General features: G+C 39.9%; 3 protein-coding genes across 7 annotated transcripts; all 3 read left to right on the top strand.

Moving 5' to 3' along the window:
- Positions 1–91: 91 nt before the first annotated feature.
- Positions 92–11,461, top strand: LOC135363371 (rho GTPase-activating protein 20-like). The gene is made up of 6 exons (XM_064583923.1): positions 92–582; positions 1,967–2,128; positions 3,634–3,743; positions 4,275–4,464; positions 6,113–6,224; positions 7,158–11,461. The coding sequence occupies exons 1-6, from the start codon at positions 541–543 to the stop codon at positions 7,289–7,291; spliced, it is 750 nt and encodes a 249-aa protein (XP_064439993.1). The 5' UTR covers positions 92–540; the 3' UTR covers positions 7,292–11,461.
- Positions 11,462–40,444: 28,983 nt separating this feature from the next.
- LOC135363372 (mitotic spindle assembly checkpoint protein MAD2A-like) lies at positions 40,445–71,197 on the top strand. 5 transcript variants are annotated; one of them, XR_010409008.1, is made up of 7 exons: positions 41,235–42,347; positions 45,848–46,220; positions 50,254–50,374; positions 51,603–51,706; positions 52,022–52,111; positions 54,974–55,127; positions 59,068–67,664. XR_010409008.1 is itself a non-coding variant. In XM_064583925.1 (6 exons), the coding sequence occupies exons 2-6, from the start codon at positions 46,148–46,150 to the stop codon at positions 52,553–52,555; spliced, it is 525 nt and encodes a 174-aa protein (XP_064439995.1). In that variant the 5' UTR covers positions 40,445–40,884; positions 45,848–46,147; the 3' UTR covers positions 52,556–54,314. The 5 variants fall into 5 exon arrangements, 3 of the variants coding, with proteins under 3 accessions (XP_064439995.1, XP_064439994.1, XP_064439996.1); XR_010409007.1 differs by lacking the exon at positions 59,068–67,664 and adding an exon at positions 71,026–71,197 and having other exon boundaries at positions 41,237–42,347; XM_064583925.1 differs by lacking the exons at positions 41,235–42,347; positions 54,974–55,127; positions 59,068–67,664 and adding exons at positions 40,445–40,884; positions 52,419–54,314.
- Positions 69,962–123,921, top strand: LOC135363373 (uncharacterized). Its single transcript, XM_064583927.1, has 30 exons — positions 69,962–70,005; positions 71,026–71,193; positions 77,651–77,800; positions 80,270–80,311; positions 80,949–81,033; positions 85,150–85,227; positions 87,453–87,519; positions 90,040–90,228; positions 93,508–93,683; positions 95,069–95,230; positions 96,741–96,850; positions 97,381–97,570; positions 99,207–99,318; positions 100,557–100,732; positions 102,119–102,280; positions 103,794–103,903; positions 104,435–104,624; positions 106,239–106,350; positions 107,715–107,890; positions 109,274–109,435; positions 110,969–111,078; positions 111,604–111,793; positions 113,431–113,521; positions 114,795–114,970; positions 116,356–116,517; positions 118,028–118,137; positions 118,668–118,857; positions 120,515–120,626; positions 121,867–122,042; positions 123,432–123,921. Exons 1-30 carry the CDS (start codon positions 69,962–69,964, stop codon positions 123,627–123,629), a joined length of 4,176 nt encoding a protein of 1,391 aa, XP_064439997.1. The 3' UTR covers positions 123,630–123,921.
- The last annotated feature ends 896 nt before the right edge of the window (positions 123,922–124,817 follow it).

Here is a 124,817-nt window from a genome sequence, read left to right as displayed (position 1 = left end):
TCGATTCAGAACCTGGAGACACGTATCATCAATCCCTCCATATTTCTGACATTTCTTGGTTTTATGATGCTTACCACATTGCTTTGAGGAAATCTATAGGAAAATACAAGTCATTAGGAATTAAGATGAGCCTGGAGCACATGGGTGGCTCAGTTGTTAAGCGTCTGCCTTCAGCTCAGGTCATGATCCGGGGGTCCTGGAATCGACCCCCGCGTTGGGCTCCCTGCTCTGAGGGAAGCCTGCTTCTCCCTCTCCCCCTCCCCCTGCTTGTGTTCCCTCTCTCGTTGTCTCTCTCCCTCTGTCAAAATATGAATAAAATCTATAAAAAAAAAAAAAAAAAAAGGAAAAAGAAGGTTCAGCGTATTACACAACAACTACTACTACTAGTACTCTCTCTTCTTCTTAGACTCCGGCCGGAAGACTGTGAAAAGCCATTTTTTCAGAGACAGGGCCTTTTGGTGGGGCTCCCGCACTTGCCAGCTCACCCAGTGCACAGCCCCACCTTCCGCAAAGCCAGGACAGCTCTTTGGAGTTTCCCTCATGGATATCTGTGATAAAGACAACCTGCCCTTTCCAATTCTGGTAGGTCATCTCCTTTTGGTCTTCTATAGCCCTCCTGAGGAGCGGAAACTGAAAGGCCAAGCGTCCTCATCCAAATCTATCCCCAAATGGAGACGTCATTACATAGTCCCTGGCTTTGGAAGAGGAGCTCTGTTACTGTTATTTCAAAGAACAGAATCTGATTTAGGTCCAGCAGACTCATGAGGCAAATACAAAAGGAAAAGACATTCTTGTCCATTCCACTTCTGTCTTGTTTCCACAAAGACCCATGGAGGCCTGTTCAGATGAGTCAAAATGGACTCTGTGTATGTGAATCTCTGAGAGTCCACCTCATCTTCACACTCTCCCTTCATTGCCTTCCTCCTCACATGAGTCTCAAGTCTCCTTCAGCAGAGTCTACTCAGTCTAACAACTGCAAACATCTGACACGAGCATAGACTCATCCTCTGGCAAATAGGAATCTGTTAATCCTAACAGAGTATGTCAAATGAAAGCCACAGAGTTTGGCCGGTGTTATCTCAAACTGCTGTAGTGAATTGTCAGTGTGTACATTCACTGAGTATTCGGTATCTCTGCAAGTACTGTACAGGATGTAGGGAACGTTCCGCTAGCTATGAAGAAATATATCACCTTAGCTAGCATGTTACCTGCTAGCTACTACCCCAGGTCCATGCATCACAGCAAATTTAGGGGCTAGCTAGGATTATCATCCTCCGCACTGCCTAAACGAATCAGAAAAGCCTCAGTACAGGATGCGTGTGCCCCAGCTCACACAATAGATAAGTAGCATAATAGACTTCAGATCCGTTGGATTCCCTGAGTCCAGCCCTTATTAAGATTCTACACAGCAGGGAGAGGACATGAAGATACAGCAAAAGACAATGAAAGACTCATGAGAAGGGAGGGTAATCAGAGAAGGAGAAGAGAGTTCCTGAGCCTGACTTTAAAAGAGGGAAGGAAATAGAACAAGTAGGAAAGGAGTATACAGTCACTTAAAGAGAAATAAACAAATGGGAAATGAGTATTTCCTAAATAGACTTCCATACTTGGGGAAGAGCATCTATGTAGGGAATAATGAGAAAGAAATGCTAAAGTAGGAAACAGATGGTGATTCCCCAAAGGCTTTGAAGCAGAGAAGTTTGATTTAAAAGTGGAAACTCAGTGGAAAGGAAAATCTGATTAAAAGAAGTGTTTAAAATGTTTCAGTGTATGACTGTAAAATAGATATTTCGGTAGAAAGTATATAGAGAGACACTGAAAAAAAAAAACAATCTAAATTGACTTTAGTCCTTCCAGCTCAAAAACAGTGTACCATTACATTCCCCTCCTCTTTCAAAACGGAGGCAAGCTTGTGCTCTGCGTTTGTGGATATGAGATGCCATATACTTTTCTTTTCTTCCTACAGGATATGCTTTCCTTTATTAATCAAAAAGGGCCACTCACAGAAGGCGTCTTCCGCAAATCAGCCAATATAAAATCCTGCAGAGTCCTAAAGAAAAAACTAAATTCTGGGGTCAAAGTGAACCCGTACAGCGAATCTGTTCATGTGGTCGCATCCGTCTTCAAGGTAGGGAAGGTTCTAGCATTATCCACACGTGAGTAACTGAAGCTATGATTGGTGTCCTTCATCATGACTGCTCAAGAACTGTAATGGACATAACAGATTAAGAACCTGACAAGCTGAAAATGCTTGACAAAATCAAAATTTAAGGAAGCTACTTTAGGAGTTAAAAGCCCCATGTGTTAGAAATACTTTCTGTTTTCACTACACACCGCCCTCCCCACCTCCACTCCTGAAGACTCCATGCAAAATACTAATACTGAAATGACTACTAGTCATGATAATAAATTTCAAAATACGCACTGACACAAACACACTGTTTACCGAAACAGACATCCTCACCACCCTGCTAATGATGGCAAAGTTTCCAAAAGAAATGGAGCAGGGAAAAAATTTAATCCATCCACCTTGGCACTAATTAACAGCTCTGAACAACCCTATGTTAATGTAGTAATGAGTACAGTCTTTGAATCTCAGTCACATTTGGTCTTCCCTTGTCCCCCGTTAATGTTCGAAGATGTGATAAATAGCAAATGACTTAGGTAACCACTCCTACTCTGGGGCCATAGTGATATCCAGTAGTAATATACATGTAGGCATTGGGAGACAGGAGAAGAATGATGATACACTAGGTAGCAAGATGAGCGTTGCCCTCTGTAAGGTGCACACATGGAATCGATTTTTTAGCAAGAGTTAGGAGGTTCCTTCCTGATTCTGTGTTATCAGCACCAACTAGGAAGAGGGTGTGCACTTGTGGGTATGGTGCTTAGACATTTCTAAAGTTTTCTCTTCCTGAAGTTGACGGATCTTGGTGGAGAATCAGACTCTGCAACCTTGGCCTTGATAATATCATGGCAAACTAACTGGACAATTGTCCTAAACTAGAAATGAATCTATCCTCAGGACCACAGTGAGTCTGCCATTAGACTCTCGACTTTTAGACAGTTAAGAAAAGGAAGAATGAAGCAATTGTGAGAGTAGCTTTCTTCCAGGGAGCACACCTACCCCGAGTGAGAAGACCTAGTTCTTTCCTAATATGTGTGCAAGAGCCCACCTGTTTGTGTTTTGATTGTTTCAGGACTTTTCTTGCTAGAATTAAGAGCTAGCACCTTGTCTAAAACAAGCAACATGGGTATGTGTATTTCTGTCCAGGAAGCTAATAGGATTTAGGATGGTCTATAGCCAGACCCTGTCAGTTTGTGGTACTTTGCAAAAAAAAAAGCACTCACACAAAATAAGTTCCAGATGATAGAAGGGAGCTTTATCTTCATTTCCACCACAGGCTAAGCTCTGCTTTTATGCCTCTAAGTTTTAGCGGGAGAAAATCCAAGCACCTGCTCCTGCGTGAGCAAGTCAATGGAAAGTCGAAGCCGAGCTCCGTGTGGGTCCCAGTTTGGGTATCTGTGAAGGAAGTGGGGGCTGAACTGAATTTTTTAACTACATATTTTCTCTGGAATATTTCCAATAAATATTTTCTATAATATATATACATATTTTTTTATCTCCATAAGGACTTTCTTAGAAATATCCAAGGAAGTATATTTTTATCCGATCTCTATGACAAATGGCTCAGTGTTATTGATCAAGGCAACAAAGAGGAGAAGATAACTGCAGCCCAGAGGTAATGATGCCATAATTACTCTACTCTGGTCACATCTCCAAAATACACCCAACATACTATCAGGAAAACATTGGCTTACGTTTTGCAGCTTTGCCTACTAAAATCATGACCAACGCCAAAGAGTTTCAATTCTTCACACCCATGGGGTCCAGCTTCAGAATAGAGGCATGCTTTAGGGCTATTATTGTTCTTCTCCTGATCTTATTAATGTGGACTCCTTGGCCATTTTACCCCTTCTGGATCCATGAAACTGGTAGACGAAATTCCCTGGTCCAAGACAGATGCTAGAGCATTGACTTCCAGGGCTATGACCTTAAAAGTCTGTGAAACATTTAACTAAGCAGAGAAGTTGTTATCTGGCTCAGGAACTGAATTCAGTGCAACAATTTTGTATACCTTCATGCCTGGAACTCTGCTAGAGCGGGTTGTGTGCTAGATATACAAGGATGTATCCTGTTCCCTGTCTCTGTTTTTCCAACCTCTTAAGTGGAATTACTTGCCTAATTTAAAAGTGTGTTTTTCTGACCTTAGGCTTTTAGGCCAGCTGCCAAGAGCAAATGTTGTTCTCTTGCGATACCTTTTTGGAGTGCTATACAACATTGAGCTACATTCCTCATCCAATCAGATGACAGCTTATAATTTATCCGTTTGTATAGCCCCAAGTGTTCTTTACCCACCTGATTCCGGCAGCTTGGAATTGGAAGACAACTTGATAAGAAAGGTAATGAGAGCTCTCATTTTTGTCCCCCAGGGGGTAGAATCCCTACTTTGAACCAGACAAGTGCAGTAGTAACTCTGACGGATGGAACTTTGTGAAGTGCACATTTTCATTAGGCCCCTGTGGAGTGGCAGAGTTCTTTATCCTACTCTGGCGGGGTCTGGGAAGGGGTGTCGTTAAACGGGAAACTCGGAGCAGTCGAGTCACTTCTTCCCCCTCCAGGAGACTAAACACTAGACTGACTAAACGAGAGAGAGAAGAGTCGTGTGATACGATAGGAAAGAACCTGGGCTTTGGAACTTCACCAGTCAAGGTTCAACTCTCAGCCTAATCCCTGAGGGACTCGTAACCTTGGGCAAAGCCATGGTTTCCTCACTACACAATGGCGACAACAGCCAGCTCCTCCGGTCATCACTGGCACATCCTGGGTGGCTTGGGCAATATGAGCCCCCATGCCTCCAAACACATTGGCCTTCCTCTGCCAATTGTGGCTCATCTAGAAAAGTACTCGGCTACTATTTCACCTCTGCTACGTCATATGGAAACTAGCAAGAGATTCCAGAATATCCTAATAAGATGACAGGTCTTCCCCAAGCTCACCCAGAGAGAGCCAGCATGAGGCAAAGCAATGCGTGAGAAGGGACTGAAGTTAGACAGACAGATACGTTTTCTCTCCAGCTGTGTGGGTTTTCCCTCACAACACCACCAAAATCCCTGCTTCCCAACTTTATGATACTTCTTCATTTAAGAAATGGTTTTCTTAAGTTGTCGTTCATACTTTATAAAGTTTCATAAGATGGTATACATCAGTTACAGCTCAGTAAAACTGGAAACAAAATTTAAAAGCAAAAAATAAATAAACTTTAATAAGGTAGGCTACTTTGAAAATTATCCTAGTTTTATTTATTTTTTTGATATGTATTTATTTGAGAGAGGGAAAGAGAGAGTGTGAGAGGGGCAGGGGCAGAAGAAGAGGGAGAGGGAGAGGGAGAAGCCCAAGCCGATTCCCTGCTGAGCACGGAGCCCAAAGTTGGCTCCATGTGGAGCTGGATCTCACCACCATGAGATTGTGATCTGAGCCGAAATCAAGAGTCAGACGCTCAACTGATGGGCCCCCAAATTTATCCTAGGCTTAAAGATGTAACCACTGATCCCAAAATGTTAGCTCTTAACCTAGGCCACGCATTATAACTTTAGCCCACGGATGAGCAGTATTTTAAAATGTATACCCAAAGTACACGGGAAAGTATCACTCTTTCTAAGTTATTTCTGAGAGAACTCTGGTTTCTATGTGTTTTTGTTTTTTTGGTTTTTTCTTAAGCTTTTATTTATTTACTTGACTGAGAGAGACACAGCGAGAGAGGGAACACAAGCAGGGGGAGTGGGAGAGGGAGAAGCAGGGTTCCCGCTGAGCAGGGAGCGTGATGTAGGGCTGATCCCAGCACCCTGCTTTCATGACCTGAGCCGAAGGCAGACGCTTTACCGACTGAGCCACCCAGGTGCCCCTGGTTTCTACGTATTTTTATCAAGTCTGAATTTTACTGGGAAGTCCTTCCCATTTTTTCTTAGATCCAAGGTCTGTATAGAAAATGTGATTTATAACTATGCCCTATGGAAAAGAGCACCCCATTCTTGTCTTTTTGTGTTACAGATTTCTCTTGTACAATTTCTCATTGAAAATTGCCTCAGGATATTTGGAGAAGACATCACTTCCCTCTTTGGCGAGAACTCAATGAGTCGTGGTAACAGCGAGAAGGCTGCAGGTACCGGGAGTAATTTAATTGGCTTTAGTGAGAAGCAGACAGCAAGGTTGCCAGGGGTCATGGGAGATGCTTAGACAGAGCTGTTCTGGAGCCCAGAGCATCGCCAGGGCAAGGATTTCCATGGGCTCCTTCTTCCGAAGGCTGGCTCACAGGTCAAGGGAGGTTCCACACTGTTGTGAGACCAAAGAAAGGATAAGATGAGGTCTCTAACTTCAAGAAGTTTCTAGTGTAGATCATAAGGGCATTAGGACTCATCATGGTATGCTACAGTGTTTGGGAATTTCTCTAACCAAATTTGAATGGGTGCCATATATATATGTCATATCATACATATATGTTTAGTTATATATATAATATATAATTAGAAATTTAGAATATCTAATTTTTAAACACAATGTGTATAGTTATGTATATTAGATGTGCTCTGGTTGAAGCCAGAGCAAGTGGCCTTTCTTCCCCTCCCTCCTCTTTTGGCTCAGGGGCTCTTGAGGCACCACAGGATTCCAGTGTCCTTTGAACTGGGTTGAAAAGAACTGGCATCAGTTCTTTCTCTCTAAAATTGTGGATAAAAATATTGTCTAAATCTTAGAATTGTTGTAAAGATTAAATAAGGTGATGGATGTAAAATAAATTTCAAAAAAAAGCCATTAATAGGACTAGGAGAAGTGCCCCTGAGACTAGAGCTAGTATATTTGAGCCTAGCTAATCACAGCTAACTCGTAGCAGTCCACCTTATAATAGACTTTCGATTCAGAACTTGGAGACACATCTCATCAATCCCTCTATATTTTTGACATTTCTTGGTTTTATGACGGTTTTGTCATTGCTTTGAGGAAATCTTTAGGAAAATACATGTCATCAGGAATTAAGATAAATCTAGTGTAATGTCTGAGAATATGCTTATATAAGACAACTGTTTATTTTTCATTTCAGTAGTGTCAGGAAATCCACCTCTTGAATCCAAGCCAGTGAGAGTGAGAGTGATTTACAAAAAGGCACAACGGCAGAATGATACGAAGACCCCATCTGGCATGGTTCCACCCAGCTACTTGTCTACAGTTTTCTAAGTCACTGAAGAGTACCATCTACATAATGACACTTGACTCTTCCGTTTTCTTTAGTTCCTATAAAATAGAAAATAAAATGAACTGTTTTTCCAATGAATGAAAAATGAGCCCCTTCCAAGGAACTTGCTCATCCCATTAGAATTTTTCTTTTGCCTCATCTCATATTATCCATATTGAGGAAATCTTCCCACAAAGTATCTCCTCTGTCTTCAATACCTACCATCTCATATTATGTACTTTGTTGCATTGTAGTGTATTGCATATTTTTATACTGATGCAATAAAAGTAATTCCATCACTCAGTGGGTTAGACAACCATTTTACTTGTTTATGATTCATATCAACACTTCAGTGGAGGCTCATCTGAGCAGTTCTGGTCTCAGCTGAGGTCACTTGAGCACCTGCAGTCAGCTGGCAGCTCATCTGGAGCTAACCTAGGAGTCTGTTTATTGGTGTTGGCTCTCAGCTGGTCCCCATGTCTTCAACGAGCTAGCCTGTCCTGCATATGGTGGAGGAAGAGTTGCCAGAAGCAAGAAAGGCTTTTCAAGAGTTAATGTGGGAGAGGACTGTGCAAAGCACCATGCCAAAGACAGTGATTTACAAGACAAGGAGGCATTCATTATTTATTAAGACCACACATGATAATCAAAGCTCAAGGCAGCACCACTACTACACACATCCTTTTATTCATCGGCTTTTAATCCTCAGTGGATTATAATCAGCATTTCCTAAAAGGCATTCAAAGTGTGGTAGGAAGTATCTTTGAAATAGTAACTGATTTTTTACCTCAGGTATTCTTTGCCTCTATCCTTGTCCCGGTCTTAAGCTGTCTTACGGACAACTAAATCACTTCCTCAGGGAATAGAAGCTATAGGAGAATATGAGGAAAAGGGAGCCCTTTGTTGCTTATGAGTTTTAAAAATTTAGCTTTCTAGGAAACAAAACTTACTCATGGCATAGAGTAGAAGATTTAGGTGGAAATCTCATGGGAAAAGCCCAAAATCATTAGGTACATGGGACATCTGCCCCTTTTCCTGGATAGAAGCCAAAAGAAAGCAGGAAGGCCTCACAGAATAGCTAATTGACTTGTCTAAGAAAGACGGGGCCCCTGTGGGTCCACATAGAGTTTCTTATACCTCAGCATGGAACAGATCAGTAAGAAAAGTATTCCCATCAATTCCAGAATAGTATGGAAGAACTACAGAGAGCCACCAGGTTTGAAAGACATGTCTCAACAACAGTAGTACTGACCAATTCCCCAGGACCAGAGAACAGTGAGGACATCTCAGCAGATGCTAGTATACATCAATGACCCAAAGCAGCAGATAAGTGCCACCTCGCCATTTCATAGCCTTCTAACTCCCTGGCACTAGAAGACTCCAGAACATAGACACACTCCTGGGGGAAATTAAGAGATCCTGAATTTCTACCAATCTGGGAACAGAGAATCAAACTAGACACCAAGCGAGCTATTTAAAAACACAGAATTGGACATTTATTACATATGTCAATGTATACATTGAGGTTGGTATCAATATATATAGAATATATGATCCAAGCACAGTTTTCCTAGAAAGGGTTCCCTGGTCAAATAGGTTAGGGAAATTCTGTATTTTCCTTTTGAAGTCAAATGCTCCAGTTTTTTCCACACTTATTTGACATTGCTTGGCCCTTTTGGAGTAACCCCATTAATTAATGATCCTGGGAACATACATTAATAAACATCGCTCTGAATTTATTTCTTCTTAACTCACAGATTTTACCATTTCACTCACCTGCTAAGAAGCCATCAATAGATCTTTGAATTTTTTTTTTTTTCAGAAAAAAATGTCCTTTTTTAGATCCTCCACAATGCAACCTGCTCTAGTAATCAATTTTGTCTTCACTCTTTCCCATTGTAGATCCTTTGCTTTAGCTAGGTCAGAAACGTTACTGGCCCCTGAATAAGTCACACTCACTTTTCTAACTATAATCCTCACCTCTCCTTGGTCTCTACGTTTCCACCCACTAACTAGGTAGCCATCTGGGTTCTCCACTCCCAGAATTTCACAAAGCCTTCCTGATCTCAAATTAATTGTTCTTTACATGAGCGCTTGCCCCTACTAGACATTGGCTCGTATGCTGCTTTGCACCGTCGGGAATTATGCCAGTGTGTTCATACATTATTCAGCAAATCCAAATTCCTGTGGTAAACAACTGTATCTTGTGTTAGTTTTATATTACTTTTAATGCCTGGCTAAATTTCTACTCAAAAAAATATGAATGAATATGTTCAATTTTCGAAGGGTGTAGAGATTTTATACACATTGGTAGCAACTGCAAGTTTTAAAACTGAAGAGGTAGAATACAGCACATATGGAATTTCAATGGGTGGCAATAAGACATCATCAGTTTGACCAATTTTTTTAGATATGACTTCACAGCCTTATTCACAAGTTCTGGGATATATTATTTTTATTCATTATGTAAAAAATCTGATATCGGTGTGATGCATTTGGGAATAATTGCATTTTTGTATTAAATTTCTTCTAAATATCAACAATCCAGAATAAAAGGGGCAAAAAAACATGGCTGGGCAATGCATCTGTGAGTTTTTAAGCCAAGGAAGATATTAAAAAAAAAAAAAATTGAAAAGAAGAGGAGCTAGAAATACCAGAAGGTAAAGAAAAGCTGAAATTGAACTTATTTGTCAATGGCAACTCAAGAGATTCCTGACCTAGGAAAATGGTTAATAAATGTTAGTATTTCCTTCAGGAGACTCAAGCATAATGTCTCCTTGAGAATAACAATTTATTTCTTAAATTTGAGGAAAAGATCCTAGGAACTCTGATAAACTGTAAAAGAACTTAATTGCCTAATCTAGAATGAATAAAAGGCAATTAGACATTCTGATATTGGCCTTTACCGTACCTGGGAGTAAGATGTGTGTAGTCATCAGTCAATCTGCACTTAGTGATGTAGTTAAGGTTAAACATCTCCAGAAGTAAAATAAAGGTACTTAGAATGACTCTCCTATTTTATTCCAGAAAGAAAGCGACTCACAGGCTACCAATATCAGCAAATTAATATCATGGATGGTTGGGATTAATTACCATGATAAATTAAGTGGGATATATATATAATCACTCAATGTTTATTCCACAAAAGCAACATGTAAGAATTTGGTGAATGGAATATATATTAGTACAAGAAGCCACTTCTTTTCAGAGAGCACTGAACGATGCCTTTTATATTTTTCTGTAATTCTTTCTATGCTTAAGCCGAATGGGCCAGTAATACTCTGAAGATTTATAGTGGATGGTGACTCTATTTTCCAGTTTTGTTTTGTTTTACTTACCCACAACATAATTGGTGCTAAGAAAAAATTGGCTTCCTTATGGTCCTTGGCCTAAATGTCAGTATTAATTTAGTTGGCTTAATCTTTAAAAAATGGTATCATTCCTTTGTCAAATAAAAGAAACAACTAGAAAACCAAACTGTCAAAGGAAAGTTGTAATTTCCTAAAATGGAAAAAGCGAAACTGCTTTGTAAGAATGGGAGTTTTTCCAAAATGTAAAAATATAAAACTAGTTGGGAAAGAAAAAACAAAACAACACCGTCTTCAGGATAGTGATTACCTCTGTGGAAGGAAAGAATGGGATTGAGTAAAGGGGGTAAAAAGAAACTCCAAGCACACATATATTAATTTAATTTCTTGAAAGATTTAAAAATGCTAACATTTCACCACGTGCTTTACACTTCTTAAGAAAATGTTAGAGGTGACTTTATTACATAAATATCCACAACATACCCATGCATACACACACACACACACAATTTGTATATATAAACATACAAAACATTGTTAAATGAATAAGTAAACTACAGAAATTCTTATCATTCAGCAATTTTATCTTTTTACCATAGGTTTTGTGATTCCTCTGTATGGATGACCTGGTTCACTCCGTCTAGTATTCCATTATATGATAATGCATTTATGTGTGTACACATCTACCTTGATCAAACTTTCTAGAGGCTTGCCTAGTTTATTAGCTTTCAAAGAAATAGATTTTAAAAATCATCTCCATTAATGTTTTTTCCTAGGTTATTAATTTGTGTTTTGCTTTTACCATTCTATTGCTTCAACTTTCTTACTGTTTTCACTTCTTCATCTAGCTTCTTGGATTAAATGCTAGCTCATTTAAATTTAGTAAATATATTTAATAAGACTATTCATAACTTCTAAGTACTGCTTTATCTATATCTCACAAATTTTTCATATTTTAGTTTGTTGATAAAACCATTACAGTTTATGATTCTCTTTGTGAAGTATTTTTTCACTTACTCATTGTTTAAGCTTTTGTTTTTTTCAGATTTTCTAACCTATAGGATTTTAATTACTAGTGGTAGTAGTTAATTTCTAAATAAATTACATAGTAATTAGATAATATGGTTTGAATAACTATGACTTTTTGTGACTGAGAGTATACAGTTAATTTTATACATATCTAATGTGTTGCATGCATGCTTTAGGAGAATGTGTATCCTCTGTTGTGTTGTCTTTTGGGTGCAGGCATATGTAAATTCACAATTATGTCCTATGCGTTCCTCAGATTCTCTGTATATTCTCCAAATATGTGGTTTCTGAAAGAGGTGTTAAATTTTGCCATTATGCTTACATGAGCTTTTCAATTTTATTTTGTAATTCTGAATTTTTGTAGTTGTTGGCTTTTGGTGTTTTAGAGTTTAACTCTATATTGTTAGGCAAATACAAATTTATCACTTCTATAGCCTTTTCATGAAGTATAGCTTATTTGCTTTATTCACATTAATGTGTTGACTTCATATTCTATTTTGACAGATATTGTTGCACCAGCTCTTTTTTGGTTCATATATGCTTAGTATATTTCTTTTTTTTCCTTTTTATATTTTCTGTTTCAGAGTGTGTTTGTGTGCATGTGTGTATAGCAGTGTGCCTTATAAGCAGCATATAACTGATTTTTTTATATCCATGCTGATAATTTCTGATTTTTAATAGAGTGATTTAATCTATTTACATTTATTGTCGTTACAATGTACTTTGAGTTACACTGACCACCTTATTTTGTATTTTTCTTTCATCAGAGATTTCTCCTGGTTTCTTTTTTCTTCCTTTCCTAATTTTTATGTGTGTACACATCTACCTTGATCAAACTTTCTAGAGGCTTGCCTAGTTTATTCATGCAGGCTAATTTTTGTTGGATTGATAATTAAAGTTTAGTATTTTCTCTATCAATTTTTATTTATATATATTAAAATTTCTCAGCTATTATATCTTTGACTAATTTGCTGCACTATCCCTCTATTATCTTTTACTAGAATCCACTAAAATTTTATGAAACGGTGATTCTCAAAGGACACTCCATATAAACAACTCTTTCAATTTTTCTCTTTATACTGCATCCTGAGTAAAATTCTCAGTTCTTTCTTCCAGTTTATTAATTCTTTAACTTTGGACATTCTAGAGTTAATTCTTTTAGTTTCATGTCTTTTTTTCACGCCTATATGTTTTCTGGGATTACTAATCAGATCTTTTTCCTATTCATGTAATTTTATATTTTTTCAATAAAGATCATTTCAGGGGCGCCTGGGTGGCTCACCGGGCTGAGGATACGATTCTTGATTTTGGCTCAGGTCATGATCTCAGGATCCTGAGATGTATCCCCGACTGAGGCTCCCCGCTCAGCAGGTAGTCTGCTTGAGATTCTCTCTCTCTCCCTCTGCTCCTCCCTGCTCTCTCTCACTCGTGGGCTCTCTCTCTCAAATAAATAAATAAATAATCTTTAAAAAAAAAATAAACATCATTTCATTCATTTTCCTCTCTGATTTTGGTACCAAGAAGGAGGATGCTGCTGTGACAAATACCTAAAAATGTCAAAGCAGCTTTAGAATTGGGGAAGGGGTAGAGGTTGGAGGAGTTTTGAGGGGCATGCTGGGAAAAGTCCACATTGCTGTGAAGGGACTGTTGGTAGAAATAATAGATGTTGAAGGTGATTCTGGTAAGTGTTCAGAAATAAAAGCGAGAGCTTCAGGGATAGACTCTATCTTCTTAGAGAGTATGTAACTAATCAGAAACAGAATGTTAGAAATATGGATGTTGAACATCTTTCTGGTGAGATCTCAGATGGAAATGAAGAACATGCTGTTGGAAACTGTAAGAAAGGAGATCCTTGTTATGAAATAGCAAAGAACTTGGCTTAACTAGTGTTCTAGTGTTTTCTGGAAGGTCGAACTTGCAAGCTATAAGATTGGGTATTTACCTGAGGAGATTTCTCAGGGAAGTTTTAAAGGAGTTTGTTTCTTCCTGATTGCTCATAGTAAAATGCAAGAAGAGAGAAATGAGTTGAGGCAGGTATTAAGCAAAAGGAAATCAGGACTTGAAGATGTGGAAAATTCTCAAGTTTTCCAAAATCAGTTTGTCATTTCTACTCTAACACATGTGCTCATGCTGTTGCTGCCCCTAGATGGTTCCTCCTGTTCTCTTCCTGTCCAAATGCAACCTATAGAGTGTCAGCTTCCCAACAAAGTCTGTCTTGATTTGTTCAGTCATGTTGGCATTTTCTCTTGTGAATTTCTATAGCCTTGTAATCATTTTCGTGTAATGTTTGTGACAGGTAGTCTTTAAGGCACATCTTTTTTTTTTTTTTTAATTTTACATTTTCTGAAACTGAAGTACCCCCCTGTCTGTGTATATATGTTTTTTTTTTTTTTTTAGCAATTCTCTGTCCGCCCTCAAATGCTTTTAAATGGATAACACATGCATAATCCATGGATTCTAGAAAATGAGGAAGTAGGAAACTTGACTTCGCAATTGTTCTCAGGTGGTCCTCCATGGCACCTTCCAGAGCCACCAAGAGCAGGGCTAACGCAGTGGGAAAGTTAAGTAAACCAGTGGAGCCCTGCTCTGGTCACTCTTACAACCTTGAACAAGCAGCTCACCTCTTACTTTCTTTCTTTCTTTCTTTCTTTTTTGTACTTTTTGACTTTATTATTTTATTTATGGGTCTGAGGCAAAAGGTTTTGTGAACCTGAAAATATTGGTATAAATATGTAGTATGTTTTAGATTTGTCTCTCTCATTAGAACACAGGCTTCTGCACCCAAAGGGACTAGCGCAGTTATAGCTAGATAATTGGGTCAGCTTGTTCTTGATTGGTTTGTGTGCAAACATCAGACTACATCCACAGTGAGCATTCCTCTTAATCTTTTCAAACAACTGTGTGCCAATCTCCTAAATGTTAGTTTCTTTCTGTGTCTTAATTTTCTTAAAAAAGTGGTGTCTTAGGCCTCCCTGAATGAACATGAATTATTGCTCTAGTATTTATACACAGCAAGTTTTAGATTTCTTTCCAAAACACATGCATGGGTTTTAAGGAAATCTGTAAATGGCTATAATTTAAGATCAGAAAGTATTACCCTTAAGATAATATTAGAATTTGGAAGGAAAAAAACACAACTTTTATTTAGGAACTTGTTATCTCGAACATAGAATTCTGTTCCTGCAGAATTTCAAGTTATATACTTAGTTTGGATGCAAGAAGCAAATGTTGGAAAACTAGAAGTAGGTGAAGTTTGAAAAGACTACACAGGGAATGAATTACATTATCTACTTTCCCCCTTTTATTTGGGGGGGGTGAGAGAGAAAACAAGCATACACTTTATTGTAAGAAACTGGCTCACTTGGGGTGCCTGGATGGCTCAGTCAGTTTAGCATCCAACTCTTGATTTCGGTGCAGGTCATGAGATTGAGCCCCACATCAGGCTCCATGCTCAGTGTTGAGTCTGCTTGAGATTCTCTCCCTTCCCCCTGCTTGCATGTTCTATTAATTAATTAATTAATTAATTAATTAATTAATTAATTAAAATCTTAAAAAAGTAATGGGCTCACACAATTGTGGAGGCTGGCAAGTCTGAAATCTGTAGGGCACGCTGGCAGGCTTGAAATTCAGGTAAGAGTTGATGTTACAATCTTGAGCCCAAATTCCAGGCTGGTCAGATAAATGAGAAATTTAGGCAAGGTTTCTATTTTGCAGTCTTGAGGCTGTATTTCTTCTCCTATGGAAAACTGGTCTTTGCTCTTAAAGCCTTCAACTGATTAGATGGGGCCCCCACACACTAAGGAATGTAATCTGCTTTACTCAAAGCCTACTAATTTAAATGTTAATCACACCTAAAAAATACATTCACAGCAACATCTAGACTAGTGTTTGGCCAAACTATTGGGCACCATAGCATAGCCAAGTTAACATAAAAAATTAACCATCACAGTGTCTCATTACCTATTAGGCTCTGTTTTCTGACATCTTTTCTTCACTCAGCTCTACTTAGTTTCACCTTAATCCACCAAATAAAATGCAACATGATTTCAGCCTTGTAAGGGTCTCCAATTTGCTAAAGACCTGAAATCCCCGAACTAATCAAGATTTCAGAGAGCTGTCTAGATGACACAGCCACAAAGACCAAATCTCCAGGAGCTTTGTGTGTCAGAGGTTTTCCTGCATGGTAGGTTTGGTGGAAGAGACAATGAGTGAAAGAAGTGGATTATGTGAGGCAGGTTGAGCTCAAAATGTTAACACAGATTTGTCCCTGAATTGACCTTATGGATGGTGTATCACTTGTGTCATTATTTCTAGAAGTAAATTTTCATGAAGTCTTTAAAGGAGTACCTTGATACATATGTCAAGACTGATGAAGTGTGGGTAAGTAAAGGTGGATCTGAACTGCTCTTTCCTGCTGCATTTGGAATCTCAGTGGTCATCTCCTGGATTTGTTTAGAGCAGAACTGATACAGCACATTTCGAGCTCTCAAAATGACATTTGAATGCATTCAAATGAATGCAAGTAGCTGTATAAAGTAAGCACTAAAAAATGAGATTAACCACTGCTAGGCTTCATGAGCCCTAGCATGTTTTTCTTCTAGCACCGTGGTAATAATAAAACTTACTTGTAGAGGTCTTGGCAGTTTAAAAGCAGCACATTTGTATTTCCACATTTGACTCTCCCTCCAAATAGCATGATGGTGGGAGGGGGGAACGCCTGGATGGCTCAGTCGTTAAGCATCTGCCTTCGGCTCAGGTCATAATCTCGGGGTCCTGGGATCGAGTCCTGCATTGGGCTCCCTGCTCGGCGGGGAGCCTGCTTCTCCCTCTCCCTCTGCTGCTCCCCCTGCTTGTGCTCTCTCTCTCTCTCTCTCTGTGTCAAATAAATAAATAAAATCTTAAAAAAAAAAACAAATAGAATGATGGATAAAATATTGTTCTACAGATATGGAATTTGGGATTCAGAATTCCGATTTCACTTGCTGAAGGACAAATAGTAAATACTGGGGTCAGAAGTAGATAGACCACAGCTTTTTCCACTACATCATCTACTCTGTTAAACATTCTTAATTGCTGTTCTGGGAGATAAAAGTCATTATGTTTCTAAAGGAGATTATGAACAGCACTGAACGACTTGTTTTAGTGGTAGGGGTTCTTACACAGGAAAATAAAAAGCAACTACTTGTGGCATTACTGTGAAAGCCCCTTACTATGAATTATCAGAGAAAAAAGTTAAGTTTACATGAATTTCATTGATTTAAAATGTAACATGAAAATGCTGGAAGAAAAAAGAAATGGTGTTTTTCAGTTATGATAATAAAGGAAGTAATTTTCTTTTGTGACTGGTAATTGCATTGGAAAACATTAAAAAAAAATACGTGCCACTCAAATTTAAGTAGATCTTTGAAGAAGTGGAGGAAGGAGGAGATTCATTCTGAGGATCAGCTTGATCTTTGCTTCTTTCACAGAGATCAAAAGATTTATTGTTACTTGAGAAGGAAAAGCAGAATTCAGTTAGGACTGAAATGAAGGACGCTAGGAGCAGAGTAGCTGCATTCTGTACTTCCTAATTGGGTATCCTGTCTCCAACTAGATACTCTTAACTGATTCTTCAAATTCTTAATTTCAGTAATTAAGTCATGTAGACATCGGAAGGATGTTAACAGAGTCCAGTAAGAGCAACAGGATTCAAAGTCATTGCAAATGACTAGAGGAGCAAAGAGATGAAGGAATTGGAAAAGAGGAAAACTTTTTTCCTGGCCCTCCAAAGTCAATCTGCAATGCCTCAAATGAGTTCATTTATCATTCACAAGCTAGATAATAGGTCTCAGAAATCTCAGAACGGATTCTCTCCATATAAATCCATCCTTTGTTTTAGGTTCAAAACCTAATTATTCCCATTCTGTCATCATCAGCTCGCGGACTTCCGAGCCCTGCCCAAATCAGAATTTGCTGGCTGAAAGTATATTTAGGGGCCTGAACTTTGTGGCAGAATGTTCTTAACTTCCCTAAAATCAAACTCATCACACACAATTCATTAAGTTCTGAAGTTGTGTTTTTTTTTTTTTTTAATGTTTTATTTATTCATGAGAGTCAGAGAGAGAGAGAGGCAGAGGCAGAGGGAGAAGCAGGCTCCCCGCCTAGCAGGGAGCCCGATGCGGGACCCGATCCCAGGACCCGATCCCAGGACCCCGGGATCACGACCTGAGCCGAAGGCAGACACCCAACCATCTGAGCCACCCAGGCGCCCCTGAAGTTGTGTTTTTTTTAAAAGCACAACCATGACAAAAGTAAGTGATAAAGCCCCAACTGCATTTCATTTCCATGACAATGAAATGTCATGGAACAATGAAATGTTCTCTGTTTCTAAGAGAGGATCATACGTTCTATAGCACATAATTTAAGAAGGCAAGTTTTAGAGCAGTACAGACATTCAAAATTTGGGCCATGTATTTAATTATGTTTTAAACTGCAATTGTTATTCATTCTCCGTCTTTTGCCCTTTGCTTATCTCAGTGGACAAGCATATTCTCAATAGCCTTCCTCTTTTTCCACATATATGGAATTCCAACCATATAGAGTTGAGAATTAGGAAGGAAATTAGTATTCCCTAAACACCAGTCACTGTCCTTCATAGTGCTTCATTTTATTTACTTCAGAGCTTTCCTCAATATTGCCTCGAATGACCTTGCTCTTTTGTTCAGTTGTTCATGGTTAATTTGTCCCTCACCAGAATGTAAGTTCCATGAAAGCAGAGTCCTTCTCTGTCATGTGCTCTTCTAGATCCTGAGCCCCCAGAGGTGTGCTTGGCACACAGTAGGTATTTATGCTTTGGTTTGTGTTTGTTTTTGTTTTTGTTTAGAGAGAGAAAGCACATGTGCGTGGGGGGAAGGGGCAGAGAGAGGGAGAGAGAAAATCTTAAGTAGGCTCCACGTTCAGCATGGAGCCCGACACAGGGCTTGATCTCATGACCCTGAGATCATGACCTGAGCCAAAATCAAGAGTTGGACGCTTAACTGATTGAGCCACCCAGGCACCCTAAGGTATTAATGTTTTTTAATAAACTCCAGGCACAGGATTAGACACATTGTGAACATTACCTCATATAATTCTCAAAGTGATCTTGAATATCAATGTATTATCCCTTTTTCACACGGAGGAATCAAGCTTAAGGGAATTAACTAACTTGTCAAAAATCAAACAATTAGGAATTTAGGTCTGATGGTGTGTTCTGTTTGGGGTCCATGTTATAAGGAATGTTCCCAAAGTGGTCCATGGCTGTAAGTGAGAGGATTATGGATAGTAAACAAAGTGGCATTAAGTAATGACAGCATTAGACCATAAGAAAAGTATTCCCTCTAAAACTTCTTTGTAATTAATTTTATTACATCAAGGATAAAGTCTCCGATTGGTGCCAGTGCCATTAATCTGGTGCTCAGATTAATGCTTCCCCAGTAATTGCTACTCTCTCCCTCTCTCTCTCCTTATTTCACTTAAGGGCGGCAGGTAAGTCTATAAAGCCAGAGTTTGTTGGCAGTGTATAAATTTTCTACAATTTAAAGCAAGTGGTTCTGGTTTCCCATTTGCAATAGTTACATAGTTCCTTCAGAAATGAAATTTTAGATAAAAGTCCTGAATTTAGGGGCGCCTGGGTGGCTCAGTCGTTAAGCGTCCGCCTTCGGCTCTGGTCATGATCCCAGGGTCCCGGGATCGAGCCCTGCATCGGGCTCCCTGCTCCTCCCTCTCCCGCTCCCCCTGCTTGTGTTCCCTCTCTCGCTGTGTCTCTCTGTGTCAAATAAATAAATAAAATATTAACAAAATAAAGTCCTGAATTTACTTAAGGAAAATATTAATGGTACAGGGGATCTATTTGGCAAAAATTGTGGAGGTGGCACAGTGTCTGGTTTAGGAAACCCTGCTCTAAAGCAAATTTACAAGGCCCTGAAATAGAAACAAGCAACAGAAGGCATTGCTATGATCGGGAAACTCAGACACATAAAATAAGTATCTCCAAAATTCTTTAGAAGTGGTGTGCTTGAGGAACAAAAAACGAACTCGACATAACTGGGGAAAATACCACTGAGATACAAATTCTGGATGTACAGTGAAGTTATAGTTCCTGACTAATGGTGCCAAAAATACAGTGGGGGACATATATAAGTAACCAGAATACAAGTAGGGAAATAAAAAATGCCCAAAAGAAGAAAAAAATACACGTGGATGTGAGAAATCACAGCTCTACGGTGTTAGTTACCTTTAATTACCTTCTGTTATCATTAAGTTTGTTAATTATAATTAATAATTATTTACAGTAATGCCATATTTGTTTAAAGTCATAATACATAAATTCTATAAATATTATAAATTAACTTACTTAATTTCAATTAATAATTTTGTCATGCATGCTCAGAATAATGAGTATCCTTGCTAAGCCTATCATATAAAAGGAGAAATAAGAACAAATAGCTTTAATCTCATTGTAGATGGCACACAAATGCAGAATATTCCCACTTGCAAAAGGGCTGGGCACTCTTTCTTATAACTAACTGCAAGAAAAGCCTCGATGGCTTTGGCAAACAGGACCTGCTAAACTGCCAACCATTTAGAAGAAATCGGAATTCATAACCCCGGTAAAGCTGCCACGTCTTTAACATGGCACCAAATCAGGGCTCCACCAAGGTATGGTGCTGCCCGAGAAACTGTCATCACTTAGTACACTTCTGCGTAAACCTCTCCCGATGAAGGGACTGGATTTGCTCTTCTAGTCTTTATGCTGACATCTGTTTGTAGGGAGTATCGGAGTCCATTCAAATGGTCCCAAAGCTGGGGCTTTCTGTGAGCCACCTGTCCGTGGCTTGCTCCTTGTTCTGCCATCAGCTTCCAAGGTAGAAGCTATAAGCTAATACAGGACATCTGCCACTCTCTAGCTCCGGAGAGGCTATCTGGTGACAGGGCGGGCAGGGACCCGACAGCACAGACTCCACGTTCAAATTCTGATTCTCCCGCTTATTTGAGCGAGTTGCTTAATTTCTCGAGGCCTCAATGTCTTCAACTGCAAATTGAGTGAACGGATCTTATTAGGAGATTTTGAAAATTAAGTGAAATAAAGCAGGAGGTTATTCGGTGAGGCCGGGCACATGATAAGTGAAACGTCAGTTATCATTAGCTACTATTAGCCTGTGTTAGAAGTACAGTGTTCTCTCCTCTGGGCATTCCAGAGCCCTTGGGAAACACGAGCCTTTTCATCGGACGCTCTTGTGTCGGTACTTAGGGTAGCGCTTCAGGCCCGCTTCCCCCATGCAACTTTTGGCTGTTTCCTCAGCCCCTCCGAGTTCTCCCCCCCGCTCTCTCTCTCCCTCTCTCTCTCTCCCTGTACCTCCCCGGCCAGAAGAGCGACTCTGGAGGCCCTACCTCCCTCAGTGACTCAAATCCCTCTCCTTCTGCTACACCACCAAAGAGAAAGCCTGCATTAAAATTCAAACAGGGACTTTGGTTTCTCCAGAGAGGTGACTTTCACCATAACCTCCGCAGAATCTAGTCTGGAACATTCTTCTCATTTGCCACTCGCTTTAGTTGGCTAAGAGTTCACATCGAATACAGTGCTTGTGCTAATCTTTTTATAGCCACTGGACGGCAGCTCCCTGGAAACTTCTACCTTTTGCTTCTGACAAACAGTATGTCAGACATTTGCCCAAACAAAACACAAAGAAAGTGCCTGAACTCCGCCTGTGCTATCTTTGCATGCCTTTCACTTTATAGCCAAGTGCTACGATAAAGACGTTGTGTACATTTAGTGAGATAGAGTGTGTAAGACCCTTAGACTCCTTCGCCTGTGTCTAGAACAAAATGTTTACTTCTTCAGAATATCTATCTGGAGGAAGAATCATTCCCGAATGGTCTATTTCCAGGAGTGTTTGCCGAGTGGGCAGTGGGCCCCCGCTGCTGGGTTCTCAAGCCCTGCCAGGCTGGCTTAGCCGTTTGGCTTTCTGAGAGCCAACTGGAACGAAGACACCACAGAACTCTTACTCAGTCCTTGCTTTTACTCATCCTGAGGCTTGATTGTTCACATCTCCTCGGATTCTCAACGTACCGGAGTACCCTTATTATAAATTACCTCTTTGGGCTTAGGCGAGCACAAGTGGATATCTGCCATGTATAATAAGAATTCAAATTTAAAACTGAAATTTAAAAAAAATTTAAGGACATTCAGTTTCTCAGCAATCTATTGGGCTTTTATACATCTTAGTACATTTTTCTTTCACTGTAAAAGCTCATCGACTTGTTTCAACAGCCAACAGGTAGGGTTAACTGCCTCTAAAAATATCAGGAAAGAAAAACACTCTCATTCAGTGAATTTCTCAAAGTAATGAGGAATATAAAACACACACGTACATAGCATTTCAGATTTCATTTTACCCTCGCCAAAATTATCTTCTTGTTAAAATGACCTAAATCTTTTGAATTAAAACAAGAGGAGTTTCTTATGATACTCAATATTCAATATTCTTGTGATATTAGTAATATGTGCCAACTCTAGAATTTTAAGTAGTGATATGATATACTTTTGCAAATGCGTATCATTTATTGTAGCAACAGATTTTAAGCAATTTGCGGGACTGGGAAGTCACAGTAGCTGCTTTACTTCTTTTTGTAACGTATATGTTAGGAAATTTAGTCCCACCATCCTTCCTCAGGCTCTTCTTTGACTATTTACACATACCCTTCCAACATACTACGCACTTTCTTGTCTCTGCATCTCCCCCTTAACTAAGTTTGCAAGGAAAACTTCTAATCATCCTGCAGGGCGTGATTTAAACATCACCGTCGGGGCAAGTATTCTCTGCACTTTCTGTCTATAGCTCTCTGAGCAGAAGCAATTTTTTACTTCCCATTTATTTTTCGTCATATCACTTTGTAAAAACATCTAGCATTTTTATATCTGCTCTATTAGTAATTTCAGGCCTGTCACCCCAAGTTATCTGTAAATCCCTTTATGGCAAAAACTAGGTCACGTTCATAATCGTGTCTTTCTAGCACATTAGACAATTTCTCATTGATGACTGACATTTAGTACATGTTTGTTGTTGTCAACAAGGAATTTCAGTTCAGAAAAATGTGAGGAAAGTTTCAGGTGGTCCTGGAGTGATGGTTTTGAGAATTACTAAAATGTTATTAAATATAGTACTAGGGCCTTTTCTGGTTTAGACCTATTTTTTCGATTTATGATTTTATTAAAGCTTGCCAAAAGTTTTTCAAAGTAGTTTTATCAATTTCTATTCCAAGCAACAGTGTGTGAGAGTTCCAGTTGTTCCCTACCTTACCAACGCTTAGCATTTTCATATTATATTTATATACTTATATACATACACACCTATTACTCGATTTGGTTTGACATCTTATTCAGCACTTTTGTTTCTAATGTTTATAAGTGAAGTTGGACTATATTAACTAAACTTTTCCTAATTTAATCATTTCCTTCATTCCACTTTGGGTACATGCTTCCTTTTTTCTAGTTTCTTAGAGTGAAAACTTAGGTTCACACAGATTCAATAGTCTTTCTGGATTTGTATATGTATGTGTGTATACACATATGCATGTATGTATACATATATTTATATATTAGATATCATTAGATATATATCTTAATATATTAATGGTATTTATAGTATATAATATCAATCTTATGTCTTACATATTCTTATTAATATCTACTTTTTTACTGTATTAATTAATATGTAATATAATTAGTATATTAATATTAGCTATAGTAATATCAGGAAAATATATCTTAAGGTAGAATTATTTTCTGAAGAAGTTTAAGTTCTAATGATAAATATTTAATATATGCAATATATAATACATATAATATATAATCTAATATATAATAAGATATATATTAATGACATAAGTTTATCATATATCTTCATTTATACATAATTAATATGCATATATTAAATATAGATTACATATTTTATATTTGTATTTGTATGTATATTGTATATTTATATTGCATTTTAAATGTATATTATATATTTTATATATATTACATATAATATATAAATTATACATTAGACTATATAAGTAAATAATATATAAGAAGTTTAAGATCTAATGATATATATCTAATATATACATAAATATATATTAGATTTATATATGTGAAAGATATATTCAATTATATATTAGACTATAATTTCATACTTATATGTAACTTAATATATAATGTACACATATATTGTGTGATTGATATATATTATATGTCTTTACATTATATATTATATAATTTATACCTTTCGTGCAATCTGCCAAGATAGGTGGGATTCTTTCTCACCAGACTAGCTTTCTGTGCTTATGCTACTGTGCTTTCTCCCAATTACTTAAAACAAATAAAACCCAGAAGTTCCTTACTTCTGAGACAGCTAGGATTGCTTACAGTTACCCTAATTTCTGCTTATGTTCATTTATAAATATTGTGCTGTCATTTCAATTACCAAGAAACCAAGCTACAACCATTCATTGTTCTCAGGTACTTATGCATCCATGTTAGAAATCAAGTGACCAACCTCCTCTGCTAATGCTTTTGACTCTTCTCAAAGCCAGCCACAGAATTCAGGAAAATCAAAGGTAAATGAATAAGCAAATTCAAGATGCCTTTTTAAACTATTTTGTTTTCTTTTTTTCTTACCCTACAAAGGAAACACTACTAGAAATAAACTTTATTTAATATTCCATCTTTCACAATTAGCTCAATAGTATCATAAAAGCTACAAGGGAAGAACTGTGAAATCAGACAAGTTTCACCCTCATTGGTTGTTACATTCTGGTAAAAGTGTTATTAATTTAATGTATGTCAGAGATTATATACTTTATAGAAAAGCACTCATATATCATACATAATATGTTACTATCCTAAAGGGAAACTGATGTAATCCTTATGTAACATTTGCATATTCTACCCAAAAAGAGGATTTTACTTTCCTCCATTCTGATGTTGTTGGTTACTGATATAATCAACCACAGTCATTCATCCTTATCCTCCACAGGTAAAAATTTCCTTTCCTGCTTGCCCCAAAGCTCTGACATTAGGCAGAGAGGCCAAACACTGTCTTCTATAAGGAAGGACAGTTTCAGAGCCTCGTGAAAAGGATTGTACCAGGCACTCTAATGACGCTTCAAGGAATGGACTCAAAATACAGCACAGAAGCAGCAGTTTGAAAGACACCTGGAAGGAGACTGATTTCCTGATCTTGCAACTTGTGCTGGGGGTATAGGGATCTTTAGGAGATTTCTCCAAGAACAAAAGAGCTGGTGGGTGCAATTTCCCTCCCCCGCCCCCCGCCCCCCAGTCTAAATATCTAGACAACTGCAGGATCCAGCATGAATACTCTTCACTTAGCTTGCTAACACCGTATGCCTCACCCCTGCATTCTCCTGCGGACCTGCCCACTTCAACACACCCTCAGCCAGAGTCCATCCAAAGCCGCATCACAAGCCTGGCAGTGTGCAAGCAGCCCTAACAGGGGCCAGCACCACTCCACAGTGACTCCTGCCCTGGGGGGAGGGCAAGAAAACCACATACACCAGTTTGTCTGCAGCCCCAGCAGTGGGCTGGGGGCAGACATATGGTCTGACTGCAGGCCCCACCCCCCAACAAAAGCTCCTCGGGGGACAACACAGGGAAAGTACCCTACAGTTCAGTGAGACTGAAGCTCTGGCAAACTGCTGATCTGAGTAAACTCAAGCCCAGGAGGGCCTCAGACTGGCCTATTAACAGCACAGAGACCAAACCCTGCCCACAACAGACAAAGAGAGCCATTGCAGATGACTGGACTGAAGACAAACACAGGTCAGCCACAACAGTAAGGCACATACAACACACATAGGAGACGCCTCTGAAGCATCAGGTTCTGGGCAACAGGGGACATTGCACTGCAGGGCACAACAGGAACTCTTCTTCAAAAGGCCACTACCTTCAAGAGCAGGATATGTAGCTGACTTTCCTAACTCAAAGAAACAGAGAATTAGACAAAATAAAGAGATAGAGGAGTATGTCCCAAATAAAAGAACAGCACAAAATCACAGCAAGAGAGCTAAATGAAATGGAGGTAAGTAAAATGCCTGATAGAGAATTTAAAGTAATAGTCATAGAGATACTCACTAAATTTGAGAAAAGAGTGGAGAACCTCAATGAGACTCTCAACAAAGAGATAGAGAACATAAAAAAGAACCAATCAGAGATGAAAAACTCAATAACTGAAATTAAAAAGACACTGGATGGAAAAGAGGCAGCACGCTGGAGGAAGCAGAAGAATGGGTCAGTGACCTGGAGGGGAGAGTAACAGAAAGCAATCAAGCTGAACAAAGAGGGAGAAAGAATAATAACAAAAAATGAAACTAGACTTAGGGAACTCAACACCACCATCAAGCATAATAACATTGCATAATAAGGATCCCAGAAGAAAGAGAAGAGGGGGCAGAAAATGTAGTTAAAGATATAATAGCTGAAAACTTCCCAAATCTGGGGAAGGAAACCGAGATCCAGATTTAAGAGGAACAGAGGGCCCCCAACAAAACCAACCCAAGGAGGTCCACACCAAGACACACAGCAATTTAAATGGCACAAAGTAGTGGGAAAGAGAATTTTTGAAGCAGCAAGAGGAAAGAAACTAGTTGCGTACGAGGGAAACCCCATAAGGCTATCAGGTGATTTTCAGCAAAAACTTTGCAGGCCGGAAGGGAGTGACATGATATATTCAAAGTGCTGAAAGAAAAAAACCTGCAACTAAATACTCTATTCAGCAAGGCTCTCGTTCAGAATAAATGGAGAGATAAATAGTTTCCCAGACAAAAAAAGTTAAAGAAATTCAGCACAGCCAAACCAGCCTTACAAGGAATGTTAAAGGAGATTCTTTGAGTGAAAAGAAAAGACCATAAGCAGGAATAAGAAGCACAAAAGCAGTAAAATCAAGTATATCTACAAAAACTAGTCAAAGGAGTCACAAAACAAAAAGATGTAAAGTATGTCACCATACACCTAAAATGTGGGGAGAGAGGAGTAAAAATTTAGTGCTTTTAGAATGAGTTCAAACTTAAGGGGAACCATCAACTTAATAAAGACTGCAATATGTGTATAGATGTTACATGTAAACCTAATGGTAACCACAAATCAAAATCTGGTAATATATATGCAAAAAATAAAGAGAAAGAAATCCAAGTAATCCACTAAAGAAATCCTCAAACTGTGAGAGAAGAGGGGTATGTTCCCTCTAGACCTACTTTGTTGAGGGTTTTTTATCATGAACGGATGTTGTACTCTGTCACACACTTTGTCTGCATCAGTTGAAATTATTGCATGGGTTTTATCCTTCCTTTGTGGTTGTGATGTATGATGTTGATTGATTTGTGAATACTAAACCACCCTTGCATCCCAGGAATAAATCCTATTTGATCGTGGTGAATGGTTTTCTTAATGTATTGTTAGATTCTGTTTGCTAATATTTTGTTGAGGATCTTTGCATCTATGTTCATCAGAGATACTGGCTTGTAGCTCTCTTTGTATTTTTGGTAGTGTCTTTATCTGGTTTTGGTATCAGGGTAATACTGGCTTCATCGAGTGAATTTGGAAGCTTTTCTTCCTCTATTTTCTGGAACAGTTTGAGAAGCATAGGTATTAACTCTTTAAATGTTTGGTAGGATTTGCCTGTGAAGCCATCTGGCCCTGAACGTTTGTTTGTTGGGAGTTTTTTTGGTTACTGATTCAATTTCATTGCTGGTAATCAGTCTATTCAAATTTTCCATTTCTTCCTGATTCAGTTTGGGAGACTATATGTTTCTAGAAATTTATCCATTTCTTCTAGGTTGTCTAATATATTGGTATGTCATTTCTCATAATATTCTTATAATCCTTTGCATTTCTGTGGTGTTGGTTGTTATTTCTCCACTTTCATTCTGATCTTGTTTATTTGAGTCCTCTCTCTCTTTTGATGAATTTGGTTAAAAGTTTATCGACAAAATTGATAACTTTGTTGGTCTTTAAAAAAAAAACAAAAACAGCTTCTGGGTTCATTAAGAAAGACTTTTTGAGGTGGCAACCTTTGAATACAGACTTAAAGAATGAGAGATGACAATCTATGTGAAGACCTGGGCCAAGTATATTCCAAGCAGAAGGAATAGCAAATCTGAATCTCTGAAGCAGCAACAAGTTAAGGGAAGAGCAAGAAATCTGGTATGGCTGAAGCAGAGTAACAAAAAAGGAGGAAGTAGCAGGTAAGTTCATTAAGGAGGTAAGGACAAGATCATATAGGGCCTTGTTTACCATGGTAAGAAATTAGAATACAATTCCAACCAAGGTTTAAGCAGAGTAGTAACATGAGGCAATATAATTTTTAATAAGATCACCCTGGTTGATATGTGGAGGACAGACTGCAGAAAAACCAAGAGTAGAAACAGGGAGATAAGTTAGGTAGTCCAGATGAAAAACGATTATGCACTGAGCCAGAGTGGCAGCTGAATAGACGGTGAGAAATAATTATATTCAAAATATACTTTGAATATAGAGTTAGAATGGTCCCTCTAAGAGCCCAATCCTAATGAAGAAGAAGCTCAAACTCAGAGAATTGAGTTCTCTCCTGCTGGCTCACAGGACAACCTTAAGTTTTCATGATAGGTTAAGGACCTTGCCATAGCTTAATGGGAGCTGAATTTCTAAAATATCTGGGCTGGCCATAGTGTGTCCTCAAAGCTGGGACAAGAGTTCCCATAGCTGCATATTTGACTGAGTGACTGACAATACTGTTCTCTGTGAGTGCCAAAATAAGCAGTTCTTTTTCCTCTCATTTGCCCATGAGGATCCATTATTAATACTTCATCTTTTTCATATACCTTGTTAATTGGTGGAGTAAATGATTTTGTAAAAAAATAATTTTCCTTTTCTTGGTAATGGAAAAGTCTTCATGTTATCCAAGCATAATAACCATCATTTATTAAGTGTTTATATAAGTCAGACTACACCAAATTTCTTACATATTTTATCTCATTTATTCATCTCAATATGCCTATGAAGTAGGTATTGTTATGACCCTATTTTTTTTTGCACATGAGGTAACTGAAGCCCAGAAAATATAACTGACCTGCCCAGAACCACATGGCCCATAAGAGTAAGAGCCAATGTTCAGACCCAGAACTTTTCCCAAAGTCGTTACTCTTAACCTGTATCATATGCATACACAAAAATAGGCTGTGGATAGCAAGAGGAAACCGATATAAATATTGTGAGACGGAAGAATATTCTAGCTTTCCCTTCTCATTCACATGTTCATCCAAGTCCGTTATACTTAAACAAAAAATTCCCCATTTCAGATCTTTGGGGGTCTTCTAGGGATTCTTTTACCTACCAGGAAAATTTTCCTACAATGGTGGAGATTTTTTTTAATAAAAAGGAAGAGAACAAAAGTTAGAAGTTAAAAATGGAAATGATAGAGAATAGTTTCCCCTCTACGTCTAGGTAAATTCATTTCACTTAACAGCTCTCTTCAATCTTGGTGAAGATAGAGACCCTGAGCGAGTAAAACCAGTATTCTTCCCAACACCTGCTCTCACACAACGAGGACTAAGGATAATCAGGGAAGAAGAACCTACTCAATCTGCATCACATGCTTCACTAGACTGGCATTGTTCCAGACGAATAAATTACTTGACTACAGAAGGAGCAGTTATATTGGAATTTCAACTAAACAACTACAATAAGAGCAAAAAATAACAATATTAACAACTATGGATTTGTGCACTTATTAATTGTTCAGAAATGTGAGATCCACAACTCTGATGTGTCTGTTGTCCAATGCTTGGTCTGTGGTATACAACAAAAACTTTTCCCTGAAAATTCGTGTGAAATTTACATCCAGTGAGATTCACAGAACCCAATTTTTTATTGTCCATTTTGTCCGGGACTCACTGCCTTATTAAAATCACCCTCTGTCAGCTATTTTTTTCTAATGTGTATTGGTTTCTTATTTAGTCAAACTTACACATTTTATTTCCACTGAATATGGAATTCTAATTCCTTATTATTTAACCTTAACTCAAATCTTACCCTTTTTTTGATAAATTAGGACACACTGGTCTTATAAAATATTATTTGTAATTATCTGCTAGTACATTCCTCTCTCTTCTTTCATTTGACAAGTGAGACATACAATAACTCAATCTTTATGTAAAGATATTTGATGAAATAATATAGATTTTACAGAATACTGTGTATGTTATTTCTATTGAATAATTCATTTTAGTGTTTCCATCCATCAAAATATAGCATTCATATAGAGTTTCTCGAATAAATTTTTTGCCCCTTATGAACAGACATATATAAATGAAGTAACTGCCTTATAACATGAACTTGAGTTGACTTATTTATTTGTATGTGGGGGTTTATACACTGATTTGTCTCCAAAGATCAGTTGAATTAATTTTTAAAAATGGAAAACATAAAAATTTTACTGTGAAGACTACAGGGAAGGTTTTAATTAAGGAGAAGGCTGACAGATTTTCCTGGTGATGACAACACAGACCTTGTTAAGTTTCTTTGTGAGGACAATGAGAGAAAAGATAGGAAGGGTGCTTTTATAAAGTTATTGTTATTATTACTCAAGTCAATGAGCTGTTAAGTACAAGCTTAATTATGACCTCTGTTCGTCATCTTGATACTTAATAATGCACCAGATGTGCTTTTCCTGCTTTGTCAATTGCCTGATCTATCAGTTGACTGAGTATTCCCTGCCAAATGTGTAACTATCTTCCATCTCCAGAGGAGATAGATGGTTTATCCACATCTAGCCTCCAGGCAAGTGCCAACTCATTTTCTTCTCAAAAGATCTTGCTCCCTGGGACCTCAGGTTCCATCAGAAATTAAGCTGGACATTTGTTGCTTACTCACCACATCTTAGGTCAGAAGAAACATAGGAAACAGTATCTCAACTTGATAAGTGATTGAGCTATGTCAGATGGCAAAATAACTTTAAGTTAAACAGTTATTTTTGACATGGAGTCTTTCCAGAAGATTCACTAGCTCCAGAAGTTAATGAAATGAGTGTCCTACACAGATACAGCAAAGGAGCACTACTAATTCAAGTGCTGCTCTGCAGCTAACAATTCCGTGGAAGTCTTTCATTTATTTCTCAGAAAAGTTGAGCTCAAATTGAATAAAGAATTGTATTTTTTAAAAGATAGAGAATGAAAGATTATAAAAAGGAGTATTTGAGATTCTTATCAATGGAAAGATATAAATTATCATTTTTTTCATTCTAAACTATCCTTTTACTAATGCAGAACATAATTCTCCAATTTTCAAAGAGTAAAAACTGATATTAAATTCCAAATTTACTTACCAATTGAATTACCCTTCAGCTATTTCAGGTGCTCACTATTTTTTATTTTTGGTCTTCATAGGAAAATTTAGATCATAGTTTAGGTCAAACAACAGCCTTACAATTTTTTGTTTTGTTTTGCTTTGGTTAGGTAAAGTATTCTTTACTCAAAACTCAAGAGTTAGTCGTCAGTATTGTACTGACAAATACAGCCTAGGTAACATACACAATTATTTTTGCCTTTCAGAGTAAAAGACCTTTGTTCTTTAGCAGATACACACACATACACACACACACACACCTACAACTTGAAAACTGAGCTTCCGTTAGGCCCTTTCGCCATCTGTCTGTAGAAGAAATCAGTCATTTGATAGGCTTTGTCATATAGACTGACCATCTGCAATCCTGGTAACAGTATTTAAGCTATGAGATCCCAGTAGGAAATCTGTTTAAATGTGCTTTCTCAGGTCATCCAATGCTTCATGTTTTCAACTATTTTAAAAGTAAATAAAAGGGAAACCTTGGTTATATTGGGAGAAGTTTCCTTTTCAAGCAGAATGATCTAAGTAAACACTTCTGAAGATGATATCTGGATGCATACAATTTGACATTGTGCATTTCTGCAAAACTATGAGATTAGTTGAAGGTATCAATTAATAAATAGGGATTATGAAAAGTCATTTTAACAAATATAGAAGATTTTGATATATTCACAGAAATAATATAATTTTGGATATAATATTAGATAATTTTAGTTCTTTAAAATTAACATAAATTAACATAGTTACTTTCAGGAAATTTAATCCCAGAGCTGAAATAAGGCTGTCTATGCCAGACTATCAAATATATAGCTAGCACAAGCCGAATGTACTAGAGAACAAAATTAGAAGATGACTTCACGAAGAGTTCCATGGCAAAAGTCATTTCTACAAATTATAGAAAGAACTATTAGTTTCCTCTCATAAATATACAGTAAGAATATTTAGTTTAAGTTGTGAAAGGCTATCCACTCATGAAGGCTATTCATTAGATACTTAATTAAATATAAGGCATATTTTACAAAGGTACATTTTATGTGTAGCATATAATTCAATATTATCAAAATGCCTTAGTGTCCCTCAATCTTATAAAACTTAATATTCAAGAATGGGTCTGATTTCACTGTTTGTTCTTCATAAAACCAGGAAAGAGATAGTTGCAAATAATCCAAATTGTTCCTTCTATTATTAGGCATTACAGAGTCACTGAAGCATCTGTGGCCCCAACAGTCCTGCTTTCTAACTATAGACAGTCACCATGGGCTAGTGGGTACCTATATCCTCTAGATAACATAGAATGGAGCAGAGAATAAACACCTGTTCTTCAGGATCAGCACTCACTACCAGCCCTGGAGTCCTTCCTAGCAATTCCCCTATCCCTTCTACTCTACAGCTGGCCTTTTTTACTCATCCCTAACCTCAGCCAAGTTCCCTGAAGGTTATTCTTTGTCTCCTTAGATCTTTTACATACAGGTCTCTCCTCTCAGCCAGACTTCCTATTGAACTCTCTTGGCCATCTTGCCCAAATGCCACTTAACAGCTCAGGATGATCATCTGTGTCTTGTCTCTCCTTCTAGATTTAAAGTTCCTTGAGGGTATATACCATATTTTATGCCTCACTGTGATCTCATGTAAACCTACAAAGTACACTCAGTAAGTTTACATTAAGTTGATCCTAGGGCCATACAATTTCAACATAAAATTCATTGGACTGGATCAGAAAGAGTCAGACTTTAATTTACATGTTTTATTGGAGTTGGCTGCCTGAAGAGCTGTGTGGATAAAGACTGAGCAGTGGTTATCTGCTGTTTCTGTAGGACATGAGGAAGATGACACCCATGCAAATAGTTGTGATCTTAGCATGAATTCGAGGCAAAGAGTTGCAGCTTCTCATCTAAATGTTTTCGAAAGATTCTGTAGAAGTGGTCTTGCGTGAACTTTTATAGGATAATATGTACTCTTGGTCACGCTCTGCTTCTGTATTGGTCAAATGAATATTTATTTATTTCCTTTAGACCAATGGGACCAGTCTCTGGCCAGGAACCTGGGAAATGGGCTAGGTAGAGCCCAAAATGAATGCTGGCTTTTGGAGTGTAGGCTTTTAGGATTGCATAATACTATCCTTTATAATTACTGCACTCCTAATCTGTAATGATAGGCCATGTAAAAGGATATTCAGCGTCCACAAAAGACTGACTCTTCATAGTTCCTGGCTTAGTAGTAACAACCACAATGAGAATTTCTTGATTCAGAAAAGCAGAATAAAATTCTCTAAATTTCAAAGAGTAAAAATTATTATTAAATTCCATATTTTCTTACCAAGTGAATCACCCTTCAGCTACTTCAGGTGCTCACCATTGTTTTATTGATTCCTTGCTTCAAGTTTCGTTTTATCATATTTAATAGCAATTATTGACATTTTTTATGACTTCTCATAAAACTGGAGGCCAAAGCAAGTGGACTCACTTGCAAAAATTCTGAAAGTAAGATTAGTACTTCCATCTTCCAGAACTTCCTAATCCTACATACACTAAAGGAACCTGAGTGTCACTAAATGTGTGCCTTGGGTTCTCATCTCTCCATCTCACATCCTCCAGCTGCACCAACAGTTAAAGCCAATCTTGATAAAAGTTCTTTATTAGTGTGTTCTCATCAAAAAACACCATACTCTACACTAAAAAGCTAAGGAGTCAGCCAAGTTACCATTTGCCTTTCATCACTGTCTTAAATCTTGGAAGTTTAGATTTCAGAAGACCAAACAGTAGTCCATTTAGAATTATAAAGCATTATGAAACCAACAAGGTGCTTTAATTTCACTCAATTTACATTTAGGACCTCTCAGCTGCTATTTCTCAAGAGTTGCTGAGAAACAGTTTTTACTAAATCTACAGAGCATTTTAAAAAGGGTGTAATTTTCCTCCTACAACATGGAATGTAGAGAAGCTAGCTAATCAAAAGCAGGCTCTTTACTAATGTAACAGTGATACAAACAATATTAAATATTAAAAGTTTTATTCTTGGAGAAATATTTATGAGTTATGGGAAGAACTAACACATAAAAAGTATAAAAAGTAACCACAGAAACTTAAAATATTAACAGCACATACAAACAAATGGGTTAGCCTGTACTGTGAAATGGTAAATGGACTGAACAAAATATTATGTTCCATTTTCTCTTATCTACACTCATCAGAGTTAATATTGTGCAAAATGCTGGGCTATGCTATCTGTTCCCATTTGTAAAGAAGACTTCTGCACACTTTTCAATGCTCTCTTTTTCTTTTTGATAGGCAGAAAGTTTCATATATACAATTTGCGTATTTTTCTGTCAACGGTTTCTGCAGGTCAGTGTAAAAATAGAATGATTTGATCTTTTTAAAAGTGTGCTGCTTTTTGAAAGAACTTTTAAAGAAAATTTTTAGAACTGGGTGTTATACACAACTAATGAATCATTGAACATGACATCAAAAACTAATGATGTATTATATGTTGGCTAATTGAATTTAAATAAAGAAAAAAATTTTTTTATTTCATTTGTTTTTGAGGGAGCAGGCACAAGAAGTTTAGAAAGATTAGGCATACTTTATTCAATGTATTGAAATGATTTTATTTCTCTTCTGGTACACTGAGGTATGAGCCATTTAAACACTCAAATGGGGTGATCCTGTGGATGGTACAATGACAAATACCTTTTTAAAGAAACATCTCATTAGTACTTAGCTGGGAGGGCAGAGTACCAAACTGAAGGCAGAACCTAAATCCCTTTTTCAGCATATGCATTAAGAAGTAATTGTACATCTAAAACCTTTAGAGTCTTTTCAGTTTCGTTGCCCTGTCATTATAAATATGCACTGTATGGTTTCTCTTCTTTAAGAGCTTAAATATAAGGCAGGCATATACATTTCTGTCAGCACCATCCCAGTCACATCATCTCTCTCCCACATATAAATACTTACATAAGGTTAATTTATACCTGCATTTAAGAATGTTTGTATTTTGTATCCATATGATTTTAATTTTGTAGAATATTAGGTTACTTTACATTCTCTATATCATAAATCCATCTGTATCGCATCCCTCTGTCAGGAAGGCGTGTCTAGTATCTGTCCAAAATCCCTCCTGTTTTCGTGGACGTCTATTTCCTCTGTGTGTGACCTTCGCTGATACAAAAAACAGCTGTTCACCATTTTCTATGTAATGTCTTTTTACATGGATCAGACTTTGTATGTCAAACTGAATTCCGGGGTGCCACAAGAGACTTGGGTAGAAAACCCTACGTTTGATTTGGGAAAGAAAATTCTCTGTACTGATGGGAATAATTGCACCATTATACAGCTTTATTATTCATAAGCTGGCTTAGTCTTTGAAATGGAAAATTATGATCTAATTTAAATTCACACATTTAAGATATTAAGCTGATCCCTGCTGTGCAACAGCTTGAAGCGTGTATTCCAACACCGTCCTCAGAAAACTATTTCACGTGAGCCCAGGGCTGCTAAGAGTAAAAGGTGATTTTATTAAGTGTGATAAGACTTCCAAAGACCATGAAAAGAAATAACCCTTCCTCAAAGATCAATTGCTAACATATTTACATACAATACACAAAAGTACTGCCAAAGTAATTTAAGAAAACTTTTTTTTTTTCAAATTGCCCCCACAAATATCTACTGGACACATGCTACATCGCACTCACTATGCTTTATGACAGTGTTATTCTAGAAGGATTCCTGAGGTGGCCTCCACGGATCCTTCTCCTGGTGTTCACACCCTGTTGTGATTCCCCTCCCCTTGTGTGAAGGCAGAAGCTTGACTTGTTCCCCACAAACAGAATATGGCAAAGGTGATGGGATGTATGTAATTATGTGTATGTGATTGCATGGTTATGTACATAAGATTATAGTCCCGTCTCGCTGGGGTCTCTCTCCCTTGCTAGCTCCAAGGAAGCAGGCAGTCATGGTGGGATAATGAAGGCAAGGAAATGAAGGCGGCTTCTTGAGGCAAAGGGGGGCTCCCAGCCAACAGCCTGTTGGGGTCCCAGCCAGAACTCAGCAAGAAAAAGAATCCCTCGGTTCTACAACCACAAAGAATTGGATTCTGCCAACAGCCTGAGTGCACTTGGAAGCAGATCCTTCTCCCACTGACCCTCAGATGAGGCAGCTCTGGCTTCCCGCCCGGTTGCCTTGTGAGACCTCCCCTGAGCAGAAGACACTGTTTAGCGGAGCCTAGACCCCTTATTCACAAAAACTGGGAGATGACAAATGTGTGTTGCTTCAAGCCACTAACATTGTGGTAATATTGTTACAAAGTAGTAAATAACTAGGTCCTCAGTCTTTCTTTGTCTTTCTTGACCTTGAAGTCTTGGAAGCATACAGGCCAGTTATTTTGTACAAAGTGCCTCAAACTGCGTGTGTTTGTTTGGAAATCCCTCAATCCGATCCTCAGGATTAGATTTAGGTTCAGGAATAACATAGAAGTGATGTTGTGTCCTTCTCAGAATATCCTATTTAGAGGTTTATATGCTTGGTTTGTCCCAATATAAGTGATATTAAATTGATCACTTGGTTAGAAAGGTATCCATAAGTTCTCTCCATTGTAAAGATACTATTTCCCCATGATGACTAATAAAAAACTTATGAGGAGATACTCCATTCATCATCAAACTCTCACTGATTAGTTTTAGTAACCATTAATGATTCTCTTACTACATAATTCCTTTTGTATTCATTAGTTAGCATTCTACTGTAAGGAACATTCTCTTCTTTCCTATTTACTTACTTATCTAGTGATTGACTTATAGCAGAGTGAAATTACAGTTTCTTATTTTAGTCAGCTGTTAAAATTTGTTACTATTACTGTATCCCAATTTTGATATTTAAATTGCCCTAGATTTGTCCATTGGAAGCTCCCTGCAGATATATCCTCTGTCCTTCTGATATATTGCCATCTTTTCAAGCCTTTCTAATTTTCTAGCAAAACAAGATTTTCCAGGCTTATCTAATACTTTCTGTGTCCTAGACCTGGAATTTTTTCTCCACAGACTTCTGATTCCTTTTAAAGTGAAGAATGGTTTTTAGACACCAAAATCTGGGTACTAACTGTACTCATTGCTACTGGAATGTCATAGCTTCTAGTACTTCTCAGTGACAGAGCTGAAGTAGATACAGAGATATATCCAACAAAATATGTGTAAGACAAATATACTAAAAACTACATTACTGGGAGACATTTTAAAAGACTAGAATAAATGGATAAATCCACTATGTTCATGGATTATAAGACTCATTATTATTAAGTTGTCAATTATGAAAATGTCTTAGCATCTTACAAGGCTGCAAGTCTATATATTGGCTGGGATTGTGGTCACATCTGGGGCTCGAATGGGGAAATATCGACTTCTGCACTCACACAGGTTGTTAGCAGAATTTAGTTCCTTGTATTTGTAAGACTGAGGGATCCATTCTCTTGCTGACAGGAACTCCTTGTAGGCTGTCAGCTGGAAGGTACCCACAGCTCTTAGAAACTGCCTGCATTTCTTCATCATGTGGGATTTCTCCCCGTGATACAACTCACACCCACACACAACCCCACATGTTTAATTTTTAACCTCCAATTCCATTTCAACACCACAATGTACCTTCTAGTCTTCCCCCTTCAATAGTGAGGAAACTGGATCATAAGTGCAAATATATTATAAGTGCAAATATATTAATTTTCTCAAGCCTGGAATACACTGGAAGGTTGCAAAGGGGACAGAATATACTGTATGGGATTTGAATGAAAAAAAAGCAGGTCAGTCACTGATATGAGGAATTCTTAATCGCAGGACACAAAGTGAGGGTTGCTGGAGTGGGGGGTGGGGTGGGAGGGATGGGGTGACTGGGTAATAGACACTGGGGAGGGTATGTGATCTGGTAAGCGCTGTGAATTGTGCAAGACTGTTGAATCTCAGATCTGTACCTCTGAAACAAATAATGCAATATATGTTAAGGAAAAAAAAAAAAAAGGAAGAAGAAGAAGGTAGCAGGAGGGGAAGAATGAAGGGGGGGAAATCGGAGGGGTAGACGAACCACGAGAGACGATGGACTCTGAAAAACAAACTGAGGGTTCTAGAGGGGAGAGGGGTGGGAGGATGGGTTAGCCTGGTGATGGGTATTGAGGAGGGCACATTCTGCATGGAGCACTGGGTGTTATGCACAAACGATGAATCATGGAACACTACATCTAAAACTAATGATGTAATGTATGGGGATTAACATAAGAATAAAAAAATTAAAAAAAAAAAAGCAGGTCAGGAAAGATTTCATGACTCCTGTAATTCACATTCCTTTTTTTGAGAATTTGATCATCATTGATTTATTTTTTTCTAGTTGTATGATCAAAACCTCAAGAGTAGAGGTAGGTAGAAGTCAAATCATGCAGAACTTTGTAAGCCACATTAGAGAGTTTGGGTTTTATTCTACTACGACGGGAATTGGAGGCCTTTCTGTTAGGCCTCCATTGTGCATTTGTTTGTTGTAAATAGCATGAACAGCATTTTTAAAGTTATTTCCTGATAATGTTTATTATTTACTCAATCTTCAACTCATTCTAAAACAAGATTGGAGATGCTTAGGGCAATCCATACCAGTAAGTTAAAACATTAAAAAATCTATCAGATAGGGATAAAAAATAAAATGGAGCTGGGAAACAAGAGGTCAGGGTGAGGTCACCTTTAAGAACTTTAAAGTTACAGAGATTTGTTACAAATTTTATCTGAGATCTCTGGAGACTAGAACAGTTTGAAATAACTCATCCCCCAAACCACTGTGATATGCTCACTTCAAGTAACCAGCCTTCACAAGAACCCCCAATCTGCCATGTATACCACACAGAATTCAGACTCGCCAATGGCAGAATCCACGGATTGTTTTTCTTGCAGTAACTTTTCAGAAAACTCTCTGGTTTCTGATAATTTAACCCTTTCAGGTTAAGAGAAAAATGGACAGTTAGATAGTGCTTGTTTATTTAATCAAGGCAGCCAGCTGAAGCAAACAATTCAAGCCAAAAATTCACTTCATTTTTTGTAGGAAAGTATAGTTTTAAATTATAACTGACCCTCTGTTAGGAGAAAGGCATGGATTTCCACAGGGAAAAACTGAGCACTGAGGACAAAGTCTCGAGTTCACGAGCACTGTAATCACACATCAGGATCACAGAACTCGCATTTTAAAATCCGATATAATTTATTGCACATTATTTCACATTCTACTGCTTTGCTTACTTTTTGTTGGTTTGTGGTTACTTGCATACATCAGTAAAGTTTCAGAAAAACTATAATTGTAGAAGGACAATTATTTAATGCAGGAAGGATAAACCATTGCATTGGCGGATTGGAAGACATTTTTTAAAGTTCTTATATTATCAATTTAATTATGCATTTCTATGTAGTAATACTCATTCTATGAGTAATGTCTAACATTCTTGCCAAGAATAGTTTGAAAGGACTTTGTTAAAAGTATGTCAGCTAAATCACTATGGGTATATCACTGCTAATGGTGTCGTTCACACGTTGTGAAACATACAACTCCATATTTCATTCTGCCCCCAAATTAGGTCATTGCAAAATACCGTTATTAAAACTGCAAATTGCGGGACAAGGAGATGGAGATGAGAACAAAGCAAAAGGAAGACACCAATTCCTTTTTGGAAAGCATGATTGGGATAGGACAAAATAGAGTAGGAAAGCTGAGCCCTTTGAAACGGATACTTTTTTGTGGGGTGTGTGTTAATTCCATTTAAATATAAATGACTAATAAAACTTGGGCTAACCAGTCTGCTCTGTACTATCCCCGGGTAGCGTCTATGCTCTCTAACCTAATTGTACAGAGGTTCCCTTGTCTTCTGACTTCATACACAAACCATGATGATTACTTCAGTTTTACCTTTTCCTTTTCCCAGAAAATCTTGTTGCAGTCATAAAAAGGGAATGTTTGATGCAAAGACGCCTACTTTATAATTATTTGTGGTTATTAACAACATAGTAATTACGGAAATGCCTTTGTTGGAAGTTACCCACCAGGAGCCGCAAATCCGTGGCACACCCCCCCGGGCTGCCTGGGCTCGGAGGAAGGTCGATCCCTGCACCTTCCAGACCCAAGCCCTGGGGAGGAAAGCGAGGCCGGGCGGTCACTGTTCACTCAGACCTGAGAAAAGTCGCCAGGGTAGCCGCACCTCTTACTTTTGGTGGAAGGTTCCCCTAACTCCAGCTTTCAGGACTTGGGATGGGCGCACACATCGCGACTCTCCCTTTCGTACTGTGGGGCACTCTGCGAACACACCCCCAGTCACCTCTGCGCGCTCCCCCGGAACCCGCTCAGCCCACAGCGCACCCCAGCGGCCGAGCGGCCTCCTTCCAGCGGCGGCCACTTAGCGGCCGGAGAGCTCGCCAGTTGCCTCCGCCGCCGCCTTGGAATCTGGGGACCCGACAGACGGCGAGACCCAGCCTCCGCCCGACCCCGGCGAGGCCGCGCGGCTGCTGCGCCTGCCCCACCCGCCGCACCTGGGAGCGGTGATCACCAGGAGAGGTGGGGCGTGGCGAGCGGCTGGCCGGGCGCCGGAGCAGCTTCGCCAAAAGCCAGCCGGACCGGCGCAAGGCGGAGGGGGAGGGTCTCGGGGCAGAGGCCGGCTCCTCCGAGGGAGAGACCCCAGCTGGGGTGGAAAACGGCACAAACCAGCTGCACAGACGCTGGGCGCGGATCATGGAGCGGGCCAGCCCCGGCTCCGGGGAGTCGAAGCTGCAGCGGGACCAGGATTCCGTGGAAGCGTGGCTGGATGATCACTGGGACTTTACCTGCTCTTACTTTGTTAGGAAAGCCACCAGGTAAGAAGAGGACCCCTGGAAGACCCACCCGGGGCGCTGAGAGTGACCTGGGGGCTCATCTCTCTCCCTTACTGAATTTTCCTCTTCCTTTACCATTAAACGACCTCGGTTCCCAGGCCCTTTGCTTTTGAAGTAGGTCTTTGGTCCTGTTAGGGTGTAGACACCTCGACTTTATGGCTAGTACAGTCGAAAAGCCCAAGCGTGGGATTCGATCCAACTTGCTCAAAAAGTTCAATGCAAAAATGTACATGCGGACCCCCCCCCCCCCAACACACACACACGGCCGGTGAGAGCAAGATTATTCCCTGAGAGCAAGATTATTTACATACATCCGCGCTCACGGGCCTTCCCCCAGCCCTTCTTTAGCCTCCTAGTCCCCCTAAATCTCCTCAGCGAAACCAAAACAGTTTTGAGCCCCTTCCCTGCGGCTCCGGAAGCACCATTTCCAACTCGGTCCCAGCAGCTCCGCTCCTCCCCCGTCCCCCCTCGCCCTGGCCCTTGGCGGGCGGGGAAGTCGGGGTAGGGGCGAGACCACGAGGAGCCCAAAGGCAGCAACATGCCGGAGTCTTCCCAGAGTAAGCGCTGTCGCCTTTTGCCCCTTTCCAGTCCCTTGCTTGGCCCGGCGCTTCCTTTCACTCTCTCTTGCTCCCAAGGCGGCGCCGCTGAAAGGGCTCCGCAGAGGGGTTCGCGGCGCGCACACAAAGGGCGCTGGGGAGGCGCGGCGGGAGCCGACAGCGGGGCGCTGACGGGTCCCGCGCAGCCCCAGCCGACCCCAGAGGCCAGCTCTTCCCGGTCGAGAGCCAAGCGCCGGGCGGCCGCTGCCGAGGGCGGGGAGGAGGGTGCCTGTCCTTTGGGAGGTGGCTGCCCGGGGGGCAGTTGGGGCGCGCGTGGGAAAGGCTCCCGTAGAGTTGGGGAGGAATTGAGGTTGAAGCCGAGGAAGGAGGGGCCGGAGCAGAGAGTGGAGGCGGGCGGATGCCCTGAAGCCTGAGGAGTTGGTGAGAAGCCGCTGCGCGGGCAAAGGCTTCTACACGCGGACTCCGACTGACTCCAGGACGCGCCTCTTTGGAGAAGAGTCCCGGACCCGCCGCCGCCGCCGCCGCCGCCTCCAGGCAGCGGCCGTCGGGCAGCCGGCGCTGGCTGCCTTGGCCGCCAGGAAAGCGCACTCAGGGCGGTGATGGTGGAGCGGCCGGCCGAGGCTCGGCGCTGGGCTCCCCCCCGCCGGCGTTCGGCCTCCGCTCTGCCGGGCGCTCCCCGCCAGGGGGCGGCGCAGCGCGGAGCGAGCGGGCTGCGGCGGGCGGCGGCCCGGTGGCGGGGTCGGTAAGGGAGCAGGCTTGGAGTCACCGCCTCCCCTGGGCACGTCGTCGCCCCCCGGCGCCTCCCGGAGTCCAGAGTCTGCGGAGGCCGCGTGGTCTGCACTTCGACCTTCCTATGTTTGCTGTGTTGCCCTTTGGAGACAAAACAAGGTAGTCCCTTCAGCATCCCCCCACTTGCCACTTTACCTTGGGGGCGCGGGGCTGGGTGCTGGCTGGGGGCGCCCAGCGGGGGCGGGGGGGCAGAGGGATGCTTCATTGAAAATGGACTGTCTGATATTTTTGTCTTCCTTTATTCTCTTACGGTGTATTCCTTTGGGATTTTAGAAGGGGCTCTTTTTAAGGCAGTTTCTCCTAAACGAGTTTGTGTCGATTTCATCCCTTTCGGGGGTCTTGGACAGAGGCGATAGCTTAGGGCAAATCTTATCTCTTCCGTTTAATTACTCCGCCCTCCTTTTAAAGTCCTCTTTCCCCGCTTTGGCTGTCTTCCTTCAAAATCTGAATCTGGAGCAACCAGAGGATAAACCCTGAAAAGAAAAGTGGTTTCTTTTCAAAGGACAGTTTCCTGCGAGTTCGGGGTGAGGCACGAAGGCCATCTAGATCTGGAATTATTGATTGTTGTGGGCCCCCAGTTTTCAAAGGTCACCTGCTACTCCGAGGCCATCTGTCCCTAGTTTCCTTTCACCCTTGCACACTTCCACTTTTCTGCCCCCATTGAATGGGGAGCGGGCAGGAGAGCTGGGCTGATTTTTTTCAGTGTGTCAGGCTGTTCTTTGGAGATGTTCTGTAGGCAGATTATTAGTAGTTGAAAGAAAAAAGTGATTTGTCTTACAAATCAACATCAGTGTCCTCTTCTTTTTTTCCTTCTCTCCCTTTAAAGACAGAAACTTAGGATAGTTTGGTGATCTTTTTAAGTAGTCATACATAAGAACACTTCACTCAGAGCCTGCCAAATCTTTGAAAGTAACATTTTATTGGAAGTTAAATGGAAGGGGTTACATTTAATTTTCTTTTCACATTACTTTTTCTCCCAAGTAGCACAGGATTACAGTCCTCATTTCTCAAAGTTACACTTTTCTGTGTAAAATTTAGATCATCTGAAACTCTATATAAAGACTTTTTTAGTTACGGTTTTTATATTATAGTTGATGTTGACAATAGGCTGACCACTTTCTATGACATGTATGTGTATATATATTCTTATATATTTCTAAGAGTTTATGTTGAGTAAAACTTGGAAAACGAAAGTGTAAACTATTTAAGAGTAGTACAGGCCCTCATTAAGTATAAAGTGCTGAAAGTTGTCAGTTTAAAGAATATGATCTAAGAGCTTGTGTGTAGTCAGAGGTTCCTGTTTGGGCTTATATTTGGTGGCATTAACTAGAGATTTAAGATTGAGAGATTAGACAGTAGTTGATTATAAAAATTCCAAACTTCTAAACCCAGTGTGATTCATATGGTTGTGGTAAAAACTTATTGCAGACATTTTAACTTTATAGCTAGGATTTTTTTTTTTTTCTTTTAACTAGAAGCTGTTACTCTGCTTTTATCCTGTTTGTTACACTCTGTAAGTGTAAAATGAGTACTGTGTGTGATTCAGGACCCCATGAGACAGTTCTGTAGAAACATTTAACATGTTTTTAAATTTAAAATAAATTTGGATTCACTTAGATTGGCCATCTGTGCCGGTAAACAGGCATGTTGATGGAACTACTTCCATGCATGACATTCATGCATGCTTTTTTATCCTATTCCCAAACTGAATGATCTGTACTCAGTAGTAGTCACTGAACAGAATGAAGGTTTCTGGCATCCCTAAATTCTCATTTAAATACCCGTGAATTTTGGTTGACCTTGAAAGCAGTTCGGCTGCTATATTACATTGTTTCCTATAACTATCTTCAAATACAGAGCTAAGCACCTAGTTCAAAGCTACAAGCTTGGAGCATAGATGCTTTTTAGTAATCACAGCCTGTTTATGTGAATTTGAGTGTCAGTTGAACAATTCAGAACATAATCTATTGGCATAAAAATTAACTGGAGACTAGTAAACTACAACATATGGAAACTCCCACCCTCACCATTCTAGACAACTTTGCAGTTCTACCCGCCTGAGATACTACTGTGTTAATTAAGGGCTCTAATCTTCATGCATTTGCAAATGAAGGCTTCCGGGTGCTAATGCCACTTTAACAGCTGTTGTTATTCTTGACAGCATATTAAAATAATGTTACCTTTCATTAGTTACTAATCATTTCTGCCATTGTGGGTTATGTTTTAGATCATTTAGTATTGTAGGGGTAACGTGATTGACTTCTTATTGCTTTGTTTTGTACTAGGCAAAAGCTTGAGAATATTTGACATATAATGGAAATAGGAGTTACTAATGAGGACCAGTTTTTATGACCGCTTGGCTCAAAGTCCAGAAACCGAAGTTTTACACTTCCATGTAACTTTCTATGAGAGACTTTTTACTTGACACTGCAAAACTGTGCTGAATTAGTTGACATTCTGGGTCCTGTGTTTGAGACTTTTTTCTTTTCTCTTTTCTTTCTTTCATATTTTTTTCTTATCTCTAAAAGCTGTAACATTTTTATTGGCAAGATATTTGTATTAAAATCAGATGATGGATATAAAATAAATATTGCCATCCACTTTTTAAAAACACTGTTTCTGTAATTACATAGGAATATCGTTTTCAGTTTTCAAACAAATGATTTGTTAAGCATATTTTATTAAGCTGTCAGTAGTGTTGAAGATAATAAAACCCTGTGGTTATTGACTCAGTGTGACTTTAATATTATTTATAATATTTTTTATGATGGTAATTCTGATGCAGTAATGACCTTTTCTTTTTGTATTGTTTATAAACAGGGTTCATATGGTCAGCTTTAAGCTGCTTTTTTAGTGCCCTGAAAGTACTCATGTGTATCAGATTCTTTCCTCCTAAAAGAAGCTGTAGGAGCCCTTATAATGATGTTTCTCATTGCCCTTCTATCGCTAGTGTTCTCAGGGTTTCAAATTCAGATCCGTTTTAGAGTCTGCAATGCAAGGTCATGATTCCTAACAATGTGGTAGAATTAATGCAGTGGCAATTATTCATAGTTGCATATCTCAAAATAAATCTATTTGCTTAGCTAACAAAAACTTAAGTAGGCATATAGTACAATTCAGTAGCTTTTTTTCAGATCTGTGAAAATGGCTGATATTTTCATAAGATCATGTTTTCAACACCTCAAGGTGTACAATTTTTAGCATTTTGAATATGGTGTGCAACAAAATTTTCTTTTAAAGTAATTCCACGTAAATATTTAAGTATTTAAAATATCTGAAACTGACCCTCCCCCCTCTCATGTGCTCTCTCTCATTCTCTCTCTCTCAAATAAATAAATTCTTTTTTTTTTTTTAAGGTTTTTATCCATTTATTTGACAGAGAGAGACAATGAGAGAGGAAACACAAGCAGGGGGAGTGGGACAGGGAGAAGCAGGCCCCCCGCGGAGCAGGGAGCCCGATGCGGGGCTCGATCCCAAGACCCTGGGACCACGACCTGAGCTGAAGGCAGACGCCCAACGACTGAGCCACCCAGGCGCCCCAATAAATAAAATCTTTAAAAAAAAAACCCAAACCAGGTTTTGGCGTCTTCTTCCCTCAGGCCGGTCTAGTAGACCACAACTACACACGCCCAGCCGGGACCCTGCGGAGCTTGACCACCCAGAACTGGGCGACCACGCCTACCCCCTGCGCCTGCGGACAGGCCAGCTCCGAAAAGCGCCCAGAGGACCTGCAGGCCCCGCCCCACGGGGCGGGGCCTAGAGGCTCATCGCGCCTGCGCCGAGGCCCGAGGGCGTGCTGCGCCGTTACTTTTGAAACGAGTGGCGGGGAACTGCTGTGGGCGTCTCCGCCGTCGCTCTCTGCCGGGGGGAAGCGCACTCCTTCGTCTGTAGGACTGGCCATGGCGCTGCAGCTCTCCCGGGAGCAAGGCATCACCCTGCGCGGGAGCGCCGAAACCGTGGCCGAGTTCTTCTGTAAGTCCTCCTCGCGCAGGCCGGAGGGCGGGGTGAACTGAGGCCAGGCCGCCCGGTAGGCCCGTGGCTCAGCCACGGAGGCGGGGGAAGCGGTAGGGGGCGGAGGGGAGGCCGCGAGGCCGCGAGGCCGAGAATTAAGCTCTCTCTGCCCCAGCCTCCTGCCCGGCGGGAGAATCTAGGAAGAAGCGGATGCAGACGCCGCCTCCGGGCTCCTTGCTAATGGTGGAGCTTGAGGCCTAGGTGCTGCTGAGGCCTGCGGCGCGATGTAGCCCCTCCACCTGCAGCGTTGCTTTCAACTACAGAGCCAGGCCCTTTCCGCCCGCCCCCAGCCTCCGCGACTTAAGAGGGCGTAGGGCCGGGGTGGGGGCCACGTATATTTTTAACAACCCCTCGGCCCCTCTTTGATTCTGGTATTGGCGGTGATGGACTAGATTTAGGAAACGCCATTCCGGACCAGGACAGTTGTGCCTTCTGATAGAATCTGGCAGGACTTGTGAGGAGAAAAGGAGGAAAAAGAGGGAAAGGTTTGCTGAGAGCATTGCAGAGAACAGTTAATCAGTTGCTAACTGAGATGCAAAAGCCTATTTTGACACCCTCTAACCACATAATCTGAATTGGGACTTGGATTACAGTGAGTTGTAGTACTACTTTGACAGTAGATTAATGCCGTTTGGCGCTTTTCTCTTTTTTTGCCACAGAAATGCAGGTATCGTGTTCTCTCTTAATTAGAAGCAAGGTTTTAAGAATGTTTAATGCCACTTTTTACCTACTCTGCTTTCAGCAAAACACCCACAAACACGTTAAGGCATTTATGGTTTTATACCATTAATGAAACGTAGCCACATCTAAATATGTTTTATTTTCCAGAGTTACAAAGTGATAATGACTTTTCTTTAACATTCCTTTTGTTTCCGGCATTTGGCATCAACAGCATTTTATATCAGCGTGGCATATATCCATCTGAAACCTTTACTAGAGTGCAGAAATATGGACTCACCTTGCTTGTAACAACGGATCCTGAGCTCATAAAATACCTAAATAATGTGGTGGAACCGCCGAAAGGTATTTAATTGTTGCAAACCATTTTGAGTTTTGCAGGCCTTGTAGAAACCCATATTTTCTGGCATCTTGGTGGTCATTTTTCAGCTCTGTACAAAAAGGTATAAAACACTACAGCCTCAAATATAGTGATTCTTAATTGGAAGGAAGCAAATAATATATAAATTGAAAGAAAGTCCACCCTTCCCATACTGCAGTTTGAGTGGGTTGAATATCTTGATATTAGGAATCTGATATGGCTTCACAAAACTGTCTCCATCAACTTCCTTAGAAATGATTTTTGCAGTTCATGTAGCCAGATGGAACAAGTTGGAATTTTCTGTCCTTATGATGGTGTTCACTATCGGAGAAAAATCCACTGTATATTTTTAACATATATTTTCTGTAACTGCCTAGAGTTTAAAGCCATCATTACTTAAAGGAAAATAAAATTGGATCCAACCTGGAAACTAAACTTAAAGAAAAGAACTGCTAAGTAATAGAGCACCCAGTAGAGTTTTATTTTTTATATATTTCCATTTGTCTTTTTTAAAATCCTGCCTTTAATCAGTAAGCCTTTTCTATCTGAACACTCACTGTTTTTCTTTAGCTCAAGAAATTACTGTATTGAATCAATACTTGTTCTCCATCTATTCCTTTTTCCCCTCATATTTTTCTCTACTTAGGATTCTCACTTCTAATTTTTCTGTTGTAGGATGTTTCTCCGTAGCTCCCCATTTGATCTTCCAAAACTAGTTCCAAAAAACACTAGTCATCTTTTTTTCTTAATTCATGAGTCATATATATTTCTTTGTATCAAGTAGCTTTATTTTTAAAATTAGATTAATTGGGTTTTTTTTTGGATTATCTTCAGGGCTAAAAAGTAAGATTATTAGTAAGCAACTAATAATCTATATCATCTTAATTTGATGGAGAAGCAAGCCCCACCTAAGCTACTGGTTTTTGGGTTGTCTCCTTTAAGACTACACTGAGGATATTTCTTCACCTCGGATGTAGCAGACCTTCCTCTTTAATTTCTCCCTTTTATTTTAGTTAAAATGGAGGAATTGCTCTTCTTAGAGGCAAATTGTTCAATCTGAATCCCCATTCTTCTAGCCTTAAGGATTTTATCCTAGTTCTTCTCTGGTATTTTTGATTTCTTTGTTTTGATCTCTCTTCAGTTTTAAAAGAAAAAAATTTCCACCCACGCCAAATCCTTAAGTTACTACCCAATTTCTTCCTTTTCAGAGCTAAATTGAGAAAAAGTTGATATATGTCAAGAAAAAGTTGATACATACGACAGCCCGTGTCTAGCAAGTGGCTATTTTTGTACTGCCTGCAAACTAAGAATGTTTTCAGATTTTTTTTTTTTTTTTAAGATTTTATTTATTTGAGAGAGAGAATGAGATAGAGCATGAGGGGGGGAGGGTCAGAGGGAGAAGCAGACTCCCTGCTGAGCAGGGAGCCCGATGCGGGACTCGATCCCGGGACTCCAGGATCATGACCTGAGCCGAAGGCAGTCGCTTAACCAACTGAGCCACCCAGGCGCCCTGTTTTCAGATTTTTAAAGGGCTGTTTTTTAAAGACTATGCAACAGAGACCTAGGTGGCCCACAAACCCTAAATATTACAAAATTGTTTTGTCTCTTAAAAAAAGAAAAAAAACCACTACAGATTCCTGAGTATACTATCCCAATTTCCAAGATTAATTCAGGGCTTGTCCTGAGGCCCTCTTCTCACTATAATCTCTCTCTAGGATGATGTCTGACATGTACATAGCTTCACTAACAACCTTGGTGTAGTTGACTCACAAATGTACATCCAACCCAATTCTCCTAATTGTGCTCATATATTTCGTGGCTCCGTTGATATCTTCATCTGGCTATCCCAGTGATACCTGAAAACTAAACTTAAGGCGCTCCTGGCTGGCTCAGTCAATGGAGCATGCAACTCTTGATCTCGAGATATTAAGTTCCAGCCTCATGTTGGGTGTGGAGATTACTTAAAAATAAAATCTTAAAACTTAAGCATCATCTCCCATTTGCATTCTTTTTCTCAGTGAATGGATCAGCCATCCAACTAGCGATATAAACTAGGAAGTTGGGAGCTATCTCAGTCTTTCTTCTTGCTTACTCATAAGTAGTCAATAAATCCTAACAGTTTTAACCATGAAGTCTCTTGAATCTATCTGCTGATCCATCTCTACCAGCTTATCCTTCTCTAAGCCTTCATTACCTCTTGCTTGAATTGCTAATTAATTGGTGTCTCTAGATCCCCTCTTTACCTCTACTCTGCTTTCCACATCACAGCCAGAAGGATAGTTCTGAAATACAAATTTAATTACATCACACCATACTTCAAATACAGTAATGACTTCCCTGGTTCTTGAAGTGTAACTTCTTTAATTTGGCCCATATGGCCTTGCATGGTCTGACCCCTGTGTATCGTACACAAACTGACCTTGTTCATTCTCCCCTTTCTTTACTGCAGTTGTATTACCCTTCTTTCAATCCTCTGGTCAGATGCTCTTCCCTTTTCAATATTTAAGACCTGTACCCTTTTCTGTATCATTTTGCATATTTAATGATAATTTATTTGTAGAACTGAAGTCAAGTGAGAACTCCCTGAGTGAGTCCAATTTTCCTCTCTTATGCTCTCATTGCGTCACATACTGCACCTTCATAGCGTTTACCACAATTAGAATCTTATATTTATCGGTGCAGTGATTAGATTAATGGCCATCTCCTGCATCTTACTTGGATTAGGGTGTACTTCCTGTTTTCTACTCTGTCTTCAGCACTCAGTACTATATCTGGTACAAATACTGAGAATTTGAAAACAGGAGCTAGGTTATTGTGGGGCAGGTTTTCTGTACAGGTTGGCAGAGTTCCAAAATACTAGCGGTAGGAATTTGCTGAGGATAGAAAGTGAGACCTGGGAAGAGAGTTGTTTTGTAATGCAGTGAAACAAAAAAGATTCCTCGTTATGTATTGCAGATTGGTTATACAAGTGTTCAGTTCAGAAACTGGTGGTTGTCATCTCAAATATTGAAAGTGGTGAGGTCCTTGAAAGGTGGCAATTTGATATTGAGTGTGACAAGACTGCCAAAGATGACAGGTAAGTATGAAGTAAATTGCTTCCATTTTTACAGATCTTTTTCCAAAACTGTTTTCTTCTACTAGATGAGTTCTACTTATATTGAACTAGTTTCATATAAAGTAGTTTGTTTCTAAGTATGTTAGATGTGATCTTTAATCTCCTGTGGAGAAGGATTGGGCTCACAAATTGTGCTCACGAAAGAATTTTGCCTATCACGGACTTTTAACATCATTGCGCTTAGGCTAAATCCATAAATTTCAAACTTTAGTGTTTATGATGCTATATGTAAAGCTACCATGGTGTCCGTCCTAGGTGGGCCATTTCATGAATTGTAGAAAGGTACTTTTAACCATGAAGTATTATCCTAGACTTTCTCCCAGCTTACTGTGCAGCTCTACTGTATTTCATTTAATGCTACAAACTTCTTAGACACTCCCCCTTTTTTTTTTTTTTTTTAGGATTTTATTTATTTATTTAATAGAGCATGCGAGAGAGGGAACATAAACGGGGAGTGGGAGAGGGAGAAGCAGGCTTCCCGCCAAGCAGGGAGCCCGATGTGGGGCTCAATCCCAGGACCCGGGAATCATGATCTGAGCCAAAGGCAGTCGCTTAACTACCTGAGCCACCCAGGCGCCCCTCCTTAGACACTTATTAAACTGAAGTTTTTAGATTATCTGGATGGGAGATGCCCATCATTATATGCTAATTTCTAGCATCGTCCTAGGCATGCTTACCTGTAAACTCTGAACTCTCTCTCATAATGAAATGATGGAGTTTGCTCCTGAAGCCTTTGGTCTGTTTTAGAAAATGTTTAATTATTAACGCCATACACGATTAACATCTTATTTGAGGCAATAGGAAATTAGACATTTAGGCATTACTAAAAATGCCAAAATGATTATACCGATTCAATATTTTAGATACTCCTTGTTATCTTTATTTTAAGACATGCTGAAGCTTTCCTGACTTGAAGTACTTGGCAGGTTTTCTAGTCATCTGTTATTTAATGACCTGATACTAAGAACAACCCTAAAAAATGATTGGAAGGATAAATGAAATAATAGAGATACATATTGGGCCTACTAAGTTTCTTAAGGACATATATTTATTTTCATTTAAAAAAAAAAAACTCCTTTTGAATGCATTACTTATTTGATTTTGGAAGCATTTAATCAGATAAATAATCTTACCTGTGTTTCAAATAACTTGTTAAAACTTAAAATGAATTAATTGGTTTCTTTGATAGTGCACCCAGAGAAAAGTCTCAGAAAGCTATCCAAGATGAAATCCGTTCAGTGATCAGACAGATCACAGCTACGGTGACATTTCTGCCACTATTGGAAGTTTCTTGTAAGTATTATACAACTTCACACTGGCTTAAATTTGTTGTGGAAAAGACTAAGCTACTACTTTAAGAATTAACGCGCTCATTAAGTTTTTTCTTAATTATAAATGTCATGTTATATGAATGAGAAAAGTGTGATAAAGCTAAAGTAATGCTATTTGCATTTAATTTACAAGTGCTGAAAAGGAAAGCAATGAAAGTATTCTACAGTACTCACTCTTGAATATTTTGATGTAATTTCTTTCATTATTTTTATTTTCTACACATTTCTATGTATATAATTAAGATTTATAGCTATAATTGTGTCTTTGTTTTCTTAGTTACTCCTTCATTCATCAGATATATCCTAAATACCTACTACATGCCAGATGCTGTTCTGGGCACTGGGATACAGCTGTCACAGAACCAAGGTATTATCTTTTCTATGGCTTAGATTCATGCTGTCTCATGATTAATTTTATACTTTCTGCAAATATTTTTAGTGGTTTTCTCTTTAAAAAAAAAAAAACTTGAGTTTTTCATAAAGTAAAAGGAGTACAGTGTTTTCTGTACTAAAATTTCCATTGAGGAAAAGCAATTAGTTAATATAATTGATTAGAGATCAAGGTAAACTAGCTTTTCTGACACTATAGATGGTTCAAATGTGAAAGACACAGGAAGGGTGGTTGTACTTTAGAAAAAAATAATTGTACTTTAATGATCTTATCGCCAATTTAGGTTCATTTGATCTACTGATACATACAGACAAAGATTTGGTTGTACCTGAAAAATGGGAAGAGTCGGGACCACAGTTTATTACCAATTCTGAGGAAGTCCGTCCCTTCGTTTATTTACTACTACAATCCACAAAGTAAATAGCATGGTGGCCTACAAAATTCCTGTCAATGACTGAGGATAAGATAAGGACAGTGATGTACTTATAACTCTCAGATGTGGTTTTCCTGAAACCAAGTCAACTATAGTTGATACATTTTGTTTCACTGGTTAATTTTTAGATGGGGAAAACTTAACATTATACTTGTATTGAACTGTGCATAATTGTTCCATTTTTTGGTACCTGTATGACTTTATACAGGGTTGGTATAAATTATTGCACATTGTTCAGAAGGGAACTAGCAGATTACATCAGCATTGTTAATGTCAATTCCTTTAAAGGTGGTAACTGTAGATGGAAAGCTTTTGCCATAAAGCTAAATGCCTTCTTAAACCTTTTGGTCAAGTACCTTGATTCGGAATATAGGTAGGCAGATATTTAAATATAAAATACAGCAAAAGAAGTCCGAATATTCAGAGTCTTTGTTTAGATCCTGAAATTATCTAATGATAATCTGTAAGTAATGAAATACTGCTCCTGTTAGGTCCTTTTGCCATTTATTTTATTTGTATATTTTCCGTATTAAAAGCATTTCCAATTATTTGATTTTAATTTATATAACTTGAACTTACAAAGCTATGTATATTGCCACTGTTTAAATTCCTGTGATACAGAACACTTAAAATTTTTTTTTTATGTTTTATAAAATCAAGCTTTAAATGATGTAATAAAGTTAAGTATGTATATTTTAATTTGTCTTAACATATTTTTATATTGGTGTGGTATTAACACAGTTAAATAGTAGGATGGATTCAGTATAGCAAATAATATCTTGTACCTACCAGGGCCTAAGAATACAAACTTGAGTCAGTCTGGAGGTGCTTTCAATTTAATGGACAAGCTTTGATTATACCCCTTTAATCTTATAACTGTGGACTTAAAATAAGCATCATTCTTTGTATAAAATAATACATGTCATTTGTTAGCGTATGTTGGGCTGTAGAACTTTTCTATACTCCTAGCCTTATTGCTAGCCTAGTCTTCCTTATTTTGCCAAGGTCAGTTGAAGGCAGACTTCTAAAAAGTCTCTTCTAATCTCTGTTCTAAATCTTATCTCATTTTGTAATAATTAAGTGCTTAGTATCAGGCACTGTTCTAAGCTCTTTATATGTATTAACTCGTTAATCTTCACTATAAAGTAAAAACACATAGCCTGTATCCATTCCTTCAAAAATTACAAAGTGAACACCTGTTAACGTGCCAAGTATTGGGATGACTGAAACAGGGTCCTGGCCTTTCTGAAGTTTGAGATATGAAGGAGAGGAAAGTACATGGCAAGCTTCCAAGAAGTAACTACACAGATTTATCACATATGTATTTGTCTTTGTTATTTCACCTGAATGATCTGTTTGATCCTGTTGCCTGCTTGTTAAGAATAAAGGGCAATTCTCTCACTACAAGACAAGTGTAGGTCCCCGTATTTGATGATGGGTGTAGTGAATGCTGTTGCAAAAGCCCATTCCCTTGAGAGTTGAAGCTATCTAATTTTAGAGGTCCACCCACAACTCTTGCCTGAATAAGAAAAGTAGTTATGCAGAAATGGAAATGATTTTGAATTAGGTATGGTCAAGCGTCTGGTTTTCCAACATGAGATATAGTACAAAGTGGTCACTAGTAAGATTAAAACATTTGCATTCTTGGCTGTACATAACCTTCATAACATGACACATTAGGTTGAGAAAGAAAGCAGAAATGGAAGTTCAGTAGAAATATGGAGAGAGTTGAAAATTCTGGAACTACTTTTGGGACAAAAGTTTGAAATTCTTTTCAGAAAGCAGTAACTGCTTTAGGAAACACAATGCCTCTGCTAAATGGCCGGAAATAATGTGGTTCTTCCCCCACAAAAGCTCACTGGTAGCAACTTTCTTAATATATCATTGATAATACTTAAATTTCTGTCATTTGTGTTTTTATTTACCAAATTAAATGACCCTAATATTATCACTTTTAATTTGTGATTTCTAACATTGCTAATTTCCCCCCCTTATAGATTATGTATCATTTAAGAAATACAAATACAAAGCTATGAGCTTTGTTGGTAAAGCTCAATTGGAAAAGCTTTGGCCTATGGCTCCAGCTAAACTTGTCCTGCCTTCTTTCCTCTACCTTGAAGCTCACCTTAGGAGGGAGATATTTAAACCAACAGGTTCAAGAATTGGGAATGACTGATGAGTACTGGGTGTTACATGTAGGTGATGAATCACTAAATTCTCCTGAAACTAATATTACAGTATATGTTAATTAAGTAGAATTTAAATAAAGATTTGCTAGGAAAAAAAAAAAACAAAACGTGCGTGACTTCCATACCATGTGAAACAGAGAAGCCAAGATTCCAAGAGAGTCTGATAGGCCTCTGATAGGCCTGGCCTGGACTCTGACTCGGTTTTGCTTACCATAGGTACAGGAATGAAAACAACATGTTCCGATTGGGCCTGTCGAGGTCTGAAACAGAGCCCCAGATGGGACTGAACCACACCCGGTCTTCAGGACTCTTCTCCCAGTGTCATCAATTGGACAGGGAAGTCAAGCCTGGATGGGAATTTTACACAGAGGTATAACGATCTCATGTTTTAGTTGGCTTTCGCTTCATAGCAAACAACCATAGAATAACCGTAAGCATTTTTTTTTTTCCTGTAAGTCTGTGGATTATCTGGGGTGCTTGTTTTATTCTCATGCAAATCTGCAGGTCACATGTTTCATTCTACCATTGAAGGGGCAATAGCTAGCCAGGACTTTTAAAGCTTAGTTTCCAAACTTTGACACTGACATTTTTGCCCACATTCCACTGATTTTGGCCAAGTCTTGTGGCTGAGCCAAACTTCAGTGGGGCAGGGAAGTATACTCCTCCCATGGAGTTGGGGAAAGGGGTATGTGAAAATGTGATGAAAGTGATAATATTATTATTAGACAGGAAAGATCAGAATAGCTATAATGCCGCATTGTAACTCATTTTCCACCAGATGTCACTAATGCTGCAATATTCAAATTAAGGTGAACTTTTGACTTTAAAGGCTGTAATATTCAGCTTTTCTTATTGGAAATTAACAGTGGGATTTCTGGCTACAAAAATATAGACATCCAAGGAAGGAAATACAGCATCTGTAATTGGCTAAGCACTTCACATGAATTATTTAATTTAATTCTCATGCTTTAGTGCACAAGTAGAATTGCGGAATCAGCGGGCGTGCAAACTGCACTACATTTTTTAGAGTTTAGATGGTCTCTTCTGTCCATGACCAAGGAAGCTCATCTGGCTCCTCAGCAAGCACATCAAAAGGAGTGTTTCTTCACCCGTTTCCTAATGGCTCTTACCTTTGACATCCTCTTAGCAATTGAGTGTCCAGAGCAAACTGGTTTTCATTTACTCCGCTTTACAAAACTCTACGTCTCTTTGGGTGCATTTGTATTTACACTTTCCTCAGATGACTTCCTGTAACTTATCCATATTGTGCAAAGAATAAATCAAGTGTGCCTTTGTGAGCAATTGTGAAACACTTTACCCACTAGTCAAAAGAATTGTTCGTTAAGTAACCTCAGTTACTCTTTAGGGAATTAATTTTTGGCTAAAGTTGTAAATAATAATTTCTTATTCTTGTTTTAATTAAATATGTGAAATTAGATTTTAAGTTATTTTGTTCAGTGTAACCGTGATAAAAATTTGTGTTGGAATAACTATGGAATAGAAATGCTGCTAAATTCCAAATTTTATGAGCTACATTTTCTAAGAACAGATCTTTAAAGATCTTTCCATTCTTCACGAACATGGCTTTGAAAGCCAGCAGTATTAACTGATGCTTATTAAAAAAAATCTAGTTGGGAAAGCTACTTAATCTTCATTAGAGTTGACAATGCTGTTCCAATCTGGCAAAAACACTGTAGCCTTAGCAACAAAACTATTAGAAAAGGCCTAGAGAGAAAAATGTCAAGAGTTGACCCTCTGATTACACAAGTCAGTTTATGTTACCGTTTCACCTATTTTTGTGCTCTTACCATTTGATCTATTTTTATACTAGAGAAACATCATTTCATTTATTTGTATAAAGTCCATTGTCATCTGCGTTTATCTGCACCATTTTGCTATGCAAGCTTGTTTGCACAAAGGTACACATCCTATCAAAATCTTTATTGTTTTGGCATTTTATCTGTGCTGAAAAAGGCCTCTGAATATAAGCACGACCGCTCAGGCTCCACTTCCATGCAAGGGAAAGATGCCAAACCTCTTTAAAAACTATCTAGATAGGGACATGCCCAGTGGATACCTAGACATGGATGTGAATTTCTTTCTGAATGGCAGTCTCGCTGACTCACACGCATTTCCTTTAATCCTCACAACAACCCTAGGAAGGTTATTGTTGCCATTTTACACACGTAAAACCTGAGATTCAGGGAGCCTAGGTAATTTGCCCAACTTCAAACATCCAGAATCTGTCCCCAGGCCCGACCCCAAGGCCAATATTCTTTCTAGTATATCTCCTTGCTTCTCAGAGACTAGGGAACAAAGGAGGGTGCCCCTGCTCCAGTGTGCACAGACTCAGCCAAAAAGACTAGACTGCTACATGACTCTAACCCCAAGTTGGGGAAGGAGAACTCAACAGTATTTTGAGTATCAAGTTTCATTAATTTTTTAAAAAACACTTTTTCATAACAAGCGATCATTAAATGTTTATATACACACAGTATTTTGCTGTACCATAGCTGCATGCATCTTCTTCCATCAACATTTTCTTCTCTCATTCTTTCACTTGTTTTTGTAACTACATGCTGTGTTGGAATTTGAACGAGTGAGAAATAGAGGAGACAGAAGGCGATTGAGATGTATGTTATCATCCAAATCATGGGGTTCCCTAGCAAAGCTGGGTAGAGTGAGGCTTAGATCTCAAGCAGAAACAGGGTTTGCTACTACACCTCCAGAAATGAGCCGGGAATGGCCAGGCAACTGCAGGCATCCTCGCGCAAGCCCACTCCAACATGGGAGCAAGAAGCCCTGCGTCCTGAACGCCAAGGGCACAATAAGAAAGCACTTGACTCGAACTCCTATAAGTCTTAGAAAGGTCTTTTCTCTGTTGCTTGGAATGGTGTGAGAGAGACAGTGGAGAGAGGGGCCCCAGATCTCTGCCCAACAGCACCTTCTGTCATCAGGATTGGAATGGAGACCTGGAGAGTGGAGTAGCATGCATCCCTCTCGTTGAATATTTGCCAGCTTTTTAAGCTTTTTAGTGTATTACACTGTGCGTTCCACGGGCGTCCTGTGAGTTGCTTTAGGTAGCATGCTCACGGGCATTTTTTTTTTAATTTTAGTAACTATGTATTTTAATCTGTATTCAGAAAAACGTATAACATGTTCTAACACATTACCATGAGCGAAGATTCTAAAGTCCACTCTGAATGTTTAAAGAAAAACATATCAGTATTTTGTATGGATGATGCAAATGTAGACAAGGTAAGAAGGCCGCGCACACACGATGGGAGGCTGAGAACCAATGTCGTAGCCCTTTGTGCTCCAGCCTCCGAAGGGAGCCAGGGCAGCAGTCCCCTTAGCGGAGCCGCGCCTGCTCCCGCTACTGCTGCGCTCACACACGCCTGAACTCGCCTCCTCCCCACAGAGTCCTTCTGGAACTGCTGAAGGGCATCTTGCTTTCTGCCCACAAAAGACTCCGGCCCCATGAGTCCGGTAGAACGCCATGCAGCACGCTAAGCTGAAAGTTAACTCTCCGGTCCATTTCGTATCACTAATTAGGTCCAGTCATGTTGTCCAAAGTGGCTCACCAGACTTTGATGAAATGAACACAGAGACTGTATCCACACGAAAATGTCCCAAATTTGAACAATAGGACACTCTTTGTTTATGACTCCACTTCCCCCCAAACTAAATCCCCTCACAAAAGCCCATAGAAATTAAAGTCCAAGTGCCTTCATTCTCAATCGTATACAGTTGGCTCAGTGTCAGCCAGAGGCTTTTACGCAGAGCCTGGGTTCCGGTAGCTGTAGCGGTGTCCTGGGATTTCACAGGAATGGGCGTAGCTTCTTCAGCCTCTTCAAAGTTGGTTCGAACCTCGAATTAGTTCTAGTCTCCAAGGGGTCAGCAGTCACAAAAGAGACTGCATCTCCCCTATAGAAGTTGTCACAAACAAAACTGTGGTCCCCCAATTAAGTGAATAGGTAATGGCGTGGCAGGTAACTTAGTGCTCCCTCTATTGGAGACAGCGAGGACCTGGGAACTGTTGGGTTTCAGTCCCAGGGCAAGCCAGCCAGAGGCACCCGCCTTGAGTCCACAGCCTGTGAGTCCGTATTCACTGAGCACACAGCGCCCAGCAACCGTTGTGCTTCCACATGTTTAATATGTGTGTGTATTTCTTTGTGTTTGTTGTTGTTACTGTTTTGTTTTGGTGACTCGTGTGTAGTCATCTCCCATATATATTGCCTACTTTCAGGGAGGGACCTTTTCTTTTTTTTTTTTCTTTCTATTAACATATAACGTATTATTTGTTTCAGGGGTACAGGTCTGTGATTCATCAGTCTTCCACAATTCACAGCGCTCACCATAGCACATACCCGCCCCAATGTCTATCACCCAGCCACGTCATCCCTCCCACCCGCCACCACTCCAGCAACCCTCAGTTTATTTCCTGAGATTGAGAGTCTCTTATGGTTTGTCTCCCTCTGGTTTCATCTTGTTTCATTTTTCTCTCCCTTCCCCTATGATCCTCTGCCTTGTTTCTCAAATTTAGAGAGTGACCCTGAGACATTATTGCCTTCTTCGAAAATTTAGATATTCTGGTTTCATTTCCTTGTGTCTCGTGTCCCATGCTTTTGGCACTTTGGTGCAAGATTGTGGTCTAGAGAAAACGTCTACTCCCAAACTCCTCCGAATGTGTTCTCTCCAGAACAGTGGAGTGAAACACATTCTCCTCTGTCAGTGCATGAGGAATGGGGTAATGAACGTCACCCTGCTCCCTTAGCACTATGTTTAACTTACTGATATGCCACGTCTTATTTGTTCTGATAGTAGTAATTGTCATCACTCTTCCATAGACTTTTCATTCCTACCTAGGCAAGCTGAGTTGGACCTGGCTAGGAAGTAGTTGACCAGAACCAAGATTCTAAGGAAATAAAATACCACGGTCGCAGTAAGAGCCAATGAGTCAGGATTACTCTTTGTCAAGAACGAACAGAAGGATACCAAAGTTTAGCAAGACTTTAAGAAGATTCTAGATATCACAGATGAAAGTAGTCAAAAGTTAGTATTCCAAAGAGTGGCGCCATTTGAAAAGACAGAACACAAGCACAAACAAATAAAAAAGATTCCAAGACACTTAAATTAAGGGCAGAAACTTTTCTTTTCTCTCTTACTCCTTCCTGTCTCAGTAGGATCTGACCACTGGTGTAAGGAAAGAGACTGCAGCTGGGAAGGAAATGATGCCAAGAGCTGCAGCTGCAAAGAGTCAGGGTTTTTTTTTTTTAACTTTTATAGTGTAAAATTAATACATACACACATTTTAAAAAACAAGCAGTACAGAGTGGTACCAAATGAAAAGGAAATTCCCTGCCTGAACCTGTTCCCCAACTCCTCATTTCCAGCTCCCTATTTTTAAATATTTTCTGTTCTACTGGTGGTTATCACAATACCTCTGAAACCTATTTAATACTTTCATTTCTTGTTTTATGAACTTGAAATAGCATCTATTGAAAGATGAGAAACTTATTTCTTTTATCCATCTGCTTCTACATTTTCCAGTTACATTGTTTTGATTTTTCTGGTTATTACCATTTTAAAGAGTATGCTTACGTCTGTATTTTGTTACATCAATTTTAGACAGTGTATCTTGATTTTTTGCTATATAAATAAATAGGTGAAAAAGATCTGTGACATTATCTCTTCCACGTCTCTGCTGCCTTAATATTCAGACTTCCATTTTTTTTATATTATCAATGTTAGTATTAGTCAGATTCTTTTACAGTTGTTGTCTTCCAAGTTTTGTTTATACGTTGATTCTACAAATTAAAATAGCATTTCCATTATTCCAATGATTAAATTACTCCTTACCGAAGGACCAAATAGCTCTACTTACTGAGAAAGAAAGGGTAATCTTATGTCATTAAAACTGAAAGATGAATGTTCCAAGTGTCAAAGTCAAGTGGGATTCCTGAAACTCAATCTTCAAGACTTTCTAGTACATTTAATTTGGTCGATGATATCTTTAATTTCCAAAAAATCTTTTTCTTTGTTCTTATTTTATAGCCACCCATTCTTTGGCTTCTTGACTCTGAAGATGTTAGTTGGTTTTGTTTTCTTAATCAGTTTTTTTTTTTTTTCCTGTTCTCTTACTTGTTTTCTTTAGGATTCGACTGTTACAATATCTGTTCCACTTGGACCTTCTCATTTTTGTTTTTCACTTACTCTAAATTTTCTGGGGTTTTTTCCCCCATATATGTGAGTGATGAAAAAGGTTGACCAGTATTGATAGCGTGATTTGCCACTGCGGTATTAGACCTCTTTCATGAATGAAAAGATGGATGGCAGGTTCTGTGTACATATAAGCTAGTAGTACTGTTTTAGGGTACATTTAGATATTTTGTTCACCATGTATTTTTTGAAAATTGACTTTTTAAAATACTACATTGAAATTAAAATATCGTATCTTATTTACTTAGTTTTTTGGTGCACCTCAAATTTTGTGTGCCTGGTTTCACTCACTGTAGTATCTATTTGGGCCAAGGGCCTGAAAGGTTAAATGTAATTTCCAGGTATGGTCAGTAGAGGGCAGCAAAGGGTAGTGGAGTGAGCACTCGCAGCCAAGGCCTGGGCATCCCTTTTTTCCCTCTATAGAGATAAAAATCCATCAGTGGTAGTAGAAAGTCCAGAGTGCCAGAATCAGGAGAGAAATTACTCATAGGGATACTGATCCAGAATGGGGATCAGCTGAGGAGGCACAATTCACAGCCTGGTATCTATCTTAGCGATGTGAACCACTAGACATCAGGAGGGGAATCATTCGACTTTCCCAGTCCTGACTCCTCCTACTCCCTGCCTGTCTAAAACCTCAGATCTGGCTCCGTAAAATAACAGGAGTCTCCTGTCCATCTTGGGAGCTGATGCAAACTTCCTGACTGAGAGTTAGGACATGGTCCCAGCAGTGGGCTAAGTGTTCCTCAACCAGCCATTTCAGGGAGGAGAGACTGAGTGGGATAGGGGCACCATAGGCAAACACTGACAGCTGATGAAAACACTCACATATGTGTCAGTTAAATAATCTGGGAGCCAACCTAAACGGGATGTGGCTTAAAATATATTTTCTTTCCTCCTCCAGAAGGAAAACATTGTTTAGGTGAGGAAAAACTATATGACTTTGAAATTAGACAAACTTGACTCTGCAGATTATTTGGTATGTGGTTCTCAGTTACTTCACTTTATTGAGCTTCAGTTTCTCCATCTGTAACATGGAAATAATGATTCTTACCTCACAAATCTGCTGCAAGGAAATGAGATGATGTCCATAAACTGCCTGGCAAAGAACTTGGCAATTTGTAGTTACTCAATTGGCATTACTACCTGTTCTCTCTCCCTGTCTTTGGTCATGGGGAGAATACCCATTATATTGTTGCTATTTTTGAATAAAAAGTCTCATTGTCTCCTGTAAGCATAACTAAATTATTTGAAGGATTAATCTGTTAGGTACCATACTAACATTTCTGCAGTATGATCTCATTTAATTCTCACAACAACCCTATGAAGCAGATGCTTTTATCATCATTTTGATTTTGCAGAGAAGGACATTGAGGCTTTAGAAGTATAACTGGTTTACCCAGTGTCATGTAGGTAGTAAATCATAAGGAAGGATTAAAACTAGGTAATTGGATTCCACAGCTCATGCTCTTGACACTACATAATGTTTTCCAATATACACATTTAATCAAAGATTTAAAATTGTAAGGGAATAAATCAGAGAAGAAATTAAAAAATACATGGAGACAAATGAAAATGAAAACACCATGGTCCAAAAACTTTGGAATCCAGCAAAAGCTGTTCTATGAGGGAAGTTTATAGCAATCAAGGCCTACCTCAAGAAGCAAGAAAAATATTGAAGAAACAACCTAAACTTACACCTACAGAAGCTAGAAAAAGAACAAACAAAACCCAAAACCTAAAGAAGGAAGAAAATAATAAAGATTAGAGCAGAAATAAGTGAAATAGAAACTAAAAAAAAACCAATAGAGCAGATCAATGCAACCAGGAGCTGGTTCTTTGAAAAGATCAACCAAATTGATAAACCTTTAGCCAGACTCATAAAGGAGAGAGAGAGAGAGAGGACTCAAATAAACAAAATCAGAAGGGAAAGAGGAGAAAGGACAACCAACACCACAGAAATATGATGGATTATAAGAATATTATGAAAAATTGTATGCAAACAAATTGAACAACCTAGAAGAAATGATAAATCCCTAGAAACATATAACCTCCCAAAACTGAATCAGGAAGAAATAGAAAACTTGAACAGACTGATTACCAGGAATGAAATTGAATCAGTAATCAGAAAACTCCCAACAAACAAAAGTCCAGGAGCAGATGGCTTCACAGGTGGATTTTACCGAACATTTAAAGAAGAGTTAGAAGGAAAGCTTCCAAATTCACAAATTCATTCTGTGAGGCCAGCATTACCCTGATACCAAAACCAGGTAAAGACACTTAAAAAAAAAAAAAAAAAAAAAAAAAAAAAAGGACGGCTGGGTGGCTCAGTCAGTTAAGCGTCTGCCTTCAGCTCTGGTCATGATCCCAGAGTCCTGGGATCGAGTCCCCCATCGGGCTCCTGGCTCAGCGGGGAGCCTGCTTCTCCCTCTCCCACTCCCCCTGCTTGTGCGCTCTCTCTCTCTCACTCTTGCTCTATCGCAAATAAATAAAATCTTTTTTAAAAAAGAGAGAACTACAGGCCAATATCTCTGATGAACACAGATGCAAAAATCCTCAACAAAATAATAGCCAACCAAATCCAACAATACATTAAAAAAATCATTCACCGTGATCAAGTGGGATTTATTCCTAGGATGCAAACGTGATTCAATATTCACAAATCAATTAACATCATACATCACATCAACAAGAGAAAGGATAAAAAGCACATGATTATTTTAATAGATGCAGAAAAGCATTTGACAAAGTACAATATCCATTCATGATAAAAACTCTCAACGAAGTAGATTTAGAGGGAACATATTTCAATATAATAAAGACCACATAAAAACCTACAGCTAAAATCATACTCAATGGTGAAAAACTAAAAGCTTTTCCCCAAGATCAAGAGCAAGACAGGGGTGTCCATTCTCACTACTTGTATTCAACATAGTACTGGAAGTCCTAGCCCCGGGAATAAGACAAGAAAAAGAAAGAAATGGCATCCAAATGGGTAAGGAAGAAGTAAAACTTTCACTATTTGCAGGTGACATGATACTATATATACAGAAAACCCTCCAGACTCCACCAAAAATAGACTAGAACTGATAAATGAGTTCAGGAAAATCACAGGATACAAAATCAATATTCAGAAATCTGCATTTTTATACACTAATAATGAAGAAGCAGAAAGAGAAATTAAGAAACAGTCCCATTCACAATTATACCAAAAATAATAAACTACCTAGGAATAAACTTAAACAAGGAAGTGAAAGACCTATATTCTGAAAACTATAAAACACTGATGAAAAAAAATTGAAGACAACATGAATGGAAAAATATTCTATGCTTATTGATGGAAGAACAAATATTTTAAAATGTCCCATACCCAAAATGATCTACAGATTTAATGCAATCCCTATCAAAACACCAATAGCATTTTTCACAGAACTAGAACCAATAATTCTAAAATATGTATGGTACCACAAAAGGCCCCAAATAGCCAAAGCAATCTTGAGAAAGAACAAAATTGGAGGTATCACAATCCCAGATTTCAGGGTATATCACAAAGCTGTAATAATCCAAACAGTATGGTACTGACGGAAAAGTAGACAATAGATCAACGGAACAGAATAGAGAATCCAGAAATAAACCCATGATTTTATGTACAAGCAGGGAGGCAAGAATATACAATGGGAAAAAGATAGTCTCTTCAAAAACTGGTGTTGGGAAAACTGGACAGGTACATCCAAAAGAATGAGACTGGACCACTCTCTTACACTATACACAAAAATAAAATTCAAAATGGATTAAAGACCTAAATGTAAGACTTGAAACCAAAAAAGTCCTAGCAGAGAGCACAGATAGTAATTTCTCAGACACTGGCTGTAACAACATCTTTCTAGACATGTCCCCTGAGGCAAGGGAGACAAAAGCAAAAATAAATTATTGGGACTACATCAAAATAAAAGGCTTCTGCACAGCAAAGAAAACCACCAATAAAACGAGAGGACAAGTTACTGAATGGGAGAAGATATTTGCAAAGGATATAAAAGGTTAGTATCCAAAATATATAAAGAACTTATACAACTCAACACCAAAAAACCAAATGATCCAATTTAAAAATAGGAAGAAGACATCAACAGACATTTCTCCAAAGAAGACACAGATGGCCAACAGACACGAAAAGATGCTCAAATCACTCATCATCAGGGAAATGCAAATGAAAACCACAATGAGCTATCACCTCATACCTGTCCAAATGGCTAAAATCAACAACACAAGAAACAACAGGTTTTGGCAAGATTGTGGAGAAAAAGGAACTCTTGTGCACTGTTGGTGGGAATGCCAACTGGTGCAGCCCCCTGTGGAAAACAATATGGAGGTTCCTCAAAAAATTAAAGATAGAATAGCTATATGATCCATAACTGAGTATTTACCCCCCAAATAGAAAAACACTAATTTGTGGGGTGTCTGGGTGGCTCAGTCGGTTAAGCATCTAGCTCATGGTTTCAGCTCAGGTCATAATCTCGGGATCATGGGATCGAACCCCACATTGGGTTCTGCGCTCAGCACAGAGTGTGCTTGAGATTCCCTCTCCCTCTTCCTCTGCCCCTGCCCCCACCTGTCTGCTCACCCTCTCTCATTCTCAAATAAATAAATAAATAAATAAATAAATAAATAAATAAATAAATAAAATCTTTAAAAAAAGAAAAACACTAATTTAAAAAGATATATGCACCCCTATGTTTGTTGCAACATTATTTACAGTAGCCAAATTATGGAGCAAGCCCAAGTGTCCACATATATATATATATATATGTGTGTGTGTATATATATATATATATATATATATATAAGTGTCCATATATATATATGTATATATATATACATACACACACACAATGGAATATTATTCAGCAATAAAAAAGATGAAATCTTGCCATTTGCAACAACACGGATGGATTTAGAGGATATAATGCTAAGTGAAATAAGTCAGAGAAAGACAAATACCATATGATTTCACTTATATGTGGAATTTAAGAAACAAAACAAATAAAAAAGAGATAAACCAAAAGACAGACTCTTAGCTATAGAAAACAAACTGATAGTTATCAGAAGGAAGGTGGGTGGGGGGATGGGGATTAAGAGTACACTTATGATGAGCACTGAGTAATGTATAGAATTATCGAATCACTCTATTGTACACCTGAAACTAATAATAACACTTAATTATACTGGAATTGAAATAAAATAAATATAAAAAAATTAAAAGAAAGAAATTGAATTAAGAAAATAGTCTGCATGGCTCATTCAGTTAAGCATCTGCCTTCGGCTCAGGTCGTGATCTCAGGGTCCTGGGATCAAGCCCCACATCGGGCTCCCTGCTCATAGGGGAGTCTGCTTCTCCCCCTCCCCCCCACCCCCCTCTCTGCTCATGCTCTCTCTCTCTCTCTCACTTCTCTCTCAAATAAATAAAATCTTCAAAAATTTTTTTTTAAATAGTCTTGTCTTTGCAACATGCTTAAAAATATTGGTATTATGGGCATAGGATTACCTTATACTATCTCTTCTATTTGATATTTAGGGTGAAAAGTTAAGTGTTCAATGAAATAGATGAAATAGATGAAATAGATGAAATAGATGAAAACAAACCCTATCACTGTTATTCTATTTAGAGCTCATTCATCAAATTAAAATAAGTAGCAATGGTATTTTAGAAGAAATTAAGCTTTAGCTATTACTGTAAATGTAACTATTACATGACTAAGGAAAGCTCCCTTTATCTTTCTAAGAAAACTTTTCTCTCCTTGGCTTTACTACAAGTGGAAGATAGAATCAGAACACTACATCTTTCTCAATTAATTCCTGAAGATTAGTAACTCACAATCCTGGTTACATACAAGAATCACTCAAAAAATTTTTCAAAATACAGGTTTTCTGGATCTGATGAATCAGAACCTCTGGGGGTTACAGAGGGAGTGCCTGAAAACTCCCCCAAGTGAGACTGATGCATATCAGTATTGATAAGCAGATACTAGATTCTAGAAGGAGAGTTTTCCTGGTCTCTAAATCTCTAACCTCTCTGAAGGGAGAGGCAGAGAAATGGGACATAATCTGGGAATTGGGGAAGGTGCAGAGATAAGTTTGCCTACATTTTTACATTAAATAAATGTTGACAGATGCTTGATGGGAGGCCAGAAAGTGTTGCCCCATGAGCCTCCATGGTTCTAATACAATCAAACATGTCCAGACTAGCACTTGTCCCTTTAAAAGTGGTGAGAAGGGGCATCTGGGTGGCTAGTCGGTTAAGCTTCTGACTCTTGATCTCGGCTCAGGTCGTGATCTTGGTTCAGGTCATGATCTCAGGGCTGTGAGATCGAGCCCCAGGTCAGGCTCCACTCTCAGCACTGTTTGTGCTTGTCCCTCTCCCTTCTGCTACCCCCCACCCAAATAAATAAATAAAATCTTAAAAAAAATAAAAGTGGTGAAAAGTCTGAAGGCCACTATCTACATGTCACTTCTGTGCTAGTTTGGTTTTAAGATGAGAGGCCTCAGTAAAGTCTAAAAGGTCTACCAGGACTTGTGCTCTTGCCTCTACCTACTTTTTCAGGCATATTTCATGCTCCTGTACCTTCTGCCTGTATCTCCAAACTAGCAAACTCTTCCATGTCTCTGAAACGTCACATATTCGCATTCTGTCCCTTCAGCTGAAAAATGTATCTTCCCTTCCAATACACTTCTCTTCTTGTCCCTTCCCTCTGCCTTCCTCTTTTCTCTCCTCTCTCTAATCAATCCCTAATTATTCTTTAAAGCTCATTTTAAAGGAGCTCTTCAAAGGAGACTTCTTCACAACTGAAATCAGGTGTCAGGTCCCTCTTTTTTTTTTTTTTTTTTTTAAAGATTTTATTTATTTATTTGACAGAGAGAGACACAGCGAGAGAGGGAGAGCACAAGCAGGGGGAGTGGGAGAGGGAGAAGCAGGCTTCCCGCCTAGCAGGGAGCCCGATGCGGGGCTCGATCCCAGGACCCTGGGATTATGACCTGAGCCGAAGGCAGCCGCTTAACCGACTGAGCCACCCAGGCGCCCTCAGGTCCCTCTTTTAATTTCTCATCTCACTCTTTAATTTTTCTCTGCAGTACTTTCCAGAGTCTGGTGTTACACAGTTATTGATGACACTCTTTGTTTAATTTCTGCCCCCCCCACCCCCCATTTAAATCCTGGTTTTGTGAGAGTTGGGCCTGGCTCTCTGTTGCCCAGACCTAGCAAGTTTCTTTCTCCTAGTACAGGTTCAAACACTATCTGTTGAATGAATGAAGTAAATGAGAGAGAGACTAGTTTAGGTCATGCCTTTTCCCCATCCATCCATGCCAGAAAACTCTTTCATTCACCCATTCAAGAGAATTTTTGAAATCCTCCAATGTGCCAATGTTTGTGAGAATTAAAATGATAAATCAGACATAGACTCTTTCCTTGAGGCCCATAGAGTCGAGTGGGGAATAAAAGAGAGGGATTCACATACCTGTTAGAGGTGCCTATAAGGGAAACCATGAACTTTGTTAGTAGGATCAAATTTCAGTCCTCCACTGTTGTCAAAGGAAAGACACTGTCCGTGTGAGAAGAGTGGGGGCCCTCACAGGAAGCTGAGTGACCTCCTGAGTCAGCTGGATTTGAATCCTTCATGTTATGTCGCAGCTGCTTGAATTGAAAGCGTCTAACCTGTCCGTGAAGCACCTCCTCACCTGTAAAATGGTCAGTTTTCTAGTGGACAGGGAACACCGTCTCCACGGAAAATGTTTTTAACAGACTACTGTAGGTTCCGTCACACTGAAGAAGATGTCCACACGGCAAATAGATGTTTAGCATCACTAACCATTGGGGAAATGCGCGTTAAATCCACAGTGAGATATCATGACACAGCTATCAGAACAGCTAAAATAAAAAATGACAACACTAGTTGCCAGTGTGGATGCTAGTGTGGATGTGGGGAAACTGAATCACTCCCACAGTACTGGTGAGAATGTGAAATGGCAGAGCCATTCTGGAAAACAGTTAGACAGTGTCTTAAAAAACAAAACAGAGCAGCTACCCTAGGACCTGGCAATTGGAGTCCTGGGCATTTAGCCCAGAGGAGAGAAGACCGACGCTGACACAAAAACCTGTACACAGATGTTTACAGCAGCTTTATTAGTGAACGCCCAAGCCTGCAGACAATCCAGAATTCCTTCAGCAGGTGGTGAAGCAAACTGTGATACAGCCATATCCTGGCATACTACTAAGAGACACAGAGAAATGAACTGTGAGCACCTGTGGCAATCCGGATGACTCTCCCGTTATGTTGATTGAGTGGAAAAAAGCAAATCACAAAAATGTTACATACTATATGATCCCCTCTGTATACCATTCTTGAAATGTCAAAATTATACACATGGAGAACAGATTCGTGATTGCCAGGGATTAAAGAGGTGGGGGAGGTGGAAGGAAGTTTGTGTGGTTGTAAAAGGGTAATAGGAAGGATCCTTGTGGTGATGGAAGTGTCTGGAAGTCTCTATCTGTAGAAAATTGATGTAATCTCTCTGTATTATTTCTTACAGATACATATGAATCTATAGTTATCTCAAAATAAAAAAGATTACTTTTAAAAAATCAAAACGTGCAGGCCAAATCAGGGAAACAAGTATGTCAGTTTGGCAGTTACGACATGAGCCTTAGATCCGTGACATCATAATGGTAGTGCTCTCAGGTTACTGTGGAATCCTCAGGCTTCAAGCATTTTACAGTACTCTGCCTAGTGCTGTAGACTCACTTGATTTTCAGTCCTGAGAACTGAAGACAAAAGGATGTTCACATCATTCAGAAAGTATGCAGAACTTATAGGTGGTCATTCAAGGCTTCACTGCAGAAGGTAGTCTTTTGATATACTATTTTTGAGCCTCAAAACAGACTGACAATAACAGGAAGTGTTGTTCTCTTTTGTTTCTTCTAATACGTGTAAACTAATGAGTAACTTCAGCACCAGCTTCGTGAAAGGCTACTCAGGTTCGTAAGATTCAGTGCTGCTGAGCTGAAGAGAGCAGGGTTTACATTCTCGGAGGAGACACTTTCTTGGCTCCACGAGAGAGAATTTTCCCAGGTCTATGAAAATATCTGTCCTATTTATGAAAGAACTTTTGCATTCTGTTCAATTTAGCTGTTTTACCTATGATGACCAGAAAGTCCTATCAGAGCTCAGTCAGAGCTCAGCCAAGTAATAGCTAAACTCTTGTGTTTAGAAACTTTTTGACGTTTCCAGTATTTTTGCCGATCTTTGAGAATTTTTCCCCCAAGTTTGAATATTGATTTAGATAAGATTTAGATAGATTTAGATAAGTAAATTTCCAGAATCTTCAGTTGTCTTCATTTTTATCTTAAGATGAAAGCAAATTGTAATTAATTCTTCACACACACACCATATCATTTTGTTTTATATTAGGCCGCCAATTGTCCTGTTTGTTGTTGTTGTTTGTTTGCCTTCTTGTAATACACTCTACCTCTTGATCCTCCCCTTCCTAAAAGCTCATGATTAGCTTTGCTGCTTTCTCCACCCCACGTCTAAGTGTTGGCATGCCCAAGGGCTTTGTCCTTGAAACTGTTCTCCATCTGCATCAATTCACCAAGTGACCTCATCTCTCTCTCCTTTTTTAAAATATTTTGTTTATTTATTTGAGAAAGAGAGCATGTGAGAGAGAGAGAGAGAGAGCTCAAACAGGGTGGAGGGGTAGAGGCAGAGGGAGAAGCAGGCTCCCCGCTGAGCAGGGAGCCCGACGTGGGACTCGATCCCAGGACCCTGGGATCATGACCTGAGCTGAAGGCAGACGCTTAACCGACTGAGCCACCCAGACGTCCGACCTCATCTCTTTCAATAGCTTTCTATAACTCAGCGATCCCTGAATGTGAGCTCTGGAGCTCTGCTTTCGGGGTTGAGACTAAATTTTAGTGTTGTGCGAACCTTGACATTTAGCATAAAACTCTATTGTATATTTGACTAGTAACTAGCTGCTCCGTGGTGTTTGGTGGGTTGCAGGAAGAGCTCTTCTGTTGAGGTGGATGCCTGCAGCAAAAGCACTACATCATCTGAGGGTGCCGCCCATACCCTGCTTATCCACGGCCCCGTCGAGCTCAAGAGCGGCTGGAGGAGGCAGAAGCGGCACCTCTTCTTATTCAGCGATTTCTTGCTGGTGTCCAATACCAAGTATGTATACTAAGCAACGTGCCCTTGTGATGATCACGAGGTTACATTTCCATTAACCCTTACCATAAGAAGACATGACATTTTTTTTCTTTTGTTTTTGCCCATGTTTGGATCCTTCATTCATTCAACAAGTACTTATGGAGGTCTTGTTTTGTGCCATACCCCCCTCCCCCCCCCCGCCTGCAGAGAATACAGTAGAGAATGTGACAAGCAGTGTGTCTCTTGCCTGGAACTTACAAATGACAAAAATAAGAGGGGTAATTATAGATTGTGATTAGTGCTTCTGATAGAAAGTAGACAGGGGGCCGTGTGGAGATGATGGGAACGTATGCGAGAGGGGTAGTCCAGGAGGGCCTCTCCTAGGTGGCAGCACTGAAACTCGATCTATGGGATGAGAAGCAGCCACAGTCCTAGACAAGGTGCCTGAACCTTCTAGGCTGAGGGATGGGCAGGCTCCGTGGGTGCAACCTGACCCCTGGGGGGAGGGGCTCAGGAAGGCTGATTTGATGGGAGCCGAAAGCATGGGGCATGCGATCAGATGTGAAACTGCGCTCAGGGTCCAGGCACACACGGTCTTCACAGGCCATGGTGAAAAGTGGAACTATTTTGCCAAAGCCTTCTTAACTAGGACTGACCGACTCTGATTTATAGCTCTCGCAAATTTTTCTGACTGTTGGCAGGTAATGGGTGGATGGTTAAGCGAGAGTGGGGGCAGGGAGACTGGTTAGGGGAGGCAGTAGTCCTGATGGCTGCTCCCAAGGGCTCCAGGATAGGAGTGCAGTGAAAAGGAAGGAGGCAGCAGACAGCCTGGGAATGTATGCTGGAGACAGAACTAACTGCGTGCACTTTCCTCTCAACCCTGAACACAAAGGTAACTGATAGCCAGCCTGGAACCTGATGATTGCTCAATAACTGTCCAAAAGCAGGTGGATGGGAGGTCAGCTGTTTACTTGCTCTGTCTCTGTTTTCATTATTCACAAAACATCATGAAAGACAGACTATTCCAACAAACCAAAGATCAAGAAGCTTTTAATCACCAGAAAAAGAACTACGCCCCCTTTATTTTGCTGCCCTCACCAGCTCCCAGTTATGCCATGCCATTAGTAAGACATGCAAGTACTAACTTGGCAAAATGCTGTACTCAATCTGAGTGACATTAATGATAATTTATCAGGGGCTTACTACATGACAGATGTTATGCTAAGAACTTCATGTATGTAATCTTCTCCAACCTCACAACTACCCTGTGAGATGGGATTATTTTCATTTTAGAGAAGACCTCTGAAAATCAGAGGTCTGAAGGTTTTGCCCAGGTCACCATATTAGTGATGAGTAGAGTCTACGTTTGAAATTAGGTCCGTTTCTTTCAAAGTACAGGCTTTTATTCTACGTGTGGTGCTGCTGTTTCTATTATTTCTATTTTTCTGAATTTCATGCAACATTCCATGAACACCTAGATTCTCTCTCATTATTGAAATCAACCTTTCCTTTATGTTGAGTAAACAACTCCAATCTGCTTGGTATCTGGTAAGAAATAGGTCAGAATGCTTAGTGAACTGAGAAATGAAGGTAGTGTAGCTGTCCAAAAAAAAAAAAAAAAAAAAAATCAGAGGCAAAGACAGAAATAGTAAAATATATTTGAGATGAGTGATATTGCCTACAGATGTAGCCTTGGAGGTGGTGATGTCATGAGGAGGACAGAGAGAAAAAGACTGTCCAGGTCCTGGCATGAGGTCCATATGACGCACTCTGCTCCTCCTGATAGAGGGCCACATCATTATTTTTTAAAAAGCAGATAGTTACCATTCTCTTTATTTAACCAAGGTGAGTACAGGAGACTAAAATGTGTGGGATGCATGCTGGGGACCACACAAGGAGCATTACAGATTCCTCGTGTAATTTCCCCACAGCCCTCCAAGGCCAGTATTGTTACCATCCACCGACTGCAGAAATGAAAGTGGGGATGGAGGAAGTCTCAGGAATGGACCTGTCATCCACAGGGAAATGGTGGGAGAGACTCCAAGCCAGGCCTGCCTTCATCCCAAGGCCACACTCTTCCTGCCACACCATGCCACACCTACTCTTGCATGCTCAGCCCGAGACACGCTAACAAACAGCAAACTCCTTTCCTGCTCCTTGGGACCTTGCAGAGCACTCACATTCGATTTATAAGGGGAACAGGTTGTCCTTCACTTTGTTTTCATCTTTGTAATTATTATAGCACTTAGGGAGAGGAGAAGACCTTTCTTTTCTTACTAGAGCCATTTATTGTCCTGGATACTGCTTACCTCTCAGCGGGTTTTACGGAACCTACGGTGTTCTGCTGAAAAGATTTTATATAAAGGCAGTGTTCTTTCCCCATGAGAGAACTGCATCCTTTTAAGAGCTGAATTTTTTATTTTGATTGGTTCACTATTACAAAAGAAGTGCAACATTTTTCCTCTTCACATATTGCTTTTGAGATAGGTCTTTGTGTCTACGCAAGGGTTTTTATGATGTGACAAAATCTACATCAACGTATTTAATAATGTTCTCTTTAAGAGACTCAGCTCCGGAAAGATTATCTTATATACTTTTTACATCCATTTGGAATATTAGAAAATGTAAGTGATCTCAGGTACTTGAATTTGGTTTCTAAAACCAAGGCCCTTGACAGAGAGAGAACACAGATTTTTGGAAGTCCAAGTTCGGGACACCATCAGGGTCAGGTTCCCGCGAGAGCTGTCTTTCCCGCGAGAGCTGTCTTTCCCGCGAGAGCTGTCTTTCTGCTTGCAGATGGCTGCCCTCTCGCCTATGCCCTGTGGGGTTTCCTCAGCGCCTGCACGCACACACACACACACACAGAGCTCTCTCTCCCTCTTCTTACAAGGGCACCAATCCTACTGGATTAAGCCCTTACCCTGATGGCCCCATTTACACTTAGTTACCGCTTAAAAGCTCTCTCTTCAAACATGGTCATATTGGCAGAGAGGGCTTCACGGTAAGACTGTGGGGAGCAGTGGGGGAGGGGACACAATTCTGTCCCTAGCAGTCACGAGCAGCACTTCATGCTGTGGCCGCGTACAAGTTTTTGCCACAGTTTTTAGAAAACGACCATGAGGACATTCCCATAGTAAATATTTGGGTATATTTATGATCACTGTTAATATTGGAAAAGTTTACATTTTTTTCTCTAGAAGGAAACAACTAAAAAGAAATATCTCCTGCATTAACAACCTTGTTTCATCCCTGTCATCCTTGTTCTTGGAGGATTGTGTTATGCCCTGAATCAATCTGTTCAAATTAATAATCTGAATTTAGGGCCTTCGTTTTCCAATTAGCCATAAGAAGGGGTTGGGGTGACCCAGGTTCCATTTTACCTCAGCTCACCTGCAGGCTTCAGCTGGAAACTCTCATCTTTAGGTTGACGCTATAGAAATTAACACAAATTGGGTAAGTAGTTGACTAATTGCTACCTATTTATTCTGTCAAAATTAGTGAATTTTAGTTTGTGTTTAATAATAAAAGGAATTTAAATGTTTGTTTCTTCACAAAGAACTTATATTTCTCTAGTCGTACAAGATGTTAATAATAGTGAAAATTGTTTGGGGATTCTTTTCATACACCTTCAGAAATTTCTCAAGAATTAAGGTCAGATGGAACCTTCCTTATTACTTTTGATATTCATTAGAATACTAAATAAGTTATTTTTCAAAGAAAATTATTACTTTATTTTTAAGAACAGTATCTGCTTGATAAATATTAAGATAATAATACTAGTAGAGGCCCATGAAGAATTTACAAAAAGGAAGGGACTGAACTTAGTTCTTTAGACATCACATTCCTCATATGTAGTTATTAAAGAATATAAAATGAAACAAAAAATGAATTTAAATTAGGTCAAAAGATGAAGATGACTATTAACTCATTATCCGTGAAATTACAAAGAATTACTTACAGAATATAACAGGACCCCCACTCCCAACATCTGTAAAAGGATACCCCTATCTTAGAACAGGGGAAATCCCCCTAGAATCCTGTAAATTTCCACAGTGCACTGGGGCTTCCCTTCTGGTATAAAGGTTGAGGTAGCAGAAAGCAAGAGTGATATCCATCATGTTAATACAAATATAATAAAGGACTATTTTTAGAAATAAAAACCACAGTTCTTTCTCCTCCTCTTTCTTCTCCTCAAGTCAGTTTACATCAGATTAATACTTTCTAATTTCTACTGAGATAATCCAGTTGGGTCAGTGATTGAGAGTGAAGAAATGCAGTAAGACCCTAGAAGAATCCACTGAAGTATGAAGCTTTGTTGTAATAAACTTTAAATATTTCCAAGCTAGTAACCAGCTTTGTTAATATAATGTCTTGAGATTTATCCTCTCACTCCCCAGATAATCCAATGAGAAAGCCTGATGGCTCTGGGGATCGAAGTGAGGCTGAGTGAGGGTAGGAAACATGAGAAGGGTAGTTCATGGAACGATAGGTCAGCACCCACAGAGGCCAAGTGGTTACAAACATGGGCTCAAGAGTTAGGCTGTCTGGGTTCAAACTCTCTTGCCTTTGGCAATTTAGTTGACCTTTCTGTGAGTTTCCTTATTTGTAAAATGGAGCTAATAAAGACCACCTAGTGTAGTTGTTTGAGGATTACATTTTTTATATTTGTATTTATAAAATGTTTAGAACAGTGCTTGGCATATGATAAGTGCTCCAAATGTGATAGGACAGTCGAAACCATGCTCTGGGCTTTGGGATAACTCCTTGGTTTGGCGTAGATAATCTTGGTGCTTTCTTGAACTAAGGAGAGAATTACTGAAATGCCTTTTTCCAGGTCAATGTATTTGGAAGTTCCCACACAGTACCTTGGGTGTCTGTATACACACAGATACCTACATTAGAAAAAAAAAAAAAAAATCTTAAAAACCAACAGATATATGTCTATCTTTCCCATTAGCCATATGTTTTTACCTTGACAATGCCTTTGGAGTTACTATCTAGAAAAATGATTTTATCTGATATCTGATAATGATTTTATCCGATGACTTTATTCATTGTGTCATAAACTTTGAATCTAGATTATCCTTCAAGTGTGCTTCCAGCAAAATTATTTTTATTTCATAAAACCCATTGGAGAGTCTTAGCTTTAATTGTTCCATGAATCACTGGAGTCATAGGGATTTTTGCACATGAGGTGTCTTTGATCTCATTTTAGTTTAGTGTTTCCACATGTGTTTCTGAATAGTAAGGAGTTCCAGAGTGGTGTGTCCAAGTTCCCTAAGCATCCCTCAGAGGGCTTATAACTATTTAAATCCCAAGCCCACCTGAGAGTTAAAGTTGTGAATTAACCAAATTAATCAATATGGTGGTTTTCATGTTAGAGATCAAAGAAGATTAGGCAGAAATTGTCAAAAAGCAATTTCACCACTGACAAAGTTGATCACCTTCTGACTCCTCAGAGAAATGGGAAGTATCCATCACTCACATATAAGACCTCCTGACCACTGATCTGGGATTGATTGATGGATGGATTGATGATTTTTAAATTGGGCTCAATCTGTAGGCTAACAGTTTTTCAGTTTTAGCCAGAATCTAAGGGAAAATGATATGGATAAAATTTTAAGAAGGGAAATTGAAAATAACCTATGCTTTAAAGGCTAGAAAGTATTTTTTTAAAATTAAGGTTGAAAATAACTTTTAAATCTTTCTGATCCCAAAAAAAAAAAAAAAAAAAATCTTTCTGATCCAAGTTTATTTTTTGTTCTTGGTTTGTCTCTCTCTCTCTCTCTCTCTCTTTTTTGAAGATTTATTTATGTATTTATTTATTTTAGAGAGAATGAGCGTGAGCGGGGGGAGGGGCAAAGGGAGAGGGGAAGCAGACTCCCCACTGAGAGGGGAGCCTTACATGGGGACTCGATCTCAAGACCCTGAGATCACCACCTGAGCCGAAACCAAGAGTTGGATGCTTAACCGACTGAGCCACTCAGGCGCGCCCCCTGGTTTGTGTCTCTTAAGCAAAAAATTGTATGACTATTTTTATAAATCGTGTATCAGGTAGCTTTGTTCAGCCCCTCAAATACTTTTTGAAGTAAGCAAGTCATAAATGAATAATTAACTATAATAATAACCATAAAACTATATATAATAAGAAACAAATTCTAACAATAATAAATGAATTAATGGTTTTCTTAAAAAGCTCTGGAATATATAGTCTTTACTCAACACTCAACATTCAGAAAAATGGCCACTTGCTGCCATTTGAGGAAGTGTTTTCAGGGCCTTCCTAGGGCCAGACTTCGCTCAACACACACTTTGTAAAGGTCATGTCACCATTTGCTGTGCTGGGCACAGAGGGTAATAGAGACAAGGGAGGCATGCTGTGCCCTGGAGCAGTGAGAACTGGTCTCTGATGAGCACAGCTGTTCCCATAACATTTATGAAACAAACTAACAGAGGTCTTGTTTGGGTATCTTTCTAGGTATAAGAAAAAACTTAAGATAAAAAAGAAAATACCACTGAACACCATGTGGACTGCCAACTGTATGGACAGAGTGGAGGATGCCAACATCTGTGCTGGGAGGTCCTTTATCCTGGGCTGGCCCACGGTGACCTTTGTGGCCACCTTCGGGTAAGACCGACCGTTTGGTCTTGTATTTACATGGGTTAAAAAGGAAAACATTTTAATCTGATTATATGTCAAGCCAGTGACTCCCTTTTTGACTTCCCATAATGACACTCATTTGCCTTGTACTTTCCCCCAAAAGGTATGTACACATGGGAGCAAGTAGATAACATAGAGTGGGAACTATTGGAGTAATTTCTTTTGGTTTTGATCAGTGGTTTTTCCCATGGGCTCTAGGAGCCACTTGAGGAATTGGGTGTTTTAGGCATATGGAAGGAGAATCAAGAGAGTGAGGTTCTAGAACCCCTCTCCAATATCCTGCCCCCTAATTCCCAGGGGGTATGTGTGTTTCTAAATCACTGGCATATTTTTCTTGAGCAAGTACTATTAAAGAGTCCAATTAAATTTGAAAAATTGCTCTTATACTCCCAAGGTCATTCCTTTAAAAATAGTATGGAATTATACAAATAAATTAATCATGTCATTGAATATGAGGTTGCCTGAATTGCTGTGTACTGATTATCTTAGTTGGTGTCTCTAGAGAGGTGACCATCTAAAACAAAAGTATGATTGCATTGAGTAGAGGTTAGTTGTGCAAGACACATTCTTAGGCTGACACGAGGATGGGGAATGTGACTCTCTACCCCGGACATCCTGAGCAGACACTCCTGAGTTTACAGGGGTGGTGCAACACTTACATCTGCTGTTTGAAACAACCACACCCCAAGTCTCATTCTTGTTTTGCACAATGAGTGTTCATCACATGCACTTAACACCCTTCTTTCTTCTCCTCACCCCACTCCACCAAAATGTCCCACGTCATCACAAAGGGAAGACAACGAAAATGTTTACAAGTTGTTAATTTATGAAGCCCTATAATGCAGCGTTGACTTAAGGAGAAATTTTCAAAGCTTATTGGGAAGAAATATGTATTTATATGCTCTCCACATGTCTTCTTTTCCACGACGTATTTCTGTAAAGATTCTCAGTTCCTCTTGCTTCCTGTCTTCTCCATGTTGCAAATGGAAGGAAACAGTTTCAATTGGGAATGTATAAAGTCTTTGACAGGGGAGTTTCCAAGAGACTTTTTTTCCCTAACAAGGAGGAAAATGTGGAAGCCAGGCTTATACATGCTATATTAGTTAAAAAGCTGTGTAAACATATAGAAGGCATTTATAACAATTCCTGGCACCTAGTGCTTTTGCTATTTGTGATTATTACTGTTCTGCAGATCAGCATGGCTAACTAGAAGCTGTGTCCATGCGCATAGGCAGGCTGGGACGCTAAGTGGGCGTTCCATTTTCCAGATGGGACAAATCCTGAAACAGCGATGGAGGGGTTGGGGAGCAGTGTTGCTGGGAGGAGTATAAAATGTGGCAGCCACTGTGGACAGTTTGATGGTTCCTCAGTAAGTCAAACAGAATTACTATACGACCCAGCAATGCCACCCCCAGATAGATACCCAAGAGAAACATAGGTCCACACAAAAATTGACACACAAACATTCATAGCAGCATTGTCGACAATAGCCAACAAACAAACAAACAAACAAAAGTAGAAACAACCCAAGTGTTTATCAACAAATACACAAAATATGGTACAGGAGCTAGAAACAGGAAGGAAGGAAGAGTGACTGCTTCGTGGACACAGGTTTGCTTTTGGGTGAAAAAATGTTCCAGAACTAAACAGTCACGGTAGTTGCACAAAACTGTGAATGTACTAAAGGTCACTAATGGTCAATTTTATTTTGTGTAGTTTACCACGGTAAAAAAACGCTAGTAAGTGGTAAGGCCATGTATGCATGAGGCTTAAAACATTCGCAACTTTGGGTATTAAATGCTGTGAAAACTTTAGTTGAGAAAAGACTAACCTTTAGTAGTTTAACACTAGCTGGATTGATCTTGCTCAGAGGATCACAGTAACGAAGAATGTTTTCTAGAAACTAATTTAACACATTCCAATCTGCTATGTGTATAAAGAAATAAAAATATTACAGGTGTTTTTTCCTAAAAAGCTATTCTTGTTTCTGGGCCAAGATAGTTCCATCCAAATGCCAAATTCCTTAAGTATGATTTAATTTGAATAATAATGTTCTTTATATCTGAATAGCACTTGCAGCTGCAGGAACACTCGGGGTATAATTAACCCTTTTCCAGTTCTGGAAACTGAAGATCAGCGCAGTTAAGCAAAGTGCCCATGATCACATAGCTTGCATCACATAGTTACAATTAAGTGTTCAGATTCAAAACCAACTTTTCTCCCACTTTAGGGTCTACTTCCCATTGCTTTAATACGCTCATAAAAGAGTGGGGTCCCTCCAAAGCGCAACAATGAGGACAGTATGATATTAATACATGCATCCACATCCTTAACAACTGGCTGCTGATATTTTTTTTCTGGAATGGTGATCTTATTTTGCTAGTATAAATATTGTATGTATCTTAATTTTTTCTTCCCATTTTTTTTAAATCGCAGTTCTTCGGAACAAAAGGAAAAATGGCATTCTTTCCTTCAAAGGTATCTTGTCACTATACATATTATACATCTTTAACCCATGAGAAAAGAATAAATCTCTTCAAAGCAGTGCCCCCACACACTATGCTTCCCCTACTTAGTAGAAATTGTTAGACTATCCTCAAATAATTTCTTATTTAGATGTACCCTGGCTGCTATTGCAAATAATCTGCTCTTATTTACATGCACATATTGCTTATTTTTGATGAAATTCTGGTTATCACTCTCATCTTCCCCTTCTCTCAGACCTAATGATTGGAGCTAACATTATTCTCAAAAGATACATATTAAATTTTCTTAAGTGCAATTTACTCTCCTGAGTGATGCTCAAAGCACCTTCTCATTCCTACCCTTGAAGGTGCTGGGCCCTCCAGTCTAGGCAGGAAAGCTTTGATGACTGGATCTGCTACTCACATCTTACATGACAAGAGCAACCTGTTGTTTTCTGAGTCATGTCTTATTTTCCTGAAATAGTTTTGCATGTTTTCTTCCAACCCATAATTTGATGTTGCTGAGTTTATTTACATGCATTTAAAAATAACAGAGTATGTTGAAAATTTTAGCCACATAGATCAATTTGAAAGTAAGCTAATAGCTAATTCATCCTACTCTATTTGGGGTTCTTATTGAATTTGATTAGGTATATCAGTCTGGCCAAAGAGAAGGACCAGCCCAAAAGCATTCCTCTCAGAATCTTCACTGAGGACATCAAGAACTGTGCCTGTGTAAGTGTTTTTAAGACCAAAAATTAAATTCCATGTTCCTGATTCAGATAGAATGAAAGAGATGGAGATGGAGATGGAGATAGAGAGAGGGAGGGAGGGAGGGAGGGAGAGATGGAGAGGTAGGAAGGAGAGAGCAAAAGATAAGAAGAGAGAGAGTATTTAGAAAAGTACCATGTGGGAAAATGTATTTTCCTGTCTACACGTGTCTTTGTATACATAAAGAGTGAATCCTAAGTAATATGAAGCGAGAGGAATCCATGCCACGGTACTTAAGCATGGAAAGAATATTGCATGTTAAATATCCATAATATTTCCCTGGCTCTTTCTAATAGCAACAACACTGGCTTCTAATAAGGTGATTTTCACATGCAGGTATTTCCTACTAGAATTAAACATTTTTCCCAATGGTTACTACTTATGTACAGAATGGTTTGGATTGTTTCCACAGTTCTCCACCCTCCCCCCATTGACGCTTTATTTGGTATAACTGTAAACTCACAGAAAAGTTGTAGGTATAAAAATAAAACAAAAAACACCCCATGCACCCTTTACCTAGATTCAGCTATTAGTAACATTTTACTCCACTTGCTTTATCATTTATTTTCTTTCTCTGTCCCTATTATGTGTATGTTATACTTATTTTTGAGGGTCATACAAATGCCATGGCCCTTTATCCTTAAACCTAGGTATTTCCCAAGAATAAAGATATCCTCTTATATCACCATCACACAGTTATCACCTTTAGTAAATTTAACATCGGTGTAATACTTTACTCTGCCTTCCATGTTCCCATTTTGTCAGTTGACCTCAATAATGTCTCCTTTCCAGTACAGGATCTCCTCAAGGGTCAGGTATTTCACTTAGTAGTTATATCAACTGCAGAGGGGTTTTGAAAGGTCTTTTGATCCAAGGAATATCAGGGTTGAATTGAGCTCAGAGGGATGACACTTTTAAGGGATCAGCATATTTCTATCTCATTTTCTTTTGGCTGTTGGGGGAAAAAAATCAAAACAGTTGCCCATTCTTGATATAAAATTTGATTTCTGAAATTGTAGTGCAGTAGCCAAGACATTTGCAATGATGAACAAGATACTTTGGGTATCTTTAAGTGACATTTTTTTTTTTCCTGTTATACTTTACAGTAGCTCTAGGTCACACAAAATAGTATTTGAAGGTGGAAAAAGTGGTAGTTATTCCTGGCCAAAGCAAAAGCCATGCAAATATTTTGATTGGTTTCTAAGCACCAGGTAGATGCATTGCATGAAGGAGATAAGGCCAGAGGGTTCTCTAGCAGCAGAGCACACTCTTGTCTCTGCCTGCTTTGATTTCAGCTGTGGCAGTGGGTTACACTCAGAATTTTCCATGGAAAATTACCTTGAAATCTTTAAAAATCAACTTTATTTATGTATAATTTACACAAAATAAGCATTTCTAATGTTCTTCACTTGTTCCTGAACATCCAAGTTTCCCTCTAACACTGTTTTCATTTCATCCTAGAGAGATGATCCTTAGCATTTCTTGTGCAGACCTGGTGCAAACAGATTTTCTTAATTTCTCTTATCTGAATATGGCTTTATTTCACACTCACTCTTGAAGGATATTTTGAGGGATGTAGAATTTTGTTCGCAAACCTTTTCCTTTCAGCTCTTTAAAGATGTTCCACTGTCTTTTTGTCTTTGTGCTTTCTGATGAGTAGTCTGTGATCAATCAAACATTAATCCCCTATAGGTGATTTGTCATTTTTCTCTAGCTGCTTTCAAGAGTTTCTCTTTATTTTTGGTTTTTAGCAGTGTGGCTATGAAGTATCAAAGCATGGTTTTCTTTGAATCTGTCCTCTTTGGCATATTCTGAACTTCTTGAATTTATAAATTTAATTTCACCAAATTTGGGAAATTTTAATCATGATTACCTCAAATATTTTCTTCCCCATTTTCTCTCTCCTCTCCTCCTGAGAGTCCAGTTATATGTATATTAGACCCTTTCATATTGTTCATAGATCCCTCAGACTCTTAATTTTTTCAATCTTTTTTTCCCCTTTTCTTCTTCAGACAGGATAATTTCTATTATCTATTTTCAAATCACTGACTTCTTTTTGTCATCTCCATTATGCAATGTAGCCTAGTCAGTAAATTTTTTCTTTAAGATATTTTTCAGATAAAAAATTTCTGTTTTTAAATATTTTTAGTTTCTATGCTAAGATGCCTCTTTCGTTTATTGTGAACATATTTTCATTTGTATCATTGAGCATTATTGTAATAGCTGTTTTTGGCTAACAGTCTGAACATCTAGATCATCTCAGGGTTGGCTTCAGCTCTTGAGAATTGATCACATATTCCTTGTTCTTCCTATATTAAGTAACACTTTGACTCATATAAAAAAAAGTAACATTTCTTTTTCTTTTAAATTATTTCAAAAAGCAGCTTATTTTTCTGAAGTCATTTGTTTACAGAGAGCTCTATCTACTGGAATTTATCTGTTTTGGAGAACCTACAACATGCAGGAAAATATACATACATCTCTGGAATTACTATTTTGAACATAGTATGTTCCTTATACCATGAAAACCATTATCTTGCAGACCAGATAAATTAAAAAGTGATTATTAGTATTTCAAAAGAGATTTTTTTTTCTTTAAAAAGATTTCATGGGAGGGATGCCTGGGTGGCTCAGTCAGTTATGCATCTGCCTTCGACTCAGGTTATGATCCCAGGGTCCTGGGATGGAGTCTTGCATCAGGCTCCCTGCTCAGAGGGGAGCCTGCTTCTCCCTCTGCCTTCTCTTCCTGTGGCTCCCCCTGCTTGTGCTCTCTCTCTGACAAATAAATAAACAAAAATCTTAAAAAAAAAAAAAAATTTTGTGGGAAAGATTTTAAGTTGTACTGAAAGGCTTTCAGACATCTTAAAAAAAATAGCAGAGCCATTACTTCTAACTAAATTTCAAGCTAAGACCCAGTCTTGAATCCTCTAGACAATTTAACATAGGAAGCCCCTCCTAGACAATTTAACATAGGATATCCTTGAGTTTGGGTGCTCTGAGTCCTACTGCTAGGTTCTGAACACTTTTTTTTATAATCCTTAAAGCTCAAGTAGTTTGAAATCAATGAACACTTTTGTTTATAAAAGTTCGATTATCAAACAACTTTTGGGCCATCTGTCATATCAAGCAATTGCATTTCAATTCATAAGAAGAAAAATACAATGAAAGAACAAGTTTCTTTTAACTTTGTTTTTAATATTTTTAAGGACTGTGAGTGTCCACTTCTGTTGCTTGTCTTCTTCATGCACTGTTTCTCAAAGAACACAGGCCTCATTGCCTAATAATGTTATAAAAAGTGTATGCGTGGTTGGTTACATATTGTCCTATTTTAAAATGTCTTTTGGAATTCGGGTAGTTTTATAGATATCATCTCAGATTCCTATCCATCCCTTTCAGATAATTTTCAATAACTGTTTTCCTTGTTGTATGGAGCAGTTTCTCAATATAAGGTGTGATAGAGAGATATTATAAGTAACTACTCACTGTCAGAGTTGCGAATGGAATATAAACTTCTAAAATTTTCAGTCTCATTTCCTAGACTCATTGGTTTTATTTGTCTCAACAGATTTCAACAATGGAAATCTTAGTAACCATGATGACACAAAGACAGTACTGACTAAATAGTAGTTTAAAAAAAAAAAAATGTCTGTCACAGACGGTTCTTATTCTGATTTTGCTGAAACTGAGTATGTAATTGCGAAGAGAGAAAAGTATCTAGCTCCTCCTTTTTAAACTATCTCCCCTCTCTATTTTGGGAATAGCCTTATGGAGCTGAGGGTCAGTTCATGTCCCCTCGTGGAATTCTGTTTTTCTCTTTCTTGCTTAAGCTGCTATATTTTGTAAGCCACAAATCCTTGAAGGGAAATATATGTTTCACTGAAATGTTTCCTACTAGCTTCATGTTATGTAAAGAAATGAAAATATAATCAAGGGTGTGTGCTCTACATATGCTTTACTTTGTCATTAACTGAAAACAAGCTTTGCCTTTAGAGTATGGATAATAATTTGACAATAATTATTTGGTCACCTGCTTTAAATTTTTAAAAATTTATAGCAATTTTTCTTATTTCTTTTTTACAGTCTGTAACTGTAACAGTAACAAATTCAGACACAGTGAATGACATTATCAACATGTCACTACCAATGCTAGGAATAACTGTAAGTTCCCTTGCAAACTATTTTTAATTTAAAAACCATCTTTGACTTTTGAGATTTGTGTGTGTGTGTGTGTGTTGTGTACCTCCCGTTATAAGACAGCTGATTATTATACATATCATAGTCATATTTTGTCCCCCAGATTTAGAAATTGAAGGCAGCAAAGCTATATTATTAGCCTATACATGGGTGCTCTTCTTGTCTTCCCATTTTAAATTTTCTGCGAATTCAAAATCATAGCATAAAATTGGGCTATAATTTTAGAGTGCTAATAACAACATGCAGTTTATTGTATATATTTTATACACAGACAATAAAATATTTCTAAGTTTCTAAATATTTCCTCCTCTATTGGACTCTTCTGTCTGTGTCTTCGTTCCTGATTCCTCCCCATCCCTGTTTACCCTGGTCATCACCCAAGGACTCAATCCCAGTTAGATGAATCCTAAATTATATGTTTTGTTGTACATTTTGACATAAAGACCACATGGCTAGAAGCTACCTCCTCTTGATGCAGTTCCTTGGGATGAGGCGGCTCACACCCCTTATGAACTGGTAAAGAGGACAAGTTCTGAATAAGACCATGATCTGGGGGCAGTTGCGTACATATCACTTTCATCTTGTTTTGGTTTTAACGGCCTGTTCCTTTATGTTTTGATGGTGCTGGTGTGAGTTGCTGGATTTTTTTTTTTTTTTTTTTTTTGATGAAAAACATGGACATATTTGAGGATGAGGTTTTCTAAGGGAAAAGAGCGGGAGAGTGATAGTCAGATGGACAGAACTGAAGGGAGCACTTGTAAAGCACAGCTTCTTATATAAAATCCTCTATAAATGCAAAAATGTCTTGCTATTATGACATGATATAATTACAAGATTCTTACTTAAATTCTGTCTGACCCAATGGTATAATAAAGCCCCTTAAAAATTCAGAGCAACTGGAATTTAGCATAAGAAATCAATGATTTCTGTACAAACAAAATTTAATAATATATCTGAAATAAAATTGAATTTATAGGTACTGAGTAAAGCACATATCTACATTGATTTCTAACCTGTATGATATATATACCCTAAATAGGAATTAAGTCTTAGAAAGAGAGTGAGTGGTTTTAGGGATGAAGTTGAGGAGATTGATTAATGATGAGGCTCATTTTATTTCATGTTTGTGATTTTCCTTTGCATAAAGTGATCAATCTCAGCACACAAAGAATTTCTGTTTTAATGAAGAATTGGGGTTATTTGGCTTTATGTATGCCTGATTTAAGGGATCCCAGCATAGCATTTCCAAACCCTACCCTACCTTACTGGCTCTCACGAGTTATTTGCAATACAATTTTGAGCAGATTTAGCTATGTGTGTGTGTCTGTGTGTCTGCGTGTGTCTGTGTGTGTGCTGTGTCCATACCTATGACCTTTCTTCATAAGGGCAAGACCATGATTTTGAATCAGGAGTCCAGGGCAAGCATAGTACCTATCACCAACAACTCCACGTCAAACATTTTTTGCTTTAGTCTCCTGGAAGACTCTCTAAAATAGTTCAGCGATCTTTATAATTTAGATGTGTTTGTTTCAAGTAGGACTTCCAGGTTTACTGGGCGGTAATTCTGCTGGGAGTAATTGTTTTCTGCATCTGATATGTTGTCTAGGTTAGAGTCCTTGTTCTTTCTCTCCCTGAAGTGGGGCTTGCCTGCACCAAAGCCAGTGGCTGACTTCAGTCCACTATCTCCTCAAGGCCTCTTGGGCGTTTGTCTCCTTTTGCCCAGGGCTGCTGAGCTATTGATGCCTTTCAAGTTACTTTGCTCAGGAATAGTCATAGCAGGGTATATGGCTCTCTGGACAATATGCATGTCAGGGCAGGGACATTTGGCGGCAAAAGCCAGCATTATCCAAGGAATCTAGAGACAGCGGAAGGCAGGACTCTGAGATTAGAAGTTTCCTCCTTAGCGAAGGGGCACAACTGTGATTTCTTAAGCCATGGGCCACCCACACCGTGAGGGGCTGATTGTACTGTGGTTTCCTGGCCTTTATCAAAAATGACAAGAACCTGGGACGGTCCACTGGAGGCTATGAGGGAACAAGTTAACAAGTACTGTAGCTACCTCCATGGACCAAATGGCATTTATACTGGCCCCAATTCTTCCTTTCTGGAAACAGAGAAATGCAAAGGAAATGTGTTCTTCAAGTACTGTGAAAGATTTGTTATGATGCATAGTTCTTTTTGTTTCCAAGGGCTCTGAGAAAGACTACCAGCTGTGGGTGAGTGCTGGCAAGGAAGCGTCCCCACACCCACTCACTGGTAAGTGTCAGGGAAAATCTAAGATGGGATTGATTAGGTTCAAAATTGTAACTCTACATCTCAAAGTAATGGTTGTTCTATCTTCAGCTTAAATACCCTTAAAAGTGAAAATCACATGCAATATTCACTCTCACGTTTATTAAAGAATTACCAGGTGCTTACTTTTTCCCAGGCACTGAGGACATCTCTTCATTCATCAGCTTAAGGTCTAGTTAGGGAGAGAAATGTAAATTTTTCGTTTCTACTTCATTTTACCTGACAAACAGAGCTGTCTTAAAAATTTTTTTGTTTATTGTTTACTTACTTATTTACTCACTTAGGTATGAAAGCAAAGAATTGGAATTTCTTTTTCCCATCCATTTATTTTTCATATTCCAGTCTTGAATTCCAGTTCCTAACAACTAAATAGCCTCTATTTTGTGAGAATCCGCTAAAATCCAATCATGTCTCTGAATCCAGGTATAGGTATGTATTTAACACCTGCTCTGTGCCCAGAAGTTTTCTCAGCATCATAAAGAAAATGAGATAATCACATTTAAACTCCTCAAGTCTTCACTGACTAAACTACCTGCACTTTGCTGTTTCTCAGGCTTTTTCCATCACTGTTCTTAAGGTTATTGATAAACAGATTACACCTCTCCTAAAGTAGTTATCAGCACAAGTTCTCTAAAAAAAAATCTTTGGATTAGCAAAATTGTTCAGTGCTTACCAGAAATAGAAGGATTAAAAAACCAGAGAAAAAAGAGAGGATCTGTAGCAGACCTTGAAGTATAGTAATGTATGGTAATGGTGACAATGATTTCTGCTAGAAATCTTAGAGCATTCCTTCTTACATGCATTTTTCAAAATCTTTTTAATAATCCTGTGAGGCGGGATGCCTGGGTGGCTCAGTTAAGTGTCTGCCTTTGGCTCAGGTCATGATCCCAGGGTCCTGGGCTCCTTGCTCAGTGGGGAGCTGCTTCTCCCTTGGCCTGCCGCTCCCCCTACTTGTGCTCTCTCTCTCTCTGACAAATAAATAAATAAAATCTTAAAAAGAAAATAATCCCGTGAGGCTATTACTCTTTTTCAAGTTATCTAAAGAATATTTTCAAGTGATCTGGAAATCTAAATAACCAATTTCTTTCTACGAAATGTATATTCCCAGTCTTAGAATACAGAGAGTCACCAAGGGCATAGCTGAGGAAAAAAATCCCCCCCACCATTTCATGTTTCATATTAATATTGACATCTCTGTAAAAGTCGGCCAACCACAAAAAGGAAAAAGTCAAATACTTAAATATATTTATTTTAATAAAGTGATTAATTTAGGTAAAACAATAGAGATGATAACTTTTTAGACTTTGAGCAGCTTCACACACCAAGGCAGCTCTAAGGAATCCGGAGAGCCTGTCATTCATGATGATCCATTGGCAGCATTCAAAATGCATTTTTAACCAATGCTCTCAATTCTCAACTGCAGATTATCTCCTGGTTATCTTTGTGATTTGGTTGTATTGCTGTCGTAGAAGCTTCTTTTTCCTTAAAAGAGGGAAGTCACTGTGATTCTTGTGAACACATCACTGACACTGCATCCATGACAGATGAGAAGGAACAGCAAAAGCTCCCCAAGTTACATTCAATAATAAATCAGAAACGACAGAAAGAGAACTTCCATTCTGTTCTTAAAAAATGAGATCCATATCCTATAGCACAGGGTCTTTGAGAATTCTATAGAGAGGAAACAATTTAAAGCATACAAGAACAAAACAAATCACTTGGCAGGCAACTCTCACTGACTCTGGGTGCAGTTTTCCACTCTGTAAACATCGTTTTGCACTTTGCTTCTGGGTTCCCAACACTGTGCAGCCTTCCCTCTGATCATCACCTGGCAGGACTCCCCTTGGAGGAAGGGCAGCAGTGGGAGGGAAGTATAAAGCATAAAAGCAACCCATCCCACTGCCCTTGAGTAGCTCTGCCTCTAGAAATTGACAAAACGAAATGAAAAAAAATCTGCTCAACTGACATTATGTGAGAGAGAATAGCAATTCTTAATATATATGTTCAATTATTTAAAAAATATTACCCACCAATGCATATTAATATATTTACTCTGATCCTTATAAGTTTGTGTGAGGGCAAGCATTTCAAAGGATGAATGTAAGGCTCAGAGGGGTCAAGTAATTTGCCTAAGATGTGCAGATCTCGTTAGTGTCAAGGCAGAAACTAGAAGGCCTTAAATATTCTCAGATGGAAACACAGCAAAAGTCAGCATTGTGCAATGCACTGATGAATCTTTGTATTCCAAGTAAAGTAACATGCTTTAAATTTTTTTTCTCTTTTAAAAATCTTTTCCTTGGGCACCTGCTTTTTGCAAGGTGTCTCCAACAAGAGCGAATATGATGCTCACTCAGGAGGCACAGAGTGAGTGCCAGAAGCCCCAGGAGAATAGCAGCATATACCAGTGTGATGCATACACTCATGGGAAGGGGGATTTGATCAGAGCCATCACCATCAACCTGAATCTATATTTTTTCCATATAGGACATAAACATCCCTATGGAATTAAAATGAGCCATCTTCCATCTACCACACTGCTGCCGCAGACACCAGAGGACTCCATCTCTCCTTCCACCCTCCAGGAGTCCCTCCTTCTGGAGCAGGGGTTCGCAGAGATGCAAGGCCAGTTCATCCTGAAGCCCAGGCACCCAACGCAGAATGAGCAAGGGAGAGGTGAGCCCCTTCCCTTTCTTCAGGTGTCTTCTCTTGGCTCATGTCTCCACTCTTGCCCACAAATTGAGGACACAGAGCTCACTCTCTCTGTGGGGGGTGGGGAGGAACAGTAGAGGCAAGAACCCCCAAACTGCACAGAATCAAGCTTAGAGAAACCCAAAGGTCTTAAGACCCAACTCACTTCGAGGAAGGTTGTGTGCTTGTTTTAATTCTCCTAGGTAGACTGTTAACTCCTTTCTCTGTATCCCCAGAACACTTTCTACATATAATTATGTGAGTATACATCTGTGTGTCTTCTTAGAGCACAAGCTGTTTGTGGCCTGAAAACAGGTCTTCCCTATTCCAGGGTTTTATCTAGTATCTCAGGCCATCACAGGATGGAATCAAATGACTGCATGGCTTAGACGCACCTGGAATGGAAGAACTCCAGTGGAGTAAAGAGTTATGGAACTGAATTGGATTTATTCTGGGCTTAGGCTGAAGTGGCCTTGGGCTTACAGTTAGAATTCAAGTCTCAATTCTGCCCCCACTTTCCATGTCTGCTTCAGACACAGGTCAAGGCTGGAGCTAGACTGAATGTTTATGGTCAGGGCTTTTTCATCTTCCTTCTTGCTATTTTTTTCCCTACCATTCCAGTATTCTCCCATTGATATTTTTTTCTCTGATGAAAATGTGTTATTCATCTGAGAAGTATTGGGCCAAAATAGAAAGTATTTTATTGTTATGATTGTTATTCTATAAGCACAAGGTTTCAAAAATTTTATTTTTTAATATTCATACCCTAATTCAAGCATTAGGAAACATTAACCCAAATCTTGCCAGGACTGTTTAAGAAAGAATAGGTTTCCATGAAGTTAGCTTGTTTAATCATTCCTATATTTTTCATGGCTATAGCATATATTTTTATTAGTAATAGAGGCAACATGACCTCTAACAGCAAATAATGTACATTATAAAACATCCAGCTAAGCCTGAAAATACCTTGGAGAAAGTATAGGACTCAATGTGTACTTATTTTCTGTATATACTCATAGAGTAGCTAGATATATAGCTTTGTACCAAGGGATACAACATTCTTCTTAAGAGCATTCTTCTTATTAAAGCTGAAGAATGGAATATATTTGGGTAGTTTTAGAAATAATAAAACTAGGGGAAGAGTAGGGAACCCAGGTTGCATACAACAACTCAACTTACATATTAACACGTATCTTCAGCAAATGCATACATTTTGATGTACAGGAATCTCCTCCTGGATTTAAGAATGTGTTTGCTTTCTTTCTTCTCTCCTTTTAAAATGGTAGGTGTATCAATTTCAGGGCAGGAAGAAAGAGCCTTAGTTAAGTAAAGTGGTAGCCATCCTTCATGATTGCCTACCTTCTAGAGGTTGCAAAATCAAATAGAGAATGGGAGTGATGTCTGCTTTGGAGGGGGAAGAGACTGATGTCTAGACTGCCTGAGGCCTTCTGAGCAAGGAAATTACTTTTATCAAGGCTGCCATGAGCCATGCCTTGTGCTGAGTAGTACATTACATTTAGTTCAACGAGTTGTAGGCAGCAGCATTTATGTTAAAGTGAAGCAAACCAAACCTTCAGAATCTTTGAGTAATCTAACTAGGTGGCAGAACCAGGATGCTTCTGGTTCTTAGATCCTGGTCTCTCTGGTCAGGTGCCATGAGTGTTGCCACCCACGTGAGTGGATACGGTGATGCACTCACTACATCCCAGAAAAGCCCAGTGGACAGGTGTTTATGGGTGTTTGGTGAAATGTTGCTCATTTGTTTATCCTTCTACAGCTTGGCTCCTCTGTGGACTTTTAAAGAATTCAGTTATTTAAGCAGATTTTGGAAGCAAATGTTAAGGTATCTTCTAAGGAAAACATTCATAGCTGAGCAGTAGAAACTTTCAACTCAGCTTTTCACTGCAGATCACCTTTTCTTTGTAAAGCTCTTCTTCTGCATTCCTTTGATAGAGAATGTTGGGTAATTCAAAATCATCTCTGGAAATTGGGGATAAATCAGGCATTCATAATCTCTCATTGTTTTTCTTTTTGTATGTTTTCTTTCAAGCCTTGTACTGGTATGGTGTATATACATGTATGTTTGAGTATGTGTGAGGAATTGGGTGCAATTCATTGTGGATTAGACTCTTTTCAGTAAATATCAAACATAATTTACAAAAAAAAAAAAGTCATCTCTGGGTAGCTTGGTGGGGTATCACAAAAAAACACAGTCACCTGGAATCTTACCACATAGCCAGCATGTAATGACTATTTCCCAAGAACCCTGACTGCAGGAAGTCATCCTTGGGGATGGCCCAGAGCAGAGACACCAGAGGCTGCCTGAGAAGTGGGGTCAGGCGGATCATGTCATGAAAGGCAGATCCTTTTGATCATAGAAAGATGAGCACTCAGGGGCACCTGGGTGGCTCAGTCGTTAAGCGTCTGCCTTCAGCTCAGGTCATGATCCCAGCGTCCTGGGATCTAGTCCTGCATCGGGCTCCCTGCTCAGTGGGAGTCTGCTTCTCCCTCTCCCAATCCCCACCTGCTTGTGTTCCCTCTCTCGCTGTCTCTCTCTGCCAAATAAATAAATAAAATCTTAAAAAAAAAGTTGAGCACTCAGAAAGCCAAAGAGGAAACTTAAGGCTGGGAGGAGACTCACTGTGAAAGCAGATGATTAACAAACTCAGCTTGATTTGAATATCAGATCTTTTGAGCTTTTAAAATCAGATCTGACACTGGATGAATCCACTAATCATACTTACCAATAGGAAACAACAAGTTAAGTGCCTCATGATAAAGCCCAACGGGCAGTAGATGGGATTGAAAGCATTGACACTAAATCTGATCAAGTCTCTAGGTTTAACCATCAGTTTGCAGGATCTGGGGAAGAACTCTTAACACCGTAAGAATGCTATTGGCCAATTTCAAAACATGGAGAATTCTACACAAAAAATGCCTCAGTTTCCCTCTTCTAGCCATTGCAGTGAATGTACCGTAGAGTGGGAATGGTGAAAATAAGGTTAAGCGGGGTGCCTGGGTGACTCAGTTGTTAAGCGTCTCCCTTGGGCTCAGGTCATGATCCCCGTGTCCTGGGATTGAGCCCTGCATTAGGCTCCATGCTGGGTGGGAAGCCTGCTTCTCCCTCTCCCGCTCCCCCTGCTTGTGTTCCATCTCTCACTGGCTCTCTATCAAAAAATAAATAAAATCTTTAGAAAAAAAAAAGAAAAGAAGGTTAAGCAAATAAAACAACTACTACTACTACTAATTTCACTTCTTCCTTAGATTACGGGCAGAAGACACTTAAAAGCCGTTTTTTCAGAGACTGGGCCTGTTGTCTGGGCTCCAGCACTAGCCAGCACAGCCAGTGCACAACCCCACCTTCTTCAAAGCCAGGACAGCTCTTTGGAGTTTCCCTCATGGATGTGTGTGATAAAGACAACCTGCCGTTGCCAATTCTGGTAGGTCATCTCCTTTTGGTCTTCTATAGCCCTCCTGAGGAGTGGAAACTCTGAGAGGCTACGTGTCCTCATCCAAATCTATCCCCAAATGGAGAAGTCTTTTGACAGCCCCTGACTTTGGCTGAGAAGCTCTGTTAGTGTTATTTCAAAGAATAGAATCTGATTTAGGTCCTGCAGAGTCATGAGGCAAATACAAGAGGAAAAGACATTCTTCTCCATTCCACTTGGGTCTTGTTTCCACAAAGACATGCGGAGGCTTGTTCAGATCAGTCAAAATGGACTCTGTATGTGAGTCTCTGAGAGTCCACCTCATCTTCACACTCTCCCTTCATTGCCTTCCTGCACTCACATGAGTCTCAAGTCTCCTTCAGCGGAGTCTACTCAGTCTAACAATTGTAAACATCTGACATGAGCATAGACTCATCCTCTGGCAAATAGGAATCTGTTAATCCTAACAGAATATGTCAAATGAAAGCCACAGAGTTTGGCCTGTGTTATCTCAAACTGCTGTAGTGAATTGTCAGTGTGGACCTTCACTGAGTATTCGGTGTCTCTGCAAGCACTGTACGGGATGTAGGGAACGTTCTGCTAGCTATGAAGAAATGTATTATACTAGCTAGCATGTTACCTGCTAGCTACTACCCCAGTTCCTTGCATCACAGCAAATTTAGGGGCTAGCTAGGATTATCATCCTCCGCACTGCCTAAACGAATCAGAAAAGCCTCAGTACAGGATGTATGTGCCCCAGCTCTCACAATAGATAAGTAGCATAATAGACTTCAGATCCGTTGGATTCCCTGAGTCCAGCCCTTATTAAATTTCTACACAGCAGGGAGAGGACATGAAGATACAGCAAAAGACAATGAAAGACTCATGAGAAGGGAGGGTAATCAGAGAAGGGGAAGAGAGTTTCTGAGCCTGACTTTAAAAGAGGGAATGATATAGAACAAGTAGGAATGGAGTATACAGTCACTTAAAGAGAAATAAACAAATGGGAAATGAGTATTTCCTAAATAGACTTCCATACTTGGGGAAGAGCATCTACGTAAGGGGATAATGAGAAAAGAATGGTAAAGTAGGAAACAGACGGTGATTGCGCAAAGGCCTTGAAGCAGAGAAATTTGATTTAAGAGTGGAAACTCAATGGAAAGGAAAATCTGATTAAAAGAAGTGTTTAAAATGTTTCAGTGTATGACTGTAAAATGGATATTTGGGTAGAAAGTATATAGAGAGACACTGAAAAAACAGCCATCTAAATTGACTTTAGTCCTTTCTGCACGAAAACAGTATACCATTGCATTCCCCTCCTCTTTCAAAACGGAGGCAAGCTTGAGCTCTGCGTTTGGGGATATGAGATGCGATATAATTTCCTTTTCTTCCTACAGGATATGCTTTCCTTTATTAATCAAAAAGGGCCACTCACAGAATGCATCTTCAGCAAATCACCCAATATAAAATCAACTAGGGTCATAAAGGAGAAACTAAATTCTGGGGTCAAAGTGGACCTGTACAGCGAATCTGTTCATGTGGTCGCATCCGTCTTAAAGGTAGGGAAGGTTCTAGCATTATCCACACATGAGTAACTGACGCTATGATTGGTGTCTTTCATCATGACTGCTCAAGAACCATAATGGGCATAATAGATTAAGAACCTGACAAGCTGGTAAACGCTTGATAAATCAAAATTTAAGGAAGCTACTTTAGGAGTTAAAAGCCCCATATGTTAGAAATACTTTCTGTTTTCACTACACACCGCCTACCCCGCCTTCACTCCTGAAGTCGCCATGCAAAATACTAATACTGAAATGACTTCTAGTCATGATAATAAATTTCAAAATACACACCAATACATACACACTGTTTACTCATGCAAACATCCTCCCCACCCTCCTAGTGAAGGCAAACTTTCCAAAAGAAATAGAACAGGGAAAGAATTTAATCCATCCACCTTGGCACTTGTGAACAGCTCTGAACAACCCTATGTTAACGTAGTAATGACTACAGTCTTAGAATCTCAGTCACATTTGGTCTTCCCTTGTTCCCCGTTAATGTTCGAAGATGTGCTAAATAGCAAAGTCCAGAAATGACTTCGGTAACCACTCCTACACTGGGGCCATAGTGATATCCAGTAGTAATATACATATAGGCATCAGGAGACAGGAGAAGAATGCTGATACATTAGGTAGCAAGATGAGTGTTGCCCTCTGTAAGGTGCGCACATGGAATCCATTTTCTAGCAAGAGTTAGGAGGTTCTTTCCCGATTCCGTGTTATAAGCACCGACTAGGGAGAGGGTGAGCACTTGTGGGTATAGTGCTTAGACATTTCTAAAGTTTTCTCTTCCTGAAGTTGACGGATCTTGGTGGAGAAACAGACTCTGCAACCTTGGACTTGATAATATTGTCAAACTAACTGGGAATTGACCTAATCTAGAAATGAATCTATCCTCAGGACCTCAGTGAGTCTACCATTAGACTCTCGACTTTTAGACAGTTAAGAAAAGGAAAAATGAAGCAATTGTGAGAGTAGCTTTCTTCCAAGGAGCACACCTACCCCGAGTGAGAAGACCTAGTTCTTTCCTAATATGTGTGCAAAAGCCCACCTGTTTGTGTTTTGATTGTTTCAGGCCTTTTCTTGCTAGAGTTAAGAGCTAGCACTGTGTCTAAAACAAGCAACATGGGTAAGCGTATTTCTGTCCAAGAAGCTAATAGGATTTAGGATGGTCTATAGCCAGACGCTGTCAGTTTGTGGTACTTTGCAAAAAAAGCACACAAAGAAAATAAGTTCCAGATGATAGAAGGGAGCTTTATCTCCATTTCTACCACAGCCTAAGCTCTGCTTTTATGCCTCTAAGATTTAGGGGGAGAAAATCCAAGCACCTGCTGCTGCGTGTGAAAGTCAATAGAGAGTCAGAGCCGAGCTCCATGTGGGTCACAGTTTGGGTATCTGTGAAGGAAGTGGGGGCTGAACTGAATTTTTTAACTACATATTTTCTCTCTAATATTTCCAATACATATTTTCTATAATATATATACATATTTATTTTTATCTCCATAAGGATTTCCTAAGAAATATCCCAGGAAGTATATTTTTGTTCAATCTCTATGACAAATGGCTCGGTGTTATTGATCAAGGGAACGAAGAGGAGAAGATGACTGCAGCGCGGAGGTAATGATGCAATAATTACTCTACTGTGGTCACATCTCCAAAATACAGCGAACATAGTATTAGCAAAATATTGGCTTACGTTTTGCAGCTTTGCCCACTAAAATCATGACCAATGTCAAAGAGTTTCAATTCTTCACAGCCATGGGGGTCAGCTTCAGAATAGAGGTACGCCTTAGGGCTATTATTGTTCTTCCTCTGATCTTATTAATGTGGACTCCTTGGCCATTTGACACCTTCTGGATCCATGAAACTTGTAGACGAAATTCCCTGGTTGAAGACACATGAAAGAGCATCAACTGCCAGGGCTATGACCTTAAAAGTCTGTCAAACATTTAACTAACCAGAGAAGTTTTTATCTGGCTCAGGAACTGAATTCAGTGCACCAATTTTGTCTACATTCATGCCTGGAACTCTGCTACAGCGGGTTGTGTGCTAGATATACAAGGTTGTATCCTTTTCCCTGTCTCTGTTTTTCCAATCTCCTAAGTGGAATCACTTGCCTAATTTAAAAGTGTGTTTTCTGACCTTAGGCTTTTAGCCCAGCTGCCAAGAGCAAATGTTGTTCTCTTGCGATACCTTTTTGGAGTGCTATACAACATCGAGCAACATTCCTCATCCAATCAGATGACAGCTTATAATTTATCCGTTTGTATAGCCCCAAGCGTTCTTTACCCACCTGATTCCGACAGCTTGGAATTGGAAGACAACTTGATAAAAAAGGTAATGAGAGCTCTCATTTTTGTCCCCCAGGGGGTAGAATCCCTACTTTGACCCGGACATGTGCAGTAGTAACTCTGACAAAAGGAACTTTGTGAAGTGCACATTTTCATTAGGCCCCTGTGGAGTGGCAGAGTTCTTTATCCTACTCTGGTGGGGTCTGGGAAGGGGTGTTGTTAAACGGAAAACTCAGAGCGGTCGAGTCACTTCTTCCCGCTCCAGGAGACTAAACCTAGACTGACTAAACGAGAGAGAAAAGAGTCGTGTGATACGATAGAAAAGAACCTGGGCTTTGGAGCTTCACTAGTCAAGGTTCAACTCTCAGCCTAATCCCTGAGGGACTCGTAACCTTGGGCAAAGCCATGGTTTCCTCACTACACAATGGCGACAACAGCCAGCTCCTCCGGTCATCACTGGCACATCCTAGGTGGCTTGGGCAATATGAGCCCGCATGGCTCCAAAGACATTGGCCTTCCTCTGCCAATTGTGGCTCTTCTAGAAAAGTACTCGGCTACTATTTCACCTCTGCTATGTCAACAGAAACTAGCAAGAGATTCCAGAACATCCTAATAAGATGACAGGTCTTCCCCAAGCTCACCCAGAGAGAGCCTGTATGAGGCAAAGCCATGAGTGTGAAGGGACTGAAGTTAGACAGACAGATACGTTTTCTCTCCAGTTGTGTGGGTTTTCCCTCACAACCCCACAAAAATCTGTACTTCCCAACTTTAAGATACTTCTTCATTTAAGAAATGGTTTTCTTAAGTTTTTGTTCATACTTTATAAAGTTTCATAAGATGGTATACATCAGTTACAGCTCAATAAAACTGGAAAAAAAATTTAAAAACAAAAAATAAGTAAACTTTAATAAGGTAGGCTACTTTGAAAATTATCCTAGTTTTATTTATTTTTTGATATGTATTTATTTGAGGGAAAGAGAGAGCGTGAGCGGGGCTGGGGCAGAAGAAGAGGGAGAGGGAGAGGGAGAAGCCCAAGCTGATTCCCCGCTGAGCACAGAGCCCAAAGTTGGCTCCATGTGGGGCTGGATCTCACCATCATGAGATAGTGATCTGAGCCAAAATCAAGAGTCAGATGCTCAACAGAGGGGCCCCAAAAATTATCCTAGGCTTAATGATGTAACCACTGATACCAAAATGTTACCTATTAAACTAGGCCACATATTAAAACTTTAGCCTACTGATTAGCAGTATTTTAAAATGTGTACCCAAAGTACACGGAAAAGTATCACTCTTCCTAAGTTATTTCTTAGAGAATTCTGGTCTCTGTTTTTTCTTTTATTATTTTTTTTAAGATTATATTTATTTTCTTGACAGAGGCAGACACAGCGAGAGAGGGAACACAAGCAGGGGGAGTGAGAGAGGGAGAATCAGGCTTCCCGCTGAGCAGGGAGCCCGATGTAGGGCTGATCGCAGCACCCTGGGATCATGAGCTGGGCTGAATGCAGACGCCTGACCGATTGAGCCACCCAGGCGCTCCTGGTCTCTATGTATTTTTGTCAATTGTGAATTTTTCTGGGAAATCTTTCACATTCTTTCTTAGATCCAAGGTCTATAGACATAATGTGATTTATAACTATGCCCTATGGAAAAGAGCACCCCATTTTTGTCTTTTTGTGTTACAGATTTCTCTTGTACAATTTCTCATTGAAAATTGCCTTAAAATATTTGGAGAAGACATCACTTCCCTCTTGGGAGAGAACTCAATGAGTCGTGGTAACAGCGAGCAGGCTGCAGGTACCGGGAATAATTTATTTGGCTTTAGTGAGAAGCAGACAGCAAGGCTGCCAGGGGTCATGGGAGATGCTTAGACAGAGCTGTTCTGGAGCCCAGAGCATCGCCAGGGCAAGGATTTCCATGTGCTCCTTCTCCCGAAGGCTGGCTCACAGGTCAAGGGAGGTTCCACACTGTTGTGAGACCAAAGAAAGGATAAGATGAGGTCTCTGACTTCAAGAAGGTTTCTAGTGTAGATCATAACGGAATTAGGACTCATCATGGTATGCCACAGTGTTTGGGAACTTTTTCTCACAAAATTTAAATGGGTGCTATATATATATCTATGTAGTTATATATATTACATAATTATATACTGATACTATATAAATATATAAACATAATGTATATATTTATGTATATTACATGAGCGCTGGTTGAAGCCAGAGAAAGGGGCTTTTCTTCCCCTCCCTCCTCTTTTGGCTCAGGGTCTCTTGAGGCACCACAGGATTCCAGTGCCCTTTGAAGCGGGTTGAAAAGAATTGGCATCTTTGAGAAAAAAGGACTTGACTTGATGTCAAACAACCTCTCCAGAGTGTAAATTCCTGTACCCCCACTTACCAGCTATATTATCTTTGGCCAGTTATACCAGCTCAGCATCAGTTTATTCATCTCTAAAATGTGGATAAAAATAATGTCTAAATTTTAGAATTGTTGTGTAGAATAAATAAGATGATGGATGTAATCCAAAAAAAGCCATTAATAGCACTAGGAGAAGTGCCCCTGAGTCTAGATGTAGTATGATTTGAGCCTAGCTAATCAGACCTAACTGGCAGCAGTCCACCTTAGAAGGTAGACTTTCGATTCAGAACCTGGAGACACGTATCATCAATCCCTCCATATTTTTGACATTTCTTCTTTTCATGACACGTACCACATGCTTTGAGGAAAGTTTTAGGAAAATACAAGTCATCAGGAATTAAGATGAGTCTGGGGCACCTGGGTGGCTCAGTCGTTAAACATCTGCCTTCAGCTCAGGTCATGATCCTGGGGTCCTGGTACCGAGCCCCGCATCAGGCTCCCTGCTCCAAGGGAAGCCTGCTTCTCCCTCTCCCCCTCCCCTTACTTGTGTTCCCTCTCTTGCTGTCTCTCTCTCTCTGTCAAAAAATAAATAAAATCTGTAAAAAAAAAAAAAAAGGAAAAAGAAGGTTCAACATATTAAACAACAACTACTACTACGAGTACTCTCACTTCTTCCTTAGACTCCAGCCTGAAGACTGTGAAAACCCGTTCTTTCAGAGACAGGGTGTTTTGTCGGGGTTCCAGCACTTCCCAGCACAACCAGTGCACAGCCCCACCTTCCGCAAAGCCAGGACAGCTCTTTGGAGTTTCCCTCATGGATGTGTGTGATAAAGACAACTTGTCCTTCCCAATTCTGGTAGGTCAACTCCTTTTGGTCTTCTAGAGCCCTCCTGAGAAGGGGAAACTCTGAGAGGCCAAGCGTCCTCATCCAAATCTATCCCAAAAATGAAGAAGTCATTAGACAGCCCCTGGCTTTGGCTGAGAAGCTCTATAACTGTTATTTCAAAGAATAGAATCTGATTTAGGTCCTGCAGAGTCATGAGGCAAATGCAACAGGAAAAGACATTCTTCTCCATTCCACTTGGGTCTTGTTTCCACAAAGACATGCGGAGGCTTGTTCAGATCAGTCAAAATGGACTCTGTGTATGTGAGTCTCGGAGACTCCACCTCATCTTCACACTCTCCCTTCATTGCCTTGCTGAACTCACATGAGTCTCAAGTCTCCTTCAGCGGAGTCTACTCAGTCTAACAACTGCAGACATCTGACACGAGCATAGACTCATCCTCTGGCAAATAGGAATGTGTTAATCCTAGGAGAATATGTCAAACGAAAGCCACAGAGTTTGGCCTGTGTTATCTCAAACTGCTGTAGTGAATTGTCAGTGTGGACCTTCACTGAGTATTCGGTGTCTCTGCATGCACTGTACGGGATGTAGGGAACGTTCTGCTAGCTATGAAGAAATGCATCATCTTAGCTAGCATGTTACCTGCTAGCTACTTACCCCAGTTCCTTGCATCACAGCAAATTTAGGGGCTAGCTAGGATTATCATCCTCCGCACTGCCTAAACGAATCAGAAAAGCCTCAGTACAGGATGTATGTGCCCCAACGCACACAATAGTTAAGTAGCATAATAGACTTCAGATCCGTTGGATTCCCTGAGTCCAGCCCTTATTAAATTTCTACACAGCAGGGAGAGGACATGAAGATACAGCAAAAGACAATGAAAGACTCATGAGAAGGGAGGGTAATCAGAGAAGGAGAAGAGAGTTCCTGAGCCTGACTTTAAAAGAGGGAAGGAAATAGAACAAGTAGGAATGGAGTATACAGTCACTTAAAGAGAAATAAACAAATGGGAAATGAGTATTTCCTAACTAGACTTCCATACTTGCGGAAGAGCATGTATGTAAGGGACAAATGTGAAAAGAATGGGAAAGTAGGAAACAGACGGTTATTCCGCAAAGGCCTTGAGGCAGAGAAGTTTGATTTAAAAGTGTAAACTTAGTGGAAAATCTGATTAAAAGAAGTGTTTAAAATGTTTCAGTGTATGACTGTAAAATGGATATATGGGTAGAAAGTATATATAGAGAGACACTGAAAAAACAGCAATCTAAATTGACTTTAGTCCTTCCCGCTCTAAAACATTGTACCATTACATTCCCCTTTTCTTTCAAAACGGAGGCAAGATTGTGCTCTGCGTTTGTGGATATGAGATGCCATATACTTTTCTTTTCTTCCTACAGGGTATGCTTTCCTTTATTAATCAGAAAGGGCCACTCACAGAAGGCGTCTTCAGAAACTCAGCCAATATAAAATCCCGCAGAGTCCTAACGGAGAAACAAAATTCTGGGGTCAAAGTGAACCCGTACAGGGAATCTATTCATGTGTTCGCATCCGTCTTAAAGGTAGGGAAGGTTCTAGCATTATCCACACGTGAGTAACTGAAGCGATGATTGGTGTCCTTCATCATGACTGCTCAAGAACCATAACGGGCATAGTAGATTAATAACGTGACAAGCTGAAAAACGCTTGACAAAATCAAAATTTAAGGAAGCAACTTTAGGAGTTAAAAGCCCCATGTGTTACAAATACTTTCTGTTTTCACCACACACAGCCATCCGCACCTTCACTCCTGAAGACTCCATGCAAAATGCTAATACTGAAATGACTACAGTCATGATAATAAATTTCAAAATACGCACTGACACAAACACACTGTTTACCAAAGCAGACATCCTGACCACCCTCCTAATGAAGGCAAACTTTCCAAAAGAAATAGAACAGGGAAAGAATTTAATCCATGCACCTTTGCACTTATGAACAGCTTTGAACAACCCTATGTTAATGTAGTACTGACTACAGTCTTAGAATCTCAATCACATTTGGTCTTCCCTTGTCCCCCATTAATGTTCGAAGATGTGATAAATAGCAAAGTCCAGAAATGACTTCGGTAACCACTCCTACACTGGGGCCATAGTGATATCCAGTAGTAATATACATATAGGCATCAGGAGACAGGAGAGGAATGAGAATACACTAGGTAGCAAGATGAGTGTTGCGCTCTGTAAGGTGCACACATGGAATCTATTTTCTAGCAAGAGTTGGTAGGTTCTTTCCTGTTTCTGTGTTATAAGCACTGACTAGGAGGAGCGTGAGCACTTGTGGGTATAGTGCTTAGACATTTCTAAAGTTTTCTCTTCCTGAAGTTGACAGATCTTGGTGGAGAATCAGACTCTGCAACCTTGGCCTTGATAATATCATGGCAAACTAACTGGACAATTGTCCTAAACTAGAAATGAATCTATCCTCAGGACCACAGTGAGTCTGCCATTAGACTCTCGACTTTTAGACAGTTAAGAAAAGGAAGAATGAAGCAATTGTGAGAGTAGCTTTCTTCCAGGGAACACACATACCCCGAATGAGAAGACCTACCTCTTGCCTAATGTGTGTGCAAGAGCCCACCTGTTTGTGTTTTGATTGTTTCAGGGCTTTTCTTGCTAGAATTAAGAGCTAGCACTGTGTCTAAACCAAGCAACATGGGTATGTGTATTTCTGGCCAAGAAGCTAATAGGATTTAGGATGGTCTATAGCCAGACCCTGTCAGTTTGTGGTACTTTGCAAAAAAAGCACACACAAAAAATAAGTTCCAGATGATAGAAGGGAGCTTTATCTTCATTTCCACCACAGGCTAAGCTCTGCTTTTATGCCTCTAAGTTTTAGTGGGAGAAAATCCAAGCATCTGCTGCTGCATGTGCAAGTCAATGGAGAGTCAGAGCCGAGCACCGTGTGGGTCACAATTTGGATATCTGTGAAGGAAGTGGGGGCTGAACTGAATTTTTTAACTACATATTTTCTCTGGAATATTTCCAATACATATTTTCTATAATATATATACATAGTTTTTTTTATCTCCCTAAGGATTTTCTTAGAAATATCCATGGAAGTATATTTTTATCTGATCTCTATGACAAATGGCTCGGTGTTATTGATCAAGGCAACGAAGAGGAGAAGATAACTGCAGCCCAGAGGTAATGATGCAATAATTACTCTACTCTGGTCACATCTCCAAAATACAGCCAACATACTATCAGGAAAACATTGGCTTACGTTTTGCAGCTTTGCCCACTATAATCATGACCAATGCCAAAGAGTTTCAATTCTTCACACCCATGGGGGCCAGGTTCATAATAGAGGCACACTTTAGGGCTTTTATCATTCTTCTTCTGATCTTATTAATTTGGAATCCTTGGCCGTTTTACATCTTATGGGTACATGAAACTGTTAGAGGAAATCCCCTGGTCCAAGACAGATGCAAGAACATCAGTTGCCAGGGCTATGACCTTAAAGGTCTGTCAAACATTTAACTAACCAGAGAAGTTTTTATCTGGCTCATGAACTGAATTCAGTGCAACAATTTTGCATACATTCATGCCTGGAACTCTGCTACACCGGGTTGTGTGCTAGATATACAAGGATGTATCCTGTTCCCTGTCTCTGTTTTTCCAACCTCCTAAGTGGAATCACTTGCCTAATTTAAATGAGTATTTTTCTAACCTTAGGCTTTTACCCCAGCTGCCAAGAGGAAATGTTGTTCTCTTGCGATACCTTTTTGGAGTGTTATACAACATTGAGCAACCTCCCTCATCCACTCAGATGACAGCTTATAATTTATCAGTGTTTATAACCCTAAGCGTTCTTTACGCACCTGATTCTGGCACCTTAGAATTGGAAGACAACTTGATAAAACAGGTAATGAGAGCTCTCATTTTTGTCCCCCAGGGGGTAGAATCCCTACTTTGAACCGGACATGTGCAGTAGTAACTCTGACGGATGGAACTTTGTGAAGTGCACATTTTCATTACGCCCCTGTGGAGTGGCAGAGTTCTTTATCCTACTCTGGTGGGGTCTGGGAAGGGGTGTCGTTAAACGGGAAACTCGGAGCAGTCGAGTCACTTCTTCCCCCTCCAGGAGACTAAACACTAGACTGACTAAACGAGAGAGAGAAGAGTCGTGTGATACGATAGAAAGGAACGTGGGCTTTGGAGCTTCACTAGTCAAGGTTCAACTCTCAGCCTAATCCCTGAGGGACTCGTAACCTTGGGCAAAGCCATGGTTTCCTCACTACACAATGGCGACAACAGCCAGCTCCTCTGGTCATGACAGGCATATCCTGGGTGGCTTGGGCAATATGAGCCCCCATGGCTCCAAACACATTGGCCTTCCTCTGCCAATAGTGGCTCTCTAGAAAAGTACTTGGCTACTATTTCACCTCTGCTACATCTTATGGAAACTAGCAAAAGATTCCACACCATCCTAAGAAGATGACAGGTCTTCCCCAAGCTCACACAGAGAGAGCCAGCATGAGGCAAACCAATGTGTGAGAAGGGACTGAAGTTAGACAGACAGATACATTTTCTCTCCAGCTGTGTGGGTTTTCCCTCACAACCCCACCAAAATCTCTGCTTCTCAACTTTAAGATACTTCTTCATTTAAGAAATGGTTTTCTTAAGTTTTTGTTCATACTTTATAAAGTTTCATAAGATGTTATACATCAGTTACAGCTCAATAAAACTGGAAACAAAATTTAAAAACAAAAAACAGGTAAACTTTAATAAGGTAGGCTACTTTGAATATTATCCTAGTTTTATTTATTTTTGGATATGTATTTCTTTGAGAGAGGGAAAGAGAGCGTGAGTGGGGCAGGGGCAGAAGAAGAGGGAGAGGGAGAAGACCAAGCCGATTCCCTGCTGAGCCCAGAGCCGAAAGTTGGCTCCATGTGGGGCTGGATCTCACCACCATGAGATTGTGATCTGCGCCGAAATCAAGAGTCCGACGCTCAACTGAGGGGCCCCGAAATTTATCCTAGGCTTAAAGATGTAACCACTGATCCCAAAATGTTAGCTATGAAACTAGGCCACGCATTATAACTTTAGCCCACGGATGAGCAGTATTTCAAAATGTGTACCCAAAGTACACGGGAAAGCATCAGTCATTCTAAGTTATTTCCTAGAGAACTCTGGTCTCTATGTTTTTGGTTTTTTTTTTTTAAGATTTGATTTATTTACTTGACAGAGAGGGAACACAAGGAGGGAGAGTGGGAGAGGAAGAAGCAGGCTTCCCGCTGAGCAGGGAGCCAGATATAGGGTTGATCCCAGCACCCTGGGATCTTGACCTGAGCCGAAGGGAGATGCGTAACTGACTGAGCCACCCAGGTGCCCCTGGTTTCTACGTATTTTTATCAACTCTGAATTTTTCTGACAAGTCCTTCCCGTTTTTCCTTAGATCCAAGGTCTATATACAAAATGTGTTTAAAACTATGGCCTATGGAAAAGAACACCTCATTTTTGTCTTTTTGTGTTACAGATTTCTCTTGTACAATTTCTCCTTGAAAATTGCCTCAGGATATTTGGAGAAGACATCACTTCCCTCTTGGGAGAGAACTCAATGAGTCGTGGTAACAGCGAGAAGGCTGCAGGTACCGGGAGTAATTTAATTGGCTTTAGTGAGAAGCAGACAGCAAGGCTGCCAAGGGTCATGGGAGATGCATAGACAGTGCTGTTCTGGAGCCCAGCGCATCGCCAGGGCAATGATTTCCATGTGCTCCTTCTTCCAAAGGCTGGCTCAACAGGTCAAGGGAGGTTCCACACTGTTGTGAGACCAAAGAAAGGATAAGATGAGGTCTCTGACTTCAACAAGTTTCTAGTGTAGATCATAAAGGCATTAGGACTCATCATGGTATGCTACAGTGTTTGGGATTTTTTTCTAACAAAATTCTAAAAGGGTGCTATACATATACATACATATATATTTATATATATATGTATATATGTAATAATGAATCAGAAAAGGCTCAGTACAGGATGTATGTATATGTATGTATATATTTGTATATATATGTATATATATATGTAAAACACATCATACATGTGTATGTAGTTATATATAATATATAATTATATACTTATAGTATATAAATATATTATCATAATATATATATTTATGTATATTAGAAGTACTCTGGTTGAAGCCAGAGAAGGGGCCTTTCTTCCCCTCCGTCCTCTTTTGGCTCAGGGGCTCTTGAGGCACCACAGGATTCCAGTGCCCTTTGAAATGGGTTGAAAAGAACTGTCATCATTGAGAAAAAAGGACTTGACTTGATGTCAAACTACCTCTCCAGAGTGTAAATTCCTGTGCCCGCATTTACCAGCTATATTATCTTTGGCCAGTTATACCAGCTCAGCATCAGTTAATTCATCTCTAAATATGGATAAAAATAATGTCTAAATCTTAGAATTGTTGTGTAGAATAAATAAGATGATGGATGTAATCCCAAAAAAGCCATTAATAAGACTAGGAGAAGTGCCCCTGAGACTAGAGCTAGTATGTTTTGAGCCTAGCTAATAACAGCTGTCAGCAGTCCACCTTGGAAGGTAGACTTTCGATTCAGAACCTGGAGACACGTATCATCAATCCCTCCATATTTCTGACATTTCTTGGTTTTATGATGCTTACCACATTGCTTTGAGGAAATCTTTAGGAAAATACAAGTCATCAGGAATTAAGATGAGTCTGGGGCACCTGGGTGGCTCAGTCGTTAAGCAACTGCCTTCAGCTCAGGTCATGATCCCGGGGTCCTGGGATCGAGCCCCGCATCGGGCTCCCTGCTCTGAGGGAAGCCTGCTTCTCCCTCTCCCCGTCCCCCTGCTTCTGTTCCCTCTCTCGCTGTCTCTCTCCCTCTGTCAAAATATAAATAAAATCTGTAAAAAAAAAAAAAAAAAAAGGAAGAAGTTTCAGCGTATTAAAAAACTACTACTACTAGTACTCTCTCTTCTTCCTTAGACTCCGGCAAGAAAACTGTGACAAGCCGTTCTTTCAGAGACAGGGCCTTTTGGTGGGGCTCCAGCACTTGCCAGCAGAACCAGTGCACAACCCCACATTCTGCAAAGCCAGGACAGCTCTTTGGAGTTTCCCTCATGGTTGTGTGTTATAAAGACAACCTGGCCTTCCCAATTCTGGTAGGTCATCTCATTTTGGTCTTCTATAGCTCTTCTGAGGTGGGGAAACTCTGAGAGGCCACGTGTCCTCATCCAAATCTATCCCCAAATGGAGAAGTCATGAAACAGCCCCTGGCTTTGGCTCAGAAGCTCTATTACTGTTATTTCAAGGAACAGAATCTGACTTAGGTCCTGCAGAGTCATGAGGCAAATACAACAGGAAAAGACATTCTTCTCCATTCCACGTGGGTCTTGTTTCCACAAAGACATGCGGAGGCTTGTTCAGATCAGTCAAAATGGACTCTGTGTATGTGAGTCTCTGAGAGTCCACCTCATCTTCACACTCTCCCTTCATTGCCTTCCTGCACTCACATGAGTCTCAAGTCTCCTTCAGCGGAGTCTACTCAGTCTAACAACTGCAAACATCTGACACGAGCATAGACTCATCCTCTGGCAAATAGGAATCTGTTTATGCTAACAGAATATGTCCAATGAAAGCCACAGAGTTTGGCCTGTGTTATCTCAAACTGCTGTAATGAATTGTCAGTGTGGACATTCACTGAGTATTTGGTGTCTCTGCAAGCACTGTAGGTATGTAGGGAACGTTTTGCTAGCTATGAAGAAATGTATCATATTAGCTACTTTGTTACCTGCTAGCTACTACCCCAGTTCCTTGCATCACAGCAAATTTAGGGGCTAGCTAGGATTATCATCCTCCGCACTGCCTAACCGAATCAGAAAAGCCTCAGTACAGGATGTATGTGCCCCAGCTCACACAATAGATAAGTAGCATAATAGATTTCAGATCCGTTGGATTCCCTGAGTCCAGCCCTTATTAAGATTCTACACAGCAGGGAGAGGACACGAAGATAGAGCAAAAGACAATGAAAGACTCATGAGAAGGCAGGGTAATCAGAGAAGGACAAGAGAATTTTTTAGCCTGACTTTAAAAGAGGGAACGAAATAGAACAAGTACGAATGGAGTATACAGTCACTTAAAGAGAAATAAAAAAAGGGAAAAGAGTATGTCCTAAATAGACTTCCATACTTGCGGAAGAGCATCTACGTAAGGGAATAATGAGAAAAGAATGGTAAAGTAGGAAACAGACGGTGATTCCGCAAAGGCCTTGAAGCAGAGAAGTTTGATTTAAAAGTGGAAACTCAATGGAAAGGAAAATCTGATTAAAAGAAGTGTTTAAAATGTTTCAATGTATGACTGTAAAATGGATATATGGGTAGAAAGTATATAGAGAGACACTGGAAAAACAACAATCTAAATTGACTTTAGTCCTTCCCACTCTAAAACAGTGTACCATTACATTCCCCTCCTCTTTCAAAACGGGCAAGCTTGTGCTCTGCGTTTGTGGATATGAGATCCCAAATACTTTTCTTTTCTTCCTACAGGGTATGCTTTCCTTTATTAATCAAAAAGAGCCACTCACAGACGGCGTCTTCAGAAACTCAGCCAATATAAAATCCTGCCATGTCCTAAAGGAGAAACTAAATTCTGGGGTCAAAGTGAACCCGTACAGCGAATCTGTTCATGTGGTTGCATCCGTCTTAAAGGTACGGAAGGTTCTAGCATTATCCACACGTGAGTAACTGAAGCGATGATTGGTGTCCTTCATCATGACTGCTCAAGAACCATAAAAGGCATAATAGATTAAGAACCTGACAAGCTGTAAAATGCTTGACAAAATCAAAATTTAAGGAAGCTACTTTAGGAGTTAAAAGCCCCATGTGTTAGAAATACTTTCTGTTTTCACTACGCACCGCCCTCCCCACCTTCACTCCTGAAGAGTCCATGCAAAATACTAATACTGAAATGACTTCTAGTCATGATAATAAATTTCAAAATACGCACCGATACATACACACAGTTTACCCATGAAAACATCCTCACCACCCTCCTAATGAAGGCAAACTTTCCAAAAGAAATAGAACAGGGAAAGAATTTAATCCATGAACCTTGGCACTTATGAACAGCTCTGAAAAACCCTATGTTAACGTAGTAATGACTACAGTCATAGAATCTCAGTCACATTTGGTCTTCCCTTGTACCCCATTAATGTTCGAAGATGTGATCAATAGCAAGGTCCAGAAATGACTTAGGTAAGTAACCACTCCTACACTGGGGCCATAGTGATATCCAGTAGTAATATACATATAGGCATCAGGAGACAGGAGAAGAATGATGATACACTAGGTAGCAAGATGAGTGTTGCCCTCTGTAAGGTGCACACATGGAATCGATTTTCTAGCAAGAGTTAGGAGGTTCTTTCCTGATTCCGTGTTATAAGCACCGACTAGGAAGAGGGTGAGCACTTGGGGGAGAGTGCTTAGACATTTCTAAAGTTTTCTCTTCCTGAAGTTGACGGATCTTGGTGGAGAATCAGACTCTGCAACCTTGGCCTTGATAATATCATGGCAAACTAACTGGACAATTGGCCTAAACTAGAAATGGATCTATCCTCAGGACCACAGTGAGTCTGCCATTAGACTCTCGACTTTTAGACAGTTAAGAAAAGGAAGAATGAAGCCATTGTGAGAGTAGCTTTCTTCCAGGGAGCACACCTACCCCGAGTGAGAAGACCTAGTTCTTTCCTAATATGTGTGCAAGAGCCCACCTGTTTGTGTTTTGATTGCTTCAGGCCTTTTCTTGCTAGAATGAAGAGCTAGCACTGTGTCTAAAACAAGCAACATGGGTATGTGTATTTCTGTCCAGGAAGCTAATCGAATTTAGGATGGTCTATAGCCAGACCCTGTCAGTTTGTGGTTCTTTGCAAAAAAAAAACCACACACAAAAACTAAGTTCCAGATGATAGAAGGGAGCTTTATCTTCGTTTCCACCACAGCCTACGCTCTGCTTTTATGCCTCTAACTTTTAGCGGGAGAAAATCCAAGCACCTGCTCCTGCGTGTGCAAGTCAATTGAAAGTCAGAGCCGAGCTGTGTGTGGGTCCCAGTTTGGGTATCTGTGAAGGAAGTGGGGGCTGAACTGAATTTTTTAACTACATATTTTCTCTGGAATATTTCCAATACATATTTTCTATAGTATATATATATATATTTTTTTTTTTTTTTCTTTTATATCCCTAAGGATTTTCGTAGAAATATCCAAGGAAGTATATTTTTATCTGACCTCTATGACAAATGGCTCGGTGTTATTGATCAAGGCAACAAAGAGGAGAATATAACTGCAGCCCAGAGGTAATGATGCAATAATTACTCTACTCTGGTCACATCTCCAAAATAAAGCCAACATACCATTAGGAAAACATTGGCTTACGTTTTGCAGCTTTGCCCACTATAATCATGACCAACGCCAAAGAATTTCAATTCTTCACACCCATGTGGCCCAGCTTAAGAATAGAGGCACGCTTTAGGGCTATTATTGTTCTTCTCCTGATCTTATTGTGGACTCCTTGGCCGTTTGACACCTCTGGATCCATGCAACTTGTAGACGAAATTCCCTGGTTCAAGACACATGCAAGAGCATCAACTGCCAGGGCTATGACCTTAAAAGTCTGACAAACGTTTAACTAACCAGAGAAGTGTTTTTCTGGCTCAGGAACTGAATTCAGTGCAAGAATTTTGTCTACATTCATGCCTCGAACTCTGCTAGAGCGGGTTGTGTGCTAGATATACAAGGATGTATCCTTTTCCCTGTCTGTTTTTCCAACCTCCTAAGTGGAATCACTTGCCTAATTTAAAAGTGTGTTTTTCTGACCATAGGCTTTTAGCCCAGCTGCCAAGAGCAAATGTTGTTCTCTCGCGATACCTTTTTGGAGTGCTATACAACATTGAGCAACATTCCTCATCCAATCAGATGACAGCTTATAATGTAACCGTTTGTACAGCCCCAAGCGTTCTTTACCCACCTGATTCCGGCAGCTTGGAATTGGAAGACAACTTGATAAAAAAGGTGATGAGAGCTCTCATTTTTGTTCCCCAGGGGGTAGAATCCCTACTTTGAACCGGACATGTGCAGTAGTAACTCTGACGGATGGAACTTTGTGAAGTGCACATTTTCATTAGGGCCCTATGGAGTGGCAGAGTTCTTTATCCTACTCTGGCGGAGTCAGGGAAGGGGTGTCGTTAAATGGGAAACTCGGAGCAGTCGAGTCACTTCTTCCCCCTCCAGGAGACTAAACACTAGACTGACTAAACGAGAGAGAGAGGAGTCGTGTGATACGATAGAAAAGAACCTGGGCGTTGGAGCTTCACTAGTCAAGGTTCAACTCTCAGCCTAATCCCTGAGGGACTCGTAACCTTGGGCAAAGCCATGGTTTCCTCACTACACAATGGCGACAACAGCCAGCTCCTCTGGTCATCACTGGCACATCCTGGGTGGCTTGGGCAATATGAGCCCCCATGGCTCCAAACACATTGGCCGTCCTCTGCCAATTGTGGCTCATCTAGAAAAGTACTCGGCTACTATTTCACCTCTGCTACGTCGTATGGAAAGTAGCAAGAGATTCCAGAATATCCTAATAAGATGACAGGTCTTCCCCAAGCTCACCCAGAGAGAGCCAGTATGAGGCAAAGCAATGCGTGGGAAGGGACTGAAGATAGACAGACAGATACGTTTTCTCTCCAGCTGTGTGGGTTTTCCCTCACAACCCCACCAAAATCCCTGCTTCCCAACTTTAAGATACTTCTTCATTTAGAAATGGTTTTCTTAAGTTTTTGTTCATACTTTTAAAGTTTCATAAGATGGTATACATCAGTTACAGCTCAATAAAACTGGACACAAAATTTAAAAGCAAAAAATAAGTAAACTTTAATAAGGTAGGTTACTTTGAAAATTATCTTTGTTTTATTTATTTTTTGATATGTATTTATTTGAGAGAGGGAAAGATAGAGCGTGAGCATTGCAGGGGCAGAAGAAGAGGGAGAGGGAGAGGGAGAAGCCCAAGCCGATTCCCCGCTGAGCACGGAGCCCAAAGTTGGCTCCATGTGGGGCTGGATCTCACCACCATGAGGTCGTGATCTGCGCCGAAATCAAGAGTCAGACGGCCAACTGAGGGGCCCCGAAATTTACCCTAGGCTTAAAGACGTAACCACTGATCCTAAAATGTTAGCTCTTAAACGAGGACACTCAGTATAACTTTAGCCCACGGATGAGCAGTATTTTAAAATGTGTACCCAAAGTACACGGGAAAGTATCACTCTTCCTAAGTTATTTCTGAGAGAACTCTGGTTTCTCTGTGTTTTTTTTTTTTTTTTAAACTTGTATTTATTTACGTGACTGAGAGAGACACAGCGAGAGAGGGAACACAAGCCGTGTGAGTGGGAGAGGGAGAAGCAGGCTTCCCGCTGAGCAGGGAGCGCGATGTAGGGCTGATCCCAGCACCCTGGGATTATGACCTGAGTCGAACGCAGACGCTTAGCCGACTAAGCCACCCAGGCGCCCCTGGTTTCTACATATTTTTATCAACTCTGAATTTTTCTGAGAAGTCCTTCACATTTTTTCTTACAGCCAAGGTCTGTATACAAAATGTGATTTATAACTATGCCCTATGGAAAAGAGCACCCCATTCTTGTCTTTTTGTGTTACAGATTTGTCTTGTACAGTTTCTCATTCAAAATTGCCTCAGGATATTTGGAGAAGTCATCACTTCCCTCTTGGGAGAGAACTCAATGAGTCATGGTAAGAGCGAGAAGGCTGCAGGTACCGGGAGTAATTTAATTGGCTTTAGTGAGAAGCAGACAGCAAGGTTGCCCGGGGTCATGGGAGAGCTGTTCTGGAGCCCAGAGCATTACCAGGGCAAGGATTTCCATGGGCTCCTTCTTCCGAAGGCTGGCTCACAGGTCAAGGGAGGTTCCACACTGTTGTGAGACCAAAGAAAGGATAAAATGCGGTCTCTGACTTCAAGAAGTTTCTAGTGTAGATCATAAGGGCATTAGGACTCATCATGGTATGCTACAGTGTTTGGGAATTTTTTCTAACAAAATTCTAAATGGGTGCTATATATCTATCTATATATAGAACATCACACATATATATGTAGTTATATATATATATATATAATATATAATTAGATACTTATACTATATAAATATAATCATAATATATATATTTATGTGTATTAGATGTGCCTTGGCTGAAGCCAGAGTAAGGGGGCTTTCTTCCCCTCCCTCCTCTTTTGGCTCAGGGGCTCTTGAGGCACCACAGGATTCCAGTGCCCTTTGAAACGGGTTGAAAGAACTGGCATCATTGAGAAAAAAGGACTTGACTTGATGTCAAAAAACCTCTCCAGAGTGTAACGTCCTGTGCCCCCATTTACCAGCTATATTACCTTTGATCAGTTTTTCTAGCTCAGCATCAGTTTATTCATCTCTAAAATGTGGATAAAAATAATGTCTAAATCTTAGAATTGTTGTGTAGAATAAATAAGATGATGGATGGAATCCAAAAAAAGCCATTAATAGGACTAGGAGAAGTGCCCCTGAGACTAGAGCTAGTACGATTTGAGCCTAGCTAATCACAGCTACCTGGCAGCAGTCCACCTTAAAAGGTAGACTTTCGATTCAGAACCTGGAGACACGTATCATCAATCCCTCCATATTTCTGACATTTCTTGGTTTTATGATGCTTACCACATTACTTTGAGGAAATCTTTTGGAAAATACAAGTCATCAGGAATTAAGATGAGTCCGGGGCGCCTGGGTGGCTCAGTCGTTAAGCGTCTGCCTTCAGCTCAGGTCATGATCCCGGGGTCCTGGGATCGAGCCCCGCATCGGTGTCCCTGCTCCGAGGGAAGCCTGCTTCTCCCTCTCCCCCTCCCCCTGCTTGTGTTCCCTCTCTCGCTGTCTCTCTCTCTGTCAAAATATAAATAAAATCTGTAAAAAAAAAAAAAAGGAAAAAGAAGGTTCAGCGTATTAAACAACAACTACTACTACTAATCTCACTTCTTCCTTAGATTACGGGAAGAAGACTGTGAAAAGCCGTTATTTCAGAGCCAGGGCCTTTTGGTGGGGCACCAGAACTTTCCAGCACAACCAGTGCACATCCCCACCTTCCGCAAAGCCAGGACAGCTCTTTGGAGTTTCCCTCATGGATATGTGTTATAAAGACAAGCTGCCCTTTCCAATTCTGGTAGGTCATCTCCTTTTGGTCTTCTATAGCCCTCCTGAGGAGGGGAAACTCTGAGAGGCCACGTGTCCTCATCCAAATCTATCCCCAAATGGAGAAGTCATTAGACAGCCCCTGGCTTTGGCTGAGAAGCTCTGTTACTGTTATTTCAAGGAACAGAATCTGACTTAGGTCCAGCAGAGTCATGAGGCAAATAGAACAGGAAAAGACATTCTTCTCCATTCCACTTGTATCTTGTTTCCACAAAGACCCACCGAGGCCTGTTCAGATCAGTCAAAATGGACTCTGTCTGTGAGTCTCTGAGAGTCCACCTCATCTTCACACTCCCCCTTCATTGCCTTCCTGCACTCACATGAGTCTCAAGTCTCCTTCAGCAGAGTCTACGCAGTCTAACAACTGCAAACATCTGACACGAGCATAGACTCATCCTCTGGCAAATAGGAATCTGTTAATCCTAACAGAGTATGTCAAATGAAAGCCACAGAGTTTGGCCTGTGTTATCTCAAACTGCTGTAGTGAATTGTCAGTGTGGACCTTCACTGAGTATTCAGTGTCTCTGCAAGCATTGTACGCGATGTAGGGAACGTTCTGCTAGGTATGAAGAAATGTATCATCCTAGCTAGGATGTTACCTGCTAGCTACTACCCCAGGTCCTTGCATCACAGCAAATTTAGGGGCTAGCTAGGATTATCATCCTTCGCACTGCCTAAACGAATCAGAAAAGCATCAGTACAGGATGTATGTGCCCCAGGTCACACAATAGATAAATAGCATAATAGACTTCAGATCCGTTGGATTCCCTGAGTCCACCCCTTATTAAGTTTCTACACAGCAGGGAGAGGACATGAAGATACAGCAAAAGACAATGAAAGACTCATGAGAAGGAAGGGTAATCAGAGAAGGAGAAGAGAGTTTCTGAGCCTGACTTTAAAAGAGGGAAGAAAATAGAACAAGTAGGAAAGGAGTATACAGTCACTTAAAGAGAAATAAACAAATGGGAAATGAGTATTTCCTAAATAGACTTCCATACTTGGGAAGGAGCATCTATGTAGGGAATAATGAGAAAGAAATGCTAAAGTAGGAAACAGATGGTGATTCCCCAAAATCCTTGAAGCGGAGAAGTTTGATTTAAAAGTGGAAACTCAATGGAAAGGAAAATCTGAATAAAAGAAGTGTTTAAAATGTTTTAGTGTATGACTGTAAAATGGATATTTGGGTCGAAATTATATAGAAAGACACTGAAAAAAAAAACAATCTAAATTGACTTTGGCCCTTCCCACTCTAAAACAGTGTACCATTACATTCCCGTGCTCTTTCAAAATGGAGGCAAGCTTGTGCTCTGCGTTTGTGGATATGAGATGCCATGTACTTTTCTTTTCTTCCTACAGGATATGCTTTCCTTTATTAATCAAAAAGGGCCACTCACAGAAGGCGTCTTCAGCAAATCAGTCAATATAAAATCCTGCAGAGTCCTAAAGAAAAAACTAAATTCTGGGGTCAAACTGAACGCGTACAGCGAATCTGTTCATGTGGTCGCATCCGTCTTAAAGGTAGGGAAGGTTCTAGCATTATCCACATATGTGTAACTGAAGCTATGAATGGTGTCCTTCATCATGACTGCTCAAGAACCGTGATGGGCATAATAGATTAAGAACCTGACAAGCTGAAAAATGCTTGACAAAATCAAAATTTGAGGAAGCTACTTTAGGAGTTCAAAGCCCCATGTGTTAGAAATACTTTCTGTTTTCACTACACACCGCCCTCCCCACCCTCACTCCTGAAGACTCCATGCAAAATACTAATACTGAAATGACTACTAGTCATGATAATAAATTTCAAAATTCGCACCAATACGTACACACTGTTTACCCATGCAAACATCCTCACCACCCTCCTAATGAAGGCAAACTTTCCAAAAGAAATAGAACAGGGAAAGAATTTAATCCATCCACCTTGGCACTTATGAACAGCTCTGAACAACCCTATGTTAACGTAGTAATGACTACAGTCTTAGAATCTCAGTCACATTTGGTCTTCCCTTGTCCCCCGTTAATGTTCGAAGATGTGATAAATAGCCAAGTCCAGAAATGACTTAGGTAACCACTCCTACACTGGGGCCATAGTGATATCAGTAATAATATACGTAAAGGCATCAAGAGACAGGAGAAGAATGATGATACACTAGGTAGGAAGATGAGTGTTGCCCTCTGTAAGGTGCAAACATGGAATCGATTTTCTAGCAAGAGTTAGGAGGTTCTTTCCTGATTCCGTGTTATAAGCACCGACTAGGAAGAGGGTGAGCACTTGTGGGGAGAGTGCTTAGACATTTCTAAAGTTTTCTCTTCCTGAAGTTGACGGATCTTGGTGGAGAATCAGACTCTGCAACCTTGGCCTTGATAATATCATGGCAAACTAACTGGACAATTGGCCTATACTAGAAATGGATCTATCCTCAGGACCACAGTGAGTCTGCCATTAGACTCTCGACTTTTAGACAGTTAAGAAAAGGAAGAATGAAGCCATTGTGAGAGTAGCTTTCTTCCAGGGAGCACACCTACCCCGAGTGAGAAGACCTAGTTCTTTCCTAATATGTGTGCAAGAGCCCACCTGTTTGTGTTTTGATTGTTTCAGCCCTTTTCTTACTAGAATGAAGAGCTAGCACTGTGTCTAAAACAAGCAACATGGTATGTGTATTTCTGTCCAAGAAGCTAATAGGATTTAGGATGGTCTATAGCCAGACCCTGTCAGTTTGTGGTACTTTGCAAAAAAAGCACACACAAAAAATAAGTTCCAGATGATAGAAGGGAGCTTTATCTTCATTTCCACCACAGCCTAAGCTCTGCTTTTATGCCTCTAAGTTTTAGCGGGAGAAAATCCAAGCACCTGCTCCTGCGTGTGCAAGTCAATGGAGAGTCAGAGCCGAGCTCCGTGTGGGTCGCAGTTTGGGTATCTGTAAAGGAAGTGGGGGCTGAACTGAATTTTTTAACTACATATTTTCTCTGGAATATTTCCAATACATATTTTCTATAATATATACACATATTTTTTTATCTCCCTAAGGACTTTCTTGAAAATATCCCGGGAAGTATATTTTTATCTGATCTCTATGACGAATGGCTCGGTGTTATTGATGAAGGCAACAAAGAGGCGATGATAACTGCAGCCCAGAGGTAACGATGCACTAATTACTCTACTCTGGTCACATCTCCAAAATACACCCAACATACTATCAGGAAAACATTGGCTTACGTTTTGCAGCTTTGCACACTATAATCATGACCAACGCCAAAGAGTTTCAATTCTTCACGCCCATGGGGGCCAGCTTCAGAATAGAGGCACGCTTTAGGGCTATGATTGTTCTTCTCCTGATCTTATTAGTGTGGAGTCCTTGGCCGTTTTACACCTTCTGGATCCTTGAAACTAGTAGACAAAATTCCCTGGTCTAAGACAGATCAAGAGCAACAATTGCCAGGGCTATGACCTTAAAAGTCTGTCAGACATTTAACTAACCAGAGAAGTGTTTATCTGGCTCAGGAACTGAATTCAGTGCACCAATTTTGTCTACATTCATGCCTGGAACTCTGCTACAGCGGGTTGTGTGCTAGATATACAAGGATGTATCCTGTTCCCTGTCTCTGTTTTTCCAACCTCCTAAGTGGAATCACTTGCCTAATTTAAAAGTGTGTTTTCCTGACCTTAGGCTTTTAGCCCAGCTGCCAAGAGCAAATGTTGTTCTCTTGCGATACCTTTTTGGAGTGCTATACAACATCGAGCAACATTCCTCATCCAATCAGATGACAGCTTATAATTTATCTGTTTGTATAGCCCCAAGCGTTCTTTACCCACCTGATTCCGACAGCTTGGAATTGGAAGACAACTTGATAAAAAAGGTAATGAGAGCTCTCATTTTTGTCCCCTGGGGGGTAGAATCCCTACTTTGACCCGGACATGTACAGTAGTAACTCTGACAGATGGAACTTTGTGAAGTGCACATTTTCATTAGGCCCCTGTGGAGTGGCAGAGTTCTTTATCCTACTCTGGTTGGGTCTGGGAAGGGGTGTTGTTAAATGGAAAACTCAGAGCGGTCGAGTCACTTCTTCCCGCTCCAGGAGACGAAACCTAGACTGACTAAATGAGAGAGAGAAGAGTCGTGTGATACGATAGAAAAGAACCTGGGCTTTGGAGCTTCACCAGTCAAGGTTTAACTCTCAGCCTAATCCCTGAGGGACTCATATCTTTGGGCAAAGCCATGGTTTCCTCACTACACAATGGCGACAACAGGCAGCTCCTCTGGTCATCACTGGCACATCCTAGGTGGCTTGGGCAATATGAGCACCCATGCCTCCAAACACATTGGCCTTCCTCTGCCAATTGTGGCTCATCTAGAAAAGTACTCGGCTACTATTTCACTTCTGCTACATCATACGGAAAGTAGCAAGAGATTCCAGAATATCCTAATAAGATAACAGGTCTTCCCCAAGCTCACCCAGAGAGAGCCAGTATGAGGCAAAGCCATGCGTGAGAAGGGACTGAAGTTAGACAGACAGATACGTTTTCTCTCCAGCTCTGTAGGTTTTCCCTCACAACCCCACCAAAATCTCTCCTTCCCAACTTTAAGATGCTTCCTCATTTAAGAAATGGTTTTCTTAAGTTTTTGTTCATACTTTATTAAGTTTCAGAAGATGGTAAACATCAGTTACAACTCAATAAAACTGGAAACAAAATTTAAAAACAAAAAATAAGTAAACTTTAATAAGGTAGGCTACTTTGAATATTATCCTAGTTTTATTTATTTTTTGATACGTATTTATTTGAGAAAGGGAAAGAGAGAGCGTGAGCGGGGCAGGGGCAGAAGAAGAGGGAGAGGGAGAGGGAGAGGGAGAGGGAGAAGCCCAAGCCGATTCCCCGCTGAGCACGGAGCCCAAAGTTGGCTCCATGTGGGGCTGGATCTCACCACGATGACATCGTGATCTGCGCCGAAACCAAGAGTCAGACGCCCAACTGTGGAGCCCCGAAATTTATCCTAGGCTTAAAGACGTAACCGCTGATCCCAAACTGTTAGCTCTTAAACTAGGCCACGCATTATAACTTTAGCCCACGGATGAGCAGTATTTTAAAATGTATACCCAAAGTACACGGGAAAGTATCACTCCTTCTAAGTTACTTCTGAGAGAACTCTGGTTTCTATGTGTTTTTGGGGTTTTTTTGGGTTTTTTTTAAGCTTTTATTTACTTGACTGAGAGGGACACAGCGAGAGAGAAAACACAAGCTGGGGGAGTGGGAGAGGGAGAAGCAGGCTTCCCACTGTGCAGGGAGCCCGATATATGGCTTATCCCAGCACCCTGGAATTACGACCTGAGCCGAGTGCAGATGCTTAACCGACTGAGCCACCCAGGCGCCCCTGGTTTCTACATATTTTTATCAACTCTGAATTTTTCTGAGAAGTCCTTCCCATTTTTTCTTAGATCCAAGGTCTGTATACAAAATATGATTTATAACTATGCCCTATGGAAAAGAGCACCCCATTCCTGTCTTTTTGTGTTACAGATTTGTCTTGTACAATTTCTCATTGAAAATTGCCTCAGGATATTTGGAGAAGACATCACTTCCCTCTTGGGTGAGAACTCAATGAGTCATGGTAACAGCGAGAAGGCCGCAGGTACCGGGCGTAATTTAATTGGCTTTAGTGAGAAACAGACAGCAAGGTTGCCAGGGGTCATGGGAGATGCTTAGACAGAGCTGTTCTGGAGCCCAGAGCATCGCCAGGGCAAGGATTTCCATGTGCTCCTTCTTCCGAAGGCTGGCTCACAGGTCAAGGGAAGTTCCACACTGTTGTGAGACCAAAGAAAGAATAAGATGATGTCTCTGACTTCAAGAAGTTTCTAGTGTAGATCATAAGGGCATTAGGACTCATCATGGTATGGTACAGTGTTTGGGAATTTTTTCTATCAAAATTCCAAATGGGTATAACATCATACATATATATGTAGTTACATATATATAATATATAATTAGATACTTATAGTATATAAATATATAATAATATATATATTTATGTATACAAGATGTGCTCGGGTTGAAGCCAGAGCAAGGGGCCTTTCTTCCACTCCCTCCTCTTTTGGCTCAGGGGCTCTTGCGGCACCACAGGATTCCAGTGCCCTTTGAAACGGGTTCAAAAGAACTGGCATCATTGAGAAAAAAGGACTTGACTTGATGTCAAACTACCTCTCCAGAGTGTAAATTCCTCTGCCCTAATTTACCAGCTATATTATCTTTGGCCAGTTATTCCAGCTCAGCATCAGTTTATTCATCTCTAAAATGTGGATAAAAATGATGTCTCAATCTTAGAATTGTGGTAAAGACTAAATAAGATGATGGATGTAATCCCAAAAAAGCCATTAATAGGCCTAGGAGAAGTGCTCCTGAGACCAGAGGTAGTATGATTTGAGCCTAGCTAATCACAGCTACCTGGCAGCAGTCCACCTTAGAAGGTAGACTTTCGATTCAGAACCTGGAGACACGTATCATCAATCCCTCCATATTTCTGACATTTCTTGGTTTTATGATGCTTACCACATTGCTTTGAGGAAATCTTTAGAAAAATACAAGTCATCAGGAATTAAGATGAGTCTGGGGCACATGAGTTGCTCAGTCGTTAAGCGTCCAGCTTCAGCTCAGGTCATGATCCCGGGATCCTGGGATCAAGCCCCGCATCGGGCTCCCTGCTCCGAGGGAAGCCTGCTTCTCCCTCTCCCCCTCCCCCTGCTAGTGTTCCCTCTCTCGCTGTCTCTCTCTCTCTGTCAAAATATAAATAAAATCTGTAAAAAAAAAAAAAAAGGAAAAAGAAGGTTCAGCGTATTAAACAACAACTACTACTACTAATCTCACTTCTTCCTTAGATTACGGGAAGAAGACTGTGAAAAGCCGTTATTTCAGAGCCAGGGCCTTTTGGTGGGGCACCAGAACTTTCCAGCACAATCAGTGCACATCCCCACCTTCCGCAAAGCCAGGACAGCTCTTTGGAGTTTCCCTCATGGATATGTGTTATAAAGACAAGCTGCCCTTTCCAATTCTGGTAGGTCATCTCCTTTTGTTCTTCTATAGCCCTCCTGAGGAGAGGAAACTCTGAGAGGCCACATGTCCTCATCCAAATCTATCCCCAAATGGAGAAGTCATTAGACAGCCCCTGGCTTTGGCTGAGAAGCTCTGTTACTGTTATTTCAAGGAACAGAATCTGACTTAGGTCCAGCAGAGTCATGAGGCAAATACAACAGGAAAAGACATTCTTCTCCATTCCACTTGTATCTTGTTTCCACAAAGACCCACCGAGGCCTGTTCAGATCAGTCAAAATGGACTCTGTGTATGTGAGTCTCTGAGAGTCCACCTCATCTTTACACTCTCCCTTCATTGCCTTCCTGCACTCACATGAGTCTCAAGTCTCCTTCAGCGGAGTCTACTCAGTCTAACAACTGCAAACATCTGACACGAGCATAGACTCATCCTCTGGCAAATAGGAATCTGTTAATCCTAACAGAGTATGTCAAATGAAAGCCACAGAGTTTGGCCTGTGTTATCTCAAACTGCTGTAGTGAATTGTCAGTGTGGACCTTCACTGAGTATTCGGTGTCTCTGCAAGCATTGTACGGGATGTAGGGAACATTCTGCTAGCTATGAAGAAATGTATCATCTTAGCTAGGATGTTACCTGCTAGCTACTACCCCAGGTCCTTGCATCACAGCAAATTTAGGGGCTAGCTAGGATTATCATCCTCTGCACTGCCAAACCGAATCAGAAAAACCTCAGTACAGGATGTATGTGCCCCAGTTCACACAATAGATAAAAAGAATAATAGACTTCAGATCCGTTGGATTCCCTGAGTCCACCCCTTATTAAGTTTCTACACAGCAGGGAGAGGACATGAAGATACAGCAAAAGACAATGAAAGACTCATGAGAAGGAAGGGTAATCAGAGAAGGAGAAGAGAGTTTCTGAGCCTGACTTTAAAAGAGGGAAGAAAATAGAACAAGTAGGAAAGGAGTATACAGTCACTTAAAGAGAAATAAACAAATGGGAAATGAGTATTTCCTAAATAGACTTCCATACTTGGGAAGGAGCATCTATGTAGGGAATAATGAGAAAGAAATGCTAAAGTAGGAAACAGATGGTGATTCCCCAAAATCCTTGAAGCGGAGAAGTTTGATTTAAAAGTGGAAACTCAATGGAAAGGAAAATCTGAATAAAAGAAGTGTTTAAAATGTTTCAGTGTATGACTGTAAAATGGATATTTGGGTCAAAATTATACAGAAAGACACTGAAAAAAAAAAAACAATCTAAATTGACTTTGGTCCTTCCCACTCTAAAACAGTGTACCATTACATTCCCGTGCTCTTTCAAAATGGAGGCAAGCTTGTGCTCTGCGTTTGTGGATATGAGATGCCATATACTTTTCTTTTCTTCCTACAGGATATGCTTTCCTTTATTAATCAAAAAGGGCCACTCACAGAAGGCGTCTTCCGCAAATCAGTCAATATAAAATCCTGCAGAGTCCTAAAGAAAAAACTAAATTCTGGGGTCAAACTGAACCCGTATAGCGAATCTGTTCATGTGGTCGCATCCGTCTTAAAGGTAGGGAAGGTTCTAGCATTATCCACATATGTGTAACTGAAGCTATGAATGGTGTCCTTCATCATGACTGCTCAAGAACCGTAATGGGCATAATAGATTAAGAACCTGACAAGCTGAAAAATGCTTGACAAAATCAATATTTAAGGAAGCTCCTTTAGGAGTTAAAAGCCCCATGTGTTAGAAATACTTTCTGTTTTCACTACACACCGCCCTCCCCACCTTCACTCCTGAAGACTCCATGCAAAATACTAATAATGAAATGACTACTAGTCATGACAATAAATTTCAAAATTTGCACCGATACGTACACACTGTTTACCCATGCAAACATCCTCACCACCCTCCTAATGAAGGCAAACTTTCCAAAAGAAATAGAACAGGGAAAGAATTTAATCCATCCACCTTGGCACTTATGAACAGCTCTGAACAACCCTATGTTAACGTAGTAATGACTACAGTCTTAGACTCTCAGTCACATTTGGTCTTCCCTTGTCCCCCGTTAATGTTCGAAGATGTGATGAATAGCAAAGTCCAGAAATGACTTCGGTAACCACTTCTACACTGGGGCCATAGTGATATCCAGTAGTAATATACATATAGGCATCAGGAGACAGGAGAAGAATGATGATACACGAGGTAGCAAGATGAGTGTTGCCCTCTGTAAGGTGCACACATGGAATCAATTTTCTAGCAAGACTTAGGAGGTTCTTTCCTGATTCCGTGTTATAAGGACCGACTAGGAAGAGGGTGAGCACTTGGGGGAGAGTGCTTAGACATTTCTAAAGTTTTCTCTTCCTGAAGTTGATGGATCTTGGTGGAGAATCAGACTCTGCAACCTTGGCCTTGATAATATCATGGCAAAATACCTGGACAATTGGCCTAAACTAGAAATGGATCTATCCTCAGGACCACAGTGAGTCTGCCATTAGACTCTCGACTTTTAGACAGTTAAGAAAAGGAAGAATGAAGCAATTTGAGAGTAGCTTTCTTCCAGGGAGCACACATACCCCGAGTGAGAAGACCTAGTTCTTTCCTAATATGTGTGCAAGAGCACACCTGTTTGTGTTTTGATTCTTTCAGCCCTTTTCTTGCTAGAATGAAGAGCTAGCACTGTGTCTAAAACAAGCAACATGGGTATGTGTATTTCTGTCCAAGAAGCTAATAGGATTTAGGATGGTCTATAGCCAGACCCTGTCAGTTTGTGGTACTTTGCAAAAAAAGCAC

Source organism: Mirounga angustirostris, unplaced genomic scaffold, assembly GCF_029215605.1.
Source record: "Mirounga angustirostris isolate CCGP_5_RB_7025 unplaced genomic scaffold, mMirAng1.0.hap1 SCAF_142, whole genome shotgun sequence".
Lineage (NCBI taxonomy): Eukaryota > Metazoa > Chordata > Mammalia > Carnivora > Phocidae > Mirounga > Mirounga angustirostris.
The sequence above is the reverse complement of the archived record's forward strand: the minus strand, read 5'-3'. Positions and strand labels throughout refer to the sequence as shown.

What these genes read in the sequence shown, in the direction of transcription:
- LOC135363372 (XM_064583925.1), top strand. Translation starts at nt 46,148, where the DNA reads ATGGCGCTGCAGCTCTCCCGGGAGCAAGGCATCACCCTGCGCGGGAGC. An exon ending in AACCGTGGCCGAGTTCTTCT is followed by an intron (nt 46,221 to 50,253) that starts GTAAGTCCTCCT and finishes TATGTATTGCAG; the next exon opens with ATTGGTTATACAAGTGTTCA. An exon ending in ACAGCTGTCACAGAACCAAG is followed by an intron (nt 52,112 to 52,418) that starts GTATTATCTTTT and finishes TCGCCAATTTAG; the next exon opens with GTTCATTTGATCTACTGATA.
- LOC135363371 (XM_064583923.1), top strand. Translation starts at nt 541, where the DNA reads ATGGATATCTGTGATAAAGACAACCTGCCCTTTCCAATTCTG. An exon ending in AAGATAACTGCAGCCCAGAG is followed by an intron (nt 3,744 to 4,274) that starts GTAATGATGCCA and finishes TTCTGACCTTAG; the next exon opens with GCTTTTAGGCCAGCTGCCAA. An exon ending in AAGACAACTTGATAAGAAAG is followed by an intron (nt 4,465 to 6,112) that starts GTAATGAGAGCT and finishes TTTGTGTTACAG; the next exon opens with ATTTCTCTTGTACAATTTCT.
- LOC135363373 (XM_064583927.1), top strand. Translation starts at nt 69,962, where the DNA reads ATGAGTAACTTCAGCACCAGCTTCGTGAAAGGCTACTCAGGTTC. An exon ending in AAGACAACTTGATAAAAAAG is followed by an intron (nt 97,571 to 99,206) that starts GTAATGAGAGCT and finishes TTTGTGTTACAG; the next exon opens with ATTTCTCTTGTACAATTTCT. An exon ending in AGAGAACTCAATGAGTCATG is followed by an intron (nt 113,522 to 114,794) that starts GTAAGAGCGAGA and finishes CTTCTTCCTTAG; the next exon opens with ATTACGGGAAGAAGACTGTG.